This window comes from Ammospiza nelsoni, chromosome Z (assembly GCF_027579445.1).
Source record: "Ammospiza nelsoni isolate bAmmNel1 chromosome Z, bAmmNel1.pri, whole genome shotgun sequence".
Lineage (NCBI taxonomy): Eukaryota > Metazoa > Chordata > Aves > Passeriformes > Passerellidae > Ammospiza > Ammospiza nelsoni.
Window position 1 is genome coordinate 6,326,500 of NC_080669.1, and position 128,466 is coordinate 6,454,965.

Genomic DNA, 128,466 nt, shown 5'->3' on the forward strand with positions numbered 1-128,466 from the left:
TTCCCAGGGCCCACAACTGCACACAGCACTCCAGCTGTGGCCGCAGTGCTCCCCAGCACAGGGCCACGCTCACTGCCCTGCTCCTGCTGCCCCACTGCTGCTGACACAGCCCACCATGCCCTTGGCCTTCTTGGACACCTGGTCCCAGGCTGGCTCTTCTTCAGCTGATCTTCTACCACACCCCTGGGACTTTTGGACCCACACAGCTCCCCAGCCGCAGAGTTGCACATTTGACTTCAAATACAGCATCACCCATTTCTAGATGGCCTTCCTCTTCTGAGCAACATAAGAAAACAGTCAAGGACTTGCAGCTTCACCTGCACTCCAGGCTCCAAGGCACTTGCCAAAACTCCAGACTTCATCACTAAATGCATCAACAGAAACTTGCCCCCACTGATTTTGCCTCACCAGGAGGCTTCCCTAACCACTCACTTTCTTTCTTTGGCAACATGGAATGAGAATGGCCCCACACAGCTTCATACATATAGCAACCATCTCCTTGAGTTTAATCAAAAGCCAAAAGATAACGGGGCCAAAAGACTCTGTAGAACTAAACATTAACTCAAGAATACTGCAGAGCACTCTCACAAGCCACCCACACCTTTCCAACAAGGGAAAACAACCAAAGCCCTCGAACCTCCAGCACTACCACCTGTGCCCTCGGCCATAGCACTGCAGAAGGCCAGAGATAGAGCTTCCCTGTGCCAAGCAGCCAGATGCTCTCCCACAGGCACCAGCCCTTGGGGGCCTCAACATCACAGGTCTAAGGCCAAGTTCTGCTGTCGCTGCCTGCAGGATATCCCGAGCTCCTGGCAGCACTCCAGCACTCAGCATCCTCAGCCAGCAATACGAAGTGCTGGCTGCTCCAAAAGTTGCACCTCTGCCTTGCTCTAAAGACAGCACCACATACAACTGGCACTTACGGGCTCAGGATATCCAGGCTCTGCTGTGACCCCTGATGGAAACGTGAGCTCTTCCGCCTCAATTTGCTCCTCCTGGGCTTCTTCTCCAGGAGCAGAGGGAGCCAGAGGAGAGACGGCTCTTGGTTCTGTCAGCTGTGGCAGGGAGAGAAGCATGAAGGACAAGTTATCAACTCTTATTCAGAACCTCATTTCTTTTCAGATCTACCACCACATCTTCTAAGGAGAAATCAGAACATTCCGTTGCGACATAGGGTATGAAAGTCCCACAGACCAAGTTAAAACGGGCCCGTTAAAGAGAACTGTGGGTGTTCATGAGGTTGATATTCCTCCCTGGCTGCTATCAGCAATCAACCTTGTTTCTGCAAAACAGAACTTTTAATTCTTGAATGCTCTGAAACGGAAAAGCAGGAAAACGACAGCAACGCCTTTACTGCTGCTGCTGCAGACACGGAAAACTCCAACAGGATCACCATCTCATCCAGGGCTGGAAAGGGCCAGGTGACATTGTGCAGAGTAATCTTTGGTTGCTGGAAAAAGGGAAAACTAACAGGGAAACCTCTCCTAGAAAAACAACAAGCCAAAAAGTCACAAGAGTGAAGTGTCACCCACTCCAGTGTTGAAAGCACTTGGTTCCACTGAGGGCATGTTTAGTAGGGAAACAGCCCGTGTGGTGAGTACTGTCACATAGGGATTGTTGGAAGTCTGCTGAAGGTCCCTCCTATGCCTCCCATTGTCCAGGCTAAAGCTCCCTCAGCATCTCCTCACTGGGCCTCTGCTCCACACCCTTGCCCAGCTCCTGTGTCCTTCTGTGCACATGCTGAAGCCCATCAGTGACTTTCTGCTTCCCAGGGCCCACAACTGCACACAGCACTCCAGCTGTGGCCGCAGTGCTCCCCAGCACAGGGCCACGCTCACTGCCCTGCTCCTGCTGCCCCACTGCTGCTGACACAGCCCACCATGCCCTTGGCCTTCTTGGACACCTGGTCCCAGGCTGGCTCTTCTTCAGCTGATCTTCTACCACACCCCTGGGACTTTTGGACCCACACAGCTCCCCAGCCGCAGAGTTGCACATTTGACTTCAAATACAGCATCACCCATTTCTAGATGGCCTTCCTCTTCTGAGCAACATAAGAAAACAGTCAAGGACTTGCAGCTTCACCTGCACTCCAGGCTCCAAGGCACTTGCCAAAACTCCAGACTTCATCACTAAATGCATCAACAGAAACTTGCCCCCACTGATTTTGCCTCACCAGGAGGCTTCCCTAACCACTCACTTTCTTTCTTTGGCAACATGGAATGAGAATGGCCCCACACAGCTTCATACATATAGCAACCATCTCCTTGAGTTTGATCAAAAGCCAAAAGATAACGGGGCCAAAAGACTCTGTAGAACTAAACATTAACTCAAGAATACTGCAGAGCATTCTCACAAGCCACCCACACCTTTCCAACAAGGGAAAACAACCAAAGCCCTCGAACCTCCAGCACTACCACCTGTGCCCTCGGCCATAGCACTGCAGAAGGCCAGAGATAGAGCTTCCCTGTGCCAAGCAGCCAGATGCTCTCCCACAGGCACCAGCCCTTGGGGGCCTCAACATCACAGGTCTAAGGCCAAGTTCTGCTGTCGCTGCCTGCAGGATATCCCGAGCTCCTGGCAGCACTCCAGCACTCAGCATCCTCAGCCAGCAATATGAAGTGCTGGCTGCTCCAAAAGTTGCACCTCTGCCTTGCTCTAAAGACAGCACCACATACAACTGGCACTTACGGGCTCAGGATATCCAGGCTCTGCTGTGACCCCTGATGGAAACGTGAGCTCTTCCGCCTCAATTTGCTCCTCCTGGGCTTCTTCTCCAGGAGCAGAGGAAGCCAGAGGAGAGACGGCTCTTGGTTCGGTCAGCTGTGGCAGGGAGAGAAGCATGAAGGACAAGTTATCAACTCTTATTCAGAACCTCATTTCTTTTCAGATCTACCACCACATCTTCTAAGGAGAAATCAGAACATTCCGTTGCGACATAGGGTATGAAAGTCCCACAGACCAAGTTAAAACGGGCCCGTTAAAGAGAACTGTGGGTGTTCATGAGGTTGATATTCCTCCCTGGCTGCAATCAGTAATCAACCATGTTTCAGCAAAACAGAAATTTTAATTCTTGAATGCTCTGAAATGGAAAAGCAGGAAAACGACAGCAACGCCTTTACTGCTGCTGCTGCAGACACGGAAAACTCCAACAGGATCACCATCTCATCCAGGGCTGGAAAGGGCCAGGTGACATTGTGCAGAGTAATCTTTGGTTGCTGGAAAAAGGGAAAACTAACAGGGAAACCTCTCCTAGAAAAACAACAAGCCAAAAAGTCACAAGAGTGAAGTGTCACCCACTCCAGTGTTGAAAGCACTTGGTTCCACTGAGGGCATGTTTAGTAGGGAAACAGCCCGTGTGGTGAGTACTGTCACACAGGGATTGTTGGAAGTCTGCTGAAGGTCCCTCCTATGCCTCCCATTGTCCAGGTTAAAGCTCCCTCAGCATCTCCTCACTGGGCCTCTGCTCCACACCCTTGCCCAGCTCCTGTGTCCTTCTGTGCACATGCTGAAGCCCATCAGTGACTTTCTGCTTCCCAGGGCCCACAACTGCACACAGCACTCCAGCTGTGGCCGCAGTGCTCCCCAGCACAGGGCCACACTCACTGCCCTGCTCCTGCTGCCCCACTGCTGCTGACACAGCCCACCATGCCCTTGGCCTTCTTGGACACCTGGTCCCAGGCTGGCTCTTCTTCAGCTGATCTTCTACCACACCCCTGGGACTTTTGGACCCACACAGCTCCCCAGCCGCAGAGTTGCACATTTGACTTCAAATACAGCATCACCCATTTCTAGATGGCCTTCCTCTTCTGAGCAACATAAGAAAACAGTCAAGGACTTGCAGCTTCACCTGCACTCCAGGCTCCAAGGCACTTGCCAAAACTCCAGACTTCATCACTAAATGCATCAACAGAAACTTGCCCCCACTGATTTTGCCTCACCAGGAGGCTTCCCTAACCACTCACTTTCTTTCTTTGGCAACATGGAATGAGAATGGCCCCACACAGCTTCATACATATAGCAACCATCTCCTTGAGTTTAATCAAAAGCCAAAAGATAACAGGGCCAAAAGACTCTGTAGAACTAAAGATTAACTCAAGAATACTGCAGAGCACTCTCACAAGCCACCCACACCTTTCCAACAAGGGAAAACAACCAAAGCCCTCGAACCTCCAGCACTACCACCTGTGCCCTCGGCCATAGCACTGCAGAAGGCCAGAGACAGAGCTTCCCTGTGCCAAGCAGCCAGATGCTCTCCCACAGGCACCAGCCCTTGGGGGCCTCAACATCACAGGTCTAAGGCCAAGTTCTGCTGTCGCTGCCTGCAGGATATCCCGAGCTCCTGGCAGCACTCCAGCACTCAGCATCCTCAGCCAGCAATACGAAGTGCTGGCTGCTCCAAAAGTTGCACCTCTGCCTTGCTCTAAAGACAGCACCACATACAACTGGCACTTACGGGCTCAGGATATCCAGGCTCTGCTGTGACCCCTGATGGAAACGTGAGCTCTTCCGCCTCAATTTGCTCCTCCTGGGCTTCTTCTCCAGGAGCAGAGGGAGCCAGAGGAGAGACGGCTCTTGGTTCTGTCAGCTGTGGCAGGGAGAGAAGCATGAAGGACAAGTTATCAACTCTTATTCAGAACCTCATTTCTTTTCAGATCTACCACCACATCTTCTAAGGAGAAATCAGAACATTCCGTTGCGACATAGGGTATGAAAGTCCCACAGACCAAGTTAAAACGGGCCCGTTAAAGAGAACTGTGGGTGTTCATGAGGTTGATATTCCTCCCTGGCTGCTATCAGCAATCAACCTTGTTTCTGCAAAACAGAACTTTTAATTCTTGAATGCTCTGAAATGGAAAAGCAGGAAAACGACAGCAACGCCTTTACTGCTGCTGCTGCAGACACGGAAAACTCCAACAGGATCACCATCTCATCCAGGGCTGGAAAGGGCCAGGTGACATTGTGCAGAGTAATCTTTGGTTGCTGGAAAAAGGGAAAACTAACAGGGAAACCTCTCCTAGAAAAACAACAAGCCAAAAAGTCACAAGAGTGAAGTGTCACCCACTCCAGTGTTGAAAGCACTTGGTTCCACTGAGGGCATGTTTAGTAGGGAAACAGCCCGTGTGGTGAGTACTGTCACATAGGGATTGTTGGAAGTCTGCTGAAGGTCCCTCCTATGCCTCCCATTGTCCAGGCTAAAGCTCCCTCAGCATCTCCTCACTGGGCCTCTGCTCCACACCCTTGCCCAGCTCCTGTGTCCTTCTGTGCACATGCTGAAGCCCATCAGTGACTTTCTGCTTCCCAGGGCCCACAACTGCACACAGCACTCCAGCTGTGGCCGCAGTGCTCCCCAGCACAGGGCCACGCTCACTGCCCTGCTCCTGCTGCCCCACTGCTGCTGACACAGCCCACCATGCCCTTGGCCTTCTTGGACACCTGGTCCCAGGCTGGCTCTTCTTCAGCTGATCTTCTACCACACCCCTGGGACTTTTGGACCCACACAGCTCCCCAGCCGCAGAGTTGCACATTTGACTTCAAATACAGCATCACCCATTTCTAGATGGCCTTCCTCTTCTGAGCAACATAAGAAAACAGTCAAGGACTTGCAGCTTCACCTGCACTCCAGGCTCCAAGGCACTTGCCAAAACTCCAGACTTCATCACTAAATGCATCAACAGAAACTTGCCCCCACTGATTTTGCCTCACCAGGAGGCTTCCCTAACCACTCACTTTCTTTCTTTGGCAACATGGAATGAGAATGGCCCCACACAGCTTCATACATATAGCAACCATCTCCTTGAGTTTAATCAAAAGCCAAAAGATAACGGGGCCAAAAGACTCTGTAGAACTAAAGATTAACTCAAGAATACTGCAGAGCACTCTCACAAGCCACCCACACCTTTCCAACAAGGGAAAACAACCAAAGCCCTCGAACCTCCAGCACTACCACCTGTGCCCTCGGCCATAGCACTGCAGAAGGCCAGAGACAGAGCTTCCCTGTGCCAAGCAGCCAGATGCTCTCCCACAGGCACCAGCCCTTGGGGGCCTCAACATCACAGGTCTAAGGCCAAGTTCTGCTGTCGCTGCCTGCAGGATATCCCGAGCTCCTGGCAGCACTCCAGCACTCAGCATCCTCAGCCAGCAATACGAAGTGCTGGCTGCTCCAAAAGTTGCACCTCTGCCTTGCTCTAAAGACAGCACCACATACAACTGGCACTTACGGGCTCAGGATATCCAGGCTCTGCTGTGACCCCTGATGGAAACGTGAGCTCTTCCGCCTCAATTTGCTCCTCCTGGGCTTCTTCTCCAGGAGCAGAGGAAGCCAGAGGAGAGACGGCTCTTGGTTCTGGCAGCTGTGGCAGGGAGAGAAGCATGAAGGACAAGTTATCAACTCTTATTCAGAACCTCATTTCTTTTCAGATCTACCACCACATCTTCTAAGGAGAAATCAGAACATTCCGTTGCGACATAGGGTATGAAAGTCCCACAGACCAAGTTAAAACGGGCCCGTTAAAGAGAACTGTGGGTGTTCATGAGGTTGATATTCCTCCCTGGCTGCTATCAGCAATCAACCTTGTTTCTGCAAAACAGAACTTTTAATTCTTGAATGCTCTGAAATGGAAAAGCAGGAAAACGACAGCAACGCCTTTACTGCTGCTGCTGCAGACACGGAAAACTCCAACAGGATCACCATCTCATCCAGGGCTGGAAAGGGCCAGGTGACATTGTGCAGAGTAATCTTTGGTTGCTGGAAAAAGGGAAAACTAACAGGGAAACCTCTCCTAGAAAAACAACAAGCCAAAAAGTCACAAGAGTGAAGTGTCACCCACTCCAGTGTTGAAAGCACTTGGTTCCACTGAGGGCATGTTTAGTAGGGAAACAGCCCGTGTGGTGAGTACTGTCACATAGGGATTGTTGGAAGTCTGCTGAAGGTCCCTCCTATGCCTCCCATTGTCCAGGTTAAAGCTCCCTCAGCATCTCCTCACTGGGCCTCTGCTCCACACCCTTGCCCAGCTCCTGTGTCCTTCTGTGCACATGCTGAAGCCCATCAGTGACTTTCTGCTTCCCAGGGCCCACAAGTGCACACAGCACTCCAGCTGTGGCCGCAGTGCTCCCCAGCACAGGGCCACGCTCACTGCCCTGCTCCTGCTGCCCCACTGCTGCTGACACAGCCCACCATGCCCTTGGCCTTCTTGGACACCTGGTCCCAGGCTGGCTCTTCTTCAGCTGATCTTCTACCACACCCCTGGGACTTTTGGACCCACACAGCTCCCCAGCCGCAGAGTTGCACATTTGACTTCAAATACAGCATCACCCATTTCTAGATGGCCTTCCTCTTCTGAGCAACATAAGAAAACAGTCAAGGACTTGCAGCTTCACCTGCACTCCAGGCTCCAAGGCACTTGCCAAAACTCCAGACTTCATCACTAAATGCATCAACAGAAACTTGCCCCCACTGATTTTGCCTCACCAGGAGGCTTCCCTAACCACTCACTTTCTTTCTTTGGCAACATGGAATGAGAATGGCCCCACACAGCTTCATACATATAGCAACCATCTCCTTGAGTTTGATCAAAAGCCAAAAGATAACGGGGCCAAAAGACTCTGTAGAACTAAAGATTAACTCAAGAATACTGCAGAGCACTCTCACAAGCCACCCACACCTTTCCAACAAGGGAAAACAACCAAAGCCCTCGAACCTCCAGCACTACCACCTGTGCCCTCGGCCATAGCACTGCAGAAGGCCAGAGATAGAGCTTCCCTGTGCCAAGCAGCCAGATGCTCTCCCACAGGCACCAGCCCTTGGGGGCCTCAACATCACAGGTCTAAGGCCAAGTTCTGCTGTCGCTGCCTGCAGGATATCCCGAGCTCCTGGCAGCACTCCAGCACTCAGCATCCTCAGCCAGCAATATGAAGTGCTGGCTGCTCCAAAAGTTGCACCTCTGCCTTGCTCTAAAGACAGCACCACATACAACTGGCACTTACGGGCTCAGGATATCCAGGCTCTGCTGTGACCCCTGATGGAAACGTGAGCTCTTCCGCCTCAATTTGCTCCTCCTGGGCTTCTTCTCCAGGAGCAGAGGGAGCCAGAGGAGAGACGGCTCTTGGTTCGGTCAGCTGTGGCAGGGAGAGAAGCATGAAGGACAAGTTATCAACTCTTATTCAGAACCTCATTTCTTTTCAGATCTACCACCACATCTTCTAAGGAGAAATCAGAACATTCCGTTGCGACATAGGGTATGAAAGTCCCACAGACCAAGTTAAAACGGGCCCGTTAAAGAGAACTGTGGGTGTTCATGAGGTTGATATTCCTCCCTGGCTGCAATCAGTAGTCAACCATGTTTCAGCAAAACAGAAATTTTAATTCTTGAATGCTCTGAAATGGAAAAGCAGGAAAACGACAGCAACGCCTTTACTGCTGCTGCTGCAGACACGGAAAACTCCAACAGGATCACCATCTCATCCAGGGCTGGAAAGGGCCAGGTGACATTGTGCAGAGTAATCTTTGGTTGCTGGAAAAAGGGAAAACTAACAGGGAAACCTCTCCTAGAAAAACAACAAGCCAAAAAGTCACAAGAGTGAAGTGTCACCCACTCCAGTGTTGAAAGCACTTGGTTCCACTGAGGGCATGTTTAGTAGGGAAACAGCCCGTGTGGTGAGTACTGTCACATAGGGATTGTTGGAAGTCTGCTGAAGGTCCCTCCTATGCCTCCCATTGTCCAGGTTAAAGCTCCCTCAGCATCTCCTCACTGGGCCTCTGCTCCACACCCTTGCCCAGCTCCTGTGTCCTTCTGTGCACATGCTGAAGCCCATCAGTGACTTTCTGCTTCCCAGGGCCCACAACTGCACACAGCACTCCAGCTGTGGCCGCAGTGCTCCCCAGCACAGGGCCACGCTCACTGCCCTGCTCCTGCTGCCCCACTGCTGCTGACACAGCCCACCATGCCCTTGGCCTTCTTGGACACCTGGTCCCAGGCTGGCTCTTCTTCAGCTGATCTTCTACCACACCCCTGGGACTTTTGGACCCACACAGCTCCCCAGCCGCAGAGTTGCACATTTGACTTCAAATACAGCATCACCCATTTCTAGATGGCCTTCCTCTTCTGAGCAACATAAGAAAACAGTCAAGGACTTGCAGCTTCACCTGCACTCCAGGCTCCAAGGCACTTGCCAAAACTCCAGACTTCATCACTAAATGCATCAACAGAAACTTGCCCCCACTGATTTTGCCTCACCAGGAGGCTTCCCTAACCACTCACTTTCTTTCTTTGGCAACATGGAATGAGAATGGCCCCACACAGCTTCATACATATAGCAACCATCTCCTTGAGTTTGATCAAAAGCCAAAAGATAACGGGGCCAAAAGACTCTGTAGAACTAAAGATTAACTCAAGAATACTGCAGAGCACTCTCACAAGCCACCCACACCTTTCCAACAAGGGAAAACAACCAAAGCCCTCGAACCTCCAGCACTACCACCTGTGCCCTCGGCCATAGCACTGCAGAAGGCCAGAGATAGAGCTTCCCTGTGCCAAGCAGCCAGATGCTCTCCCACAGGCACCAGCCCTTGGGGGCCTCAACATCACAGGTCTAAGGCCAAGTTCTGCTGTCGCTGCCTGCAGGATATCCCGAGCTCCTGGCAGCACTCCAGCACTCAGCATCCTCAGCCAGCAATATGAAGTGCTGGCTGCTCCAAAAGTTGCACCTCTGCCTTGCTCTAAAGACAGCACCACATACAACTGGCACTTACGGGCTCAGGATATCCAGGCTCTGCTGTGACCCCTGATGGAAACGTGAGCTCTTCCGCCTCAATTTGCTCCTCCTGGGCTTCTTCTCCAGGAGCAGAGGGAGCCAGAGGAGAGACGGCTCTTGGTTCGGTCAGCTGTGGCAGGGAGAGAAGCATGAAGGACAAGTTATCAACTCTTATTCAGAACCTCATTTCTTTTCAGATCTACCACCACATCTTCTAAGGAGAAATCAGAACATTCCGTTGCGACATAGGGTATGAAAGTCCCACAGACCAAGTTAAAACGGGCCCGTTAAAGAGAACTGTGGGTGTTCATGAGGTTGATATTCCTCCCTGGCTGCAATCAGTAGTCAACCATGTTTCAGCAAAACAGAAATTTTAATTCTTGAATGCTCTGAAATGGAAAAGCAGGAAAACGACAGCAACGCCTTTACTGCTGCTGCTGCAGACACGGAAAACTCCAACAGGATCACCATCTCATCCAGGGCTGGAAAGGGCCAGGTGACATTGTGCAGAGTAATCTTTGGTTGCTGGAAAAAGGGAAAACTAACAGGGAAACCTCTCCTAGAAAAACAACAAGCCAAAAAGTCACAAGAGTGAAGTGTCACCCACTCCAGTGTTGAAAGCACTTGGTTCCACTGAGGGCATGTTTAGTAGGGAAACAGCCCGTGTGGTGAGTACTGTCACATAGGGATTGTTGGAAGTCTGCTGAAGGTCCCTCCTATGCCTCCCATTGTCCAGGCTAAAGCTCCCTCAGCATCTCCTCACTGGGCCTCTGCTCCACACCCTTGCCCAGCTCCTGTGTCCTTCTGTGCACATGCTGAAGCCCATCAGTGACTTTCTGCTTCCCAGGGCCCACAAGTGCACACAGCACTCCAGCTGTGGCCGCAGTGCTCCCCAGCACAGGGCCACGCTCACTGCCCTGCTCCTGCTGCCCCACTGCTGCTGACACAGCCCACCATGCCCTTGGCCTTCTTGGACACCTGGTCCCAGGCTGGCTCTTCTTCAGCTGATCTTCTACCACACCCCTGGGACTTTTGGACCCACACAGCTCCCCAGCCGCAGAGTTGCACATTTGACTTCAAATACAGCATCACCCATTTCTAGATGGCCTTCCTCTTCTGAGCAACATAAGAAAACAGTCAAAGACTTGCAGCTTCACCTGCACTCCAGGCTCCAAGGCACTTGCCAAAACTCCAGACTTCATCACTAAATGCATCAACAGAAACTTGCCCCCACTGATTTTGCCTCACCAGGAGGCTTCCCTAACCACTCACTTTCTTTCTTTGGCAACATGGAATGAGAATGGCCCCACACAGCTTCATACATATAGCAACCATCTCCTTGAGTTTAATCAAAAGCCAAAAGATAACGGGGCCAAAAGACTCTGTAGAACTAAAGATTAACTCAAGAATACTGCAGAGCACTCTCACAAGCCACCCACACCTTTCCAACAAGGGAAAACAACCAAAGCCCTCGAACCTCCAGCACTACCACCTGTGCCCTCGGCCATAGCACTGCAGAAGGCCAGAGACAGAGCTTCCCTGTGCCAAGCAGCCAGATGCTCTCCCACAGGCACCAGCCCTTGGGGGCCTCAACATCACAGGTCTAAGGCCAAGTTCTGCTGTCGCTGCCTGCAGGATATCCCGAGCTCCTGGCAGCACTCCAGCACTCAGCATCCTCAGCCAGCAATACGAAGTGCTGGCTGCTCCAAAAGTTGCACCTCTGCCTTGCTCTAAAGACAGCACCACATACAACTGGCACTTACGGGCTCAGGATATCCAGGCTCTGCTGTGACCCCTGATGGAAACGTGAGCTCTTCCGCCTCAATTTGCTCCTCCTGGGCTTCTTCTCCAGGAGCAGAGGAAGCCAGAGGAGAGACGGCTCTTGGTTCTGGCAGCTGTGGCAGGGAGAGAAGCATGAAGGACAAGTTATCAACTCTTATTCAGAACCTCATTTCTTTTCAGATCTACCACCACATCTTCTAAGGAGAAATCAGAACATTCCGTTGCGACATAGGGTATGAAAGTCCCACAGACCAAGTTAAAACGGGCCCGTTAAAGAGAACTGTGGGTGTTCATGAGGTTGATATTCCTCCCTGGCTGCTATCAGCAATCAACCTTGTTTCTGCAAAACAGAACTTTTAATTCTTGAATGCTCTGAAATGGAAAAGCAGGAAAACGACAGCAACGCCTTTACTGCTGCTGCTGCAGACACGGAAAACTCCAACAGGATCACCATCTCATCCAGGGCTGGAAAGGGCCAGGTGACATTGTGCAGAGTAATCTTTGGTTGCTGGAAAAAGGGAAAACTAACAGGGAAACCTCTCCTAGAAAAACAACAAGCCAAAAAGTCACAAGAGTGAAGTGTCACCCACTCCAGTGTTGAAAGCACTTGGTTCCACTGAGGGCATGTTTAGTAGGGAAACAGCCCGTGTGGTGAGTACTGTCACATAGGGATTGTTGGAAGTCTGCTGAAGGTCCCTCCTATGCCTCCCATTGTCCAGGTTAAAGCTCCCTCAGCATCTCCTCACTGGGCCTCTGCTCCACACCCTTGCCCAGCTCCTGTGTCCTTCTGTGCACATGCTGAAGCCCATCAGTGACTTTCTGCTTCCCAGGGCCCACAACTGCACACAGCACTCCAGCTGTGGCCGCAGTGCTCCCCAGCACAGGGCCACGCTCACTGCCCTGCTCCTGCTGCCCCACTGCTGCTGACACAGCCCACCATGCCCTTGGCCTTCTTGGACACCTGGTCCCAGGCTGGCTCTTCTTCAGCTGATCTTCTACCACACCCCTGGGACTTTTGGACCCACACAGCTCCCCAGCCGCAGAGTTGCACATTTGACTTCAAATACAGCATCACCCATTTCTAGATGGCCTTCCTCTTCTGAGCAACATAAGAAAACAGTCAAGGACTTGCAGCTTCACCTGCACTCCAGGCTCCAAGGCACTTGCCAAAACTCCAGACTTCATCACTAAATGCATCAACAGAAACTTGCCCCCACTGATTTTGCCTCACCAGGAGGCTTCCCTAACCACTCACTTTCTTTCTTTGGCAACATGGAATGAGAATGGCCCCACACAGCTTCATACATATAGCAACCATCTCCTTGAGTTTGATCAAAAGCCAAAAGATAACGGGGCCAAAAGACTCTGTAGAACTAAAGATTAACTCAAGAATACTGCAGAGCACTCTCACAAGCCACCCACACCTTTCCAACAAGGGAAAACAACCAAAGCCCTCGAACCTCCAGCACTACCACCTGTGCCCTCGGCCATAGCACTGCAGAAGGCCAGAGATAGAGCTTCCCTGTGCCAAGCAGCCAGATGCTCTCCCACAGGCACCAGCCCTTGGGGGCCTCAACATCACAGGTCTAAGGCCAAGTTCTGCTGTCGCTGCCTGCAGGATATCCCGAGCTCCTGGCAGCACTCCAGCACTCAGCATCCTCAGCCAGCAATATGAAGTGCTGGCTGCTCCAAAAGTTGCACCTCTGCCTTGCTCTAAAGACAGCACCACATACAACTGGCACTTACGGGCTCAGGATATCCAGGCTCTGCTGTGACCCCTGATGGAAACGTGAGCTCTTCCGCCTCAATTTGCTCCTCCTGGGCTTCTTCTCCAGGAGCAGAGGGAGCCAGAGGAGAGACGGCTCTTGGTTCGGTCAGCTGTGGCAGGGAGAGAAGCATGAAGGACAAGTTATCAACTCTTATTCAGAACCTCATTTCTTTTCAGATCTACCACCACATCTTCTAAGGAGAAATCAGAACATTCCGTTGCGACATAGGGTATGAAAGTCCCACAGACCAAGTTAAAACGGGCCCGTTAAAGAGAACTGTGGGTGTTCATGAGGTTGATATTCCTCCCTGGCTGCAATCAGTAGTCAACCATGTTTCAGCAAAACAGAAATTTTAATTCTTGAATGCTCTGAAATGGAAAAGCAGGAAAACGACAGCAACGCCTTTACTGCTGCTGCTGCAGACACGGAAAACTCCAACAGGATCACCATCTCATCCAGGGCTGGAAAGGGCCAGGTGACATTGTGCAGAGTAATCTTTGGTTGCTGGAAAAAGGGAAAACTAACAGGGAAACCTCTCCTAGAAAAACAACAAGCCAAAAAGTCACAAGAGTGAAGTGTCACCCACTCCAGTGTTGAAAGCACTTGGTTCCACTGAGGGCATGTTTAGTAGGGAAACAGCCCGTGTGGTGAGTACTGTCACATAGGGATTGTTGGAAGTCTGCTGAAGGTCCCTCCTATGCCTCCCATTGTCCAGGCTAAAGCTCCCTCAGCATCTCCTCACTGGGCCTCTGCTCCACACCCTTGCCCAGCTCCTGTGTCCTTCTGTGCACATGCTGAAGCCCATCAGTGACTTTCTGCTTCCCAGGGCCCACAACTGCACACAGCACTCCAGCTGTGGCCGCAGTGCTCCCCAGCACAGGGCCACGCTCACTGCCCTGCTCCTGCTGCCCCACTGCTGCTGACACAGCCCACCATGCCCTTGGCCTTCTTGGACACCTGGTCCCAGGCTGGCTCTTCTTCAGCTGATCTTCTACCACACCCCTGGGACTTTTGGACCCACACAGCTCCCCAGCCGCAGAGTTGCACATTTGACTTCAAATACAGCATCACCCATTTCTAGATGGCCTTCCTCTTCTGAGCAACATAAGAAAACAGTCAAGGACTTGCAGCTTCACCTGCACTCCAGGCTCCAAGGCACTTGCCAAAACTCCAGACTTCATCACTAAATGCATCAACAGAAACTTGCCCCAAAAAATTTTGCCTCACCAGGAGGCTTCCCTAACCACTCACTTTCTTTCTTTGGCAACATGGAATGAGAATGGCCCCACACAGCTTCATACATATAGCAACCATCTCCTTGAGTTTAATCAAAAGCCAAAAGATAACGGGGCCAAAAGACTCTGCAGAACTAAAGATTAACTCAAGAATACTGCAGAGCACTCTCACAAGCCACCCACACCTTTCCAACAAGGGAAAACAACCAAAGCCCTCGAACCTCCAGCACTACTACCTGTGCCCTCGGCCATAGCACTGCAGAAGGCCAGAGATAGAGCTTCCCTGTGCCAAGCAGCCAGATGCTCTCCCACAGGCACCAGCCCTTGGGGGCCTCAACATCACAGGTCTAAGGCCAAGTTCTGCTGTCGCTGCCTGCAGGATATCCCGAGCTCCTGGCAGCACTCCAGCACTCAGCATCCTCAGCCAGCAATACGAAGTGCTGGCTGCTCCAAAAGTTGCACCTCTGCCTTGCTCTAAAGACAGCACCACATACAACTGGCACTTACGGGCTCAGGATATCCAGGCTCTGCTGTGACCCCTGATGGAAACGTGAGCTCTTCCGCCTCAATTTGCTCCTCCTGGGCTTCTTCTCCAGGAGCAGAGGAAGCCAGAGGAGAGACGGCTCTTGGTTCTGGCAGCTGTGGCAGGGAGAGAAGCATGAAGGACAAGTTATCAACTCTTATTCAGAACCTCATTTCTTTTCAGATCTACCACCACATCTTCTAAGGAGAAATCAGAACATTCCGTTGCGACATAGGGTATGAAAGTCCCACAGACCAAGTTAAAACGGGCCCGTTAAAGAGAACTGTGGGTGTTCATGAGGTTGATATTTCTCCCTGGCTGCTATCAGCAATCAACCTTGTTTCTGCAAAACAGAACTTTTAATTCTTGAATGCTCTGAAACGGAAAAGCAGGAAAACGACAGCAACGCCTTTACTGCTGCTGCTGCAGACACGGAAAACTCCAACAGGATCACCATCTCATCCAGGGCTGGAAAGGGCCAGGTGACATTGTGCAGAGTAATCTTTGGTTGCTGGAAAAAGGGAAAACTAACAGGGAAACCTCTCCTAGAAAAACAACAAGCCAAAAAGTCACAAGAGTGAAGTGTCACCCACTCCAGTGTTGAAAGCACTTGGTTCCACTGAGGGCATGTTTAGTAGGGAAACAGCCCGTGTGGTGAGTACTGTCACATAGGGATTGTTGGAAGTCTGCTGAAGGTCCCTCCTATGCCTCCCATTGTCCAGGTTAAAGCTCCCTCAGCATCTCCTCACTGGGCCTCTGCTCCACACCCTTGCCCAGCTCCTGTGTCCTTCTGTGCACATGCTGAAGCCCATCAGTGACTTTCTGCTTCCCAGGGCCCACAACTGCACACAGCACTCCAGCTGTGGCCGCAGTGCTCCCCAGCACAGGGCCACGCTCACTGCCCTGCTCCTGCTGCCCCACTGCTGCTGACACAGCCCACCATGCCCTTGGCCTTCTTGGACACCTGGTCCCAGGCTGGCTCTTCTTCAGCTGATCTTCTACCACACCCCTGGGACTTTTGGACCCACACAGCTCCCCAGCCGCAGAGTTGCACATTTGACTTCAAATACAGCATCACCCATTTCTAGATGGCCTTCCTCTTCTGAGCAACATAAGAAAACAGTCAAGGACTTGCAGCTTCACCTGCACTCCAGGCTCCAAGGCACTTGCCAAAACTCCAGACTTCATCACTAAATGCATCAACAGAAACTTGCCCCAAAAAATTTTGCCTCACCAGGAGGCTTCCCTAACCACTCACTTTCTTTCTTTGGCAACATGGAATGAGAATGGCCCCACACAGCTTCATACATATAGCAACCATCTCCTTGAGTTTGATCAAAAGCCAAAAGATAACGGGGCCAAAAGACTCTGTAGAACTAAAGATTAACTCAAGAATACTGCAGAGCACTCTCACAAGCCATTCACACCTTTCCAACAAGGGAAAACAACCAAAGCCCTCGAACCTCCAGCACTACCACCTGTGCCCTCGGCCATAGCACTGCAGAAGGCCAGAGACAGAGCTTCGCTGTGCCAAGCAGCCAGATGCTCTCCCACAGGCACCAGCCCTTGGGGGCCTCAACATCACAGGTCTAAGGCCAAGTTCTGCTGTCGCTGCCTGCAGGATATCCCGAGCTCCTGGCAGCACTCCAGCACTCAGCATCCTCAGCCAGCAATATGAAGTGCTGGCTGCTCCAAAAGTTGCACCTCTGCCTTGCTCTAAAGACAGCACCACATACAACTGGCACTTACGGGCTCAGGATATCCAGGCTCTGCTGTGACCCCTGATGGAAACGTGAGCTCTTCCACCTCAATTTGCTCCTCCTGGGCTTCTTCTCCAGGAGCAGAGGGAGCCAGAGGAGAGACGGCTCTTGGTTCGGTCAGCTGTGGCAGGGAGAGAAGCATGAAGGACAAGTTATCAACTCTTATTCAGAACCTCATTTCTTTTCAGATCTACCACCACATCTTCTAAGGAGAAATCAGAACATTCCGTTGCGACATAGGGTATGAAAGTCCCACAGACCAAGTTAAAACGGGCCCGTTAAAGAGAACTGTGGGTGTTCATGAGGTTGATATTCCTCCCTGGCTGCAATCAGCAATCAACCATGTTTCAGCAAAACAGAACTTTTAATTCTTGAATGCTCTGAAATGGAAAAGCAGGAAAACGACAGCAACGCCTTTACTGCTGCTGCTGCAGACACGGAAAACTCCAACAGGATCACCATCTCATCCAGGGCTGGAAAGGGCCAGGTGACATTGTGCAGAGTAATCTTTGGTTGCTGGAAAAAGGGAAAACTAACAGGGAAACCTCTCCTAGAAAAACAACAAGCCAAAAAGTCACAAGAGTGAAGTGTCACCCACTCCAGTGTTGAAAGCACTTGGTTCCACTGAGGGCATGTTTAGTAGGGAAACAGCCCGTGTGGTGAGTACTGTCACATAGGGATTGTTGGAAGTCTGCTGAAGGTCCCTCCTATGCCTCCCATTGTCCAGGTTAAAGCTCCCTCAGCATCTCCTCACTGGGCCTCTGCTCCACACCCTTGCCCAGCTCCTGTGTCCTTCTGTGCACATGCTGAAGCCCATCAGTGACTATCTGCTTCCCAGGGCCCACAACTGCACACAGCACTCCAGCTGTGGCCGCAGTGCTCCGCAGCACAGGGCCACGCTCACTGCCCTGCTCCTGCTGCCCCACTGCTGCTGACACAGCCCACCATGCCCTTGGCCTTCTTGGACACCTGGTCCCAGGCTGGCTCTTCTTCAGCTGATCTTCTACCACACCCCTGGGACTTTTGGACCCACACAGCTCCCCAGCCGCAGAGTTGCACATTTGACTTCAAATACAGCATCACCCATTTCTAGATGGCCTTCCTCTTCTGAGCAACATAAGAAAACAGTCAAGGACTTGCAGCTTCACCTGCACTCCAGGCTCCAAGGCACTTGCCAAAACTCCAGACTTCATCACTAAATGCATCAACAGAAACTTGCCCCCACTGATTTTGCCTCACCAGGAGGCTTCCCTAACCACTCACTTTCTTTCTTTGGCAACATGGAATGAGAATGGCCCCACACACCTTCATACATATAGCAACCATCTACTTGAGTTTAATCAAAAGCCAAAAGATAACGGGGCCAAAAGACTCTGCAGAACTAAAGATTAACTCAAGAATACTGCAGAGCACTCTCACAAGCCACCCACACCTTTCCAACAAGGGAAAACAACCAAAGCCCTCGAACCTCCAGCACTACCACCTGTGCCCTCGGCCATAGCACTGCAGAAGGCCAGAGACAGAGCTTCCCTGTGCCAAGCAGCCAGATGCTCTCCCACAGGCACCAGCCCTTGGGGGCCTCAACATCACAGGTCTAAGGCCAAGTTCTGCTGTCGCTGCCTGCAGGATATCCCGAGCTCCTGGCAGCACTCCAGCACTCAGCATCCTCAGCCAGCAATACGAAGTGCTGGCTGCTCCAAAAGTTGCACCTCTGCCTTGCTCTAAAGACAGCACCACATACAACTGGCACTTACGGGCTCAGGATATCCAGGCTCTGCTGTGACCCCTGATGGAAACGTGAGCTCTTCCGCCTCAATTTGCTCCTCCTGGGCTTCTTCTCCAGGAGCAGAGGGAGCCAGAGGAGAGACGGCTCTTGGTTCTGGCAGCTGTGGCAGGGAGAGAAGCATGAAGGACAAGTTATCAACTCTTATTCAGAACCTCATTTCTTTTCAGATCTACCACCACATCTTCTAAGGAGAAATCAGAACATTCCGTTGCGACATAGGGTATGAAAGTCCCACAGACCAAGTTAAAACGGGCCCGTTAAAGAGAACTGTGGGTGTTCATGAGGTTGATATTCCTCCCTGGCTGCTATCAGCAATCAACCTTGTTTCTGCAAAACAGAACTTTTAATTCTTGAATGCTCTGAAACGGAAAAGCAGGAAAACGACAGCAACGCCTTTACTGCTGCTGCTGCAGACACGGAAAACTCCAACAGGATCACCATCTCATCCAGGGCTGGAAAGGGCCAGGTGACATTGTGCAGAGTAATCTTTGGTTGCTGGAAAAAGGGAAAACTAACAGGGAAACCTCTCCTAGAAAAACAACAAGCCAAAAAGTCACAAGAGTGAAGTGTCACCCACTCCAGTGTTGAAAGCACTTGGTTCCACTGAGGGCATGTTTAGTAGGGAAACAGCCCGTGTGGTGAGTACTGTCACATAGGGATTGTTGGAAGTCTGCTGAAGGTCCCTCCTATGCCTCCCATTGTCCAGGTTAAAGCTCCCTCAGCATCTCCTCACTGGGCCTCTGCTCCACACCCTTGCCCAGCTCCTCTGTCCTTCTGTGCACATGCTGAAGCCCATCAGTGACTTTCTGCTTCCCAGGGCCCACAACTGCACACAGCACTCCAGCTGTGGCCGCAGTGCTCCGCAGCACAGGGCCACGCTCACTGCCCTGCTCCTGCTGCCCCACTGCTGCTGACACAGCCCACCATGCCCTTGGCCTTCTTGGACACCTGGTCCCAGGCTGGCTCTTCTTCAGCTGATCTTCTACCACACCCCTGGGACTTTTGGACCCACACAGCTCCCCAGCCGCAGAGTTGCACATTTGACTTCAAATACAGCATCACCCATTTCTAGATGGCCTTCCTCTTCTGAGCAACATAAGAAAACAGTCAAGGACTTGCAGCTTCACCTGCACTCCAGGCTCCAAGGCACTTGCCAAAACTCCAGACTTCATCACTAAATGCATCAACAGAAACTTGCCCCCACTGATTTTGCCTCACCAGGAGGCTTCCCTAACCACTCACTTTCTTTCTTTGGCAACATGGAATGAGAATGGCCCCACACAGCTTCATACATATAGCAACCATCTCCTTGAGTTTAATCAAAAGCCAAAAGATAACGGGGCCAAAAGACTCTGCAGAACTAAAGATTAACTCAAGAATACTGCAGAGCACTCTCACAAGCCACCCACACCTTTCCAACAAGGGAAAACAACCAAAGCCCTCGAACCTCCAGCACTACCACCTGTGCCCTCGGCCATAGCACTGCAGAAGGCCAGAGACAGAGCTTCCCTGTGCCAAGCAGCCAGATGCTCTCCCACAGGCACCAGCCCTTGGGGGCCTCAACATCACAGGTCTAAGGCCAAGTTCTGCTGTCGCTGCCTGCAGGATATCCCGAGCTCCTGGCAGCACTCCAGCACTCAGCATCCTCAGCCAGCAATACGAAGTGCTGGCTGCTCCAAAAGTTGCACCTCTGCCTTGCTCTAAAGACAGCACCACATACAACTGGCACTTACGGGCTCAGGATATCCAGGCTCTGCTGTGACCCCTGATGGAAACGTGAGCTCTTCCGCCTCAATTTGCTCCTCCTGGGCTTCTTCTCCAGGAGCAGAGGGAGCCAGAGGAGAGACGGCTCTTGGTTCGGTCAGCTGTGGCAGGGAGAGAAGCATGAAGGACAAGTTATCAACTCTTATTCAGAACCTCATTTCTTTTCAGATCTACCACCACATCTTCTAAGGAGAAATCAGAACATTCCGTTGCGACATAGGGTATGAAAGTCCCACAGACCAAGTTAAAACGGGCCCGTTAAAGAGAACTGTGGGTGTTCATGAGGTTGATATTTCTCCCTGGCTGCTATCAGCAATCAACCTTGTTTCTGCAAAACAGAACTTTTAATTCTTGAATGCTCTGAAACGGAAAAGCAGGAAAACGACAGCAACGCCTTTACTGCTGCTGCTGCAGACACGGAAAACTCCAACAGGATCACCATCTCATCCAGGGCTGGAAAGGGCCAGGTGACATTGTGCAGAGTAATCTTTGGTTGCTGGAAAAAGGGAAAACTAACAGGGAAACCTCTCCTAGAAAAACAACAAGCCAAAAAGTCACAAGAGTGAAGTGTCACCCACTCCAGTGTTGAAAGCACTTGGTTCCACTGAGGGCATGTTTAGTAGGGAAACAGCCCGTGTGGTGAGTACTGTCACATAGGGATTGTTGGAAGTCTGCTGAAGGTCCCTCCTATGCCTCCCATTGTCCAGGTTAAAGCTCCCTCAGCATCTCCTCACTGGGCCTCTGCTCCACACCCTTGCCCAGCTCCTGTGTCCTTCTGTGCACATGCTGAAGCCCATCAGTGACTTTCTGCTTCCCAGGGCCCACAACTGCACACAGCACTCCAGCTGTGGCCGCAGTGCTCCGCAGCACAGGGCCACGCTCACTGCCCTGCTCCTGCTGCCCCACTGCTGCTGACACAGCCCACCATGCCCTTGGCCTTCTTGGACACCTGGTCCCAGGCTGGCTCTTCTTCAGCTGATCTTCTACCACACCCCTGGGACTTTTGGACCCACACAGCTCCCCAGCCGCAGAGTTGCACATTTGACTTCAAATACAGCATCACCCATTTCTAGATGGCCTTCCTCTTCTGAGCAACATAAGAAAACAGTCAAGGACTTGCAGCTTCACCTGCACTCCAGGCTCCAAGGCACTTGCCAAAACTCCAGACTTCATCACTAAATGCATCAACAGAAACCTTCCCCAAAAAATTTTGCCTCACCAGGAGGCTTCCCTAACCACTCACTTTCTTTCTTTGGCAACATGGAATGAGAATGGCCCCACACAGCTTCATACATATAGCAACCATCTCCTTGAGTTTGATCAAAAGCCAAAAGATAACGGGGCCAAAAGACTCTGCAGAACTAAAGATTAACTCAAGAATACTGCAGAGCACTCTCACAAGCCACCCACACCTTTCCAACAAGGGAAAACAACCAAAGCCCTCGAACCTCCAGCACTACCACTTGTGCCCTCGGCCATAGCACTGCAGAAGGCCAGAGATAGAGCTTCCCTGTGCCAAGCAGCCAGATGCTCTCCCACAGGCACCAGCCCTTGGGGGCCTCAACATCAAAGGTCTAAGGCCAAGTTCTGCTGTCGCTGCCTGCAGGATATCCCGAGCTCCTGGCAGCACTCCAGCACTCAGCATCCTCAGCCAGCAATATGAAGTGCTGGCTGCTCCAAAAGTTGCACCTCTGCCTTGCTCTAAAGACAGCACCACATACAACTGGCACTTACGGGCTCAGGATATCCAGGCTCTGCTGTGACCCCTGATGGAAACGTGAGCTCTTCCGCCTCAATTTGCTCCTCCTGGGCTTCTTCTCCAGGAGCAGAGGGAGCCAGAGGAGAGACGGCTCTTGGTTCGGTCAGCTGTGGCAGGGAGAGAAGCATGAAGGACAAGTTATCAACTCTTATTCAGAACCTCATTTCTTTTCAGATCTACCACCACATCTTCTAAGGAGAAATCAGAACATTCCGTTGCGACATAGGGTATGAAAGTCCCACAGACCAAGTTAAAACGGGCCCGTTAAAGAGAACTGTGGGTGTTCATGAGGTTGATATTCCTCCCTGGCTGCAATCAGTAATCAACCATGTTTCAGCAAAACAGAAATTTTAATTCTTGAATGCTCTGAAATGGCAAAGCAGGAAAACGACAGCAACGCCTTTACTGCTGCTGCTGCAGACACGGAAAACTCCAACAGGATCACCATCTCATCCAGGGCTGGAAAGGGCCAGGTGACATTGTGCAGAGTAATCTTTGGTTGCTGGAAAAAGGGAAAACTAACAGGGAAACCTCTCCTAGAAAAACAACAAGCCAAAAAGTCACAAGAGTGAAGTGTCACCCACTCCAGTGTTGAAAGCACTTGGTTCCACTGAGGGCATGTTTAGTAGGGAAACAGCCCGTGTGGTGAGTACTGTCACATAGGGATTGTTGGAAGTCTGCTGAAGGTCCCTCCTATGCCTCCCATTGTCCAGGTTAAAGCTTCCTCAGCATCTCCTCACTGGGCCTCTGCTCCACACCCTTGCCCAGCTCCTGTGTCCTTCTGTGCACATGCTGAAGCCCATCAGTGACTTTCTGCTTCCCAGGGCCCACAACTGCACACAGCACTCCAGCTGTGGCCGCAGTGCTCCCCAGCACAGGGCCACGCTCACTGCCCTGCTCCTGCTGCCCCACTGCTGCTGACACAGCCCACCATGCCCTTGGCCTTCTTGGACACCTGGTCCCAGGCTGGCTCTTCTTCAGCTGATCTTCTACCACACCCCTGGGACTTTTGGACCCACACAGCTCCCCAGCCGCAGAGTTGCACATTTGACTTCAAATACAGCATCACCCATTTCTAGATGGCCTTCCTCTTCTGAGCAACATAAGAAAACAGTCAAGGACTTGCAGCTTCACCTGCACTCCAGGCTCCAAGGCACTTGCCAAAACTCCAGACTTCATCACTAAATGCATCAACAGAAACCTTCCCCAAAAAATTTTGCCTCACCAGGAGGCTTCCCTAACCACTCACTTTCTTTCTTTGGCAACATGGAATGAGAATGGCCCCACACAGCTTCATACATATAGCAACCATCTCCTTGAGTTTGATCAAAAGCCAAAAGATAACGGGGCCAAAAGACTCTGCAGAACTAAAGATTAACTCAAGAATACTGCAGAGCACTCTCACAAGCCACCCACAACTTTCCAACAAGGGAAAACAACCAAAGCCCTCGAACCTCCAGCACTACCACCTGTGCCCTCGGCCATAGCACTGCAGAAGGCCAGAGATAGAGCTTCCCTGTGCCAAGCAGCCAGATGCTCTCCCACAGGCACCAGCCCTTGGGGGCCTCAACATCACAGGTCTAAGGCCAAGTTCTGCTGTCGCTGCCTGCAGGATATCCCGAGCTCCTGGCAGCACTCCAGCACTCAGCATCCTCAGCCAGCAATACGAAGTGCTGGCTGCTCCAAAAGTTGCACCTCTGCCTTGCTCTAAAGACAGCACCACATACAACTGGCACTTACGGGCTCAGGATATCCAGGCTCTGCTGTGACCCCTGATGGAAACGTGAGCTCTTCCGCCTCAATTTGCTCCTCCTGGGCTTCTTCTCCAGGAGCAGAGGAAGCCAGAGGAGAGACGGCTCTTGGTTCTGGCAGCTGTGGCAGGGAGAGAAGCATGAAGGACAAGTTATCAACTCTTATTCAGAACCTCATTTCTTTTCAGATCTACCACCACATCTTCTAAGGAGAAATCAGAACATTCCGTTGCGACATAGGGTATGAAAGTCCCACAGACCAAGTTAAAATGGGCCCGTTAAAGAGAACTGTGGGTGTTCATGAGGTTGATATTCCTCCCTGGCTGCTATCAGTAATCAACCATGTTTCAGCAAAACAGAAATTTTAATTCTTGAATGCTCTGAAATGGCAAAGCAGGAAAACGACAGCAACGCCTTTACTGCTGCTGCTGCAGACACGGAAAACTCCAACAGGATCACCATCTCATCCAGGGCTGGAAAGGGCCAGGTGACATTGTGCAGAGTAATCTTTGGTTGCTGGAAAAAGGGAAAACTAACAGGGAAACCTCTCCTAGAAAAACAACAAGCCAAAAAGTCACAAGAGTGAAGTGTCACCCACTCCAGTGTTGAAAGCACTTGGTTCCACTGAGGGCATGTTTAGTAGGGAAACAGCCCGTGTGGTGAGTACTGTCACATAGGGATTGTTGGAAGTCTGCTGAAGGTCCCTCCTATGCCTCCCATTGTCCAGGCTAAAGCTCCCTCAGCATCTCCTCACTGGGCCTCTGCTCCACACCCTTGCCCAGCTCCTGTGTCCTTCTGTGCACATGCTGAAGCCCATCAGTGACTTTCTGCTTCCCAGGGCCCACAACTGCACACAGCACTCCAGCTGTGGCCGCAGTGCTCCCCAGCACAGGGCCACGCTCACTGCCCTGCTCCTGCTGCCCCACTGCTGCTGACACAGCCCACCATGCCCTTGGCCTTCTTGGACACCTGGTCCCAGGCTGGCTCTTCTTCAGCTGATCTTCTACCACACCCCTGGGACTTTTGGACCCACACAGCTCCCCAGCCGCAGAGTTGCACATTTGACTTCAAATACAGCATCACCCATTTCTAGATGGCCTTCCTCTTCTGAGCAACATAAGAAAACAGTCAAGGACTTGCAGCTTCACCTGCACTCCAGGCTCCAAGGCACTTGCCAAAACTCCAGACTTCATCACTAAATGCATCAACAGAAACTTGCCCCCACTGATTTTGCCTCACCAGGAGGCTTCCCTAACCACTCACTTTCTTTCTTTGGCAACATGGAATGAGAATGGCCCCACACAGCTTCATACATATAGCAACCATCTCCTTGAGTTTAATCAAAAGCCAAAAGATAACGGGGCCAAAAGACTCTGTAGAACTAAACATTAACTCAAGAATACTGCAGAGCACTCTCACAAGCCACCCACACCTTTCCAACAAGGGAAAACAACCAAAGCCCTCGAACCTCCAGCACTACCACCTGTGCCCTCGGCCATAGCACTGCAGAAGGCCAGAGATAGAGCTTCCCTGTGCCAAGCAGCCAGATGCTCTCCCACAGGCACCAGCCCTTGGGGGCCTCAACATCACAGGTCTAAGGCCAAGTTCTGCTGTCGCTGCCTGCAGGATATCCCGAGCTCCTGGCAGCACTCCAGCACTCAGCATCCTCAGCCAGCAATATGAAGTGCTGGCTGCTCCAAAAGTTGCACCTCTGCCTTGCTCTAAAGACAGCACCACATACAACTGGCACTTACGGGCTCAGGATATCCAGGCTCTGCTGTGACCCCTGATGGAAACGTGAGCTCTTCCGCCTCAATTTGCTCCTCCTGGGCTTCTTCTCCAGGAGCAGAGGGAGCCAGAGGAGAGACGGCTCTTGGTTCTGTCAGCTGTGGCAGGGAGAGAAGCATGAAGGACAAGTTATCAACTCTTATTCAGAACCTCATTTCTTTTCAGATCTACCACCACATCTTCTAAGGAGAAATCAGAACATTCCGTTGCGACATAGGGTATGAAAGTCCCACAGACCAAGTTAAAACGGGCCCGTTAAAGAGAACTGTGGGTGTTCATGAGGTTGATATTCCTCCCTGGCTGCAATCAGCAATCAACCATGTTTCTGCAAAACAGAACTTTTAATTCTTGAATGCTCTGAAATGGAAAAGCAGGAAAACGACAGCAACGCCTTTACTGCTGCTGCTGCAGACACGGAAAACTCCAACAGGATCACCATCTCATCCAGGGCTGGAAAGGGCCAGGTGACATTGTGCAGAGTAATCTTTGGTTGCTGGAAAAAGGGAAAACTAACAGGGAAACCTCTCCTAGAAAAACAACAAGCCAAAAAGTCACAAGAGTGAAGTGTCACCCACTCCAGTGTTGAAAGCACTTGGTTCCACTGAGGGCATGTTTAGTAGGGAAACAGCCCGTGTGGTGAGTACTGTCACATAGGGATTGTTGGAAGTCTGCTGAAGGTCCCTCCTATGCCTCCCATTGTCCAGGTTAAAGCTCCCTCAGCATCTCCTCACTGGGCCTCTGCTCCACACCCTTGCCCAGCTCCTGTGTCCTTCTGTGCACATGCTGAAGCCCATCAGTGACTTTCTGCTTCCCAGGGCCCACAACTGCACACAGCACTCCAGCTGTGGCCGCAGTGCTCCCCAGCACAGGGCCACGCTCACTGCCCTGCTCCTGCTGCCCCACTGCTGCTGACACAGCCCACCATGCCCTTGGCCTTCTTGGACACCTGGTCCCAGGCTGGCTCTTCTTCAGCTGATCTTCTACCACACCCCTGGGACTTTTGGACCCACACAGCTCCCCAGCCACAGAGTTGCACATTTGACTTCAAATACAGCATCACCCATTTCTAGATGGCCTTCCTCTTCTGAGCAACATAAGAAAACAGTCAAGGACTTGCAGCTTCACCTGCACTCCAGGCTCCAAGGCACTTGCCAAAACTCCAGACTTCATCACTAAATGCATCAACAGAAACTTGCCCCCACTGATTTTGCCTCACCAGGAGGCTTCCCTAACCACTCACTTTCTTTCTTTGGCAACATGGAATGAGAATGGCCCCACACAGCTTCATACATATAGCAACCATCTCCTTGAGTTTAATCAAAAGCCAAAAGATAACGGGGCCAAAAGACTCTGTAGAACTAAACATTAACTCAAGAATACTGCAGAGCACTCTCACAAGCCACCCACACCTTTCCAACAAGGGAAAACAACCAAAGCCCTCGAACCTCCAGCACTACCACCTGTGCCCTCGGCCATAGCACTGCAGAAGGCCAGAGATAGAGCTTCCCTGTGCCAAGCAGCCAGATGCTCTCCCACAGGCACCAGCCCTTGGGGGCCTCAACATCACACGTCAAAGCTCAAATTTTCTGTCGCTGTCATTGTGCCACATCTGGCACTTATGGGCTCAGGATATCGAAGCTCTCCTTTGACCAATGATTGAAGGTGGCACTCATTCACCTGAGTTTCTTCCTCTTTGGATTCTTCTCCAGGAGCAGCAGGAGTCAGGGGAGAGACGGCTGTTGGTTCTCTCAGCTGTGGCAAGAGAGAAACATGAGGCACAGGCTGTCACCTATCATTCACAAAGTCATTTCTTGTCACATTTACCACCACATCTTTTAAGGAGAAATCAGGAACTTTGATAGGAATGGAATTTTAATCACCCTGACTGATGTATAATTGGCTGATTCAAACACACTGTAAATTTCTCTGATTTGTATCTTCGACCCTGCCTACTATCAGATAGTAATTTTCTATTTGTAAAACAGTGCTTCTAATTCTTTGAAGTTCTGAAATGTAAAAGGAGGAATTAGGCAGTGATGCCTTTGTTTTTGCTGCTGCTGTCATCAAAATAGACTTGTTTCTGGCCTTCCAAGCTTGCCCTCTCCGCTCTATTGCCACTAGCCAAGCTCTCAGCTTGTTTTACAATTCCTAATGACCATGAACATGAAATCTCCATTTCTCACTCACCTCACGATCAGCATCTCTGAATACACGCTTCAGGTGACCTGTAGTGGGGAAGGGAAAATGAACAAGATGCTGTGAGAAACCTGCTGAATCCCACAGTATGAGTCAACCCAAACAGAGATTTCCCATTTCACAACTTCTCTCCAGGAGACACATTTCATTCAGAGCCAGCAAGAGATCAGGACAATACTCTTGGTTGTGCATACACTTTGGCCTGTTTTGCCAGTAAATGAATACAAACACACGGTTCTCCTGTTCTACTAAACACATCAAGCAGCTTTTTTTATCCTCTCCCTCAGGTACTTTTTAAAAAAAATCAGTTGCATGCACTAATTCTCATTAATTCTTTTGCTGGAAACAGTTGCCCAGAAAAGCTTCCCCAAAATCCTCCTGAGCTGTAGCAGCTCTATTGTGAAACAGCAGAGCAGCAGCTCCAGGGTTCTGGAGTAGACACTCACTGCTTTGGAATTTGCATTTCCTTGCAAAGGGAACCACTGTTTTAGCACTCAGTAAAAGATCAAGTTAGACAATTAAATCCTTTCATGAGAAAATTTAGAAAGAAAGAAGCTTTTCCTGAATTCTGGGAACAACTGCAGAGTTTTTAGAAGGCCCACCAAGGAGGTCTCCCATTCTACATTTCCAAAGGTGTCTTCCAATTCCAGTAAACTGAGGAAATGACAGACTCTGCTGCCACAAACTCTCCTGTGGAGGGAATGGAAGCCCTGCAGGTTTTCTTGCAAATGCTGCCCCTGTGGCTACAGACACCCCCTTTTCAACTGAACGACTTGAAAGGATGTTCACCAAACGAGTGGCATTCTAATGTTCTTCCTGTTTCAGAATCAGAAACTCGGTCACTGAGAAAGAGCAGGAAGACATACAAAAGCCAAGTTAGGTTACACCCAGGGAAAACCTCTGCTTACGTGCCAGCCGAGTCAGGTAATATGCAGAATAATAAAGTGCATAAGCAGCGAAAATTGCAGCAGTGACTTTCTCCATCCCTGTGGCACTCGTCTACAACTCTGCCGGCTGTGCTCACACAGTAGAAGAAACAATGCTTTTGTCAATGCACAGCTGTCCAATGACAAATGGCTTAACTAAGAGGATGCTCCTGCTCTCAGCAAGACCTATGGCTGCTCCCCTGTGCACCCAGGCAACCTTTTGATGTCACCACGACAACGTGGAAACCATGCCCTGACATCACAAAGCAATGTTCTGTGTTTCTCTGTGAATTTATGTCAAGCAATAACCAACCCTCCCTACAGCAAACTCAAAGTAGTCTAGAAAGTTCTCCTCTGTCAAAAAGCAGCATAAATTCCCCTCACGAGCCAAAACCTGTTGTTCAAGAGATCCAAGAGGAACTCGAAGAGTGCACAAAGCACCTACAGCCTGGACCCCAATTGAGCACTCAGATAGGACCCAAGCAAAGGAAACCAGACCAAGAAAATGGCCCACAGCATTGCACAGAACCAGGAGAGAAGCCACTGCTGGCATAACAGCTGAAATCATTCCTACAAAATCTCCCCACATATTTGCACATTTATTGGACATGCCCAGGGCCCTGGTGCATGTACATCTCTGCCTTTATTCCTCTTTGGAAGCAGTAGAACTGGCAGCATCTGCCTGCATGCAGGAGCTGCTCCAGGCTGGGAACGCGACTGGCGGTGCAGATTTCCAGAGGCTTCTGTGTGCCAGGGGAAGCCAAGGCAGGAGCGGGTTGAACGGTGCTGCTGCTGCTGCTGCTGCTCTGTGCCAGAGAGCCCTGGCTGGGCAGGGCACGGTGCCCACTGCGCTGCGGGCTCTTTCTCTTGCCAGAGCTGGGCACACCTGGAACAAGGCATGACAACTGGTGGGCAAGCCAAGGGGTTTCTGGGGCTGCTCTGCTCTGCACACACCCAGGACACCTTGGCTCCCAAAAAAGGTCCACCAGAGGAAAACATAAGGTGAAAATGTTTCATTTTGACCTTTCTTACCTGCTAACAGAAGTTGCCAAAATGAAAGTTTCCAAGCAGGGCCCAATCCCTGCTGCCAGCTCAGGGTTAGAAAAGTGGCATTACTGTATTTTAGTATTCGGTGCATAGGGAATCACTTCTCTGACATATGTACACCCAGCAATCTCGCTTACTACTTTGTAACCATGGAATTAAGATATATTCAATACTTTGTGGAAACTCACAGGCTAAACATTACCCCAATTTATCACACACATTTCTATCACTTCTCAGAATTTATTGACATCAGAGCAGGAGCGTTCTGTAGCTCCTTGATGGTCACTGTCACAGGTTCAGGAGGAGACCCATGCACAAAAGAACCTAAGCCACAATCGGGCCTGCAAAGCAAATAAAACATACCAACCCCTGGATTCCCAAAATCTGCTGAGCAGGAAGAGATGGATTGTGGTGCTTGGCAGCAGGGGCAGGTAGGCAGTGCACTTCCAGGACATCCCTTGGATCAAAATGCTGTGCATCTCATCCTTCTCACCCCTCCACCCCAGAACCAGGCCCTGTATCTCCTGTTCAGGAGTGGAATTTTCCCAGTGACAGCATCAGCCCACACATGGCCGGTGTGTGAGATGAGGCCATGATGGCTCAGCATACCGACTCCCTGCCACCAAGGGCTCCATTATGCACTGCTCCCCTTTCAAAGCTTGACTGCCCACCGATTGACCAATACATTGTTTCTCTTTCAAGGCTGTCTGGCTTGACTATATCATGCTTGTATCCCCAGTCATCTGTCCTGGTTTTGCTGAATAATAAATTTTGCACCTTTAAGACTTGTTCCAAGAGTGAAGGGGGGGAAGAGAAGAAGCAAGCAGTTTCTTTTCAGAAACTGCAATCACTCCTCCACATTCCTGCTCCTGCACTGTGATGTCTGCGGATGGACAGACAGCAGGACAGAGTTCGCCTTTGCTTTTAGGACATTTTGGCTAGCTGAAGTAAAGAAGTTCTCTGGACTGTGGGGTTTTTTCCCATTTTCTTTGGACCTGTTTAGACCTTCTCCAGACTGAACACCAGAAGAGCACTGGCACCTCACACCTGTGACACACCAAGACGGGTCTGGGCTACAGCATTTCCAGCGCCACAGGGACTGACAGGAGACTGAGTGAGCTGAGCCACAGCCCACGGAGGAGACTTTCTGAGTTTGTCTCTCTTTTGGAGTGGCAAGAGGTTCTATTGTTTAATATTGTTTAGGTTTTATTGCTTAATAAACAGTTTTTTCCACTCTCCTCCAAGGAGGTATTTTTTCCCAAACCGGTTGCGAGAGGTGCCAATTGAATCTGCTTTCTAGAGGAACCCCTTCGTGGGTTCACTCCCAAATTTGCCCTCAACCAGGACAAAGGATCAAGTTCCCACCTGTTAAACAAGATACTTTTCTTCATTACCTTGTCAACCTGCTCAAACATCGAATATGGCAGGGCCTTGGACACAGTTGTTTGAGAAATATTCCCATTCCTCAAATTCTCCCTTACTAATCAAGAGCACCCTAAAAACAGTTTCTTCCCTTGAATGCATTCCACCTACCTTCTTCAGAAGCATCATTCTTTTTATTCTCAGGGTTAAGATAGACACTTGCACACATTAGGCACTGCAACGGGGGAACACGGGGTTCAGCACTGCCGGTTAAAGCCCAAGGAATTCACAAGACTAGGCCCCATATGTTACACTTTAACATTTTCCCAACGTCTCTTCTTCCTACTCTGAAAATCAAAACACAAGCATTTCCTCAAAAAGTCCTGCAAGTGCTTTTGCTTACTGAGGAAACATTGCATCTTTCTTTCTGAAATGAACAAAAAACCCCACAAATTGCCTACTGCAACCCTTCTGCTCCCTTCCTAATCAGTTCACTACTCAAGCAAAACCCTCAGGCACATCCCGGATTCCCTCTCTCCCAACAGCTCACAGCTGCATTGCACAGCGCTTGCTGTGTGCCAGAGAACACAAAGTAGGCTGGCCTGGTGGGCCTGAATATTCCTGCAAAACACTCTGCATCTCACACCTTTGCTCTGGCTCAGTGCAGAACTGCAGGATTGCAGGCGCTTCCTCCCAGAGCTGCATGAGGCGCTGGCTCCTGCAGATGTGCCCTGCCAAGCTGTCCCTGCCTCACGCTGGCCTCGCTTCCCCTGGCACAAGAGCCGGGCCTGAAGGAGGCTGCCCTGTGCTCCAGCCTGCCGAGCAGCCCGGCTCCCTGCCCCGGTGCCCAGGGTGCTGCACACACTGCTGACCTTTGCCAGGAGTTGCAGGGCAGCCGGCAGAAGAGGAGGAATCCTCAGGCAGCCCAGTGGCCCTCAGCTGCCTTGGGCCTTTCTCTGCTCCTGGGCACACTCCAGACGGCCAATGCCTCCAGGCTGGGCTGTACCCAGCACGGCTGCGCTTCCCCTCGGCAGCAGCCAGCTGCCACCTGGGCTCTGAGAGCGGACGATTCGCCCGCTCCCACGAACAGGCACCCAGGGCCCGGCTGCTGCCTCTTGCAGCTCCAAGGGCCTCCTTCCAGCCTGTCTCTGCCAGGGCTCAGCCTGCTCCGGCCTCTGCCGGTGCTCTGCTGGGGCTCCACCCCGGCCAAGGCCGGGCCCGCTCTCACCTCCCAGGTGCTGACAGCTCTGCACCACAGGAGACCTTCCCGAGCACCCTCTCTGACCTTTCTGCTTTCTTACTTGAGCAAGGCTCTCCTTCCACCAAAGACATTGCACTTAGGGATTCAAATCCAAGCGACAGGAACCCAAATGCTCTTGAGTCACAACTCAATGCCTGAATCCACACAGGGTGTTTGGCCTGCCCCATTCTTCCTTTGCTTTTTCCTGCAAATGCCATTGCCCTTACTGCCTCAACTAGAAATATCACAGCTAGGCAAAAACCTGCCAGTGGGTCCTATTCCAAAGGCAGTGTGCTCTGGGGAGGATGAATGAAGAAGATCCTTCCCCACTTTCAAGACACACCAAAGAAAGCCATAAATGTCACTTTACACATTTAAGAGACAACTGATAGCTCAGAAGGAAATGCTGAGCTTATTCACAGGGTGAGAAATAATGAAATCTTCCAGATGAGTTGAAGTTCCTGACAATTTATTGATTTACAGTCCTACTCTATAATCCTACTCTAAGCTAGTTATGGAGTAAATGGTCCTGATGTCATTATCACAGTGTTAACGTCTCCTTCCTCCTCTTCACTGAAATGATGAATGGCACCAGGAATGAAGCAGGCTCAGCTGATGTTACAAATGGATGCTGCTCACAAATAAAAACCAAAGCAGTAAAAAACAGTGAAGCATGATTTTCAAAGCTCAAGTGCTTCACAGGCAGGCTCCATCAGGATTCCTCTACTTCCGAGAAAGATGTAGAATAAGCATAGACAGGACAATCTGCACCTCCATCTTCATGTGCAGGATCTTGCCATCACAGGTAAACCTGGCCCAGAAACACACTCATCCATTTGTTCTTGTTGCTTCATCTTGCTGGGATTTTTGCCCTGCCAGTGCTCTAGAAATTGTGCTTTCTGTCCCTGGGGTTTCTTCCTTTCAGAAAATTCAGCGTAACAAAAACAAAACAAGGCAACAGAAACAGTCAGAAAACAGAGTACCTCTCTGTGGGAATTGTCAAAACATAAGGTTTTGGGGTACCTGGTGATGTATCTTCCTTAATAACCAGAAGCAAACTTTTGTAATAATGCTGAGATGCACTGCTTATCTTATCCTTTCCTGACTCTTTTATACAGTTTTGTATTACAGTAAATTACACTGTTCCTTCAGCTGGTGTCTGTATCTGCACTCTGACCCTCCCCACCATGTAAACAAACACACAGCCAGTTTAGCATGAGACCTGCCTCTCTCCCAGCCCATCTCTTGGCAAACACCATTGGCGGCCATCTCCACAAATGATATTCCCACTTTGCAACTTCCTTTTCTGCAGGCAGGTGAGAAAAGGAGCCCCAATTCTGGCCACCTCCGACAACCAGCTACTTTCAGCATTCACAACCCTGAAATATCAACCTCCTTCCTTAACCTGCCTACAAGGAGCCCCCACCAAGAGGCCTTTTGTCCAACGATACCCACAGAAGAGCTCGAGTAGGGAGCAGATTGATATACAACTGCTTCAGAGTTTAAACCTGCCTTTATCAAATGAGCACACACCAACCTGTCCCAAAGGGAAAGCAGGCAGGAAAGAAAAGCTCCTCTCCCACAACAGCAAACTCTCTGCTTTCTTTCTGTTCCAGCTAGAGAGTGGAGGCCATGGGCTACACCTCACTTTGAGAAGAAGCCCTGGGAATTGGCCTGATCTGGGAGAGCAGCAAAAGGAATTCCCCAAAAAGTAGGAAAAGATTCTCTGGAAGCAAAAGATGATGACAATATTTCTGCAGAAAAGAAAGAAAAACAAAAAAAAAGAATACTTGAAGCATTTCAAAAAGTCCCCAGACTGAAATTTGTTTGCCAATACGACAACCTCAAATTGTCTGTGGTGTGTCAGGAAGCTCAGCAGTGAACCTGCAAGGCTTGGATAAACATCATTGGTTTTCGTCCCTCAGACCACAAGCAGCTCCCAACAAGACTTCAAGACTAAAGGACAAAGCTTCCCCCTTCACCTCTCCACAGCAGCTCTAGGGAGTCTCTCTCCACTGCAAGATCTCCTTTGTCAGTCTACAGTGACAAGAGTTAGCTGCAGGAGGCATTTGCATGGGAACTCTCTCCAGATGGGAAGAAGAAGAAGAAGTGGTGATTCCTGAGAAAAGAAAAAGGCAACGCTGTTTGGGAAGACACCAGCATGAGTTTCCCATAATTCTAGGCCAAAAATCTCTTGAATAAAGCAACATCCCTCAATGGGGCAGCACTTCAGCTTTGATATGAATGCTGAAAAACTTCCTGCCCCTTTCTGCTACTGTAGCTGACTCCAAATCACAAGAAATGAGCCAACTCTGCCAAAGAGATGCAGACATGGTGAGATAAAAAAACCTAGTTGGCTGAAAAGGAGACCAAATGAATGTTTTCTAACCTCCCCCCTTTTTATCCTTTCCCCAGCCAAGACAGAGCAATGTCCTTCCTCTCAGTCACTGATGGTGACCCAGGCATGGCATGCAGCGTGGGGACAGAGCCTGTCACTGCTCCCAGTGCCCTTGCCAAGGGCTTCCACTGCCCTGCTCTGCCATATCAGGCCCTGCCCTTCCCTTCCCTGCCCTGTGGAGGCCAGTCAGCCGTGGGAGCCGCCCTGCCCGCACTGTGCCCGCAGCCCCGGCTCTGCCGCGCTCATCCCCGCCAAGTCCGGCCTGCACCTGGGCCGCGCTGCCGCTGCCCACTGGGCTCAGCGTCAGCACCTTCCCTGCCAAGCCGAGGCACCTGGTGAACAGCCCCTGTGTCCGCTCCGTGCGCTGGGACAGCCGGGCCCAGGGGCTGCTCATTGACCTCTCCCTCTTCCAGCGGGCGCTGCTCAGCCTGCGTGATGCCTGCCGGGTGGCTCTGTACCCCTTCCAAGCCACGCAGTTCTGCAGCTTCGTGCTCCAGCTCCACCGCTACAGCTTCCACAGGGTGCCGGGCTGGGTTGGCTCAGCTGGGCTGGGCAATGCTGGGGCCTGGCCCCACTACAGCATGGCCACGACCGCCCCAACTTCCGTGTCCGCACCAAGCGCTGGAGCGTGGCCAACAGGCAGCAGCAGGGCAGGAAGGTCACAGCCGCTTCCAGCAGCTCCACAATGAGCAGGCAGTGCCCTCTTCCCCACCGGGCAGCCACCCAGAGCCGGAGAGACAGGGTGGGACCTGCGGGCGGGCAGTGTGGGCTGTGGCCGTGGGCGCTGCCCAGTGGGGCAGGAGCGGGCCCTGCCCGTGCTGGGGCTGCTCAGCGCAGCTGCCCTGGCTGGCACAGGGGCTGTCCTTGGGCAAGGCAGCTGTGCCAGCAGGGCCTGGGAGCTGTGCCAGCTCTGCCGGGCTGCTGGGGCTGCGGGACGGTCCCGCTGTGACTGCGCTCACCACAGCCTGGCCCGCTCGGTTGCAGCTGGCCCAGCTGTGCGCCGTGGCTGGCACTGCTCCTTGCCCTGCCCTGGGATGCTTGGGGAGCTCTCCGTGAGTGTGTGTGAGCCTAGGGCTTGGTCCTGGTCACGCCCGGCTGGAGGGAGCCTCCTGTCCCTCCGGGGCACTGGGGAAAAGACCTGCCAGTTGGCTTTCTGGCAGCTGCCTCCTGCCAAGAAACAGCAGCAGGACAGTTTTCCCAGACAGTGGAACTAATAGGGGAGAGCTAAATGGACACGGCATTGATAGTTGAATAGCCCCAGAATATATGGGGGTCATTGTGTTCTGCTTTCTCGCCCTGTTTGGGATGTTGGGAGCTTTTGTTTTCCCTGATAGAAGTACAGTTGCTGCCAAGGGAAACACATCCAGAAACCAAGAGTGACCCAGCCCTCCCTTTGCTTCCTTTCTTCTTCCCTCACTGCTACACAGCATTCTCATACCAGGACCTCAGTGCTGCCTCACCTGAGGATTTAGAGCTGCCTCCAGGCTAAGTGCAGGTGCTCAAGACTCTGAGGTTTTCCTACCTTCTCCCAAGAAAGTGTTTGCCACATCTGGACTTCTTGGGGTTTCATTGGAGGAGCCAGGCACAAGCAAATTTCATCTCAACTGTGAGCTCATCATTCTGCTTGGTCCCATGGAGCTTAAATGCCACCCTGAGCTCATCCTTCCTCTGGTTCCCACAGACCATCACAGCCCTTCCATGGCCTCTCCAGAGAGAAGCAGCTGCACATCTTCAGAGCAGCAGTTGCCAGCCCGCAGCCCATCAGGTAGGGAAAGAGCTTCTGCCCTTGCTTTCCAAGCAGCTCCTGGTTAATAACCCTTTCAAGTGTTTTCCTGCAGTGCTCTATCATGGGTACATCTCAAGTGAGAAGCAGGCAGAAAGTGTCAAGTCGCCTAGGAAGAGGGTCCTTGAAAACAGAAAGATTCTCTTCCTGCTTTTCCTGTCCTTGGTACAGATTTGGAGGGTGTTCTGGACATTTTCCAGACAGCCTCTCTGTAGGGGAACAAGGGCAAGGTGAAAGATATTGCCTAACAAGTGGTCAGTGTTAGTTGGACTCCCCTCTTTTTCTGAATGAAACCAAACTAGGACCCTGATAGGATATTGCAGATGTTTAAGACTGTCTGCCCTGCAAATCAAGCTGTGTCATTGAAATGAGCTCTGTGTGCCCCAGAACAGTTGGAGCTGCAGAATACAGCCTCACCCTCAAGGATGGTTTTAGGAAAAACTCACAGTTTAATTTCAGTGTGTGTGTCTGCAGATCTGGGCTCTTCCTGGCTGAATCCACTTTCTGTGGTTTTTTGTGATGAGAACCCAAATGTAGCCAAATCCCAAAACTGCTGGGAAGATGCAAAAGATTATAAGGGGTTTGTGTGTGTGTGTATTTGTATCAGATTTCCAGTCCATGCTTTAATCAATATACATGTCAATTCGGATAAATATTTTTATGAGGAAGAACTCACTCCTCCAATCCCCTGGGAAGTCTGAATACATTTCTGGAATTGAGGTTGGTGTGTGCTTCCTGTGATGTTTGATCCAAGGCAGCACTAGAGCTCTGCATCCCAAAGACACATTGTGGAGCCTGACCAATGTGTTTGGATTCTTGCAGCCAGGCCAGACACTTCAGCCCCCAGCACTCAAGCCACCAGTGTAGGTTCTGCAGCATGGACAGCCACAGCTGGCTTTGGAATACTCCTGGGAAAGAGGAATTGCCACTGCCAGATCTGGACATGGTGCTTGAGACACTGGAGGAGATGTTTTCTCCCTCTGCTTGGGCAACTGCATTGGGCAGGGAAGAAAGGGGCTGGACTGGGAGCTTGTGATCGTTGTTGCATTGCTGAGAAGGAAAAGCTTCTGGAGTTCAGCTGTGAATGGACAAGGAAGGCTTTGCCTGGTAAAATAAGACTTCCTAAAGAAGAGGGAATGAAAATGTCATCCATGAGTAAGAATGAAAAGGTGTGAGCCTGTGTTGGCCAAGTTTGGGTGGTCCTTTTCCTGGGAAGAACCCCTCATGCAGGAGCATTTGTGGTGTGGAAGTGGAAGCTCTGTAGGTTCTAAGAGGCTTTTGTGGAGAGTATTATTAATAGTTGGTTAGCTGAGAAAGGCCATGCTGACATAATGCTGCTGGTTAAGCTGAGAGAGGGAAGTCAGCAGTCAGTAAGCTGAAAAGAGAAGTCAGCAGTCGGTGACCAATGACAGGCAAGGACAGAATGCCCTTGCCGCAACATGAGGATAGGGAAGAGAGATTCTTCCTGAGAATATGTAGAAAGTATCAAAAGTATAACCATAAGAATGCAGAAGTAGGCGTAGTTGCTGATATGTAACTAACCAATCCTGAGCTCAACTTTTGCAATATGTATGAAGCTCATTATGAACTGTATTTAACCTGCTGTACTGATCAATAAAATTGGGCCTGTGATGATCTAATTGATGTCCTGGTCTCCTTCCGTCGACAAATGGTGGAGAATGCGGGCAACGCCGAACTTCTGCCCTTTTTTCTCGGATTAAAAGGAAAAAGGGAATACGCCACAGTCGAGGAAGTTGGGTTTGGGTCCTTGCAGCTGGGACGGTGACGGAATTTGAAGCACCCTTGAGGTTCACAACGGTGACTCAAGCCAATATGTGCCGCAGGAGCCTGGAGAGCTGCAACAGCGTGCGCTGACTACTAGGTATGGATAAGCAAGCGGCATACGACCTCTTTGCCGCATATTTAGAATGGCAAGGAATAAAGGGGATAGATTTAAAAAAAGGAGTTACCAGTGTTATTAGCTTACGGCCATGCTAAAGGTATCTTTGCTAACCCACATACAGTTCATGAGTTATCAGAGTGGAGGAAGTTTGGGGAAATACTGTGGGATACAGTGTTAGACAATGACAAGTCAGCAAAGAAATTAGGTAAGTTATGGTGGGTGGTGTATAACACGTTACATCAGCAGGTCTCTGAGAGAAAGGCAGCAGAAAGGGCGACAGAAGCTCATAAGAGGAATATAGGGTATGGTCATGAGGATGATCCCTTAGCACCTTCTGTAACTAAGATACTTATGCCTAAGAGTCCCCAGCAAAGTGGTGTGGAAGATTTTCCTATAGACACAGTGGAACCATCTGCACCCCTCCTGTCAGAGGGGGAGGGCGAATTGGATGGTGGAGGTAAGAGCAAGCCAGCTTTGCCTCCGCCACCAGCTTCAGGCGGGTTAGATGGTGGGGGTGGGAGCAAGCCAGCTTCACCTCCACCGCCAGCTTTGCCTCCGCCGCTTCCCCCAAACGAGCCGGCTCCGGCGGGGGGGCTGCTTCCCCCACGCGAGTCGGCTCCAGTTTCACTGCCAGCTCCAGCAGGGGGGCCGCTTCCCCCGCGCGAGCCGGCTTCTGCTCCACCGCCTCCCCCGTGCGAAAACTCGGTGTCTGTACCGAAGCGCCAGCAGCATAGCACCCTTAAAGAGTCAGATCCCATCCCAGGGACACACCGTGATCTATGGGGGGAGATGGCTAAACAGAGGAGGGAAGCTTGGGCTGCTTTGGCAAAAGAAGTAATGCAAATGGGAGATGGCGAGGCGGTGGAAGTAGCTTCTAGTCTTGCATGTCCAGTCACATACACACCACAGTATGATGCACAGGGGAACCTTACGCATAATATAGCGGAATATACTCCCTTAGATTGGAAGCTGTTAGCTCAGCTACAATCTACGGTTAGTCAGTTTGGAGTAAAAAGTGAACCTGTTAGGCAAATGCTAGATTATCTTTTTAATACTCAGGTTTTATGCCCTAATGATTTAAGAGGAATAGTTCGGTTGATATTCACTCAGCATCAGCAGTTATTGTTTAATGCATATTGGCAAGCTCTGGTTAATGAGTCGGTTGCTGTACAACGAGCTCAGGGAGATCCATTACATGGAGTAACAGTAGAGGAGCTGATGGGCTTAGGGGCATATTTGCGTACAGAGGCACAGATGATATCGGGAGCAGATAAGCTTAGAGAGTCTATGCGATTAGTGCGTGCTGCAATAGACATGGTTAAAGAGCCAGGAGGGTTACCGGCTTATATGGGTATTAAACAAGGTAGAGAAGAATCATTTGGAAATTTTATCGATAGAGCACTGCTGCCATAGATCAGGCTGGTGTTGCGGACTACATGAAGGGGGCGCTATTGAAGCAGTGTATTTTGCAAAATAGCAATCCAGCAACTCAAAGAGTGTTAGCTACTTTAGGGGCAAATTGGACTATTGAGGAGGCATTAGAGCGAATGGCATTAATGCCAACAGCTTCACAGGCATTTATAGCAGAAGCCTTAAAGGAATTAGGATTAGGGTTGCAAAAGCAAGCAGAGTCTACTCAGAGTCAGGTGTTAGCTGCCCTTGCTCCTCTCCGACGCGCTCACTGGCATTCACGCAAGGAGGTTCGAAACCATTCCTCAAGTGTTACCGATGCGGCAGCGAAGGACACACACGCCGAACATGCCGAGCAACTGGCATATGGTGTCAACACTGCCGATCCAGCTCCCACAATTCTATGGCTTGTAGGCGCCGGTCGGGAAACGATCGGCGGAGCACGAATCACGGGGGCCGTGCCCAGACACAAGTTGCCGCCGTGACATCGGAGACACCAGCTGCTGCCATAACATCGCTGCCACCTCCTGTCTGCAACCCACAACAACAAGGGAGCCTCAGTTTGGACTTATCAGCAGCAGTAGACGTCACACTAATGACGAGGGGGTACCAACTGGAGTAAAGGGTCCTCTTATATTAAATGGACAAACATGTGGTGCTTTATTACTAGGATGCTCTTCCACAACTATGTTGGGATTATTTGTTTTGCCTGGTGTTATTGATGCAGACTTTACAGGGGAAATACAAATCATGGTTTACACCCTCTATCCTCCAATTAAAATAACAAAAGGACAACGCATCGCACAATTGGTACCACTATCACAAATGACATCAGGAATACAATCATTTACTGGGCAAACACGGAATGAAAAAGGTTTTGGCTCTACTGGTGTTACACTTTTGACTGTGGATTTACAAAATAGACCAAAGCAAAAAGTTGAAATTACTTATGGGCATCAAAGCATAACCCTTTATGGATTATTGGATACAGGAGCAGATACCAGCATCATTTCTCCAGAAGCGTGGCCACAACATTGGCCTCTATTTCCATCATCAAACATGCTCACAGGAGTAGGAGGATTTTCATTGGCAAGCAGATCGCCGCTTTTGTCGGTGTGCATTGATAATCAACAAGTATCTGCTGTGTTTTCAGTTGTTCAATTACCTCCTACAGTTTCTTGCTTAATTGGAAGGGACATTTTAACACAATTGGGAGTGGTGTTAACTAACCATCACCCTTTGGGGTAATTGCCATTGCTTGGACTTTCCCCATTCCACTCACCTGGAAAATGGATACACCGGTGATGGTTAAGCAATGGCCATTAAAAGGGGAGAGTCTTATGCATGCCCATGAATTGGTAAAGGAACAATATACAAAGGGACACCTACGACTATCCACGAGCCCTTGGAATACACCTATTTTTGTAATCAAGAAGAAATCAGGGAAATACCATCAACTCCTCACAGCAGACCCTGCAGATAGCTTACAAACCCTGGAATTGTTAGCAGTAGTATGGACAGTGTCCAACTTACAGGAGCCTTTAAATGTGGTCACAGACTCTATGTATGTCGCAGGAGTAGTCAAACGAATAGAGGAAGCAGCAATTAAGGAAGTGAATAATAAATGATTGTATGAGTTACTGATACAGTTAAGGAAAGCTTTACAGGAGAGAAATGCAGCATATTCTGTGATTCATATTAGGAGCCATAAATGGTCTGAAGGTCTAGGTGAAGGGACTGAACGTGCAGATAAATTGGTTACCCTGCCCATTGATAACTCTTGTCCCATTGATAAGCATACATTGGCCAGAGAAGCACATAGTAGATATCATCAAAATGCAAAAGGATTAGCAAAACACTTTGAGCTGAGATTGTCAGAAGCTAAAGCCATTGTTAGAGCATGTCCCACATGTAGTTATCATAATGGGGGAATAGGTTTAGGTGTCGGAGTTAATCCTCGAGGTTTAGAAATAAATGAGAAATGGCATATGGATGTTACGCATGTAGCTAGATTTGGTAGTCAAGTATGTGCATGTCACTATAGATACATATAGTCATTACATATGGGCTACGGCTCAAGCAGGAGAGAAAGCTACACATGTTATCAGACACCTGTTAAGTTGCTTCACTGTCATGGGAGTCCCAAAGAGTATCAAAACGGATAATGATCCAGCTTATGTAAGTGCTAGGGTCCAGAAATTTTTGAATCAGTGGTCTGTTAAGCATACAACAGGTATTCCACACTCCCCTACTGGACAGGCAATAGTGGAAAGAGCAAACGGTACCCTTAAGCAGTATATTGAAAAACATCAAGATTTGAGAGATCCACAAGCATGCTTGGCTAAGGTTTTGTATGTGATTAATCATTTATGTATTTTTGGGGAAGATGATACCCCCCCTGCAATGAAACATCATCCGAGGTCAGGTCAGGAAAATACTAAGGAAACAGAGATCTGGGTTAAGTATAAGAACCCGAGTACAGGATTATGGGAAAAACCTGCAAAAGTATTATATTGGGGTCGGGGGTATCTTTGTGTTTCCTCACCTACAGGGCCTTTGTGGGTGCCTGCTAAGTGGACTAAACCTGTTTTTGATGCAGCATCATAGGGCTACTGAGTGTAATTTTACTGGTTTTGCTTATTTTGCCTTGTATTTTTAATTGTATTCAAAACATGGTCAGCCGTACAATAGCAAAAACCTGGCAAACTAATTTCCTTGCTCAAGAAGAAAACGGGGGAAATGTGGAGAGTATTATTAATAGTTGGTTAGCTGAGAAAGGCCATGCTGACATAATGCTACTGGTTAAGCTGAGAGAGGGAAGTCAGCAGTCAGTAAGCTAAAAAGAGAAGTCAGCGGTCGGTGACCAATGACAGGCAAGGACAGAATGCCCTTGCCGCAACATGAGGATAGGGAAGAGAGATTCTTCCTGAGAATATGTAGAAAGTATCAAAAGTATAACCATAAGAATGCAGAAGTAGGCGTAGTTGCTGATATGTAACTAACCAATCCTGAGCTCAACTTTTGCAATATGTATGAAGCTCATTATGAACTGTATTTAACCTGCTGTACTGATCAATAAAATTGGGCCTGTGATGATCTAATTGATGTCCTGGTCTCCTTCCGTCGACAGGCTTTGTTTGATGGGAAAGAAGAGAAGAGTGTTTGGAGAAGTGGCACTGAAGGCCAAGTGTCCCAGGCAGGGAGGGGCATGCCAGAGGTGCATCTGTTGCAGCAGCAGATGTGGGCTGTGCCTCTTTTGGGTGGGAAGGCCAAGGCAAAGCAAGGGCTGGGCTGCTGCTGCTGCTGTGTGAGCCCTGCCGTGCGTGTGGGCGCTCCCAGAGCCGTGGCTGGGGCTGGGCTGCAGCTGCAGCTTTCTTGTCCTCTCAGTAAGCTGTTGCCTGCAGTCCAGTTTCCATCTGGGAAATCCTCAGCTGGGCAAACTGGCCAGTCTTGCTGTCCATGTTGCAGAGCTCAGTCCCCTTGCTCTTGGGCATCTCTGTGGGAAGAGATGTGTGTTCCCATGCTGTCCCTGCCAAGCTGCAGCCTCGATGAGACTGCTGTGCTCAGGGCTGTGGAGGAAGGGGCACATCCCTGTGCCAGGAGCTGGCAGGATTCCTCCTTAGCTGCCATTCCATGTTTTCAGTGTCACCCCCATGTTCAACACTGCCAGCTTTGACAGCTTTTGGACTATGTTTGAGAAGTCAAACCTTTTTGACTGTTGAAGGCCTTTGCGGCCCAGAGTTCTTGTTAGGAACAAGAGATTATGAACTGTGAGCCATGGAGTTGTTGGACCAGGTGTTTTGTGTAAGTGGTAAGAAGGATTTCTTCCTTTCTCTTTCTCTTTCAAGGGGAATATTACTGTTGCCCTTGAGTCTTCAGGAGGGGAGCCTGTGGGCAGAGCTGCAGCAGAGGGAGCTTTGCCTGGCACCAAGAGCTGCAGGAACAATTCCCAGGAGCCCGAGGAGCTTGGTAGGGACAGAGCCCTCACTGGTTTAGAGAGGGGTGAGATGGCTGCTCTGAGCCTGCCTCTGGCAGTGAGGGAGATGAGAAGGGTTGAGTTCCTGTCTGCAGGCTTGGTGCTTTCTGGTGCCTTGAGTTCAAATCCTGCACGGGCACAACCTGCCTGAGCCCTGCCCTCCACGCTTCTCCAGAGGCTCTGACACTGAGTCCTCTGCTGGGGCAAGAGAGCAGGGAATAAACCTGACCTTGTGGCAGTTGTGTCACCAAGCCAGGTGTCCCAGTTTTGTGCTGATATCCGTGGATAAGTTTGCTGCAGGATGTCAGTGCTCTGGAGGCAATACTGAGTGACTCTTGAAGCAAGAGAGGAAAAGCCCAGCAAAAGGTCAGTGTAGAAGTCTGAGCTTTTTGTCTCCAAGCATTAAATCCATGTAGTGCCACTGTGCTGATTAGGTGTAGTGAGATACATTAAAAATACAAGCAGCAGAAGCTCTGAGGCCAAGGAAATCATTAGTCACAAATCCAGTACCTCAAGGAAAAACTGAAATTACTCCTTTAAATTAGAGAGAACGAAAGTAGAGAGAGAGAGCACTTTGGGTCTGCATTCTTGAGCAAAACTGGTGCAGCCTGCAGGCCTGGTAGGGAGCTCTTTCCCTCCCAGATGTGAAAAACAGAATTCACTGCTTAGAATTTTTAAAAGTTTAATACTAATAGGATAAAAAAAGACAATATTTGCAGCACTGGGGTGCTCCTGGCCAACAGCCAAAGAACACCGGGTGTATAGAGACAGTGTTATCTTTATAGGGTTACATTGCTGAGATGCAAGCATATTCATGTGTTTCATGCTGTATTCAAACATTCTTAGGAACTTTCTGATGTTTTGGGAACTCATCTGTTTGACTTCTTCAAACTCACTCAGGCTTACTGCATGATGTCCTGTGCATCAGGTCAATATATTTTATTTCTTCTTGTGTCTCCTTCCTGCTTTCACATCCTCTGATAAGCATTTAGTATGTCCTCCTTAAATTTAACATGGTATTCTCTAATTGTCCTCTGGTGCTCTGGTTGGTGTCAGGGTTTTCTTATCACTTGGACAGGCTGATCAGTGGATGGCCTTACACTGTTTTTAGTTACACACAAGCCTTTTTTTCCTCCTTATGATTTGCTAGGGTCTGTAACACAATACACTCATCACACAATTGTTTTCCATAAGTGATCCATAGATATTATATTCATTACACTACTGTTTCTATGAGCAGCACAGTGCACACTTAAGCTGATAGATTCTATTAGTTTTACAAGCAGCTAAAAAAAGTTATAACTGATGCTATTTCTAAATACTCATAATCACTAACAACATGCATAAGCTAATACATAAATGCCAAAGTCAATATTACCTGGTCATTTGTCACAGAGCTGTTCATCCCAGAGCTGGAGGTTGTTTTGGAGGAGCTGTGTCTCACTGCAGAGGGCAGGTTGTAGATGGCAGGGAACGGTGCTAGTTGATAACTCAGCTCCCAGCACCTTCAGCTTCAGCCATTTCAGTGAGGACTGAGGTCTCTCTATCAGCACAAAGAAAGAACCAGGCTGGGCTTTTTTGTGGCAGCTGGGTCTGTCTGTGTTTCAAGCTCTCATGGGGGCCCTTTGCACTGAAAGGGCTTTGAGTTTATTGGGATACTTCAAAACTTCAGAAGTTTTGAACACTTGGGAAGTGAACACTTTGAAAACTTCCAGTTTTGAACACTTGGAAGGAGTCTGGCTATTTGAAGAGCAGTGTCGCAGACATTTCTCCACAGAAATCCTTTCTTTCAGATTTCTGTGTCTTCGGGAGGCCAGAGGCCTCCGAAGACAAGGTAAGCAATTATTATCAGCTGCTGGGGAATGCAACAGGGGCACCTATTTTGATTGGTGATTGGTTCATGTTTTATGTTTATAATTAAGGGCCAATCACCAGTGCAAGCCAGGGGACTGAGTCCTTGGCCACAGCTTTGTTGTGGATTCTTTTCTATCTCTTGCTAGCTAGCCTAGCTGCTCGGCAAAACCTCTCTCCTTACTCTTTCTAGTATAACTATAATGTATTATATCATTTATTAATAAATTCAGCCTTCTGATTCAAGAAACAAGATTCACCGTCTCTCTCTCACCAGCTGCGCACACTCAGGCACGGTAATAGAGCAGGCTTCAAATTATCAAGTGAGAGTCTGCCTTTCCAGCCATCTTTTACTGTCTTTGATAGAAGGACAGTTACTTCCAAAGGGACAGATGCACAGAGGCCAATATTGACCCAGTGTTCCCTTTGCTTCCCAGATTTCCACCTGATCTGCCTTGCCAGGAGGGCTGTCCTGCGTGGGAAGAAGGATCAGAGGGAGAGCCTGTGAGCATCAGGCAGGTGGAATCCTTAAGTGTACACATAGATTTATAGATTTCTACAATTCTATTTCTATATCCATATAGTACAGATTTATAGAGGTGTGTTTGTATGTGCATATATATACATCTATACAGTTAAATTGATCTATATTGTTATAGATGGGACAGAATTAGTTACATTTCCAGATTTTGAGATTTAAATTTATATATTTATAGAGTTACATTTAGACGCTTACATGTAGATGCTTACATTTGGGCGCTTAGATATAGATTTAGAAATGTGCATAGGTTTTTAGTTAAAGGTATGTGGAAGTTTAGATGCATAGGTTGAGCCGTGTAGGCCTAGGCTGCATTTTTACCTCTTTTCCCCCTCAGCTGCCTTTTTCACCTCTTGCTTTTTTCAGAATCAGCGAATTTCTAGGTTGGAAGAGACCTTAAAGATCATCGAGTCCAACCCATGTTCTAACACCTCAACTAGATCATGGCACGAAGTGCCACATCCAGACGTTTTTTAAACAAACTTTTCCTCCCCCGGTACCCCCTGTGTCCCCTGTCCCTGTGCTGGGTCCGAGCTGGCGGCCAGGCCGGGCAGAGCAGCGCTTCCAGCCCCGGCTGTCCCTGGAGCGGTGGGAGCTGCCGCTGGCCCCAGGCACTGTCCCCTGAGGAGCTGCTGAAGGACGGTGAGACAGAGGGGGCTGAGGGGGCTGAGGGGGCGGTGGCGCCGAAGCAGCTGACCCTGAGCTGCTGCTGGGGCTGAGGGCTGTGGGGCAGCCGAGGCCTATGGTGGCACTGAGGTGACAGGGAAGTGGCACAGGCTGTTGGAGTGGTGGGTCTCAGGGGACGGGATGGCTCAGAAGGGATTGAGGAGGGTGAGAGGACTGTGAGGGGCTGAAGAAACTGAAGGGGGCTGGGGCTTCACCCAGAGCATGGCGGGGCTGAGAAGATGGAGGGGGCCAGCAGGGAGTACAGCAGGGACTGCAGCTGTGCTTGGAAGCAATTCCAGAGCCTTCACTTTTGCCACAACTGCAAGGAAAAACCTTGAGGACAGCCGGAGACTGACGGGAGGCAGCAGGGAGGAGCTGAAGGCCAGTGCAAGAGCAGTGAACGGGGACCTGCTGCTGCCAGCCTGCAGAGAGCCCGGCTGAGGCCACAGGCCCGGGGAGGCAGGCTGGGGCTGAGGCTGCCCTGGGCTGTGGCCGTGGGCACTGCCCGGCGGGCAGGAGCGGGCCCTGCCCGTGCTGGGGCCGCTCAGCGCAGCTCTCCCGGCTGGCACAGGGGCTGCCCTTGGGCAAGGCAGCTGTGCCGGCAGGGCCCGGGAGCTGTGCCGGCTCTGCCGGGCTGCCGGAGCTGCGGGACAGTCCCGCTGCGACTGCGCTCACCACAGCCTGGCCCGCTCGGCTGCTTTCTCTTTCCCACCCTCCTGGGGAGGCTCTGACATTTCCTCTTCCCTGATGGAAGTGCAGCTGCTGCCAAGGGAAACGTCCCCATACTCACTCTGTTCCCTTTGCTTGCCGGATGCCCCATCTGCTGTTCCTGTCCAGGAGAGCTGCTCTGCACGGGAGGAGGAGCCCGAGAAGGAGGCTTTGAAGATGGGGCAGCTGGGATCCCTCTGGTTGGAGCTCTGTTTAAAGATACACGGACTTACATGAGGACAGAGATTATTATATGGATATGTACATATGTAGCCTGCTATTTGTACAGGCATATTTCTATATGTCATATTTATGGATGTATGCTATGTATATGTTTATATACGTTTGTTATTACATATATGTTTATATATGTATCTAAGTGTACATATATACACATATATGTAATAACAAACATATATAAACATATACATAGCATATGGAAGTTGATATATCTGTCTTTAGTTCTACTTCCTATGTGTACAGTTTTGTTGCTATCTATGTCTCTTGATGCAGTCATAGATATATGGCCCTTTAAATAGATATATTGGTATTTGTATAGGTATACATGCCTATTTTTATGTTTTTACATGTATATTGATCCATTTCTATGTGTAATTATTTTTACCTATGTATACAGATGTATAGCTGTATATTTGTATTGATGCATTTGTGTAGATATTTAGTTTGGCATAGTGATATTTGTATATTTCTAGATAGGTTTGTGTTATATATGTATTTATATATTTTTTCTGTATATATATATTTAGTACTATTTTAATATGCATGGAGTGGGATAGTTGTATAATTCTATCCATAGAGTTCTTGGTACAAGGTTACTTGGGGAGGGAATGCATATTTTTGTATTTCTATATGGACTGTATACTTGTAGTAATATGCAATAAATTAAGTTGTTAAACACCTAATTGATCTTTCTGTTTAGTGAGTTGTAGAGGTTGGCAATAAATTAGGTTTGGTTAACTGAAGTTGGTATTTGTATATTTTTACATGGACTGGTTGTAAAAATGTAATAAATTCCTGTTTTTAACCTAAATTGAGATTTCTATAGAGCTATAGTTCTATAGTTCTCAATTTCTATATAGAAATTGAGATTTCTATTTTGTCAGCATGGGTGTAGCAATTTGTAAAAAAAGGACATTTTTCAACTGAAATTGATTCTTGTGAGTTGTAGCCACACCTCTCTTCACAGAGAGCAGCAGCTACAGCGTGTATTTGTCGATCAGCAGTGTGGCTCTAGCAGTCTGCAAGAAATATCATTTGTCAAGTGAGATGGATGTTCTGTGATTTGTGCTACCCAAAGCCATGGGCAGATGTAAATGCTGGAGGATTTTGGCCATGAAAATCTCCAGCCATGCCCAGCACGTGCCCCACTTGCACTCAGGCTGGGCAAGGGAAGTGCAGATTTGGGATGGCAGCAGAGCCCCACATTGGCTCAGAACTCACTGCAAAGGCCTGCTGAGAAAACTCCAGGACTCCACTGAGGCCTGCTGAGAAAACTCTGGGAGCACAGAACTCCTGCTCTGTGGATATGCAGATAATTCAGTCCATGTTTGGTTCTTTACATACATACACACACACAGATATATGTAGGCAGCACTTAGTAACCTGTACCATACTTGTGGGATTGTGTGAACTGAAATGGATTCTTCTCTGTTTATATATAGGGTCAGCAGACTTGTGCCATTCTGTAGCCATCCTGTAACAGTGGTCACTCTGTCTAAGCAGCGCAGTTGTAGCAATCTGTAATTAAGTTCCCTTTTAAACTGATATTGGCTTTGGGGCACTTCTCATTTTCATGACGAGTGACCACATCAATGTTTGTCCCTATTTCTTCACTGATCCTGAAGCTCTGATGAGTGTATGACAAGCCGTGGCACCCAATTGCTCACAGGTCTGTCCAGCTGTGGGTAATAAACATGTCTTCTCTGTGAAACATCCTTCTCAGGTTATTTGTCTAAGAGTTGTGGTCTATCTCTAGAACCCCTTCAGGCAGCACCCTCTCTGGGGAGGAGAGGGAAAAAATGTATGGGGATTATGGCATTTATTCTCCTTTAACACATATTTTCACTAAGCTATAGCCTAAACTCAGTAAGGAAAAAGATTTTCTTTAGTCATGCAGTGTAGAATAAATGGTGTGGGAATAGGCACAAACCAAGCTGCAGGAGCAGCCTGTTCTTGGTCTTAACAGGACATTGTGTACAGGAAAGCACCACAATCTTAATGATTCACCTCTTAGGTAAAGACACAATGGTCCACCATGTAAACCTACCTGGGGATGGAAACAACAAACGTCCCTGGGCTGGGGCAGAAGCCTGGGAGTCGAACACTTGGAAAAAGAGACGTGGCAAAGCCAGCCCAAGGCACAGGCACGCATTTGGCTGCAGGCAAGAGGGAGCTTGTACTGCCAGCAGGGGAAGGGACTCCAGGCAGAAGAGCTGGCCAGCGGCAGGGAGCAGCTCCTGCTGCCAGGACTCGCAGGATGCAGCAGCAGCGGGCACATCGCGGATGGACAGCGGAGCCGCTCCTGAGCCGCCAAGGTGACGCCTCCTGGGGCTGCAGTCACAGTGCAGTCACCTGTCCTGCAGGCTCTCTTTGGCTTCTTGAGCTCCAACCACTGCAGGAAGCAAACTTGAGCCAAAATCATAGAAATTATAAGACGTCAGGACTAGTTGGCCCACTGCAAATACTGGATTTTTAATTTCTTAGACTGTGTCTGCATTTAGTACCATCTATGTTTCAAAAGGAAGTGCTCAGCATTTAGAAGCATGCATTCTCTCCTTTAGCAGATACATATATATATATATATATATATATATATACATATATACATACATATATTTTTGTAATTTTATATGTTTGTAACATCCATCTGTGTGAAGAAAGGGCAAACTTAAGAAAGTGTAGTTGTTTTACAACATCATGCTTTCATAGAAATATATTTCAAATTATTTTCTAAGGTACCTATAGTATAAAGACACTTTGCTAAAACTAGTAAGGATGACAATTGCAGGGCTGTATTTTGGATTAAAATCTTATCCAACTTCTATTTAATTCTGTGCAATATTTCCATTAAATCTGATTAATGCCCAGGAATAAAAATGAAGATTTCTCTTTTGTTCTCTTTTTCTGGGAAACAAGGCATGTATCTACTTTTGATTTTTATTTTAAAGACAGTAAACCATTGGACTAATTGATACCTTGGAACATTTTTATCACAACTACTCATGGCTCTCAGGAATGGAAAGGTTAAAGGAAGGGAAGAGAGGAAATCATTTAAAGCAATGACCCGAGAATTATTTTACATCACTTTGTAAACTTGGTTAATTACATTATTATCTAAAAGTAATGTATATATGTACTTGGTATGAAGTATTAGCTGAGTAAATGCTATACAGAAACAAGTTCTCATCTGTGTTTTTGCTATCCTCGTGTTCTCTTCTTTCTTAGTAAAATCATGAGGAAAAACACTGCTGTCCTTTGAAAAATGAACCAGTTAAAATATTGACAAGTCTGAAGTTTGATTTAGGAATGTACAAACAATAATTTTAATTGTCGTCTAAGAAAAATAAAATTGTCATGTTATCTCTGGTAAACATCAGGCATTGTTAACAGTAGGGTTGCAAAAAGTATCTCCTAGATACAGTAAAGAACCTAATATGAAGGTCTCATAAATGATGGAGACAAGAGACATTGACCCTTGAAGATTCAAAGAATCATTTGATAACAATAAAAAGAGCTTGTCTAGCTCATCTTAGTTATACTTAAAATGTATTTTATATGGATTAGATTTATAGTGTTTGAAAACTCATCACTTCTTTTATGTTGCTGAATAATTAATGCTGATTATTTTAGTCACAGCCTACAGATTTAAAAGACAAACACAGCTACAGCTTGCAGAACAGAACCAGTATCACTTGATTTGTCAGTGAAGTATCAGAAAGTGTTGTAAATGACATAGACTGCCATCATGAGGTATTCCCAGTAGCTGTTCAACATTGCAAGTAAACTGAAATTTAGGTAAACTGAAATCCTCATAGGTCCGATTTGCAGTCTGTCAGCAAATTTGCTGAGAGCAAAACAAATTTCTGAATTGCCATGGCTATAAAGGAGGAAATGTGCCAGTAGAAAAAAGCTGATTAACAAATACTGTAAGAAATCATGAAATGACAATTAAACAACATGATGCAGAATTGTAAACACAAGGGGCCAGTATCATCATATCCTGTTTGAAAAGGCAGAAAAATTCAGTCAATTACATAGTTAAATGTGGATATTCTTAGTTCAGTTGAAGAAAGAACAGACATAATTTCTCCCAAGACAAGCCTGGGAAACTTAGAGGAAAGAATTAAAACATTAAAACAATGATTATTTCTCTTTCTGTAAGCGTTGTTTATAGATATGGTTCTAAAGAGTGTGCTATTCATAGTTCACCAGTATTGTGAGAGGAAGATTCCTAAAGGCAAGTCAGGTCTTAGGTCCACCATTGTTTATATAAGAACTGTAGATTTCTAAAACCCAAGTGCCTTTTCATGCCTTCTGATGATGGAGTCTCTGTATCACCTTTGTCTGTCTCCCATACCCCTTCAGTGATAGACATGTTTTCCTTTCCTCTCCCAAATTTAACACAGCTTTTTGAGAAAATTGACTGATGTAGCTTCTGCTGCTGGTGGTGGTGCTTTTGTCTGCAGGTGAGGGCAGGTGATTTGAACCAAGGATGGAGTCCACTGTAAAGACCCCAGGTTTTGCCAAGCCAAGGAAATCAATCACAATTGGGCTACTGGTGCTGAGCACTAGGTTTTTTCCCCTAGTTTTTGGAAAGCTATGAACTTAAGAAACCAAACAGATTTTCCTCCAGGAGAATACCAGCAGTAGTATGATGCCAATTTTTCCCACTTCTTTTGTGTGTCTGTGGTGCTTTTAAGAGTTCCTCAGTGCCCAACAGGAATGAAAGGGCCTGTGGTAGTGTGATTTGTGAGCTCTGTGTTGTGCCTTGCCACATGAGTGTTCATGACAAGCCAGACACCCCACTCGTGGCTTTGTCGAGTTAAATTCATCCCAATACTGTGCAAAGAGCAGCCCCGAGATGCTGAGAAGAGCAAGCAACGTGGGTGGGTGTGCATGCACACACTCGGGGCTGACTGCTGTGTGGGCAGAAGGTTTTGGACTGCTGTACATCTTCACTCTCCCAAGCTGGAGGAATTTATCAAATCTATATGAAATGAAAATATATCAAAATGAACGAAATAATGCATATTCATTTATCCTAGATGTAATTTAACATCTATACACTATTGCTGGCCAGGGGTCTGTGTCCAAATCAGGAACGGGATGGGACTGCTGAGGAACGCGCCTCGAGCTGTTTGTTTTCTCGCATCAGTCTCATTCCATGGTTATGACAATGGGAAGATGCCAGCAGCTCTTATCCCCAGCAGCAGACAAAGAACTTAATGTTATAACTTACTTCAAAAGTTTTTTGACTAATCACACAAAGCAAGAGCATATTGACAGTAGTTCTATCCAACCACTACAAGCAGACATCCCTTTTGTTAAAACAATGCTTGCTTATTTCTGTGACAGTTCCAGTTGTTGGTTTCTCTGGGTCTGGATTGAAGGCACTTGAGACAGTAGCTCATGTTCACACTCAGGTGTTTATTATTTCTTATCAGTAAAACAGTCTCACTACTGTGAGTTCGGCAGCTTTTCTTCAGAAGGCAAATATGGCTAACAATCTCTTGTTATAAAGTCTTTTAAGACTAAACTATCCAATTAAGAACTGATGCCTAGAATATTTTCCCTTTCAACCCAAAAACTGATCCCAAAGACCTTGCAATGCAGACTTTTCTGCCCCCAATTACAAAATGCCACCCAAACCCATGAAGAAGAAGGAAGAAGAAGCATGAAGAAGAAACCCAGGATGACACCCTGTGCCCTCCATCTTGCTTCCATCCACAACATCCTAAAAATCCCAAATCTAAATTTCTCACCAAGTGACACACCTAGACTGCTCTCTAGAATCTATTCCACACTTTTGTTGATTCTAGTCTATCTTGAAATCTTGGCAACTTTCTCCATGAATGAGGGTCCAAGTCAGTGCTCCTCTGGGGATCAGGGCACCCCAGAGCAGACAGAGAAATATTCCTGGTGCCCTGGGTTTCCATATCTTTGAATACAATACCTCCTTGTAAGCCTTAAAACACAATGCGCAGAGCTCTATTATTAAGCTTAGAATTCCTCATATCTTGCTAGATATACTTTTCTGAAGCTTAAGGAATTATTCTAGCCAAATGTTAATACACAAACCATTGTTTTATTTGTAATTTCTTTTCTACTTTTTATATAGGTTTCTGCAGACAAATCTGATGGCTACTGCTTTGTGGGAATCCACAAAATTAGAGGGTTTTGGGAAAGCTGCAAAAGGCAGGCCTCATATACGGTAGAACTGTGATTAGAGCTAAGCAGCAGCCATGAGATAGGTCAGCAGAAAAATTATTTAAACTGTAGAAAAACAAGGACAAACAATGGTCTGTGTATTAATGCTTGTCTAGAATAACTCTCTAAGCTACTGAAAAGTTTATCTAGCAAGATATTAGGAAGGTTGAAGCTTAATAAGAGAGCTCTGTGCATTGCGTTTTAAGGATTACAAGTAGGTGTTGTATTCGAAATAAGCAAGCATGTTTTTAACCAAAAGTATACGTGCTTATGGTGATTAGATAGAACTACTGTCAGTATGCTTTTGCTTTGTGTGATTGGTCAAGAAACTTATAAAGTAAGTTGTGGCATGAAATTCTTTGTCTGCTGCCTGGGATGTGAGCTGATGGCATCTTCCAATAGCAATAATCATGTAATGGGACTGATGAAAAATAAAACAGCTCAAAGCACATTCCACAGCAGTCCCCTTCTGTTTGTGATTTGTAAATAGCGCCCTGCAGGCGACACTGGTTAGCTCTACTCAGAGTTCTGCTGTCTCTGAGGCCTGCCTTTTGCAGCTTTCTCAAAACTCTTAGATTTGACGATTCCCACAGAGAGGTACTCTGTTTTTTGACTGTTTCTGTTGCCTTGTTTTGTTTTTGTTTGTTGCCCTGAGTTTCCTGAGAGGAAGAAACCCCAGGGACAGAAAGCACAATTTCTAGAGCACTGGCAGGGCAAAAATCCCAACAAGATGAAGCAACAAGAACAAATGGGTGAGTGTTTTTCTGGGCCCGGTTCACCTGTGATGGCAAGATCCTGCACATGAAGATGAAGGTGCAGATTGTCCTGTCTATGCTTATTCTACATCTTTCTAGGAAGTAGAGGAATCCTGATGGAGCCTGCCTGTGAAGCACTTGAGCTTTGAAAATCATGCTTCACTGTTTTTTACTGCTTTGGTTTTTATTTGTGAGCAGCATCCATTTGTAACATCAGCTGAGCCTGCTTCATTCCTGGTGCCATTCATCATTTCAGTGAAGAGGAGGAAGGAGACGTTAACACTGTGATAATGACATCAGGACCATTTACTCCATAACTAGCTTAGAGTAGGATTATAGAGTAGGACTGTAAATCAATAAATTGTCAGGAACTTCAACTCATCTGGAAGATTTCATTATTTCTCACCCTGTGAATAAGCTCAGCATTTCCTTCTGAGCTATCAGTTGTCTCTTAAATGTGTAAAGTGACATTTATGGCTTTCTTTGGTGTGTCTTGAAAGTGGGGAAGGATCTTCTTCATTCATCCTCCCCAGAGCACACTGCCTTTGGAATAGGACCCACTGGCAGGTTTTTGCCTAGCTGTGATATTTCTAGTTGAGGCAGTAAGGGCAATGGCATTTGCAGGAAAAAGCAAAGGAAGAATGGGGCAGGCCAAACACCCTGTGTGGATTCAGGCATTGAGTTGTGACTCAAGAGCATTTGGGTTCCTGTCGCTTGGATTTGAATCCCTAAGTGCAATGTCTTTGGCGGAATGAGAGCCTTGCTCAAGTGAGAAAGCAGAAAGGTCAGAGAGGGTGCTCGGGAAGGTCTCCTGTGGTGCAGAGCTGTCAGCGCCTGGGAGGTGAGAGCGGGCCCGGCCTTGGCCGGGGTGGAGCCCCAGCAGAGCGCCGGCAGAGGCCGGAGCAGTCTGAGCCCCGGCAGAGGCAGGCTGGAAGGAGGCCCTTGGAGCTGCAAGAGGCAGCAGCCGGGCCCTGGGTGCCTGTTCGTGGGAGCGGGCGAATCCTCCGCTCTCAGAGCCCAGGTGGCAGCTGGCTGCTGCCGAGGGGAAGCGCAGCCGTGCTGGGCACAGCCCAGCCTGGAGGCATTGGCTGTCTGCAGTGTGCCCAGGAGCAGAGAAAGGCCCAGGGCAGCCAAGGGTTGCTGGGCTGCCTGAGGATTCCTCCTCTTCTGCCGGCTGCCCTGCAACTCCTGGCAAAGGTCAGCAGTGTGTGCAGCACTCTGGGCACCGGGGCAGGGAGCCGGGCTGCTCGGCAGGCTGGAGCACAGGGCAGCCTCCTTCAGGCCCGGCTCTTGTGCCAGGGCAAGCGAGGCCAGCGTGAGGCAGGGACAGCTTGGCAGGGCACATCTGCAGGAGCCAGCGCCTCACGCAGCTCTGGGAGGAAGCGCCTGCAATCCTGCAGTTCTGCACTGAGCCAGAGCAAAGGTGTGAGATGCAGAGTGTTTGGCAGAAATATTCAGGCCCACTAGGCCAGCCTGCTTTGTGCTCTCTGGCACACAGCAAGCGCTGTGCAATGCAGCTCTGAGCTGCTGGGAGAGAGGGAATCCGGGATGTGCCTGAGGATTTTGCTTGAGTAGTGAACTGATTAGGAAGGGAGCAGAAGGGTTGCAGTAGGCAATTTGTGGGGTTTTTTGTTCGTTTCAGAAAGAAAGATGCAATGTTTCATCAGTCAGCAAAAGCACTTGCAGGACTTCTTGGCAAAATGCTTGTGTTTTGATTTTCAGAGTAGGAAGAAGAGATGTTGGGAAAATGTTAAAGTGTAACATATGGGGCCTAGTCTTGTGAATTCCTTGGGCTTTAACCGGCAGTGCTTAATGTGTCCAAGTTGCCTTCCCCCATTGCATTGCCTAATGTGTGCAAGTGTCTATCTTAACCCTGAGAATTAAGAGAATGGTCCTTCTAAGAAGGTAGGTGGAATGCATTCAAAGGAAGAAAGTGTTTTTTGGATGCTCTTGATTAGTAAAGGAGAATTTGAGGAATGGGAATATTTCTCAAACAACTGTGTCCAAGGCCCTGCCATATTCGATGTTTGAGCAGGTTAACAAGGTAATGAAGAAAAGTATCTTGTTTAACAGGTGGGAACTTGACCTTTTGTTGTGGTTGAGGGCAAATTTGGGAGTGAACCCACGAAGGGGTTCCTCTAGAAAGCAGATTCAATTGGCACCTCTCGCAACCGGTTTGGGAAAAAATACCTCCTTGGAGGAGAGTGGAAAAAACTGTTTATTAAGCAATAAAACCTAAACAATATTAAACAATAGAACCTCTTGCCACTCCAAAAGAGAGACAAACTCAGAAAGTCTCCTCCGTGGGCTGTGGCTCAGCTCACTCAGTCTCCTGTCAGTCCCTGTGGCGCTGGAAATGCTGCGGCCAGGCCCGGCTTGGTGGGTCAAAGGTGTGAGGTGCCAGTGCTCTTCTGGTGTTCAGTCTGGAGAAGGTCTAAACAGGTCCAAAGAAAATGGAAAAAAGCCCCACAGTCCAGAGAACTTCTTTGTCTCAGCTAGCTAAAACTAACTAAAATGAAGGCGAACTCTGTCCTGCTGTCTGTCCATCCGCAGACATCACAGTGCAGGAGCAGGAATGTGGAGGAGTGATTGCAGTTTCTGAATTAAACTCCAAACTTCTTCCCCCCGCCACTTCACTCTTGGAACAAGTCTCAAAGGTGCAAAACTTATTATTCAGCAAAACCAGGACAGATGACTGGGGATACAAGCATGATATAGTCAAGCCAGACAGCCTTGAAAGAGAAACAATGTATTGGTCAATCGGTGGGCAGTCAAGCTTTGAAAGGGGAGCAGTGCATAATGGAGCCCTTGGTGGCAGGGAGTCGGTATGCTGAGCCATCATGGCCTCATCTCACACACCGGCCATGTGTGGGCTGATGCTGTCACTGGGAAAATTCCACTCCTGAACAGGAGATACAGGGCCTGGTTCTGGGGTGGAGGGGTGAGAAGGATGAGATGCACAGCATTTTGATCCAAGGGATGTCCTGGAAGTGCACTGCCTACCTGCCCCTGCTGCCAAGCACCACAATCCATCTCCTTCTCTGGCTCAGCAGATTTTTGGGAATCCAGGGGTCGGTATGTATTATTTGCTTTGCAGGCCCGATTGTGGCTTAGGTTCTTTTGTGCATGGGTCTCCTCCTGAACCTGTGACAGTGACCACCAAGGACCTACAGTACACTCCTGCTCTGATGTCAATAAATTCTGAGAAGTGATAGAAATGTGTGTGATAAATTGGGGTAATGTTTAGCCTGTGAGTTTCCACAAAGTATTGAATATATCTTAATTCCATGGTTACAAAGTAGTAAGCGAGATTGCTGGGTGTACATATGTCAGAGAGGTGATTCCCTATGCACCGAATACTAAAATACAGTAATGCCACTTTTCTAACCCTGAGCTGGCAGCAGGGATTGGGCCCTGCTTGGAAACTTTCATTTTGGCAACTTCTGTTAGCAGGTAAGAAAGGTCAAAATGAAACATTTTCACCTTATGTTTTCCTCTGGTGGACCTTTTTTGGGAGCCAAGGTGTCCTGGGTGTGTGCAGAGCAGAGCAGCCCCAGAAACCCCTTGGCTTGCCCACCAGTTGTCATGCCTTGTTCCAGGTGTGCCCAGCTCTGGCAGGAGAAAGAGCCCGCAGCGCAGTGGGCACCGTGGCCTGCCCAGCCGGCACTCTCTGGCACAGAGCAGCAGCAGCAGCAGCACCGTTCAACCCGCTCCTGCCTTGGCTTCCCCTGGCACACAGAAGCCTCTGGAAATCAGCACCGCCAGTCGCGTTCCCAGCCTGGAGCAGCTCCTGCATGCAGGCAGATGCTGCCAGTTTGACTGCTTCCAAAGAGGAATAAAGGCAGAGATGTACATGCACCAGAGCCCTGGGCATGTCCAATAATTTGCAAATATGTGGGGAGATTTTTTTAGGAATGATTTCAGCTGTTATGCCAGCAGTGGCTTCTCTCCTGGTTCTGTGCAATGCTGTGGGCCATTTTCTTGGTCTGGTTTCCTTTGCTTGGGTCCTATCTGAGTGCTCAATTGGGGTCCAGGCTGTAGGTGCTTTGTGCAGTCTTGGAGTTCCTCTTGGATCCCTTGAACAACAGGGTTTGGCCCCATGACAGGAATTTTTGCTGCTTTTTGACAGAGGAGAACTTTGCAGGCTATTTTGTGTTTGCTGTAGTTGGTTATTGCTTGGCATAAATTCACAGAGAAACATAGAACATTGCTTTGTGATGTCAGGGCATGGTTTCTACATCGTCATAGTGACATCAGAAGGTTGCCTTGGTGCACAGAAGGCCTGAGTGTCAGAGCAGCTGTAGGTCTTGCTGAGAGCAGGCACATCCTGCTGGTTAAGGCATTTGTTGGGGGTAGCCGTGCACTGACGAGAGACTTTTATTTCTGACTGTGTGAGCAGAGTCAGCAGAGTTGTAGACCAGTGCCACAGGGATGGAGGAACTCAAGGCTGCATTTTTCGCTGCTTATGCAGTTTATTATTCCGGCTATTATCTCACTCACCTGGCATGTAAGTAGAGGTTTTCCCTGGGTGTAATCTATCTTGGCTTTTGTATGTCTTCCTGGTCTTTCTCAGTGACTGGGTCTCTGATTTTGAAACAGGAAGAACATTAGAATGCCACTAGTTTGGTAAACGTCCTTTCAAGTCGTTCAGCTTAAAAGGGGGCGTCTGTAGCCACAGGGGCAGCATTTGCAAGGGAACCTGCAGGGCTTCAGTTCCCTCCACAGGAGAGTTTGTGGCAGCAGAGTCTGTCATTTCCTCAGTTTACTGGAATTGGAAGACACCTTTGAAAATGTAGAATGGGAGACCTCCTTGGTGGGCCTTCTAAAAACTCTGCAGTTGTTCCCAGAATTCAGGAAAAGCTTCTTTCTTTCTAAATTTTCTCATGAAAGGATTTAATTGTCTAACTTGATCTTTTACTGAGTGCTAAAACAGTGGTTCCCTTTGCAAGGAAATGCAAATTCCAAAGCAGTGAGTGTCTACTCCAGAACCCTGGAGCTGCTGCTCTGCTGTTTCACAATGGAAGTGCCACAGCTCAGGGGGATTTTGGGGAAGCTTTTCTGGGCAACTGTTTCCAGCAAGAGAATTAATGAGAATTAGTGCATGATTTTTTAAAACAAGGACCTGAGGGAGAGGATAAAAAAAGGTGCTTGATGTGTTTGTTAGAACAGGAGCACCAAGTTTTAAAGAACAATATGCATTTTCTTGATCATGTTTGTATTCATTCTCTGGCAAAACAGGCCAAAGTGTAGGCACAATCATGAGTATTGTCCTGATCTCTTGCTGGCTGTGAATGAAATGTGTCTTTTGGAGGGAAGTTGTGAAACGGGAAGTCATCTCTGTTTGGGTTGACTTGTTCTGTGGGATTCAGCAGCCCAAGCAGTTTTCTCACAGCATCTGGTTTATTTTCTCTTCCCCACTACAGGTCATGTGAGGCGTACATTCAGAGATGCTGCTCATGAGGTGAGTGAGAAAGAGAGATTTCATATTGGGGTGCTGAAGAATTTTAGAGCAAGCTCAGAGCTTGGCCAGTGGCAGTAGAGAGTAGAGGGCCAGCTGGATAGGCCAGAAAAAAATCCATTTTGATGACTGCAGCATCACAAACAAAGGAATCACTGCCTAATTCCCCGCTTTTCCATTTCAGAACTTTAAAGAACTAGAAGCAAGGTGTTACAAAAATAACATTGTTACCAGATAAGAGGCAGGGTGAAGTATTCAAATGAGAGCAACTTGCAGTGCATTTCAATTGGTATTCCATTGCTATCAAAGTTCCTGATTTTTCCTTAAAAGATGTGGTGGTAAATGTGAAAAGAAATGAGGATCTAAATGATAGGTGACAGCCTGTCCCTCATGTTTCTCTCTTGCCACAGAGGACAGAACCAACAGCCATCTCTCCCCTGGCTCCCTCTGCTCCTGAAGAAGAATCCCAAGAGAAGCAAATTGAGGCGGATGAACGCCACACTCCATCATTGGTCACGCCAGAGCCTGGATATCCTGAGCCTGTAAGTGCTAGTTGTGTGTGGTGCTGTCTTTAGTGCAAGGCAGAGGTGCAACTTTTGGAGCAGCCAGCACTTCGTATTGCTGGCTGAGGATGCTGAGTGCCGGAGCTCGGGATATCCTGCAGGCAGCGTCAGCAGAACTTGGCCTTTGACGTGTGATGTTGAGGCCCCAAAGGGCTGGTGCCATGTCGGAGAGCATCTGGATCATTGGCTCAGGGAAGCTCCATCTCTGGGCTTCTGCAGCGCTGTGGCCGAGGGCACGCATTGTAGTGCTAAAGGTAACAGGGCTTTGTTTGTTTGTTTTCCCTTTTGGCAAGGTGTGTTTCACCTCTGGGACTGCTCTGCAGTTTTCTTCAGTTATTCTTAAGTTCTACAAAGTCTTATTGCCCAGTTGTCTTTTGGCTTTTGATAAGATTCAAAGAGATTGTTATTATGTTCATGATGCTGTGTGGGGCCATTCCCTTTCCATGTTTCCAAAGAAAGAAAGTGACTAGTTATGAAGCCTCCAAGCGAGGCAAGAAAGCAGAAGGGGCAAGTTTCTGTTGATGCATTTAGTGGGGAAGTCTGCCCCTTTACCAAGTGGCTTGGGGCTTGGAGTGAGTGTGAAGACACAAGTCCTTGACAGCTTTCTGCTGTTGCTCAGAACATGAAGGCCATCTTGCAAGAGTGGATGCTCTATTTGAAGGAAAATGTTCAACTCTGTGACTGGAGAGCTGTGTGGGTCAGAAGGCCCCAGGGGTTTGGTAGAAGATGAGCTGAACAAGAGCCAGCCTGGGACCAGGTGTCCAAGAAGGCCAATGGCATGGTGGCCTGTGTCAGCAGCAGTGGGGCAGCAGGAGCAGGGCAGTGAGCGTGGCCCTGTGCTGGGCAGTGCTGCACCCACAGCTGGAGTGCTGTGTGCAGCTGTGGGCCTGGGAAGCAGAAAGTCATGGAGTGGCTAAAGTGTTTTCACAAAAGCACACAGGAGCTGGGCAAGGGAGTGGAGAACAAGGCCAGTGAGGAGGTGCTGAGGGACCTTTAGTCTGGAAAATTGAAGTCTCTTGAGGGACCTTCACGCAGACTTCCATCAATCATTATGTGACAGTGCTCAGCGGTCCCTACTAAACATGCTCTTGGTAAAACCAAGTACTTTCGACACTGGAGGGGGGGACACTTGAATCTTGTGACTTGTTCCCTTGTGGGTTGTTGGTTTTCTAGGTGAGGTTTGCCGTGTTCATTTTCTTCTTTACCAGCATGCAAAGATATTTCTGAATAACGTTTCCGGTCCCTTTCCCACCATGGATGAGATTGTGATGTAGTTGGAGTTTTCCATGACTGCAGCAGCAGTAGCAAAGGCGTTGCAATCGTTTCCTCCTTTTCCATTTAAGAGCTTTCAAGAACAAAAACCAGCAATTTACAGAGATAGCATTGCTTGTTGATAGCAGTCAAGGAGGAATATGAACCGCATATCCATCTAGAGTTCTGTTGAATTGGCCCATTATACATTGGTCGGTGGGATTTAGAATCCATATGTCACTATGAAATGTTCTGATATCTCCTTAGAAGATGTTGAGGTAGATCTGAAAAGAAATGAGGTTCTAAATGATAGGTCATGGCCTGTGCCTCATGCTTCTCTCTTGCTACAGGTGACAGAACCAACAGCTGTCTCTCCCCTGGCTCCCGCTGCTCCTGGAGAAGAGGCCAAAGAGGAGCAAATTGAGGCAGATGAACGCCACACTCCATCATTGCCCACACCAGAGTCCGGATATCCTGAGCCTGCAAGTGCCGTTTGTGTGTTGTGCTGTCTTTAGAGCAAGGCAGAGGTGCAACTTTTGGAGCAGCCAGCACTTCCTGTTGCTGGCAGAGGATGCTGAGTGCTGGAGTGCTGCCAGGAGCTAGGGATTTCCTGCAGGCAGCGACAGCAGAACTTGGCCTTTGACCTGTGATGTTGAGGCTCCAATGGGCTGGTGCCTCTGGGAGAGCATGTGGCTGCTTGGCTTATGGAAACTCTGCCTCTTGGCTTGTGCTGCACTATGGCCAATGGCATGTGAAACTGGTCTGGATTTTTCTGGAGTTCTTCTTCAGTTCTACAAAGTCATTTTGGTCCAGGTGTTTTTTGGCTTTTGATAAGGTGCAATGAGTTGGTCTTTTTTCCATGAAACTCTGGGGGAGCCATTATTACCCCGAGTTGCCAAAGAAAGAAAGTGAGCAGGAATGGAGCCACCTGGTGAGGCAAAAAATCAGAAGGGGCAAGCTTCGGTTCTTGCATTTAGAGATGAATTCTACAGCTTTGGCAAGTACCTTTGAAGCTGGAGTGGGGATGAAACTGCAAGTCCTTGACTGCTTTGTCTTTTGCTTAGAAGAGGAAAGCCATCTACCAATGGTTGATGTCTTATTAAAAGTCAACTGGGAAAATTTGTGGCTGGGGAACTGTGTGAGTCAAAAGGCCCCAAGGGGGTGGTAGAAGATCAGCTGAACAAGAGCCAGCCTGGAACCAGGTGTCCAAGAAGGCCAAGGGCATGGTGGGCTGTGTCAGCAGCAGTGGGGCAGCAGGAGCAGGGCAGTGAGCGTGGCCCTGTGCTGGGGAGCACTGCGGCCACAGCTGGAGTGCTGTGTGCAGTTGTGGGCCCTGGGAAGCAGAAAGTCATGGAGGGGCTGCAGCGTGTGCACAGAAGGACACAGGAGCTGGGCAAGGGGTGGAGCACAAGCCCAGTGACAAGGTGCTGAGGGAGCTTTAGTCTGGACAATGGGAGCGTCCTGACGGACCTTCAGGCAGACTTTCACCGATCGCTACAACGCACTGCCCAGCACAAAGGCTCTTTCCCTATTAAACCTGCTCTCACTGCAACAAAGGGCTTTACACACTGGAGGGGGTGGGACTTCCATCTTGTGCCGTGTTGGCTTGTTGGTTTTCTAGGTGAGGAACGCCCTGTTCATTTTCTCCTTTTCCAGCAAGCCAAGATGCTTCCACACAACATTTCCTATCCTTTTGAGCACTGGATGCGAATGCTCTCAAGTTAGGGTATTCCACATCTGCATCAGCAGTAGTAAAGGAGTTGGTCTGTCCTTCCTACTTATCCAACCCAGTGGTATTAGGAACTAAAACCTCTGTTTTACCGATACAACATTTCTTGCTGATAGCATTCAGGGAGAAATTCAGCCTTCTATCCATCTAGACTTCTGTTCAATTGGCCCATTTTTATTTGGTCAGTGGGTGTAAGAATCCCTATATCACTACGAAGTGTTCTGATTTCTCCTTAGAAGATGTGGTGATAGATCTGAAAAGAAATGAGGTTCTGAATGATAGGTCATGGTCTGTGCCTCATGCTTCTCTTTTGCCACATCTGACAGAACCAACAGCCGTCTCTCTCCTGGCTACCGCTGCTCCTGGAGAAGAAGCCCGAGAGCAGCAAATTGAGGCAGATGAACGACAGACTCCATCATTGCCCACACCAGAGCCTGGATATCTCGAGCCTCTAAGTGCCAGTTCTGGATGGTGCTGTCATTAGAGCAAGGCAGAGGTGCAAGTTTCAGAGCAGCCAGCACTTCCTGTTGCTGGCTGAGGTTGCTGAGTGCTAGAGTCCTGCCAGGAGCTAGGAATTTCCTGCAGGCAGCAACAACAGAACTTGGCCTTTGACCTGTGATGTTGAGGCCCCAAAGGGCTGATGCCTCTGGGAGAGCATCTGGCTGCTTAGCTCAGGGAAGCTCCATCCCTGGGCTTCTGCAGTGCTATGGCCGAGGGCACACGTGGTAGTGCTGGAGGTCACAGACCTTTGTTCTTTGTTTTCCCCTTTCGGAATGATGTGTTTGGCTTGTGAGACTGCTCTGCAAAAATTCGTTAGTAATTCTTCAGTTCTACGAAGTCTTTTGGGGCAGATGTCTTTTGGTTTTTGATAAGCTTCAAGGAAATGGTTGTGTTGTCTATGAAGCTGTAGGTTCTATTCTTATCCTATGTTGCCAAACAAAGAAAGTGAGTAGATATGAAGCCTCCTGGTGAGGCAAGAAAGCATAAGGGGCAAGGTTCTGCTGTTGCAGTTAGTGATGAAGTCTGCAGCTTTGGCAATTGCCTTGGGGCCTGGAGTCCGGGTGAAGCTGTAAGTCTTTGACTGCTTTCTGCTCTTGCTCAAAACAAGAAGGCCATCTTGAAATGGCTGATGCTGTGTTTAAATTCAAAGGGTCAAATCTGTGCCTGGGGAGCTGCGATTGTCAGAAGGCCCCAGGGGTGTGGTAGAAGATCAGCTGAACAAGAGCCAGCCTGGGACCAGGTGTCCAAGAAGGCCAAGGGCGTGGTGGCCTGTGCCAGCAGCAGTGGGGCAGCAGGAGCAGGGCAGTGAGCGTGGCCCTGTGCTGGGCAACGCTGCGGCCACAGCTGGAGTGCTGTGTGCAGTTGTGGGCCCTAGGAAGCAGAAAGTCATGGAGGAGCTGCAGTGTGTGCACAGAAGGACAGGGGAGCTGGGCAACGTTGTGGAGCACAAGCCCAGTGAGGAGGTGCTGAGGGAGCTTTTTCTCGTACAACAGGAGGCACACAAGGGATCTTCATCCATCCCTACACAACAGTGCTCACCACATGGGCCATTTCTCTACTAAACATCCTCTCATTGTATCCAAGTGCTTTAGACACTGGAGTGGGTGACACTTCCATCTTGTGCCTTGTTGGCTTGTTGGTTGGCTAGGAGAGGTTTGCCCTGATAATTTTCTCTATTTCCAGCAAGCAAAGATGCTTCTGCACAGCTTTTCCTGCCCCTTTTGCAGCACTGGATGACATTTTGATCCAGTTTGAAATTTCCACGTTGTCAGCTGCAGTTGCAAATTCATTACTGTCGCTTTCCTACTTTTCACTCCAGAGCTGAAAGCTGCGATTTACAAAAACAAGGTTGCTTGCAGATAGCAGCCAGGGAGGAATATCAAGCTCATATCCATCTAGAGTACTGTTGAATTGGCCCATTTTAAATTGTTCACTGGCATTCAGAATCCCTATGTCGCTGTGATATGTTCTGATTAATCCTTAGAAGATGTGGTGGGATATCTAAAAAGAAATAAGGTTCTAAATGACAGGTGACAGCCTGTCCCTCATGCTTCTCTCTTGTCACAGATGACAGAACCAACAGCCATCTCTCCCCTGGCTCCCTCTGCTGCTGGAGAAGAAGCCCAAGAGGAGCAAATTGAGGTGGATGAACGCCAGACTCCATCATTGGTCACACCAGAGCCTGGATATCCTGAGCCTGTAAGATACAGCTAGCCTTGAGTGCAAGGCAGAGGTGCAAGTTTCAGAGCAGCCACCGCTTCCTGTTGCTGGCTGAGGGTGCTGAGTGCTGGAGTCCTGCCAGGAGCTAGGGATTTCTTGCCGGCAGCGTCAGCACAGGCAGCATCCGCACAGCTTGGCCTTTGACCTGTGATGTTAAAGCCCTAAAGAGCTGGTGCCCCTGGGAGAGCATCAGGCTGCTTGGCTCAGGGAAGCTCTATTTCATGGCTTCTGCATTGCAGTGGCTGTGGGCACAAGTTGTAATGCTGTAGGTCACGGGTCTTTGTTTGTTTGTTTTCCGTTTTTGGAACGGTGTGTTTAGCTTGTGAGTCTGGTGTGGAGTTTTCTTGAGTTCTTCTTCAGTTCTACAAAGTCTTTTGTACCAGGTGACTTTTAGCTTTTGACAAGCTGCAAGGAGATGGTTGTGTTGTCTGTGAAGCTGTGGGGGGCCATTCTTATCCTGTGTGGCCAAAGAAAGAAAGAAAGTAGTTATGAAGCCTCCTTGTGAGCCAAGAAAGCAGAAGGGGCAAGTTTCTGTTGTTGCATTTAGTGATGAAGTCTGTAGCTTTGGGAAGTGCCTTGCAGGCTGGATTGGGGGTGAAGCTGCAAGACCTTGACTGCTGTCATGTGTTGCTGAAAACAAGAAGGCCATCTTGAAATGCTAAATGCTGTATTTGAAGGCAAATGGGCAACTCTGTGGCTGGGGAGCTGCATGAGTCAAAAGGCCCCATGAGCGCCATAGAAGATCAGCAGAAGAAGAGCCAGGACTAGACAAGGTGTCCAAGGAGGCCAAGGGCATGGTGGCCTGTGTCAGCAGCAGTGGGGCAGCAGGAGCAGGGCAGTGAGCGTGGCCCTGTGCTGGGGAGCACTGCGGCCACAGCTGGAGTGCTGTGTGCAGTTGTGGGCCCCTGGGAAGCAGAAAGTCATGGAGGGGCTGCAGCGTGTGCAGAGAAAGACAGGGGAGCTCGGCAAGGGAATGGAGCACAAGCCCAGTGACAAGGTGCTGAGGGAGTTTTAGTCTGGACAAAGGGAGTGTCCTGACGGACCTTCAGGCAGACTTTCACCGATCGCTACAACGCACTGCCCAGCACAAAGGCTCTTTCCCTATTAAACCTGCTCTCACTGCAACCAAGGGCTTTACACACTGGAGTGGGTGGGACTTCCATCTTGTGCCGTGTTGGCTTGTTGGTTTTCTAGGTGAGAAACGCCCTGTTCATTTTCTCCTTTTCCAGCAAGCCAAGATGCTTCCTCACACTTCCCGCCCTTTTGAGCACTGGACGCGAATGCTCTCGAATTAGAGTTTTCCTTATCTGCATCAGCAGCAGTAAAGGTGTTGGTGTGTCCTTCCTACTTTTCCAACTCAGAGCTACTAAGAACTAAAAGCTCTGTTTTACGGATGCAAAGTTTCTTTCTGATAGCAGTCAGGGAGAAATATCAACCTTCTATCCATCTAGAGTTTTGTTGAATTGGCCCATTTAAATTTGGTCAGTGGGCGTAAGAATCCCTATATTACTACGAAGTGTTCTGATTTCTCCTTAGAAGATGTGGTGGTAGATATGAAAAGAAATGAGGTTCTGAATGAGGAAGGCAGAGGTGCAAATTTCAGAACAGCCAGTGCTTCGTATTGCCGGCTGAGGATGCTGAGTTCTGGTGTGCTGCCAGGAGCTCAGGATTTCCTGCAAGCAGCATCAGCAGAACTTGGCTTTTGACCTGTGATGTTGAGGCCCCAAAGGGTTGTTGTCTCTGGGAGAGCATGTGGCTGCTTGGCTCAAGGAAGCTCTATCTCTGGGCTTGTACTTTGCTATGGCCAATGGCATGTGTAACTGGACTGGAGATTTCTTGAGTTATTCTTCACATCTACAAAGTCTTTTCCATCAACTGTCTTTTGGCTTTTGATATGGTACAAGGAGATGGTTCTGTTGTTCATGGAGCTGTGGGTGGCCATTCTTGTCCTGTCTGGCAAACAAAGTGACTAGTTATGAAGCCTCCGGGTGAGGCAAGAAAGAAGAAGGGGCAAGTTTCTGTTATGCATTTAGTGATGAAGACTGCAGCTTTGGCAAGTGACTTGGGGCCTGGACTAAGTGTGAAGCTCAAAGTCTTGACCGCTGTCATGTGTTGCTGAAAACAAGAAGGCCATCTTGAAATGCTTAATGCTGTATTTGAAGGAAATAGTCAACTCTCTGGCTCGGAAGCTGCATGAGACAAAAGGCCCCATGAGCGCCATAGAAGATCAGTTTAAAAAGAGCCAGTCCTGGACCAGGTGTCCAAGAAGGCCAGGGGCATGGTGATCTGTGTCTGCAGCAGTGGGGCAGCGGGATGAGGGCAGCGAGCAAGGCCCTGCGCTCGGCAGCACTGCAGCCACAGCTGGAGTGCTGTGTGCACTTGTGGGCCCCTGGGAAGCAGAAAGTCATGGAGGGGCTGCAGTGTGTGCAGAGAAGGACAGGGGAGCTGGGCAAGGGAATGGACCACACGCCCATAGAGGAGGTGCTGAGCGATCTTTAGCCTTGACAATGGGAGATTCATGAGGGACTTTCAGGCAGACTTCCATCATTTCCCTCATAATAGTGCTCATCACACGGGCCATTTCCCTGCCAAACATCCACTCACTGAATTCAAGTGCTTTAGACACTTGAATGGGTGACACTTCCATCTTGTGCCTTGTTGGCGTGCTGGCTTGTTGGTTTGCTAGGAGAGGTTTGCCCTGATCATTTTTGCTTTTTCCAGCAAGCTAACATGCTTTTCCACCAGGTTTCCTACCCGTTTCCAGCCCTGGATGAGATTGTCATCCAGTTACAGTTTTCCATGTCTTTCGCTGCAGTAGCAAAAAGTTGGCGTCTCCTTCCTACTTTTCCAAATTAGAGCTTTCCAGAACTTAAAATTCTGTTTTACAGAGGCAACATTGCTTGCTGATAGCCACCATGGAGGAATATCAACCCTATATCCATCTAGAGTTCTGTTGAATTGGCCGATTTAAATTTGGCCAGTGGGTGTAAGAATCCCGATATCTCTATGAAGTGTTCTGGTATCTTCTTAGAAGATGTGGTGGTAGACCTGAAAAGAAATGAGGTTCTGAATGATAGGTCATGGCCTGTGCCTCATGCTTCTCTCTTGCCACAGGTGACAGAACCAACAGCCATCACTCCTCTGGCTCCCGCTGCTCCTGGAGAAGAAGCCCAAGAGGAGCAAATTGAGGTGGATGAAGGCCACACTCCATCATTGCCCACAGCAGAACCTGGATATCCTGAACCTGTGAGTGCCAATTGTGGGTTGTGCTGTCTTGCGAGCAAGGCAGAGGTGCAAGTTTCAGAGGAGCCAGCACTTTCTGTTGCTGACTGGGCATGCTGAGTGCTGGAGTGCTGCCAGGAGCTAGGGATTTCCTTCAGGCAGCATCAGCAGAACTTGGCCTTTGACCTGTGATGTTCAGGCTCCAATGGGCTGGTGCCCCAGGGAGAGCACCTGGCTGCTTGGCTCATGGAAACTCTGTCTGTTGGCTTGTGCTGCACTATGGCCGATGGCATGTGAAACTGGTCTGGATTTTTCTGGAGTTCTTCTTCAGTTCTACAAAGTCTTTTTGGCCCAGCTGTTCTTTGGCTTTTGATAAGGCGCAATGAATTGGTCTTTTGTCCTTGAAGCTCTGGGGGAGCCATTATTACCCCGAGTTGCCAAAGAAAGAAAGTGAGCAGGAATGGAGCCACCTGGTGAGGCAAAAATTTTGAAGGGGCAAGTTTTGGTTGTTGCATTTAGTGATGAATTCTACAGCTTTGGCAAGTGCCTTGGAAGCTGGAGTGGGGATGAAACTGCAAGTCCTTGACTGCTTTGTCTTTTGCTTAGAAGAGGAAGGCCACCTACTAATGGTTGATGTCTTATTAAAAGTCAACTGGGAAAAGCTGTGGCTGAGGAGCTGCGTGAATTAATATGCCCCAGGGGGGGTAGAAGATCAGCTGAACAAGAGCCAGCCTGGGACCAGGTGTCCAAGAAGGCCAAGGGCATGGTGGCCTGTGCCAGCAGCAGTGGGGCAGCAGGAGCAGGGCAGTGAGCGTGGCCCTGTGCTGGGGAGCACTGCGGCCACAGCTGGAGTGCTGTGTGCAGTTGTGGGCCCTGGGAAGCAGAAAGTCCCTGAGGGGCTGCAGCGTGTGCACAGAAGGACAGGGGAGCTGGGCAAGGGGTGGAGCACAAGTCCAGTGAGGAGGTGCTGAGGAGTTTTAGTCTGGACAATGGGAGGCATAGGAGGAATTTTCAGACAGACATCCATCAATCCCTACATAACAGCGCTCACCGCAAGGACCGTTTCCCTACCAAATATCCCCTCCCTGAATCTATGTCGTTTACACGCTGGAATGGGTGACACTTCAGTCTTGTGCCTTGTTGTCTTGTTGGGCTTGTTGGTTTGTTGGTTTGCTAGGAGAGGTTTGCTCTGTTCATTTTCTCCTTTTCCAGAAAGCTAAGATGCTTCTGCACATTGTTTCCTACCCTTTTCCAGCCCTGGATGAAACTGTGATTCAGTTTGAATTTTTCATGTCTGCAGCAGGAGTAGCAAAGGTGTTGTTAACACATTCCTACTTTTCGAATTCACAGCTTTCAAAAACTGAAAACTGCATTGTACAGAGAAAACATTGCTTGTTGATAGCAGCCAGGGAGGAATATCAACCCTTTATCCATCTAGGGTTCTTTTGAACTGGCCCAATATAAAGTGGTCAGTGGGAATTAGAATGCCTATGTCGCTACGAATATTTCTGATTTCTCCTTAGAGGATGTGGTGGTAGATCTGAAAAGAAATGAGGTTCTGAATGATAGGTCATGGCCTCATGCTTCTTTCTTGCCACATATGACAGAACCAACAGCCATCTCTCCCCTGGCTCCCTCTGCTGCTGGAGAAGAAGCCCAAGAGGAGCAAGTTGAGATGGATGAAGGCCAGACTCCCTCACTTGCCTCGACAGAGCCTGGATATCCTGAGCCTGTAAGTGACATCAAGTCTTGAGTGCAAGGCAGAAGTGCAAGTTTCAGAGCAGCCACCGCTTCCTGTTGCTGGCTGAGGGTGCTGAGTGCTGGAGTCCTGCCAGGAGCTAGGGATTTCTTGCCGGCAGCGTCAGCAGTACTTGGCATTTGACCTGTGATGTTGAGGCCCTAAAGAGCTGGTGCCCCTGGGAGAGCATCTGGCTGCTTGGCTCAGGGAAGCTCTATTTCATGGCTTCTGCATTGCAGTGGCTGTGGGCACAAGTTGTAATGCTGTAGGTCACTGGTCTTTGTTTGTTTTCCGTTTTTGGAACAGTGTGTTTAGCTTGTGAGTCTGGTGTGGAGTTTTCTTGAGTTCTTCTTCAGTTCTACAAAGTCTTTTGTACCAGGTGACTTTTAGCTTTTGACAAGCTGCAAGGAGATGGTTGTGTTGTCTGTGAAGCTGTGGGGGGCCATTCTTATCCTGTGTGGCCAAAGAAAGAAAGTAAGTAGTTATGAAGCCTCCTTGTGAGCCAAGAAAGCAGAAGGGGCAAGTTTCTGTTGTTGCATTTAGTGATGAAGTCTGTAGCTTTGGGAAGTGCCTTGCAGGCTGGATTGGGGGTGAAGCTGCAAGTCCTTGACTGCTGTCATGTGTTGCTGAAAACAAGAAGGCCATCTTGAAATGCTAAATGCTGTATTTGAAGGCAAATGGGCAACTCTGTGGCTGGGGAGCTGCATGAGTCAAAAGGCCCCATGAGCGCCATAGAAGATCAGCAGAAGAAGAGCCAGGCCTAGACAAGGTGTCCAAGGAGGCCAAGGGCATGGTGGCCTGTGTCAGCAGCAGTGGGGCAGCAGGAGCAGGGCAGTGAGCGTGGCCCTGTGCTGGGCAGCGCTGTGGCCACAGCTGGAGTGCTGTGTGCACTTTATGGCTTCTGAAAAGCAGAAACTATTGGACGGGCTGCTGTGATTTCACAAAAAGACACGGGAGCTGGGCAAGGGAATGGAGCACAAGCCCAGTGAAAATGTGCTGAGGGAGCTTTAGTCTGGACAATGGCAGGGTCCTGACGGACCTTCAGGCAGACTTCCATCAATCACTATAACACAGTGCTCAGCTCAAGGGCTGTTTCCCTACTAAACCTGCTGTCACTGCAACCAAGGGGTTTACACAGTGGAGTGGGTGACGTTCCATCTTGTGCCTTTTTGGCTTGTTCGTTTTCTAGAAGAGGTTTCTAGAGGACTAGTGAAGGAGTTGGTGTCTCCTTCCTACTTTTTCCATTTAGAGCTATTAAGAACTAAAACCGCTGTTTTACAGATGCAACATTGTTTGCCGATAGCCACCATGGAGGCATATCAACCCTATATCCATCTAGAGTTGTATTGAGTTGGCCCATTTTAATTTAGTCAGTGGGCGTAAGAATCCCTATATCATTATGAAGTGTTCTGATTTCTCCGTAGAAAATGTGGTGGTAGTTCTGAAAAGAAATGAGGTGCTGAATAATAGGTCATGGCCTGTGCCTCATGCTTCTCTCTTGCCACAGCTTAAAGAACCAACGGCTGTCTCTCCCGTGGCTCCCGCTGCTCCTGAAGAAGAAGTCCAAGAGGAGCAAATTGAGATGGATGAAGGCCAGACTCCAACATTGCCCACACCAGAGTCTGGATATCCTGAGCCTGTAAGAGCCAGTGTGCGTTGTGCTCTGTTTGGTGCAAGGCAGAGGCGCAAGTTTTGGAGCAGCCAGTGCTTCCTGTTGCTGGCTGAGGATGCTGAGTGCTGGCGTTCTGCCAGGAGCTAGGGATTTCCTGCAGGCAGCAACAGCAGAACTTGGCCTGTGATGTTAAGGCCCCAAAGGCTTTTGCCTCTGGGAGAGCATGTGGCTGCTTGGCTCAGGGAAGCTCTGTCTCTGGGCTTCAGCGGTGCTATGGCCGAGGGCACACGTGGTAGTGCTGGAGGTCACGGACCTTTGTTTCTTTGTTTTCCCTTTTCGGAATGTTGTGTTTGGCTTTTGAGGCTGCTCTGCAATAATTCTTGAGTAATTCTTCAGTTCTACAAAGTTTTTTGGGCCAGATTTCTTTTGTTTTTTGATAAGCCTCAAGGAAATGGTTGTGTTTTCTGTGAAGCTGTAGGTTCTATTCTTATCCTGTGTTTCCAAAGAAAGAAAGTGACTAGTTATGAAGCCTCCGAGTGAGGCAAGAAAGCAGAAGGGGCAAGTTTCTTTTGAGGCATTTAGTGAGGAAGTCAGCAGCTTTGGCAATTAATTTGGGGCCTGGAGTGCGGATGAAGCTGCTAGCCCTTGACTGCTTTCTGGTGTTGCTCAGAACATGACAGCCATCTAGAAATGGCTGATGCTGTATTTGAAGTCAAATGGTCAAATCTGTGGCTGGGGAGCTGGATGGGACTGTAGGCCGCAGTGGTGCGGTAGAAGATCAGATGAAGATGAGCCAGCCTGGGACAAGGTGTCCAAGGAGGCCAAGGGCATGGTGGCCTGTGTCAGCAGCAGTGAGGCAGCAGGAGCAGGGCAGTGAGCGTGGCCCTGTGCTGGGCATTGCTGCGGCCACAGCTGGAGTGCTGTGTGCAGCTGTGGGCCCCTGGGAAGTAGTAAGTCATGGAGGGGCTGCAGTGTGTGCACAGAAGTACAGGGGAGCAGGGCAAGGGTGTGGAGCATAAGGCCAGTGAGGAGGTGCTGGGGAAGCTTTAGTCTGGACAATGGGAGGTTTATGAGGAACTTTCAGGCAGACTTCTATTAATCCCTACACAACAGTGCTCATCATTGTTTTGCGGAGAAAAGAAGAAATCCTCACAACTTTGTAAAAGTTATAAAGCTTGGTGTGTTTATTACAGCGCTGGACACATGCGGAGATAGCTCTCCTCAGAAAAGTCATGTGTGCCTCTGAGAACTTCAGGTCTCTTTTTATCTCTCTCTCAAATGCATATGCATACAGTTTCACAATAGGTTCATACATATTCATTTTTATGGGTTTCGTGTGACTTTTACCATTAGTTCCTTTTAATCAGAAAAAATTCTGAGGTCATGTTGACTTGCCCTTACAGCAGTCCCTGTCTCTCTCTATCATCTTCTGTCTCCTCCCTTTATCTCTGTCGTTAACTGAAGTAACATCACTGAGCTTAGGCCTTGCAGTCTGGCTAAATAAATACAATTTCTTGCCACAGACTCAACTCAAAAATGTAGATTTCACCTATATTAAAATGGATTGCTATCCTGGAACATTTTTACTTTACTTCATTCCCCCCTTTCCTAAAAGGACGAAGTGAATTCTTTTACTTCGTACAAATTCCTTTGACAACAAGTGTTTTTTAGTTCTTTACCAGTACGTTTGATAATGGATAATCTTAAAACTTTTTCTTTCTTATATTAACAAAGCTACAATGGGATGACACAACTTATTAAAGATTCCATTTGCAGTGAGTGACCACCCAAAGATCACATCCCACCAGTGATGACCTGCACTTTGTTCTATTCTTTGCAGAATTCTAGTTATTTCTTTTTGTATCACACTGGACAGTTCTCTCTGCTTCCTTGAGTTTTTCTTCAAGGTCTTTAGTAGGTCTTGGTGCTTAATTCACTGTTTTACTAATGTAAGTTCCATAGGTCCATCCCAATAGAGGTAGGTGATAGTCTGTGATACATTGTATAATTGGTTTTAACCAGCTGGTGGGATGTCACTGGGGCCAAGTATGGAAAATCACACCTGATAATCTTAACATAATTACAAATACAGAAATTAGAATGATTTCTACTAGACAGAATAACATTATTGCTATCAATTTTTACAGCAGCACAGGCAGTTCTCAGGCACACACACCCTTTTCCAGTATATACAAGCACAGTTTTCTGGTCAGTGATTGGATGAATTTCAAAGTGGCAAATACTCTGTTCAGTGTCTAGACACACATCTTGGGCATTAATAGTATTGCTTTCACAAATGAATCCCTTTTCTTCTCTAGTAATGCAGGACTCTAAGTTTACTGTCTGCCACTTTCCATTCATCTTTCGTGCCCACACTCTATGTTCTGAAGGATAGAGTATTGTTTTTTCATGGTTTATTCCTAGTGCAATGATAGGATGGATAACATAAACAGTGGCATTACATATGGTAAGCACAAAGGCAGTGGCCACATTAGAAGCAGGATGATAGGTGCAATTCACCATAGTCTACCAGGACTGAAACTTCCTTTCAAAATCAGTTGCATTATCCCACACAATTTTATGAATTTCAACTGGAAAATTACCTTCACTCCCTTCCCGTATGATCAGAGCTGCTGTTGCCTGCATCCATAACTGTGCTTGTATACAACTGAAAGCTAAAGACACATTAACTTGAACTGTACTAAGTGCTTCTACTATTAACTTGTGGTCTTGGTCCCCGGCCATTTCCCACTTTGGCAGTACTTTTGAAATCTGCCACTGGCTAGTTTCTAATGCCAATAGAGATGACTGTAAAGGCTACTTCAATTTTGTTAGGCTACTGCTGCAGTGGCCAGTTTATTCATCAGTATTTCTGAATCAATTCCATTTAAAACTCCTAATCCTGTCCCTAATGTGCCAGTTAGATCCTTTCTTATTCTGCTCCTGAGATATGCCTGTCTTTGTGACCACGTTGTCCAGCCCTCGAAGGATGTTTTTAGGAAGGAGGAGCAGGCTGGTTGGATTTTTGAGATGTTAATTTGCATCATCAACTCTACACGTTTGATAGACCATTCTGGATTGAATAATAATTGTTGTTCACCCACATTCCTCACTATATAGGGGCCTATTTCATACACCTCAGGTTCAAGTTTGGGTTGAGTCTGAACTATTTGAGTCTTAGTATGGGTTGTATAAGGTCCTGCTGTGGTAAAAAGTGCAGTGTCTACTTTGAATTTAAATGCAAGTCTGATGGCATCCTGAGCCCAAAGGCAAGTCACTTCTACAGGCTGTATCAAGGTGAAATTACACCAACAGTCTGATTCACTTAGGTTATCACAAACTTCCTGGTGTTCGTAAACACCAGGAGAGGTTACAACACTAATTTCATCTGGTCTCTCATAAGCCGTCCCATTTATCATCCAGCACCCTACCTTGATTCCTTCTCCTCTGATCCCTTGAAGTGTCCACAGTTTCTGTTCCTGCCATTCCTGCTCCTCATATACCTGATCCCCGTGAATTACTATAGTGGATAGGTTTAAATCTTTTATCTCAGAAGGTTCTCCCATGGATCCAGTATACTGATTAAATGCCTGGGACCAAGGCCATTCAGCATTGCTATGGATAGAGGTGCTCTCTAGTTCTAAAACTTCAGTTATAATTACATATACAACAATTCTGTGAACCCAAGTATGAACTACTCCTGACCGCAATATACTCATTTTGCCCGAGTAAGTTTTAGTCTCAGTTCATTGTCTACTGCTGTCACTCCTCAAGGGGCTTCTGGGCCTTCTTCATCCGAGAGTGATGGATCCAGGCATTCTGCTCCTTGATTCTGATTGCAGTGAAGGTGGTGAGAAGCACTTGGAACAGTCTCTCCCACTGTGGTTCCAAAGTCTTCTCTGTAAGAGACTTAACATATACATCATCCCCAGGCTATCTAACTCCCTGCTCTGAGTTACAGCCACATGTTTCTCAATTTCTCTGAGCTGTTTGCTTAAAGCCACCATGTAGGTGGCCAGTGTTATCACCCTAAAGTGGGTGGACATTCCCTTTGTATTCTATATGGTCTTCTATAAGGCATTTCAAAAGGATTCAGCATTCCTTTAGCTCAAAGTTTTAGTTCGAATTTGCTAGTGGAAGAGCTTGGGGCCAGGGTAGATTAACTTCTTGCCCCAGTCTTACAATCTGCTGCTTAATCAAATGATTAATTTTCTCTACCTGGCTATTTGATTGGGGCGGTATGGAATATGAAGTTCCTAATCTATACCCAGGTGGAACTCTGAAGCGTCTTGTAATAATACTCTGGTCACCTCCTGAGCTTTGACAGTTCTGGTGGGGAATGTTTCTGGCCACACTGAAAATGTATCTATCAATACCAGTAAATACCGATACCCCCCTTTCCTTGGGAGTTCTGAAAAGTTAATTTGCCACTGCTGTGCAGGCCCATGGCCTCTCCCGATCTGACTGAGTTTCAGCCCGGGGGTATTTTGGGGTTAGTCTGGAGGCAAGGATCACATTGTCGGCTCACCTGAGTGATAGTGGCATATAAATTCCTGACAACAATAAATGCTTTCAATCAGATGTATGTTCTAGAAAGCCTGTGGAAATTACTGCTTCAAAGTCAACACTTCATTTCAATGCACTCTGTATCACTGGCAGCCTTGGTCATTTTGGGAAAGGAGCCACACTCTATAAAAAGCTTTTAAGTAGTTAGGCCCTAGAGTGTTTTCTAGTGCTCTTCCTTCACTAGTAACCACGAAAATGGGAAGCTCTCTTTCAATGGTAGCCCACCCCTTGTAGTTGTACATCTCTTTTGATTAGTATTATTATATTATGGCTTACCTTCGAGGAAAATCTGTACTTCACCCTTTGCTGCTTTCTTTGCCTCTCCATCCACCAGGTCAGTCCTTTCCTCCAATTTAAAGCTCACTCTCTGGTGTGCCTTAACATGCTTTTTCAGGTAGCTGAACTGCTTCCAGCAGCCAGATTTTCTCTTCTTTCCCTGTGAGGTCAGCAGTCCCCTCTCCTTCCAGATGGCTCCATGTGCATGCACAACTCTGAATGCCTTTTGCTGTTTCTGAGGCATGGCTCAATGCATTTATCTCAGCCTTCTGCGCAGAGGTCCCTGTTGGTAAGGGTCCAGACTCTATTACCTCTCTGCAGGTAGTCACTGTGTACTTTGCAATGTCGCTTTCTACTGGCAATGTAGCTGCTTCTGTCAGTGAACCAGGTCTCTGCGTTGTCCAAAGGAGTGTCCTTTAAGTCTGGGCGGCTGGAGTAGGTAGCTTCAATGGTCTCTAGGCAATCATGGTGTACTGCTCCTTCTTGATTTCCACTGAGAAAAGAAGCTGGGTTGACAATATTAGTCACCACTATCTCTACATCACCTTGCTCTACCATGATGGCCTGGTATTTCAGAAACCTCTATGGTGAGAGCCAGTGGCCACCCTTTACTTCCAGTACTGTGGACACTGTGTGGGACACTAGCACAGTCATTTTTGTCCTAGGGTAGACTTGGGTGCCTCTTGAATATTCAGCACAGCTGCTGCTACACCTCTGAGGCAACCTGGCCATCCTTTGGCTGTTGCATCTAGTTGCTTAGAGAAGTAAGCACTGCCTTTCAGTATGGACCCAAGTCCTGAGCCAATATTCCCAGGGTAATTCCTTGTGTGGAAAAATAGAAAGAATGGTTTATTTACATATGGAAGTTTCAAAGCTGGAGCCGACATGAGGACACCCTTTAGCTGGTGAAAGGCCCATGTGGCTCCTTTTGTCCACTGGAGATCTCTGTTTCCATTGGCAATAAGAGCATAGAGGGGTCTGACGAGCAGTCCATAATTATAAACCCACAGATGGCACCACCCTGCCATGCCTAAGAGGGTTCGGAGTTCCTTCGTTGTCTGGGGTTTCGGGGTTTGGCATATGGCTTCCCTGCCTTCTGCTGCTCAGCACTCACTTCTTACCCCAGGTAGATTACCTTCTGTTTCACTACCTGTGCCTTTTTCTTTGGGACTCTGTATCCTTGGAGTCCTAGGAAATTCAAAAGGCTTAATGTCCAGGCTTCCCTTGTCCGAGTGGCTACTAGAAGATCATCCACGTACTGCAACAGCCTCCTTTCCTCTTGTGGAGCTTCCCGGGACTCTGGGTCTTTGCAAGCTGTTCTCCAGTCAGAGTGGGCAATTTTTGAAGCCTTCAGGCACATGGACTATGTGAGCTGGGTTTGAATGCAAAAATTTTCTGGCTGGCTTTGTGAATAGGGAGGCAAAAGAAGGCATCTCTTAGGCCTAAAAGAGTGAACCAGGTTAGCTCAGGTGTTAAACAAGTTAGTAAAGTATATGGATTTGCTTTAAACAAGTTAGTAAAGTATATGGTTTTGTTACCACAGGGTATAAATTTTGTGTTACCTTATTGGCAGCCCTCAATCCAGTACTATCAATTATTGGGCTGATTCCTTCTCTATCTTCCTTTTGAGGGTGCTACTCAATTCTCCCTGGTTGTGTTCTTTCCTTAAGCTTGATTACCATGGGGGGCGTTTTTGACTCTCCCTGGTACAGCAGAGGCCCATACCCTCGAAAACACGTATTTACTTATTCTAATATCTCCTTACTAATGTCTTTCTAAATGTCAGTGTCTGTTAATGTTAAGCCTAACATCTTTGTATCATTTGCCTCCAGAGTAACCATTCCCATTTGAGAATGTTTAGCAAATTGTACAAAAGTTTCTAAGTACACATAGTACACATGTTACTTTAAAGGTTTGCAAAAGTATGCCTTCTCAGACTGGCCAGTTGTTCAGTTGTTCCCCACACAACAACATAAACATTCTCCACGGGTACCAAAACCTTATTTAAAACTGAATATATGGCCCTTGTGTTGACTAAAATTCTACCCTTTAGGGGAGGTCATCTTTATCCTTCCTCCCTTACCTTGGGAGGAGCCTTTAACAAACCATATGTACTCATTTTTCAAACTGTGATTGCTTTGCATTTCAACATGATAATCTTTGCTTGACTTCATACATTGCTATCTTATGCTGTATGCTGAACAACACCGTTTGATTTGCTTTCTCTTTGCCTTGTTTTCCTTTTCAAGGGCCAAGACCAGAGGGCAGTCTGATCTCAAAGGGTCTTTGCCATTCTGGGTGGTTTCTTAAAACAAAAAGACATATCAGCATACAAAAACCCCATCCCATTTATCTTCCTATTTTAAAACAGTACTAACTGCAATGAAGTATTATAAATCTTTTTATTTTCTGACCTGCTCCTACTGGCAGCCTTCTCTTAGTGAGCCCCTCTAAAAGGGGCTAATTTAGGAACCTCTTTGCTCTGGTCAGTTCTCATTATATCTTTCTCCTTGTCCTATCTCGTTTCCACCCAAACCCCTTTTCACAGACCTTCACAGTAGTTTCTCAGTCTTCCACCTACACACACCTACACAGCTCTAGCTGGCAGGTATCAGATGTGATTTCCCACACACGAGCCTTAAGATCTTAGGTTCTGAATCAGCTTGATCAGAAACCTTTAATTTACACTCGGGGCATGTGCCCTGATGCTTATTAGAACAGCAATACCAGCATTTTCTCACAAACACCGCACTACTATAATACCCACGCAGCGTGCCAGTGTCTTGATGCACCAAAGGCCCTGAGGAATTGTCCACAAAGGCAGGCTATTCCGTTTATTACGGAGAACTCTAAATCCTTACAGCAGGCCGTTCCCAGTCCAGACCTACTATCGTACCAGCTGAAGTCTCATAAACTCATTCATCTCTTCTATCTAAACTCTGTTTTACAAAATATCAGTCTTTTCTAGTTCTCTTCTTGAACAATCTAATTAAGCACTGTGTCTACTTACTGCCTTGCAAAAAGGCTGTGCTTGTCCCAGCCGAAACTCTGATATGCCCACAGACACAGACACACATGCACCACCCCCCCCTTTTATCTAAAATTCACTAGAGCCACGGCTTGAATTGCTGTGAGGGGGAGAATTCTTGGAATTCCTTTAATTCGCTTTATCGTAGTTAAGCATAAATCACCATACCATAGTCCTTCTGTGTAAAATGCTACTCTTGTTGCAAACAAAATCTTAAAATCTCCACAAACACTACTATGCAATCTGAGAATCAAATTACCAGAATGCAGTGGAAGAAAATCACCACACAATATCACTGGGAAAGGGCATATCTCTCAAAGTGCCTACTTTTCTAAACACAACACAACATACCATAATTCAGCATTTACTCACATCAGTTTTTCCTGGACACTATCAAAATAACAGTACACAGTCTGAAGATCAAGTCCAAACATCCAGGGCAAAGGAACTCTCTGAGCTCGTACTCATGGTTAACATGTACCAAATCTACACAAATCACTACTTTTAAAACCATCACTGACGTTCCTTCACTCTCTTCTCTGCAGGGCACTTCTCTCCCTGCCCCCACAGCCTGCTGCAGCCGGCACACCTCAGGCCTCACTCGGCTGCTTCAAACACGGGTAGTACTCACCCCCCCGCACTGTAGATTCCTGTAGATCTACTCTCTTTTATACACCATACACTTAGACACCTGCAGGATTACAAACACAGTGCAAAGATCACACAATGCATTAACCATACAACGACACAGTGTCCGGACACCACACACACACACACAAACAAAACACACACGGGTTCAGCGGTTCTGCCCCATCAGAACGATGAACCCCCAATACACACATACACAGGTCCGCTCAACCCACCCCCAGGGTCACTAGCGGTTCTGCCCTATCAGAACGATGAACTCCATCTCTAATATAGCTGCTCCACCAGCTGCACCCAGACGTCTCTGAGTCTCTGAGTGATTTACTCCCTAGCTCTCTTTTCCCCCGGGGGGCCCCTCAGTACATACCGTATTCTCCTCCGCAGCCAGCAGGTCCTTGTCTGTCCCCGCAGGAGGCAAGTCGAGATGAGAAGAGCCCCTCCAGGAAAAAATCCTAGGATGCGCCTTGGAGGTCCGTCTATCCCCCCTGCCACTGTGGGGACAGAGAATTCCTGGCTTGGCTTGCCATAATGTTTTGCGGAGAAAACAAGAAAACCTCACAACTGTGTGAAAGTTATAAAGCTCGGTGTGTTTATTACAGCGCTGGACACATGCAGAGATTACTCTCCTCAAAAAAGGCATGCATGCCTCTGAGAACTTCAGGTCTCTCTTTATCTCTCTCAAATACATATGCATACAGTTTCACAATAGGTTCATACATATTCATTTTTATGGGTTTCGTGTGACTTTTACCATTAGTTCCTTTTAATCAGAAAAAATTCTGAGGTCATGTTGACTTGCCCTTACAGCAGTCCCTGTCTCTATCATAATCTGTCTCCCTCCTTCATGTCTGTCCTTTGCTGAAGTAATTTCACTGAGTAAGGCTTGCAGTCTGACTAAATAACTACGATTTCTAAATACAGACTCAACTCAAAAATGTACATCTCACCTAAATTAAAACGCCTTTCTATCCTGGAAAAGTTTTACTTTGTTTCACTACACGGGCCATTTCCCTGCCAAACATCCACTCACTGAATTCAAGTGCTTTAGACACTTGAATGGGTGACACTACCACCTTGTGTCTTGTTAGCTTGTTGGCATATTGGTTTGCCAGGAGAGGTTTGCCCTGATCATTTTCTCCTTTTTCAGCAAGCTAAGATGCTTTTCCACCACGTTTCCTACCCTTTTCCAGCCCTGGATGAGATTGTCATCCAGTTACAGTTTTCCATGCCTTCCACTGCCGTAGCAAAGAGTTGGGGTCTCCTTCTGATTTTTCAAATTCAGAGCTTTCAAGAACTTAAAATTCTGTTTTACAGAGGTAATGTTGCTTGCTGACAGAAGCCAGAGAGGAATATCAAGCTCATATCCATCTAGAGCTCTGTTGAATTGGCCCATTTAAATTTGGTCAGTGGGCGTAAGAATCCCTATATCACAATGAAGTGTTCTGATTTCTCCTGAGAAGATGTGGTGGTAGATCTGAAAAGAAATGAGGTTCTGAATGATAGGTCATGGTCTGTGCCTCATGCTTCTCTTTTGCCACAGGTGACAGAACCAACAGCCGTCTCTCCCCAGGCTCCCGCTGCTCCTGAAGAAGAAGAAGCCCAAGAGGAGCAAATTTAGGTGGATGAACTCCAGACTCCATCATTGGTCACACGAGAGCCTGGATATCCTGAGCCTGTAAGTGCCAGTTGTGGATGGTGCTGTCTTGCGAGCAAGGCAGAGGTGCAAGTTTCAGAGCAGCCATGGCTTCCTGTTGCTGGCTGAGGGTGCTGAGTGCTGGAGTGCTGCCAGGAGCTCGGGATTTCCTTCAGGCAGCAACAACAGAACTTGGCCTTTGACCTGTGATGTTAAGGCCCCAAATGGCTGGTGCCTGTGGGAGAGCATCTGGCTGCTTGGCTCAGGGAAGCTCTATCTCTGGGCTTCTGAAGCACTATGGGAAAGGGCAAATGTGGTAGTGCTGTAGGTCACAGAACTTTGTTTCTTTGTTTTCCATTTTTGGAATGGTATGTTTACCTTGTGAGTCTGGTGTGGAGTTTTCTTGAGTTCTTCTTCAGTTCTACAAAGTCTTTTAGGCCAGATGTCTTATGGTTATTGATAAGCATCAAGGAAATGGTTCTGTTGTCCATGAAACTGTGGGGCGCCATTCTTGTCCTGTCTGGCCAAACAAAGAAAGTGAGAAGTTATGAAGCCTCCGGGTGAGGCAAGAAAGCAGAAGGGGCAAGTTTCTGTTGAGGCATTTAGTGATGAAGTGTGCAGCTTTGCAATTAATTTGGTGCCTGGAGTGTGGGTGAAGCTGCAAGTCCTTGATTGCTTTCTGGTGTTGCTCAGAACATGAAAGCCACCTAGAAATGGCTGATGCTGTATTTGAAGTCAAATGGTCAAATCTGTGGCTGGGGAGCTGTGTGGGACAGTAGGCAACAGTGGTGGGGTAGAAGATCAGATGAAGAAGAGCCAGCCTGGGACCAGGTGTCCAAGAAGGCCAAGGGCATGGTGGCTGTGTCAGCAGCAGTGAGGCAGCAGGAGCCGGGCAGTGAGCGTGGCCCTGTGCTGGGCAGCGCTGCGGCCACAGCTGGAGTGCTGTGTGCAGCTGTGGGCCCCTGGGAAGTAGTAAGTCATGGAGGGGCTGCAGTGTGTGCACAGAACGACAGGGGAGTGGGGCAAGTTTGTGGAGCAGAGGCCCAGTGAGGAGGTGCTGAGGGAGCGTTAGCCTAGACAATGGGAGGCATAGGAGGGATCTTCAGGCAGGCTTCCATCCATCCCTATACCACAGTGCTCACCACACTGGTCATTTCTCTACTATACATCCCCTCACTGCATTTAAGTGCTTTAGACACTGGAGTGGGTGACACTTCCATCTTGTGCCTTGTTGGCTTGTTGGTTGGCTAGGAGAGGTTTTCCCTGATAGTTTTCTCTATTTCCAGCAAGCAAAGATGCTTCTGCACAATGTTTCATGTCCATTTTGCGCTATTGGATGAGATTTTGATCCAGTTTGAAGTTTCCACAACTGCAGCTGCTGTCGCAAAGTCATTACTGTGGCTTTACTACTTTTCACTCCAGAGCTGAAAGCTGCGTTTTACAGAAACAAGGTTGCTTGCAGATAGCAGCCAGGGAGGAATATCAAGCTCATATCCATCTAGAGTTCTGTTGAATTGGCCCATTTTAAATTCGTCGGTCGGATTTATAATCCCTATGTCGCTATGAAATATTCTGATTTCCCCTTAGAAGTTGCAGTGAGACATCTGAAAGGAAATCAGGTTCTAAATGACAGGTGACAGCCTGTCCCTCATGCTTCTCTCTTGCCACAGATGACAGAACCAACAGCCGTCTCTCCCGTGGCTCTCTCTGCTCCTGAAGAAGAAGCCCAAGAGGAGCAAATTCAGGTGGATGAACGCCAGACTCCATCAGTGGCCACACCAGAGCCTGGATATCCTGAGCCTGTAAGTGCCAGTTGTGGGTTGTGCTGTCTTTAGGGCAAGGCAGAGGTGCAAGTTTCAGAGCAGCCAGTGCTTCCTGTTGCTGGCTGAGGGTGCTGAGTGCTGGAGTGCTGCCAGGAGCTAGGGATTTCCTGCAGGCAGCGACAGCAGAACTTGGCCTTTGACGTGTGATGTTGAGGCCTCAAAGGGCTGGTGCCTCTGGGAGAGCATCTGGCTGCTTGGCTCAGGGATGCTCTATTTCATGGCTTCTGCAGCGCAGCGGCTGTGGGCACCTGGTCACTGGTCTTTTTGTGTTTTCCATTTTTGGAATGGTGTGTTTAGCTTGTGAGTCTGGTGTGGAGTTTTCTTGAGTTCTTCTTCAGTTCTACAAAGTCTTTTGTACCAGGTGACTTTTTCTTTTGACAAGCTGCAAGGAGATGGTTGTGTTGTCCGTGAAGCTGTGGGGGGCCATTCTTATCCTGTGTGGCCAAAGAAAGAAAGTAAGTAGTTATGAAGCCTCCTTGTGAGCCAAGAAAGCAGAAGGGGCAAGTTTCTGTTGTTGCATTTAATGATGAAGTCTGTAGCTTTGGGAAGTGCCTTGCAGGCTGGATTGGGGGTGAAGCTGCAAGACCTTGACAGCTGTCATGTGTTGCTGAAAACGATAAGGCCATCTTGAAATGCTGAATGCTGTATTAGTAGGTAAATGGGCAACTCTGTGGCTGGGGAGCTGCATGAGTCAAAAGGCCCCATGAGAGCCATAGAAGATCTGTTGATGAAGAGCCAGCCTGGGACCAGGTGTCCAAGGAGGCCAAGGGCATGGTAGCCTGTGTCAGCAGCAGTGGGGCAGCAGGAGCAGGGCAGTGAGCGTGGCCCTGTGCTGGGGAGCACTGCGGCCACAGCTGGAGTGCTGTGTGCAGTTGTGGGCCCTGGGAAGCAGAAAGTCCCTGAGGGGCTGCAGTGTGTGCAGGGAAGGACACAGGAGCTGCGCAAGGCTGAAGGAGAACAAGCCCAGTGAGGAGGTGCTGAGGGAGCTTTAGTCTGGACACTGGGAGGGTCCTGACGGACCTTCAGGCAGACTTCCATCAGTCACTACCACACAGTGCTCAGCACAAGGGCTGTTTCACTACTAAACCTTCTCTCACTGCAACCAATGGGTTTATACACTGGAGTGGGTGACACTTCCATCTTGTGCCTTGTTGGCTTGTTGGTCTTCTAGGAGACATTTGCCCCTTTTTAGTTTCTCCTTTACCATCAAGCAATGATGATTCGGCACAAAATTTCCTACCCTTTTGCAGCCCAGGATGAGATTGTGATCCAGTTAGATTTTTCCACGTATTCAGCTGCAGTAGCAAAGGAGTTGCTTTCACTTTCTTACTTGTCCATTTAATAGCTTTCTGGAACTAAGTGTTGCATTTTACAGAGAGAGTGTTGCTTGCAGATGGCAGTCAGGGAGGAATATCAACCTTCAATCCATCTAGAGTTCTGTTGAATTGGCCCATTCTAATTTGGTGGCTGGGGTTTAGAATCTCTGTGTTGCTAAAAAATGTTCTGATTTCACCCTGAAAGATGTTGTGGTAGATCTGATCATAAATGAGTTTCTAAATGCTACGTGAAGGCCTGTCCCTCATGCTTCTCTCTTGCCACAGATGACAGGACCAACGGCTGTCTCTCCCCTGGCTCCTGCTGCTCCTGTAGAAGAAGAAGACCAAGAGGAGCAAATTGAGATGGATGAATGCCAGACTCCATCATTGACCAAACCAGAGCCTGCACATTCCGAGCCCGTAAGTGCCAGCTGTGGGTGGTGCTGTCTTTAGAGCAAGGCAGAGGTGCAAGTTTCAGAGCCACCAGTGCTTCCTGTTTCTGGCTGAGGGTGCTGAGTGGTGGAGTGCTGCCAGGAGCTAGGGATTTCCTGCAGGCAGCGTCAGCAAAACTTGGCTTTTGACCTGTGATGTTGAGGCCCCAAAGGGCTGGTGCCCCTGGGAGAGCATGTGGCTGCTTGGCTTAGGGAAGCTCTGTCTCTGGGCTTCAGCAGTGCTGTGGCCGAGGGCACACATGGTAGTTCTGCATGTCACAGGATTTTGTTTATTTATTTTCCCTTTTTGTAATGATGTGTTTGGCTGTTAAGACTAGTCTGCAGGTTTCTTGAGTTATTCAGTTCTACAAAGTCTTATTGCCCAGTTGTCTTTGGGCTTTTGAGATGGTCCATGAAGCTTTGGGGGGCCATTCTTATCCCGTTTAACCAAAGAAAACAGTTGAGAAGTTATGAAGCCTCCTTGTGAGCCAAGAAAGCAGAAGGGGGAAGTTTGTGTTGACGCATTTAGTGATGAAGTCTGTAGGTTTGGCCATTGCCTTGGAGCCCGGAGTGGGGTTGAAGCTGCAAGTCCTTGACTGCTGTCATGTGTTGCTCAGAACAAGAAGAACATCTTGAAATGGTGGATTCTGTATTGGAAGTCAAATGGTCAAATCTGTGGCAGGAGAGCTGTGTGGTCAAAAGACCCCAGGGATGCAGTTGAAGATCAGCTGAACAAGAGCCAGCCTGGGACCAGGTGTCCAAGGAGGCCAAGGACATGGTGGCTGTGCCAGCAGCAGTGGGGCAGCAGGAGCAGGGCAGTGAGCGTGGCCCTGTGCTGGGCAGCGCTGTGGCCACGGCTGGAGTGCTGTGTGCACTTGTGGGCCCTGGGAAGCAGAAAGTCAAGGAGGGGCTGCAGTGTGTGCAGAGAAGGACAGGGGAGCTGGGCAAGGGGGTGCAGCACAAGGCCATTGAGGAGGTGCTGAGGGAGCTTTATCCTGGACAATATGAGGCTCATGAGGGACCATCAGGCAGACTTCCATCAATCCCTACATGACAGTGTTCACCACACAGGGTGTTTCCCTATTAAACATGCCCTCACAGCATCCAAGATCTTTAGACAGTGGAGTGGGTGACACTTGCATTTGTGGCTTGCGCGCTTGCTGGGAGAGATTTGCCCTGTTTGTTTTCTCCTTTACCAGCAAGTAAGATGCTTCTGCACAATGTTTCTGACTCTTTTTAAGGCCTGGATGAGATTCTGTTCCAGTTTAATATCTCACTAGTGCAGCAGCTGTAGCAAAGATGTTGGTGTTGCTTTCCTGCTTTTCCATTTCAGAGCTTTTAAGACCTAAATGCTCTAGTTTAGAGAGACAACCTTGCTTGCTGATAGCAGTCAGGGAGCAATATCAACCTTATATACATCCAGAATTCTTTTTAGGTAGCCCATTATTTTTTTAGCCTGTGTGACTTAAAACTGCTATGTGGCTACGAAGTGTTCCGATTTCTCCTTAGAAGATGTGGTGGTAGATCTGGAAGGAAATGAGTTTCTGAATGATAAGTCATGGCCTGTGCCTCATGCTTCTCTCTTGCAACAGCTGACAGAACCGACAGCCATCACTCTCCTGGCTTCTGCTGCTCCTGAAGAAGAAGAAGCCCAAGAGGAGCAAATTGAGATGGATGAACGCCAGACTCCATCGTTGGTCACGCCAGAGCCGGAATATTCTGAGCCTGTAAGTTCCAGCTGTGGGTTGTGCTGTCTTTAGAGCAAGGCAGAGGTGCAAGTTTTGCAGCAGCCAGCACTTCCTGTTGCTGGCTGAGGATGCTGAGTGCTGGTGTCTTGCCAGGAGCTATGGATTTCCTGCAGGCAGCATCAGCAGAACTTGGCCTTTGACCTGTGATGTTGGGGCTCTATAGGGCTGTTGCCTCTGGGAGAGCATGTGGCTTCTTGGCTCATGGAATCTCTGTCTCTGGGCTTCTGCAGCGCTAAGAGCAAGGGCACAGGTGGTAGTGCTGGAGGTCACGGACCTTTGTTTTTTGTGTTCCCATTTTGGAATGTTGTGTTTGGCGTGGCCAAGCACACACGTGCTAGTTCTGGAGGTCATGGGCCTTTGTTTGCTTGTTTTCCCATTTTGGAAAGGTGTGTTTGGCTTGTGTCATGGCTTGACACTGGCACAATGCCAGTGCCCCTATGAAAATACCCTCTCCTTGGTGTCTGCTCTGAGATGTGACCTGGAATAAGCAAAGCAAGCTCCTACTTGGAATTAAAGAAAACTTTATTAACTAAGCTACAAGAAAATAACTAAATTACAAGGACAGAAAAAAAAACACACACAAGGAAAATTAAAACCTTACAAAAACATTTTCCTCCTCCCCCCACCAATTTCCAATACAATACATCTCCCAAATCACCAACTCTTGGTCCAGCACCGCCCTTTAGAATACTCAATCCTCAGTTCATCAAGAGGAGAAGGCGTCCTTCTTTATGCCATGGGCTTGTCACATGTGGCACCACCCAGAAATCATTTGCCATCGTGACCTCTTCCTTACATGCCCAGTGCTCCCACCACTGGACCAGGGCAGCTTCCAGGGTTTCCTCTTTTAAGGATGCCTCATCCCACTCAAAAAAAAAGGCACAGTCTCAGCTTTGGAACATCTGTCCCCCCCCATATTTTTTGCACCCCCTGGGGCCGAGGGGTACCCACACTGAACCCTCCTGGGTCTGGTACATTGCTCCCCCTGGATCCAGTCTGTGTATCACAAGGAAACATGGCTCTGTCCATAGCTATACAAAAAAGAGTCCAGCAAAAATGCCACTCCGTCTTCTCTATTCCTCCAGCATCTCTCTCTCTGGTCCAGACCTTCATCACTTGCCCATTTCCTTCTTTGTCCTCTACTGTTATCTCTCTTCTAGGAAGGGGTAATGTTCTGTAAAGTTTTCAGTGTCCACAAAGGGTTAAAAGTTCCTTCAAATGGCTGGACTCCTCGCTGCCCCCCTTCCCACAGGCCAAGCCATGCAGGCAGCACATGATATCAGGTTTCAAGATAACAGTCCCCAGCACAGCTCTCTCTTCTCTCTCTCTCTCTTTCCGAGGTGGGAGGTGGTAATGGTCTGCCTGGTGCTTCCCAGTACTTCTTTCTTCCCCCCATGGGCCCCTCAGGGCCAGGCCTACCTCTCCCGGACCATGTGGCTTTCCCCTCCCCCGCTGGGCAGGGGAGGTCTGACCTGCAGCCCCTGCCGGAAATCCAAAAAAAGAAACTTCCAAGGGCGCAGCACTGCTTTTAACTCCTGTGTGTTCACAGTGGCGTGTCCAAATCTCAGGGGCCAAACCAGGTGCCAATATTAAAATCTGAGCACCTATTGGCGACCACAGCACATCCCAGAAAACCTACTTCCTGTCAATGTCAAATCATCACAGCTTGTGAGACTGGTTGGCAGTTTTCTCTAGTTCTACTTCAGTTCTATTAAGTCGTTTTGCCCAGCTTTCTTTTGGGTTTTGAGATGGTTATGTTGTCCATAAAGCTGTGGGGGGCCATTCTTATCCTGTGTGGCCAAAGAAAGAAAGTGAGTAGTTATGAAGCCTCCTGGTGAGGCAGAAAAGCATCAATGCACAAGTTTGTGTTTGTGCATTTAGTGATGAAGTCTGAAGCCTTGGCAAGTGCCTTTGAGCCTGGTGTAGGGGTGAAGGTGCAAGTCCTTCAATGCTTTCTGGTGTTGCTCAGAAGAAGAAGAACATCTTGAAATGGTGGATGCTGTATTGGAAGTCAAATGGTCAAATCTGTGGCTGGGAAAGTATGTGGGTCAAAAGGCCCCAGGGATGTGGTAGAAGATCAGCTGAATAAGAGCCAGCCTGGGACCAGGTGTCCAAGGAGGCCAAGGGTATGGTGGGCTGTGTCAGCAGCAGTGGGGCAGCAGGAGCAGGGCAGTGAGCGTGGCCCTGTGCTGGGCATCGCTGCGGCCACAGCTGGAGTGCTGTGTGCAGTTGTGGGCCCTGGGAAGCAGAAAGTCATGGAGGGGCTGCAGCGTGTGCACAGAAGGACACAGGAGCTGGCCAAGGGGTTGGAGCACAAGGCCATTGAGGAGGTGCTGAGGGAGCTTTAGCCTGGAAAATTGGAGCTCATGAGGGACCTTCAGGCAGACTTCCACCAATCCCTACATGACAGTGCTCAGCACAAGTGTTGTTTCCCAACTAAATTTCCCCTCAATGAATCCAAGTGCAATAGGCACTGGAGTGGGTGACACTTCCGTCTTGTAGCTGGCTGGCTCGCTGGCTTGGTGGCTTTTGGTTTTCTAGGAGTGGTTTGCCAAGTTAATTTTCTGCTTTTTCAGCAAGCAAAGATGCTTCTGCACTACATTTTTTGAACTTTTTCAGCTCTGGATGGGATTCTGATCTAATTTTAGTTTTCCACATCAGCAGCATCATTAGGAAAGCCATTGTCGCTTTCCTACTTTTTCATTTCAGAGCTTTCAAGAGCTAATAACTCCATTTTACAGTGCTCCCTGATAGCAGCCAGGGAGCAATATCAACCTTATATACATCCACAGTTCTTTTTAGGTAGCCAATTTATTTTTAGTCTGTGAGACTTAGAATGGCTATGTCGCTATGAAATGTTGACTTCTCCTTAGAATATGTAGTGGAAGATCTGAAAAGAAATTAGTTTCTAAATGATAGGTCATGGCCTGTGCCTCATGCTTCTCTCTTGCCACAGCTGACAGAACCAACAGCTGTCTCTCCCCTGGCTCTCACTGCTCCTCAAGAAGAAGCCCAAGAGGAGCATATCGAGGTGGATGAACGACAAACTCCATCATTGCCCACACCAGAGTCGGAATATTCCGAGCCCGTAATGCCATTTGTGGGTGGTGCTGTCTTTAGTGCAAGGCAGAGGTGCAAGTTTTGAAGAAGCCAGTGCTTCAAGTTGCTGGCTGAGGATGCTGAGTGCTGGAGTCCTGCCAGGAGCTCGGAATTTCCTGCAGGCAGCATCAGCAGAACTTGGCCTTTGACGTGTGATGTTGAGGCCCAAAGGGCTGGTGCATCTGGGAGAGCATGTGGCTGCTTGGCTCAGGGAAGCTCTGTCTCTGGGCTTCTGCAGTGCTGTGGCTGAGGGCGTGCGTGGTAGTGCTGTAGGTCACGGGGCTTTGTTTGTTTTCCCTTGTTGGAAAGCTGTGTTTAGCTTGTGAGACTGCTCTGCAGTTTTCTTGAGTTCTTCTTCAGTTCTACAAAGTCTTTTTCCCCAGCTGTCTCTTGGCTTTTGATAATGTTCATGGTGATGATTGTGCTGATTTTCCTACATCTTTCCTGCCTGTTTCCAGCACCATGAGAAATTCCGGTTGAATTTTATTTTGCACATTCGTAGTTCTTGAAGATGAAATATATATTTGCATTAGAACTCATAGTTTGGTGTGTGCGTCTTGGTGCAGAAGGAACTTTTCTTCTGCCAGGCTAGTTAATTACACCTTGCAATTCACATTCAGGCTAACACTACCGCTGTCTTTTTGCAGCCAAGAAATCAGTTTTTGTTGTGTTTGGAATCTGGGGAGGAAATCAATGCCTTTGCATTCTAGCTGGTGCTCAAAGATCTGATGAGATAGGAGGGGCTGGGCTGCATTTCTGATTCCAGCCACTTTAGCACCATCAGTGTGGTTGAGTCCAGGAGAAGAACTTGCTCAAGCACAGATGCACAAAGAGTGCAGTTCCCGTGCAATGCTCTGAGCCTGATCCCTTTCCAAAAGGACCTACATGCTCCAGATTCCCCAAGAGTGTGCTTTATTGAAGCAACAGGTGAGCAATCTCAGGATTGCTGCTGAGTGGGGCACTGTTACCTAGTGTTGATGTGTGTAGCAACAGAGAGGACAGTAAACAGAGATGATAGTGGTGATATCCATCAGTCTGTCTGTCTATCTGTCTGTCTACACTATGTAACATTTGCATAATTGAATATTCCCGACTCTGGTCCAAGGCAGTTGGAGGTGCAAAGGTCACCTAAAGCATCCCTTTCAGGAGAGGATTAGAGACATGTTCCCTCGACCAATTCAGAGCAGGCAGAGATGTTTCCCCCTTCAGATATTGTGTTTTTTTCCCCTCAGAGCTGTTTTTCTCCTCCAGCCTTTTCTTCCCTGAAGGCCCCAGTTAATTCTTTAATTTTCTGCCTGTCTTAGAGTGGTGAAGTATTCCATGTTTTAGGTAGTGAAGAGAACATGAACTCTAGATGTGTCTCTCACAAGGGCTGAGCTCACCCAGGAAGCACCTGCAGAGCCAGGATGGAGCTGTGGGACAGGGCAGGGTGTCAGTCACTACTGAAAGACAAACAGGACATGGCACAAGCAGAGGGAGGCCCTCACCAGACCCTTGAGAAATGCCACAGCTTCCCTGTCAGCTGCCTGAGAGGCTGTTGGAGCTTCAGTCCCAGATGGCCCCTGATTGTAGGGCCAGGGTCACTTTGGAATCTGTGCCTCCCCTCAAACAGAGAACGACCCAGGAGAGAGCAGCACAGTGCTTTGGGAATGTGTGAGCCCAGCAGTCTTTGAGTCTTGGCCCACAAAGTTTGTATGGGAAGCTGAAACCCATCTTCTCTTGCTTTCTGTGCAGGTGCTTCTAGAGAAAGAGCAGGAGCAGACTGCTTCATCAGAGATGCCATGGCAGACTCAGGGAGAGCTGTTCCCAGCCCAAGAGCAGGAAGAGCAGCTCGGGCAGCAGGTGGAAGAGCCACAGGAGAATGGCCAGGTAAGCCTGACTGGCCAAGGCTCAGAGGGAAGGGCAGGGAGAGGGCCATAAACCAGAGCTCTGGAGACTGAGGAGGCCAGGAATCCCACAGGCACTGGAAGTACAGAGCCTTGGAATCTGCAGAGATCAGTCCTGGGACAGGAGGTTTGCAATGGAAGCAGATGTGGGTAGGGAAGCAGAAAGAAGTGGCTGAATAAATGTGATTTTGGGGCTGCAAGAGGAAAAAAACCGATGCTGATGGCAGTTCCCAGTCACTTGCTCTGCATTTGTGTGTACAGAAGATCAAGGCAGAGCCACAAGCAGAGCTGCCTGAAGCTCAGAGTGACATCATGGACGTGAAGAGAAAGAGCAAGGAAGACATGGGAAGAATTCAAGAGGAGAATCTCAATCAGCAGAGGGGCGATCAACAAAACCAGGTGAGTGAAAGAGTGGCAGACACCCACCCCATGAAACATCCTCTCTCTTGTTTTTTAGAGAAGATGAAGACACAGCTGAACGCAGAGCTTCAGACAGCTCAAACTCGGATGAAGGCAAGGCTGAAGAGGCTGGAGGATGAAATAAAAATCATCAGAGAGAAACTTAATCCCCTCCCTCAGTCTCTACAAAAGCGAGTGAAAGAGGGATGCAGTCACTGCAGTCACCAAAGTGGTGTTTTCTGCCCTTCTTGCCTTTCCAGTGCAGAGCAGCAGGGAGTGGGGTGATGCCTCTGACTGCAATCCTGCTGTAGTGTGTATCACAATCACTCTGAAGGGCATTTCTGGGTGTGCTCAATCTCTTCTGCTGCCCTGGATAGAGGGACTTGTCCTTTGGCCTTTTGGCCAGCAGTCATCCAAATTGATTCCTCCTGGCCTGTTCCTGCTCTCTTGGTTTCTTGAGGTGTTTTTACAGGGGAACATGGTGACCCAGATGGAGGATTGAAACAAGCTGTCTGTATCCCTTGTCAATCTGTTCTTTCCCTTTCCTCAGAGTCGATGACTCCTGGCTGACAGGAAAAAGCTGTAGTGTCTTTGTTCTGTTTCATTTGAGGAGCGAGTGTTGGCATCTCACCGGGCAGCCTGTGAAGATTATCAGCAAATCTCTGGCTCTGAAGGGCCCCAAGTTAGGAGTGAGGCACAGGAACAGTGCCCACCAGAAGTGCTACAGGTTGAGCATGACCTGATGGTGCAGGAAAAGAGAAGGCAGTGGGAGGAGGCAGAACTCTTAACAAGGAACTGAAAGTGTGTCTGCAGCTCTTGGAGGGGGAAAGGAATCCTTGAGAGGAAGTAGAATGGTGATTGTGGCAGTCATCCTTTGGAAAATCCATGAAAATGGAACATGAATCTGGCCATGAACTCGAGTAAAACTAGCCTTTGGTTTTGATCCATCCAGTTTGAGAAGTGGGCATCAGAAAAAAGCCATTTAAAAGCCATGCATGTGGCTGACAGCACATTTCTAAGGGCTTGCATTTCACAAAGGGATCTCAGGGTAATTTCTGCCAGCCACCTTTTTGACATCAACTCATTTCTTGTCCCAGATCTACACGGGCTCTTTCACCAAACCTGCTGCAGCAGCAGCAGCATCGTCTAAAGGAGCCTTTTCTCCCCGACCTGAGAAGTGGAGCCAGGGCAGTTTGTTCACCTCCCGCGCTGACCCAGCTGCTGCTCAGCAACAGGAGATCGAGGGTGACTCCCTGGAGCTGCTGCGTACGTCTGCTGTGTTTCTTGTCTGAGGGACAGTGCATTGTGTGCAGGTGTCAGCATAGCCGTACCAAATGTTTCTCCTGAGTTTGGTGTCACAGGCACATTCAGGAGTCCCATCAGGAACCACTGTACAAAATCAGTCTCTGTGCTGGCCACCTGTGCTGCAGACCTGTCTGCCTGGTTGTTGTTGTTGTTACCCAGCTGAGCACAAAGGGCTCAGAGCTCCAGGCACTGGGGCTGCCTTTTGTATCTCCTGGAAGCTGAGGTCTCTGCTTTAATGTCAGCATCTTGCATTTTGTTTCCCTCAGGGAAAATAGTAAACAAGGAAAATCCCTGGATGAAATATACCAAACTGGAAGATATTGGCAGTGGGTGAGTCCAACCTCAGTTACTTCTACATAACCATGGGCCAGGTGTTTTTCTGGTGGAATGTCTATCCACCCTGCAGTCAGGCAAGCTGCAAACAGACATCTATCCCCATGTTCCCACACTGGGGATAGATTGTCCCATCTCTCAGTGCTGCTCAGAATTTGTGTATTTGCTGCTCAGAAGGCACTGTCAGAGACACCTCCATGCTGCCAAAGTCTTGCCTGCAGCAGGGAACAGGACCTGGAAAATCTCATCTCTCAAGTGTGAGACACTTCTGTGTTAATTTCCTTAGCATTTTTTTATATCTCCAATTCATACTGCCATCCTAATAAAGAGGGAAGAAAGTTGCTTACCTGAAGGAGAAACCTACTCCCTGATAGCTGTCAGATAACAGTTCTCAGGAACATTTCTTTCTGAGAGTTTGCTGAAGGAAATACTCTGTGGTCAGGATAAAAACTGAACAGTTTAGAAACTGAAACCTGAGATGAAAGACGCAGCTTTATTTTTGAGCTGAGGCAGTAAACCCAAGAACTTCAGGAACAGGCCCAGTGCCTGCACTTGAGAGGAAAATCCATCATCTGTCTTCTGGCAGAGCTCTCCTGCATCCTGCAGGTTTTTGGCACTCATAGCAGAGACCTCCTGAGTGGGCTGGCTTTCCCTGAAAGATCTAAATGGCTTCTACTTTCCTCGCTGTTTTTTTTGTTTCTAGGACTTTTGGGGATGTGTGCAGAGCAGTTGACAATGCCACAGGAGGAGAGGTAAATGTCAACAGGCCCCGCAGACTCTGCTGCTCTTAGTGGCTTTCCCCTCTGGTGTGAGCTGTGGCTGGAGCTTTGGCTAGAGCCGTGCTGAAAAGGCACAAGAAGCACAGAGTGGTGCCAGCCTGCAAAATACATTTGGCACTTTGTCCTCCTCAGCTGCTGGGAGGGAGGCACGCAGGGCAGCGCTTCCTTTCAGAGAAGGACATGCTCACTCGCTCTCCATTGCTAAAACAAAGGTGGTGCCTTAGAGCACCTCACTGCTCTTTGGGGCTACAGCTTAAAGTCTTGCATTCTCATTTCTGGCTGCCAGCAAATCCATCTGAAAGTTACTGGTAGTTCCTTAGCCACCTGCAGTGCTGCACTTGGGAATTGCACATAGGGAGAGATCTGCAAGGTGTCCCTAAAAGCCCTAAGCCCTGCCCGTGGCCCAAGATGTATCCACAGAGTATTAAGGCATGGATTACTTCTTCTGAATCCCAAACAAAGCAGCAGAGAGTGTGGTCAGAGGCTTGGGGGTGATAGTTTAGACACCACTGTTACCAAGTGGTCAAGACAAAACGTCAGTGGCCCCACGTGTCCTGTAACTGTCCCCCGAGGGAGCAGAGAAATGGGCTGTTGGAATGTCAGTTCCTAATTACTGCAGTGCCTAATCACAAGGCAGTTTGGCACAGCTCAGCTGTGTCATTGCAAAATCACTCGCTCCATGTGCGCTGTGGTCTCGTGCCACCAACTTCTCAAGTTACTGATTTTCAATGTCATTTTAGGTGGCCATAAAGAAAATAAATCTAAAAGGACTGAGGAAGAAGAAATTGAAAGCAAATGAACTCATGGTCATGAAAATTAATAGGAATCCCAACCTGGTCAACTATTTAGACAGGTGAGATTTTGTGAATGTTTCTTTACATATAGCAAACATGCAAGGTAAAATCCCACTTGGTCAGTGGCAGAAAATAGAGCTGTAATTATTGGCCAATTATTATTGCTCTGCTCATCTCTAATGGATGGGAAGAGAGTCCATCTTGTCTGCATGAGTCTTCTCTGGCGTACATAGTTTGAAAATTACTCATAAACCTGGATCAGTCATATCTTACTAAATCAATAGCCTGTAAGTTCACAGCCACCACTTTGTTTTGGGGCTTGATTTTTTTCAAGTGTCTTTTTCCATCTGGATAAACTAACATAAATTTACCATGGATTGTGTCCCCTCTTTTCCATTGCTGTGCATGCAAGGAAGACTCTTGGGTTGAAGAGGATAATAACAAAATTCCAGAAATTTCTGGAAATTTCTGCTTATTTCCAGAAACACTATGCCTGACATATTTTTATCTGGGCTGTTACTAAACTGCACTTTTAACTTGCTAGCCATCTAAGACATCTCCTTTTTCACAGCTGTGCCTTTCTTCTTCTGCACAGATTGCAAACAATGCACAGCTGAGAGGTAATGTCTATTCCTTTGATTCTGTCCTAGTCACAAAGGAACCTGAAACAAGAATCAAGGAAGGGCACAACCTAGCAATGCATGTTCATCTCCACACCCTTGTTTCCTTCTTCCAGCTACCTTGTGGGTGATGAACTCTGGCTAGTAATGGAGTTCATGGATGGAGGCACTCTGAGCGACATCATCAGCAAGACTTGCCTGTCTGAAGACCAGATGGCAGCCATCAGTCGGGAGGTCAGCAATCCCATCTGTGTTTCTGAGGGCACGATTGTCTGGGAAACAGGGGCTCAGAACAGGAGAGGTTTCATGTGCCAAGCTTTGTTTCTGTGTGGCTGGTATGCTATGGGAGAGTAGAAGCACTTCAAGTGAAAGGCCTGCCAGTGCCCCTGCACTCCCTGTACTCAGGTCCAGTACTCTTATCTCCTGCTGTTGTATTCTCGCTCTGGCTCATGTATTTGTATTTGCTGTTCTCCACTTTGCCTCTCTAAATGTTTTCCTGGAGTCTGTCTTCACTGCATTCCTTGCCTGTGAAAGCAAAGGTGCTGGTGGCAGGATTTGAAACAAGCATCAAAGAAAAAAGTCCTTTCTCACAGTCCTCATCTAAAAAGATAGGAGTGCAGCCAAAATGCTCTTTACTTCAGGAAGGTGACCGATGTGATACTTCCAAGTCTGTGCTGAGGCCAGCAATAAAACCTTTGTCATGCAGCCTCCCACCCAAAAGTGATCTGCTCCACACCAAAGGGAGGGACTTTTTCTTTCTCAGCAAAACCCTCATTTGTCTTCTGCATGGAGATAGCACATCCACGGCAGCAGCAGTCATCCTGGCTGGTTTGCAGGGGACAGTCTACAAGAGCAGGTGCTGTTGCTCTTTCAGAAGCTGACGTGCCTTTCCTCAGAAAGGTCCTGCTCTGCAAGTGTTGGAGCAGCAAGCTCTTCCTCTCAGTGGCACTGTGTTCTGCCGTTACTGCCCATTCCCCTGGAGAGGGAATCTTTTAGATTCTTTGTTTCCTTTCTTGTGTGATAAAATCCCATCACTTATTTTTGCCCTCCTCTTTGTTTTCTTGCTCAGTGCCTGCGAGGACTGGATTTTCTCCATTCAAACCATGTGATCTATCGAGATGTGAAGAGCTGCAACATCCTTCTCAGAACCAATGGTTCTGTCAAGCTGGGTCAGTATATTCTTGGTCAGCTGCAGCATTCCAGGGATGTGGGTGTGGGGCTGCTTTGAGTGACTGCCAGCTCCCCAAAAATGGTGCTGGTGGCAGTGCAGGGACCCCTGCTGTGAGCTGAGGGCACAGTTGCAATGTGCACAGGGGTATGAGAAGGAACCACAAGCAGTCAAGACTGCTCTTGGTCTGTGTGTGTCCCTTCCAGAGGGAGGGAGCTACAATCTAAAGCTTCAGGGGAATAAAGTCCACTGTTGGAGGGAGTGTTAAAAAACCTGGGTATTTTTGGATGTGGCCAATTTCATACTACCTTGGCTAAAGCCCGAAGGAAACCGAGTGTGAAAAGTTCTCTGGGAGATTCAAGAGCACATTCTTAGACTGAGAATGGGGAATTCTTTTGCTTGTTTTCCTAATTGGAACTGGCTTTCATGGTTTGTTGTTTTCCCCACAGCTGACTTTGGCCTCTTTGCTCAGCTCAGCCCTGGGCAGAGCAGACGGAGCTCCGTGGCCGGCACTTCTGGGTGGCTGGCGCCTGAAGTGGTGACAGGCCAACCATATGGCCCCAAAGTGGACATATGGTCTTTTGGGATCGTGGGCATTGAAATGATGGAACGAGAAGTTCCTTGCAGGAATGCAACTCCTGTTTTGGTAAGGAGCAAATACTCACTGATCCCACTGTCTTTCTCACCTGTCCCATGTTCTGTGTGCCATTGGACAAAATCCCATTGCCATCTGCTGGCCCCACTTCCACCAAGGTCCCCTTCTAAAAATGTCCCTGCAGCACATCAGCATCCACTATAGATTTGGTTGCATCAGAAGGGAAGTGGCAGTTCAGAAACCTAACCAGTTCAGAAAGTTGCCATTTTGGCCTCCAGTCATGCCTGACATTTCTCATTTGCTTTTTGAACCCTGTTGGAGCTGTGGCTCTTAAGGACAAGAATTTTTCAGTGGAACGGTTGGATGTGTGATAAATATCCTTTGAAATGGAGGTTGAGTCTTCCCAGTTACAATTTTACAGAAAAAGAAAAAGTGAAAAAGAAACAACCAACAAAGCAATGCCCAAGCAGTTCTGCTTTCTTTTCCCTTTTTGAACCACAGCACATCAAATTTCCTCCATACTGTAGCATCTTTTCCAAGTCCTTGTGGATCTTTGAAACTTTCAGTTTTTCAAGTCATCTGTACATTGTTCAGTCATGTGTGTGGGATGCCTGGATGTGTTTAGGATGTGTATTTCTCCAACTGCAGTTAGAATTGTACACCAAACCCTTGGTTGTTTCTTGTTACTTTAACAAGTTGATGAGCTTGCAGTCAGGTGCCTGGGCTGGGATCCAACGTGGGCAGTTGACGCCAGTGCTGTGTTTCTTTACCACAGGGGCAGGGCCATCCCTGGCCTGCACAGTTCTAATGACAGTGAGGACTCCAGCTCCCCACCATGGCCAGTGGCTGAGCAAGCTGCAGAGGGACAGGATAAAACCCCCTTTATGACCTCTGGTGGTGTGGGAAAAAGAAAGAAAGCTGTCCTAATTATTTATAGTCAGGCAGAATGTGTTTGTTGTTTAAGGCCTGGAAATTTTCCTTTGGTTGAAGAGGATAATAACAAAGTCTCTTTGGTCACCATCTATTTCAGTGCCACCAGCACAGAGATGTCTGCATTGTGATGGGCATTTTTATGGATACCAGGCTGCAGCCTGGGGTCATGGAGATGCTGCCAAACCTCCCATTTCTTACCCAATACTTTCTGCAATGGGAACACCTTTAATGCATAGACTTGAGCATCCAAATGAGCAGAGAGTGACCATAGGCATGGCACTTCTTCTGATTTGACCATGAAAAGGTTTCCTTTTGCCACATAAAGAAGCAAAAATGTGCATTGAGAGACAGAGCTACAGGTGGCTCCTGTGCACCCAAGCAGGCATTTTCATCTCAATATATTTGTGCATGCATCTTAATGTGTCTGTGTTGAATATCAGATTCTAAATGTTTGTTTTCTTTTCCTGAGGAATAACTGGTGGATTTCCTTTCTTTCCTTCCACTTACCACTGTTTTCTAGAAGAGGAAAAGAAGCTCAATGAGATTTGTTTTATGGCAGTTGTGTTTCAGGGACCAACAAACACTGCAGAGATGCCTTTCATGTACTAATCCTTGCAAATAGTAGAGTTAGTATAGCCAAGTCCCTCTTCCAAAAAGCCTGTTAAGCTGGTGTGAATCCTCAGGGAAGCAAACATGCTTTGGTTGATGTAGTTCCCACTTACTAGGTCAGTCAATGAAATCAGCTGCCAAGGAAAGATCAGCAGGATGGTGGAAAAGCTGTGGCTGCATCAGGGTCTGGGTTTTTGGTTGGTAAAGGAAAGTCATCTCTGGGTCTCTGCCAGGGCAGGAACTGCCACTGCAGAATGGAGCTTAACCAATGGGATCAGGGAGAGCATCTAGAGATGTGAAAGTAGCAGGTGCAGCCTGGTGTTTCCTTTTTCTGTAGGCTCAGCTGACAGCCAGGGGAGAGAGACCACAGCTGCGGCAGCCCAACAGATTCTCGTCTTGCCTGCGTGACTTCCTGAGCTGCTGCCTGCAGACAGATGAGCAGAAGCGCTGGTCTGCCAAGGAGCTCCTGAAGGTAAAATGTGAAGGGGCTGCAGGTGAAACAGGCTCTGAGGGATGGGCTCCTTCTCCACTCAAGTCCAAGGCATCAGCTGAGCCCCCTTCCTCCTCACCTCCACTCTTGCTGCTCTTCAATTGAAAATGGTGAGGAATCCTAGACTGGGCTGGGCTGGCAGGGACCTGTGAAGGTCCTCCGGTCCAAAATCCTGCAATGAACAGGGACATCTTTAAAGTGATCAGGTTGCTCAGAGCCCTTTGCCACCTGACCTGGAATGGGGCACGTACAAGCTCTTGGGACAGCCTGTGCCAGTATTGCACTAGGCTCTGAGTAAACAAGTTCTTCCTTAGACCTACTCAGACTTGATCCCCATTTTGATTAAAAATATTCATCACATTCTATTGTAACTGGAACTGTTAAAAAAGGTGTCCCCACTTTCTTCAAAGCCACTCTGAAGTCTTGGAAAGTGGCAACAAAGTCTCCCTGGGGCCTGTTCTTCACAAAACTGAAAACCTCCACCTCTCTCTGCATTTCCTGAGAGGAGAGGTGCTCTGTTTCCTGACTGTTTCTGTTGCCCTGTTTCGTAATTTCCTGGGGTGCTTCATTTTATCTAATGGCAAAACAATTGAAGTAGAGCAATGCAGGGTACAGAGTCATGAAAAGGTGGTGGAGGAACCCAGGGAAGCTAGTCCCAGCTGAGCAGTGAGAGATTTGGCTGTGGGCAGCAGGGGCTGTGGGGGGCTCACTGTGAGCCTCTGAGGGGCCCTGGTTTGTGCCCCCCAGCCCACCCTTAGAGGTTTCTGCCTCGCAAACAGGGACAGCTGGGAGGGAATTGTCCCAGCCCCATCTGCTGCCTGGCACGCTCAAGCAGACGGGAACTGTGCCATGGTTACTGCCAGGTTGTGTGTCAGAGAGGGAACTGCAGGGCCCAGTGCCACTGGGCTGGCCCTGCTGGGAAGGAAGGTGCCATCCAGCACACGAGGGGCCGGGCATGAAAAGGTAGACACTGCTCTGTCTCCCTGTGGGAATCAGCACAGTGCCTGTCTTGCAAAGGCAGGGACCTATGTGAATCACTGGATTTTTCTGAAAGGAGGAAACCCCAGGGACAGAAGCACCATTTCTAGAGCACCTGCAGGGCAAAAATCCGAGCAAGGTGAAGACATCACAATAAACAGATGAGTGGGATTCTGGGCCAGGTTTGCCTGTGATGGCAAGGTCATGCACATGATGACTGGGGGAGCAGATGGTCCCATTGCTGCTTTTTCTGGGTCTTTTAGGACCCAGAGGAATCCTGATTGAGTCTCCAAAGCACTGAGCTTGGAAAGTCATGGTTCAATGTTCTTTGTTGTTTTATTTCCTGTGGACAGCATCCATTTGTATGTTTAGCCAAATCAGCATCCAGTTTGGCACCACTCATCCACTCAGTGAAGATGAAGAAGGAGGAGTGGAGAAGAAGAATATAATAATCAAGTTGCTATCTCCATAAACAACTTAGAGTAGGATTGTAGAGTAGGACTCTAGAGTAGAATTGTTGAGTAGTTTTGGATTATAGAGTAAGTTTTTAGTATAGGTTTATAGAGTAGGATTATTATTAAATAAAGTTTCTGAAACATCAACTCATTCGGAAGATTCCCCTCCTTCGGACCCCTTCAGACAGCTCAGCATTTTCTTCTGAATGACCACTTGTTTTTTACTGGTGCTAAGTCACACTTATGGCTTCTTTGGTGTGGTTCGTAAGTGGAGAAGGTTCTTCTTCATTCATCCTCTCCAGACCACACTGCCTTTGGAATACAGCTGTCAGGATCCGTCCTAGTGAATGGATGACCTGATGGTTCGTAGGAGTGATCTCAGAGTGCAAAAACCAACACGGTACAAGGGGGTTTTGCAGTGATAGTCAAAACAAATGCAATTTTATTGAAATAACCACAGCAAAAATGTGATAGAGGGATTAAGGGAGAGAAAAAGATAGAGACAGTGAAAGAGAGGGAAGAGAGAGAGGGAGGGGATATAGCTACCAACACAGAGACAAAGTCCTTTGGTCCAGTCCAGTCGAGGGTCCGTCTGCTACGCTGGTGAGATCTCAAAGGCACGGCTGAATTGCACACCAATTATACCTTTTTTTGTTGGGGGAAGAGAAAGTAAATGCAACCGAAACAAAGGATAGAAAGTTGGGGGTACACAGAGTCCAAACTAGGCAGCAGGCAAGAACCACTGATTTCTTGCTCCGGTGGTCACAACCTGCAAGCAAACATCTCAGCTTGGTCAGCTTGCCTGCCCCACACACCTCCCCTGGGCTGGGGGTTTCAGTCCCAGTCCTTGGAAGGAGCAGAGGGGCCTTTTCACGTCTCACTCCTTGATGGAGAGGCTTCTTACATCTCAGTCTGTCTGTCACGGTGGTTGTAAAACAGGTGAGGGTCTTTGTTGGAATCCATAAAGTTAGAGGGTTTTTAGGAAATGGTCAAAAAAGTATAGGCCTCAGACTGAAGTTTTGTTAGCATTGCAAATACAGCAGAAAAGTTTCCCAAGCAGTAGAGCATACGTGACAAATAACAATAGGCCTCTGTAGAATTGGCTTTAGGATGGCAACAAGGTTATTTAATGTATATCTTTAGATTAGCATGAATAGAGCTCTGTTCTTTGTCTCTTATGAACCAGTCTTTGTTTTAACAACCGTTACGTGTGTTTTATAAGATTGGATAGAATGCTTGTCAATATGTGTTGTTCTATGTATGATTGGCTGAAATCTAGACTGAGATGGTTTTATGTCATTCTGTAATACCCCACCTTCCTTGGCATTCCCTGTGGATCAACGAGCTGTTAACATCCTGTCTCCATTGTCTAACAATGTCTTGAGACTGATGTGCAAAAAATTAAAAAAGCTCTTGTCACTGGTCTGGATTGTCCAGTGTTGTCCATATCTGGATGTAACTGCCGCGGCAAGTGGGTTCCTTTTTTAAAACGTGGGTTCCTGACACAATTGGACATATATACCCTTCCCCCACAGGTCTTCTGTGGGAGACCACCTGAAACTCAGGAGAAGTCCAGCCAGTCCAAGAGATGGGACAGCTTCCAAAGCTGCTGTTGTTGCAAACGGGGCACGGTGCCCCCTTCTTAGCATACAGCAAACACACTTGTGAAAACAATAGCTTAACACTGAGCTTTCAGGTTTCAGGGCCTTTGACATGTGACTTTTCTCCTTCAGAGCCAGATGTTCTAGATGGGGGGTCTTCTCTTCAGTGGTCTCCCAAGGACGATCGTGAGGCAGATGAGGGAAAATTCAGACAGACGCTAACAATGGCCCACTGGCTGGTTTTGGCACAGCTGTGGTATTTCTAGTTGAGACAGAAAAGGTAATACCATTTGGTGGCAAAACCAAATGAGGGGAGAGGCAGCCAAGACATCCTGTGTGGATTCAGTCCTTCAGTCGTGACTCAAAAGTTTGAGTTCCTGCCACTTGGATTTGTATCCCTAAATGCAATGTCTTTGGCAGAAGGAGAGCCTTGCTCAAGTGAGAAAGCAGAAAGATCAGAGAGGGTGCTTGGGAAGGTCTCCTGTGGTGCAGAACTGTCAGCGCCTGGGAGGTGAGAGCAGGCCCGGCCTTGGTCGGGGTGGAGCCCCAGCAGAGCCCCGGCAGAGGCCGGAGCAGGCTGAGCCCCGCAGAGGCAGGCTGGAAGGAGGCCCTTGGAGCTGCAAGAGGCAGCAGCCGGGCCCTGGGTGCCTGTTCCCGGCAGTGGGCGAATCCTCCGCTCTCAGAGCCCAGGTGGCAGCTGGCTGCTGCCGAGGGGAAGCGCAGCCGTGCTGGGCACAGCCCAGCCTGGAGGCATTGGCTGTCTGCAGTGTGCCCAGGAGCAGAGAAAGGCCCAGGGCAGCCAAGGGTTGCTGGGCTGCCTGAGGATTCCTCCTCTTCTGCCGGCTGCCCTGCAACTCCTGGCAAAGGTCAGCAGCGTGTGCAGCACTCTGGGCACCGGGGCAGGGAGCCGGGCTGCTCGGCAGGCTGGAGCACAGGGCAGCTCCTTCAGGCCCGGCTCTTGTGCCAGGGCAAGCGAGGCCAGCGTGAGGCAGGGACAGCTTGGCAGGGCACATCTGCAGGAGCCAGCGCCTCACGCAGCTCTGGGAGGAAGCGCCTGCAATCCTGCAGTTCTGCACTGAGCCAGAGCAAAGGTGTGAGATGCAGAGTGTTTTGCAGGAATATTCAGGCCAGCCTGCTTTGTGTTCTCTGGCACACAGCAAGCGCTGTGCAATGCAGCTCTGAGCTGTTGGGAGAGAGGGAATCCGGGATGTGCCTGAGGGTTTTGTCTGAGTAGTTATTTGGAAGGGAGCAGAATAATTTCAGTAGGGAATCTATGTTTGCTTCATTAATTTCAAAAATAAAATTGTAACGTGTCAATAGCACTTGCAGGACTTCATGACAAATGTTTTGTTTGATTCCTAGAATAGGAAGAAGAGGCGCTGGGAAAATATTTAAGTGTAACCAATGGGGCTTAGTCTTGTGAATTCCTTTAGCTTTAGCAGGCAGTGCTGAACCCTGTATTCCGTCATTGCAGTGCTTAATGTGTGCAAGTGGCTTTCTTGGCCTTGAGAATAGAGAGAGTGTTCCTTCTAAGAACATAGCTGAAACACATTTAAGGGAAAGAAAGTGTTTTTAGGAGGCTCTTGACCAGAAAAGGAGAATTTGAGGAATGGGATATTTTGCAAATAACTATGGCAGGAATGGAATTGTGTCCGAGGCCCTGTCATATTTGATCTGTGTTTGAGCAGGTCAATGAGAAATGAAGAAAAGGGTATTGTTCAATGGGTAGGAACTTAACCTTTGAATGAGAAACAGAGTATTGGTCAATTTGTGAGTATTGGAATTAATTACCAATATAGCCAGAAGGGATGTGCCTGGGCTTGTCTGGCCCTTGCTGCATGACTAAAAGGTGGCAACTGTGGTGTTTTTACCTCAGACACACCTTTGGCTAAGATGGATGCTGCAGCTGGGTGCTAGAGACAAGTCCAGACATGCAGGAGCTCAGGTTTACCTTGGTGCAGAAGCTTTAAGGCGAGGACGAAGGAAAGGAGTCGGGTTCTGCTAGAGGGTTTCGATCCAGAGCTTTATTCCTGGCCCACAGGCCTCTGAATCCAATAACAGCTCTAACAGAACCTCTTGAACCGCGTGGTTGCTGTTCCTTTTAACCCCAGGGAGAGGGGGAGAGAAGGGGTAGGGATCCCACCAACCAGGTAAGGGGGGAGAAGTCACAAGGGACAAATGGCACCTGGATGGCCCAATGTCCTCCAGGGGTGTAAGGCATCTTTTGAACTCTACCAATCACTCAATGCCCTTCTGGAATGCCAGGACTGAGAGACAGTGCTCAGCAGGGGTCATGGTGGGGGAAAGGAGAGGTGATTGACACACCTGGGAAAGAAATCTACAGGGAGAAACCTGAGGTATCTGAGGCAAACCATGACATCACACCACAACACATGGGTAGTTAATCTTTGAAAGAGGAACAGTGCATAATGGAGCCATTGTTGCCATGTGGTTGGTGTCGTGAGCCATCGTGGTGAAGCACAGAATAAAACTTGCCACTAGTTAAAGTTAGAAGTTGGTGTGTTTATTACAGCAGCAGGCACACAATGAATCTTCACCTAATGACAAGTGCGAAGAATCACAGGCTCTGGCTCTTCATCTAAAAACGTCTTACATATTCATATAATTCCCAAAATGTCTGATACATTTGCATTAGCTAACCCACCTACCCCCACTTTAAAATGTGTTATAATTGAGTTCAAAGTTCCGTCACATTTGTGGATTCTTTCACTTCAAATGGGTTGGTGGGTTTTGAAGTGAGGAATGGTCTCCTTCTGATGAAAGACAGAAGACATCTTCCTCAATTTGACCTCTTTACTTATGCAGGCTTTCACAGCCCTTGGCTTTAGCTGAAGTTTTAGGGCCCAGGTGCAGGCTACGGTCCTCCTCTTTGTCACAAAGAAATCTGCATCCCATCCTGCTTCTTTAAATATAGTAAAGACAGGCAAGTGATATATTACCCTAGCCTTAACTACTTTACCTGCTAAAAATTACCTATCCCTTATTATTTCTACTCTTCTTGCTATACTCTCCCCCCACCATACTAAATCTAGTAAACTTTTAATTCTTTCAGTTTTGTTAAATCCTTGATTCATTCCCCCCTTTTTCTATAGGGTTAGTAAATTCTTTTACTAATACACCGTTTCTTCCTCATCTAACCAAGTCATACAGTAAGTATCTTTGAAGGCTATTCCATATGCTCTTGGCAATGAATTCAAGACTGCCATTAGTTGTAGCATCCTCCAATTCCAAATAAGTGTTGCAATGGACAAAATTAAGCTTCTGGCAGCTAAAAGGAGCAAAACAATAATTGGAGGGATTAGGACATTAAGTATACCTGTTGCTTTTGGTGACCATCCGAAAAGTACATCCCACCAATGATGACTTGCTTCTTGCTTTATGTTTTGCAGAACCCTGCTAATTTCTTTTGCATCCTGATGAACAGTTATTAAAATTTTCTCTCCCTTCTCTTTCATTTTTCTCAAGATCTCACTAAGATCTTTATCTTTAATCAACTGTTTTACCAAAGTAAGGTTTATGCCAATGGGTGCAGGTGATAAAGGGTGATACATTTTGTAGTTAGCCTTCATCAGTTGGTGAGAGACAACTGGCACTGAATATGTAAAATCACAGTCTATAACGTTAACAAAATTACTAATGCGAAAGTTGGAGTGATTTTTAATAAGTAAGTATCAATTTTTATTGTCCATTTTTAATGAGGCACAGGCAGTTCTCAAGCATACAGAGCCTTGACCAGTGTGTATAAGCACTGTTTTCTGAATGGTGTCTGGGTGGATCTCAAAGTGGCACACACTGTTCAGTATCTAAGCATATGTCTTGGGCATCAATGGTATTGCTTTCACAGATGAATCCCCACTGTTGTTGAGTAACAAAGGATTCTATGTTTGCAATTTGCCATTTCTTTTCTACCATTCTGGCTCATATCCGATGTTCAGAGAGGTAAAGTACTACCTTCTCACGATTTAATCCTGATGCAATGATAGGGTGGATAACATCAATTGTGGCTTTATGTATGGTAAGTGCAAAGGCAGTGGTGGCGTTTGTAATGGGGTCATAACTATGGTCATAATCATTACTGATGGGGTCATAACCTTGGTCATAACCATGTGTTGGAGATGGATTTGTAGAGAGTTCTCAGGGCCTGACAGGAGGCCCACACAGTATACCTCTGTATTCAAACCTTGAGACAAGAAATGCTGATTTACCCATGGAATAGGACAGATATTGTTGTAAAAGAAGTGGAGCTAGAAAAAGGTTTCAAAAGATGGCCTTGCAAATGAGACTTGATACTTTGGAGAAATAGAAATATGAAAGATGCATTGTAGTGGGATGCACGAGGGGTAGTTTTCAGTGATTGGCTTTAAGGCATCTACAGCATGGTGTGGCAAAAAGCTGATAGGCCAAGAAACGCTGCTAGTGTATTACAATTAGGAAATGGTTGGCTTCTGATTGTGATTCACCAAATTGTGAATTTTAACATCTGTATTGTTTCACTCTTCTCATGAGACTGAAAAGAGAATAAAAGTTTTTAAAAGCCTCTCGGTTGTTGCCAGGCTTGCAAGGGTCTTTCAGGGGTGAAGAGATAGACAAGAATCTTAACTCCATGATCAGAAGGCTGGATTTATTATTTTATTATATATACTACATTATTACTATGCTAATAGGAATAGAGAGAAAAGTTCAGAAGCTGCCATGCTAAGAATAGAAAAGCAATAAATCAACAAAGGAGCTCTCCCTGATTCTGTCCCAGAGAGAGCTTGTCTTTGATTGGCCCTTAATTGTAAACATGCAACATAGGCCAGCAGGTGCACCTGTTGCATTCCACAGCAGCAGATAACCGTTGTTTACGTTCTTTCTCTGGGGCCTCAGCTTCCCAGAAGAGGGAAAAATCCTAAAGAAAGGATTTTTCACCAAGGATGTCTGTGACACTTAGTTGCCCCATCTCTGGGTCAGGAATAGAGTATTGTCAAATCTCTTGCCACAAATTATTGACAAATAGTGGGCGAATTTTTCAAGAACTCAACAAATAGATTTCCACCACTATACAACTCCATACACATTTACATAGAACTGAATACATATATAACCACCACAATATACAGATGTGAATACAGATTAAATGTTACGTATTACATTCCAGAAAGAGATACATAAAACAAACCTATCTATAAAGAGACAAAAAGCATTACCAATCTAAACAACTGCATTGATACAAATATACAGCTATACATCCGGACATATATGTAAATATAACATATATAGAAATAGATCAGTATACAGCTAAAAATATAAAATCAGACATATATACAAATACCAGTATAGCTATTTAAAATTACATATACCGAAAACTACATCAATACAAATAGATACCTACACAACAGTATACTTGAAATCTAAACACAGATATTACAACATACATAAAGAACTAGATACATATATGTAGCAGGGAGGGATTGAAGCCCTGCCTGTGGTGATTTGCGGAAGCAAACAAACTCCACAACTTTTGTGGAAGTTGTAAAGCCAGTATGTTTATTACAGTGCTGGACGCACGTGAGAATCATTCCCCTAAAATGACATGTATACCTCTGGGAACTCCAGATCTGATGCCGACAGTTTATTTACAGATGCAAACAGGATGGGGCTGCTGGGAGAGTGTGTTGAGCTATTTATTTTTCAGCATCAGTCTCATTACATGATTATTATAATGGAACGATGCGAACAGCTCGCTGTCCAGGCAGCAGGCCAGAAAGCTTAATGTTACAGCATACCATATAGCCTTCTGGGCCAATTACACAAAGCAAAAGCATATTGACAGTAATTCTATCCAATCACCATAAGCACACGTACCTTTGGCTAAAACAATGCTTGCTTATTTTCGAGTACAATACCCATTTATAAGAGACAACGCACAGAGCACTATTCATAAGCTTAACCTTAATATCTGCTAGATAAACTTCTTGCAACTTAGAAAGCCAAACAAAGACTAATACACAGCTCTATTGTTCTTATTCCCATATCTTCTCTACAGTTTAAATAATTTTTTCTGCTGCTTTAGTTCTGTTCGCAATTCCACTGTATCTGAGGCCTGTCTCTTACAACCTTCCTCTGATTTTATGGATTCCCACACACATCACCTTTTATTTCCTTCTTAAATACATATGCATGCTATTTCTCAATATGTTCAGACATATTCATTCCACTGATTTCATGGCATGACACTTGCCGCTACTTCTTCTTTATCAGAAAGAATTCCTGGGTCAGGTTGCCCTGCTCTATCTGCCCCCCTGCTCCCCCCCTACCTCTTGTCCTTCGGCTGAAGCAGTCTCTCCAAGAGCAGGTCCTTTGCGAGAACAGGCAGTCAGACTAAACAGCAAGCTACAGACTTAACTCAAAGATGTACATTCCACCTAAATCAAAATGGATTTCTACTCTGGAAAATTTCCACTCTGCCTCAGTGGCAGTGGTGGTTTGCGGATGTTTGGTCTCTCCCTGCCTGTGGCATTGGTGGTTTGAAGATGTTTGGTCTCTGTCTGAAGTTGTTTGCCCCCTGTCTCACCATGGCAGTTAATACTTCCAGATTCTTCCCTGTCTATCCTCAAAGATCCAGTTCCTTTGTCTGGAAAGTTCCCTGTCAGTTAGGATTTTTCCTTTTTGCGATTGGTCTGTGTTCTACCTGCTTCAGGTTATGTTTAGAGCTAGCCAGACAACCCCCTCTCGGATTTCCATCCCCCTCCTGCATAAAAGCCGCTGTTTTCCTCTTTTCCCCACTCTCTGCCACTGCCTCCCTTCAAGCCGCGCAGCTCCTGCGCCCACCGGCACCCGCTGCATTGCAGCCTTCTGCAGCTGGCACCACTCTCTGCTGCGAGAGAGAAGATCACCCATGTGGCATCAGCTGTCCCGTCCTGGTGAGGGGAAAGATGCTGCCGTTCCTGCACTCCCTCCCCAGTGCTCCCTCTGCACCACCGGCGCTGCAGCGGCTCCTGCTGAGAGAGAGAGAGAGAGAGAGATCGCTCATATTGCCAGCACGGCCTGTGTGACCAACTCTGCTGTCGCTGCCGTTGCCTGCACAGCTCGTACCGTGAAGGGAATTGTCACAGACATCTTTTCATAAAAATCTTTTCTTTAAGATTTTCCCTTCTGGGAAGCTGAGGCCCCAGAAAAAGAATGTAAACAATGGTTATCTCCTGCAGGAGAATGCAACAGGTGCACCTGTGTCGCAGACATTTTTTCATAGAAATCCTTTCTTTGGGATTTGTTCATCTTCTGGGAAGCTGAGGCCCCAGAAGAATGTAAACAATTGTTATCAGCTGGTGTGGAATGCAACAGGTGCAGTGGTGATTGGTCTTCTGTGAGTGTTTGGATTTGCTGACCACTCACAGAAGAATTTGTCCTTGCTTTCTGCTGGACACAGAACTTTGTTATTCATTCTTTTCTATTCTATTCTTAGCTTAGAAGCCTCCGCAACTTCTCTCTTTATTCTTTTTAGTATTGTAATAATGTATTATATATCATATATCAATAAATCCAGCCTTCTGATCATGAAACAAGATTCCGTCTCTCTCTCACCCTGAAGACCTCATCAGGTCGCTGTAATACACCTGTGATTGGCCCATGTTGGATGTGTATAATTAATGACCAATCAAGGACCGAGATCTCTCTGGGACAGAGTTGGAGAGAGCTCCTTTGTTATTCATTCTTTTTACATCTTAGCTTAGCTAGCCTTCTGAGAACTTTTCCTTCTATTTCTTTTTAGTACAGTCATAATGTAATATATATATCATAAAATAATAAATCAAGCCTTCTGATGATAGAATCAACATTCTCGCCTCTCTCTTCATCTGCAAACCCTTGTGACCACGGTCACAATTGGTGATCTCGAGTGACTGAGGAGGACAAATCATCACTTGGTGAGACCCCAGAGGAGCAGTTGCTGCACTGGGTAAACCCCGAATGTGTGGCACTGATGGTTGATTCACAAGTGACCACAGAAGTGGATTCTAGCCAGGAGCTGAAGAACTGAAGATCCTGATTTGGACTGAGTCCACAGCAAGGCTGACCACCAAGAGAACCTTCTGAAAAGCCACACGGAAGATGTTCAGAGAGCTCAGCAGCACCACGCAGATGACCAGAGCATGGTGGATGCTGTTGCTGTCGCAGGAGGTTTATCCCCTCCTGAAAATGCAGCCATTCGCAGTTTGTGGCTGCAAAGGTGGAGGACTTCTCCCATAGAGGAGGAGGTTCAATTTTCCCCTTCAGAGGAGAAACTTACTGCCCTCTTGAAAAAATGGGGTGAAGAGGATGGAATTCTCCTGTCGGAGGCAGATTTCTATGATTTTTTTTTTGATGGGCAAAGCTTTTTGGGTTTTTTAGGAATGTGCTGTATGCTCTGGATGTGTTTGTATGGGAGTGCATGGACTCCATTTTCCAATTCTTTTTGGGTTGTGGGTTTGGATACTCCCGGATTTATCCAGCATTTAGGATGCTCTTTCCAGTTTTGAAATGGAGAGCAGCTGTTTTTCCATGGATTGCTAACTTCAACGGGTTCGTCCCATTTCCCCCAACTCCAGCATTCTTCTTCCAAGGAGAAGACCCCTTGGAGGGGGACGATTTGGGGGGTAATATTTTTCTTGGAGCTGAAAAAGTTATTTTCTCTGCGTTTTCAGAGCATTCTTAGATGGAGCCGTCTTTCCCCCAGCCTTGTCTCTCTGTGGGGGGTGATGAGTGGGCTGCGCCTCTCCTGGCAGCCCTGCAGGCCCTGCCACGGCCAGCCTCCTGGGCCCCACCTCACTCAGAGATAGGGGCAGCACCGGCCGTTGAGGTCCCGACTGCCGAGCCAGCGGAGATGCCTCCCGGACCCACCCACGTCTGCGTCTCCGGACAGCCCTGCTCGCAGCTCAGCCAGTTCCTGTGGCTGCGATCTCGGACGCAGCAGTTCCTGCAACTGCGCCTGTATTGCTAGGAGACGCCCTTGGCGACAACAGCGACTCAGCGCCGCCCCCCCACGGCTGTCCTGCTGCCTCCCGTGCCAACCCTGCCGCTTTTGCAGTCTGCGCCTGTGATCGCAGAAACACTGTTTCCTGCGGCTGCACCGATGTTGCTAGGCAACAGCGATCTGCCGGCCTCCCTGCTACCTTCCGTGCCTGCTCCAAAGCTTTTGCAGACAACGGCTGTGCCTCTGCAACCAATACCGGAGCGAGCAGAAGACGCCGCTGCTGACCCCATGCCGTGCCCGCCAGTCTCTCCCGCAGAGGCAGAGCACGCGCCTGCGCTGCTGCTCCCGGAGCCAAGCGACACAACAGCGGCATGTTCACGAGCACCCTTGCCGCCTTCCACCGAGCCAGTTCCAGTTCAGTAGGCTGCTGAAAACGACACCGAGCCCAGGGGACCCTTGGAGCTGCCCGCGGTCCCAGCGCTCCCGGCAAAAGCTGCCGCAGCGGCTCCTGCACCCAGCGTGACTTCCCCCCCGACCGGTCCGGTTGTTCCGTCTCTGCACGGTCATGTGTAGGATGGCCTTGGGACAGCCCACGCTTCAAAGGACAAGTCTGGACTCTTCAGATTTTCAGTCTTCAATATTGTTTATTATTTCTTATCTACAAAATTTTCTTCCAACTCAACAGAGGTCTGACCAGCAAGGCATCCAAGGGCACTCTGACCTCCCACTGGGCAGTTGTCTATTTTTATACTAAAAACTACGTACATCATATTTACCTTTATTTCCCAATACCTTTCACCCATATTAGCAAGTGCACCTTCACCAAGAACCAAGCCCAAAGTGCCAACATCAACACAGAAAATGGATGACAAGAAGAAGAAAGAAGGACATGACACGCCCTGATTCCTCCATCTTGTCTCCATAACCCCCCTGTACCAAAATCCTAAAGTCTATATTTCCACCCTGTGAATACTTAATTCTTACACCATTTATCTCCAAGTGATCTCTTGTCCTCAGTCAGGTGGCACATCCTGTGCAGGGTCAAAATCCAACCACCAAGCACTTCTGGCAACATTCCAGGATTTCTGAGCCCCCCAAGGGTTGTCTCGGTAACTCTGGACATCCGGAGTGATGTGCTGAGTTCCCACATCTCCCCCTTCTGTTTGCACCAAAAGCACGTCTTTCGCAACCTGACTCATGACATGCCGTATACATAAAAAGATGCATGGGATAACAAGCATGAGAACTAAGAGCACTATCAAGATTTATAGACCTATCTTTAAAAACCCTTTCCATAAAGGAAAAAGATCAAAAAATCCTGCCACGTCATCAATCCAAGACCCAGTGATCTCCCCGAGTTTATTTATACTATCTTTTATTCTTTGAATACTTTTGTGAATCGACCTTGAATGGTCAGAGAGATGCATGCAGCACATCCCTTCAAAATCTTCACACCCATGTCCATGAGCAAGCAACAGATAATCGATTGCCGCTCTGTTTTGAAGAGTCGCCTGTCTCACACTGTTGATGTTTTTCAGCATGTCACTTGGTGCGAGAGACACGGATTGAGCATGCTTGCTCAACCAGCAACCCGTCTGGTCCAGTTGAGTCAAGGCCACCCCCAACGCTGTCTAAGGTGAGAAAATTGCTGTAGCAATTCTCCTTGCCTTGTCCCAAGTGTATACTTCGTCATTGCAATCTGCCCCATAATGTTGTAATGATCTTTTCTCTTTGTGTTTTTTCTCTCTCAACAATTTCAAATCTGATGACAACATTGAAATTTTCCCAATGCTGCATGGACCTCCCCTGGCATTGGCAGGAATGCCGTGCTAAATTCTGTGCCCACAAATTAAAAACAATCCTCGTAGCAATTGCACCTGAACCTGAATTGATCCTTTGGCTGTTTTCTTAGTGTATTTACACCAAGCTGATGCATTTCTATAAAATTCATGATTGGGAGTGACATCAATAGTTTTGTTTGTTTTTGTCACATTTGGAGTTTCAAACTGCATGCAAAGTTCCATTGTCATGGACCCAAAGATCTCTAATTCCTGAGGTTCGGTAGAAGCCACAGGACGAAGAAGCGTCCAAGCACAGCACTCCTTCACAGGATCTTTAACGACCTGCGAAATGTCGACTGAGGAGTGTCCTGGAATTGGCCATTCATCCACTGGCAACCCAACCATGCATGCTGAGAATGGTCTCCCTGGCCTCGAATGTGTCAAGCAATTACTTCCCAAATTTGCTGCTTGGGCCCAAGTCTCCCACACATTCTGCTTTGGCTGATCAATGGGTAGATTTGCCTCATTGCTTAAAGCAATAAATGAAAGAATGAGGCACATGAGCACTGTGAAGCTCATGACTTCACCCTCGTGAGAAAGCATTGACATGTTTCCACTCAAGACCCTAAAGGAAAACCCCCCAAAATCTCTGCTCCTTTTATTTTTCTTCTGAGTCGTTGTCTGCAGCTTGAGCCTCGACTTCTGTCTGTGTGCTCATTTCTGTGTTTTTCGGATCAGTGTTCTCTTGCTCTCACATCCGAAACAGCTTCACGTGTCATGCTGAAACCCACTTCAGACCTCGCCCTGTGGAAACACAAGCCAAACCCTTGCCCCAGGTGATTAGTTTGAAGGGGCCCTCTATTTGACCTGTCTCTGGGTTTCTGATGAAAACCAAAAGATTTTTCCTTAGTTTTGCCTGTGAGCTGTTTGAAAAATGCCTCACGATTGGTGGATTGGGCTCTGAAGACAAACCATATAGGAAATTCAACACATACAATGCTTTATTTAACCTAATGTGAGGCGTTGCCTCTGGCTCCCCCCTTCTCTGTCTGTTCAGAGGGGATTTCAGGGTGTGATGTGTTCTTTCAATGACTACTTGACCTGTGGGTGAATGTAAAATTCCAAATGTATGTTTGACACCCCACCTTTTAAGGAATTTGTCAAGCACCCTGCCTATACATGTTGGACCATTATCTGTTTTTATTTCTTGAGGAACGCCTAATGATGTGAATGCTTGCAGAAATGTCAACAAGCATGTTCTGCTGTTTCCCCTGCATGTACTGAAGCAAAGACTGCTCCTGAGAATGTATCTACTGAAACATGAACATTTTTGAGCCTCCCAAATGATGGGTATTTTGTGACATCAGCTTGCCACAACTGAAGACTTTGCAGTCCCTGCGGATTGACTTCTTCTGTGGAAGCAGTGGCTGCACAAGCTGACAATCAGGACAAGCACTAATGATTTCCCTCACATGACTCTTTGTGAGACTAAAGGATTCCATCAGTGCCTGTGCATTCTGATGAAAAAACGCATGACTCAATCTTGCCTGCTCAAAAATGTCCGGAAGTGTTTGTGAAATAGGCATTGTCAACCTGTCTGCCTGAGCATTCCCTTCCGCTAGAAATCCCAGAAGTGTTGTGTGTGCTCTATTGTGAATGATAAAATATTCTTGTTCCCTGCTTTCTAGCAATCATTTCAAGCTTGCCAGATATGAATATAAGACTTCGTTGCTGACTTCTTTCAAGAGCGAACTTTCTAATCGTTTGACCACACCCGCAACATATGCAGAATCTGTGATCAGATTGAGAGGTTGTTCGAACACCTGAAATGCTCAGACAACGGCTGCCAATTCCAAAATTTTTGGAGAGCCTTGAACCGTCTTCACATCTGAATCCCATTCCCCTGTCATTGAGTTCATCCATGTGATCACCAACTTGTGCGTCTTTCCTGAACCATCAGAGAACACTGTGATCCCATCCAGAGGTTCTTCGCTTTTTCTTGGCTTTGCTCAGTAGCATATTTGCGATTGCAACACCCTGTGCTGCGGACAACTGATCGTGCAAGTTCCTGGAAAAGCTAACAATACAATTAACAAGTCTTTCAATTTCTGCATCGCCCAATCGAAATAACTTTTTTTCAGAGGCAATCAGATGACTGAGAATTCCCATCCTGCCATTGTCAGCAACCTTGTTCTCGCCTTGATGATGACTTGTGCCGCCATTTCCAAATCTGTGAGAATTGTCTTTGGAGACCTGTACGGTAGAAAAATCCATTCTATGATTATAAGAGTCTCTTTGTGATGCATCCCATTGGAAGATCAAACCATGGAACAGTGTTTTCTTCCCCAGTACTGCCAACTGAAAAGGCAACAATTGAACAAATTGATGTGCCTGCCTTTTCTGTATAGCATCTGTAACTTTCTCCAATTCTTTCTTCGCTTCCTGCGTGAGTGTCCTGGGAGATCGAATGTCTGTGTTTCCTCTCAAGAGATCGAGCAACGCTGGAATGTCACTGTTCATGATTCCCAAATTCAGTCTCATCCAGTTGATCTCTCCTAGAAGTTGCTGTAAATCATGTAGATTGTTGATTTTTGTTCTGACCTCCATCTTCTGAGGTTTTATTTTTTTCTCTGAGATTTTCCACCCTAGATATTTCCAAGTTGCAACCTCCTGAATTTTTGAAACACTGATTTCCAGATCTGCCTTTTGCACTTCTGCAATCACACAATCACGAGCTTTTTGCAGCTCCTGTTTTGTTGATGCCACAATGAGCTAATCATTCATATAATGAATGATCTTCACCTTCGGAAATTTCTTCCACGCTGGTGACAAAGCTCATGCCACATACCATTGACAGATTGTCGGCGAGTTCTTCAGACCCTGAGGAAGAGCCACCCAATGGTACCACTGCAGAGGCATTTCCTTGTTGATACTTGGAACTGAAAAGGCAAATCTTGGAGCATCATCTGGATGGAGTGGAATACTGAAAAAACAACCCTTGAGGTCAATGACCACAAGCGGCCAATCTCTGGGAATCATCAAGACAGATGGAAGTCCCAGCTGAAGCGGTCCCATGTCTTCAATGACTTCATTGATCTTCCTGAGATCATGCAACAGCCTCCATTTGCCTGATAGCTTCTTCTTGATGACGAACACTGGAGAGTTCCAAGGGCTGTCTGTTGGCTTGATGTGTCCCTTCTGCAATTGTACTTGGACCAGGTTTTTCAATGCACTCAACTTTTTTCGCTCAAGGGGCCACTGATCCACCAAAACTGGATCATCTTTTCCCCATGTCAACTTCAATGTGGTGAGTGCTGCAGTGACCCATACTGAAAATCCACCTCAATCTTTGTGCCCCATTGTGCCAAAAGATCTTGTCCCAGACTGTGATTGGCTTTTGGACAATGAAAGGATGAATGATCGCCATCTTGTCTCCTGGTCCTGTGACAACGATGGAATTCTCGCTCTGCAGACACAGAGAAACCCCCCCTATGCCTGAGAGAGAACCCAAGGGCACGACCAAGCTCTAATTGCGTGGCCAAAAGATGTAAGATATTACTATGACATCTGCCCCTGTGTCAAGCATTCCTCTGATTGCTATCGTTCTGTCTCCCCATGTCAATCAACACGCGAGTGGGGTCGATCTCAACCTATGTGTTTCACGCATGTAGTATGTATTTCAACATGTGCCTTCAAAGGAAGACCTTCTTGGTCGAAGATTGACATGACTTCTCCAATGGTGTGTGGTGGCAAGGCAAAAGCTCTCACGACCAGAGTGTTTTCTGGCACGGTCAATGGTGGACGAAGTGCTCTTGCCAAAACTGTCAATTCTGTGTTCTTGTCTGCTGAGACAACTGTAGGATAAACAATGAGTCCGAGGGTGCTACTTTTATCTTGTCCCACTATTAAGAAATCTTGTCTTTTGTATGAATCTCCATGGATACCCGTTGGTGTCTCTGCATGATTTTCATCCAGGAAGCATAATAATTTTGAGGCTGCCAATGTGCACTGTGGTCCTGGTGGAAGGAGGTCTGGGTTGCTGTGGAATCAGCTGAGGGCTTTGCTGAGGGCATCTGCTTGTTGCTCACTGATGACTGTCCTGTTTACTCTTGTGTCACCGCCATCAATTGTGTCTGCATGCGCTGGCGATTATCCGTGCTCCTTTTTCCATTTCCCGGATACGGTAAAGGATTTCCTTCCGCGTCTGTCTGAGAATAACATTCTCTCACAGAGTGCCTTCCTCTTCTGCACCATGCACAAACTGGCTTTTCTGATTTTTGTGTTTGCTCTGGTGCATGCGTCTGTGGACAATTCTTCTTCATGTGTCCAAATGCCCCACATTTGTAGCATTTTCCTCCTGGGGGATTGTTCTTCTTCTGCATTGTTGCAAGAACTTTGTTCATGTTTTTTTTTCTATTGGTGAAGTATTTTTTCCAGCATTTTTTCCAATGCTTTGTCTTCCAACTGTTTCTCTGAGTGCCCCTTTATCTGTTCTTCCCATTCTTCTCTCAGCTCGTCCCTCACAATCGACGTGACATGCTGAGGTGTTCCCACCTTGCTGCATGCCTCCACCAGCTCTGCCAAGGATGGCTGTCCTGGCATTGCACTGATGACCCATTGACAATCCGGGTTGGCATTGTCAAAAGCCAGACTCTCCAAGAGAGGCTTCTTCACTTCTTCGATTTTCACCTGTTGATCCACGGCTTGCGCAAGTTGATCGATGAACGACATGTATGGTTCTGTGGGAACTTGCCTGATGCATGAGAATGGGATGTCCTGCATTCCCGCTGGAGCAATCTGCAGGATTGCCATTCGCGCTGCCTCTTTGATGTCGTTCAACACTCTTCGTGGAAGTTGTACTGCTTGTTTCCCTGGATTGTCATCTGGAGGATCTCCTGCTAACTGTGCTTCTGTGAGATTCGTGTTTGGCCCACCTTGATATTTGTTTTTCAACTCTGAGATGTACTTTCTCCATTTTCTTTCCCAGATGAGGTTCTGTGTGTCTGTGAGAATCACTGACACAAGGCTCCGAATATCATATGGTGTGAGGTCATACATGGTAAATGTACCCCTCAAGAGTTGTTTGAAATATTGTGAACTCAGCTCATTATTCTAAGCGGCCTTCACTAAATCTTTGATTGTCTCATGACCCATCCTTTCCAGCCTTGGATTCTGTCCCTGTGCATTGTACGTCACTGGTATTGTCAAATCTCCTGAACCTGGAAATAAATAATTTTCTTTTGACAATGCTTTCCTGATGCACTTCCAGTCCATTGTCTTCACCGGCTATTCGAACTCCCTGTCTGGAAACTCCATCGATATCTGCATGAACAGTGTAGTCGTGGAAGTCATTGGTTATTCTTTATACTACATTCTTTGCCTTGAGGTTTTTGGCCTCGCTCCCAAATCTGAAAAAGAAACTTGAGATTCCCGTGGGTATGTCTTTCTGGCTGTATCAAAAGAATGCAAGAAGCTCTTTGCTGCTTCTGCTGCCAACAGCATCCACACCAGAATTCCCTCTGATGCTGTGATCTGTATGATGTCTTCTCCTTGTTGCTGTGCTTCATCTGAAATCTCTTCATCTTCACGAAATCCCGAAGTTGAAGGATAATCTATTTGTTGTGTTGTCATTGTTTTCTTAGATGTGCTTTTCTTTTTATACATTGTTGGAAAAAAATCACTGCATTGTTGCAGTCTCGCCACAAGACGGCACTGTGGCTCCACCGAACAGATCCAGCATGTCATGCACTTCAGTTATCCCCCCACGAGGTGGCGCTGTCATCAGCCTGGACAGCCTTGATGACGACATGAACTCGACTGCCCCTCGTTCAGTAGACTGCCGTGTCCGCGATCTTGTTTGACACTGAGTCTGCATGGCTTTCGATTGAGCTAAAAATGGAGGTTGAATACGTGAATGTCTCCCCTGGATGGAAGAGGCTTGGACTCCGGGGATTGCAACTGAAGGCACTGGGACCGGAGAGAGGGTGGAGCCCTGGGATGTTGAACGCCGAGCACGGCCCCTCCTCGCCTGAGACGTCACAGGGGATCGGACCCGCCTCCAACCGCACTCTACTCTCCTTGCACGCGCGCCTTCGGGAACGCCCCCCATCTCCCCCGAGCTGACGTCACTATCTCCGTCCAATTCCGCCTCTGAAGTCTCCTCCCTATGATCTGTCCCTGACTCTCTCTCCTCCTCCTCTGACGCTGTATCCACGCCTCCCACCGGCGTGTGCAGCCCGCCCCCCACCGGTGCCTCTGCCCGCACAGCGATTCGGGCTGACCTCCGCGTCCCGACTGCCGGGTTTGACATCACAGCCGCGCGTCCCCTGCGTCTCCCTACAGTAGCCGGCTGGAGCTCTGTAACCACCCCTAACTCGCTGCCCATGTCTGATGCTGCCGCGTCAGTCTGAGAAGCCTCCCCAGAGGTCCCGCAAGCCTTGCCCTTCACATGTGTTTTTGGCACCATGCTGGCTGAGGCAACCACTGCTCCTTGCACTGCGCTCGCAAAAGTCACACCAGAACCCGTGTGTACCATCACCTCCGCATGCGCGCCCCCCCCACCAGCTTGCACCACCGTCGCCCTGCCCTGCTTGCCACAAGAAAGCACTTCCCCCTACCCCTCCTTTCCCCCTTGGACCCTCCCTTCCGACTCCGCTGCTTTTCCTGTGCCGTCTCCCCTTGGCCACTGCGAGCGGGAAGGGCACGCCCCTAAGGAGCGACCTGCTTCCTCGATCTTGCTGGGAGAAAACCTCAACTCTTCTGGGATTGGGATGGTGTCATCTGTGTCTGAGTCGGACCCTGAAGCCCCTGCACTCTCTGGGGTTTCAGGGCATTTTAGGGATCTCTTCGGCTTTCGGGGTGGTAGGACCAGAGGCAATGACATTGCTTCCTGCTCCCTTTCCTTGAGAGCTTTTTCTCCAGGGTCAATTGGGATCAGAGCCAATCTCTATTTCAAGCCTTGCTCTCCTCCCTCCGCCCCTGAGGGACCTGCAACAAGTTGTTGCCTCGCCAATCTTTTTGACTGCACTGAGGTAGCTTCTAACATAATTCTTGCCGGAGACAGCAATTTCAAGGCCGTCTCATCCTTTTTTGTAGCTAAGAGATAAAGATGTCTACTAATTTCTTGCCAAAACCCCACTTCAAACAACAGACACGTCTCTGAAAACGGGTAATTAAGTCTCACCCACAACAAAAGGTCTTTGAACTCTTTCTTTGGGGTCCCTACCGTATGTGTGTCTGCCAAGCCTTGTAAGGCGGACAAAATCCCTAGCTGTTCCTGGGAGAGTGTGCCCCCCCAGGTTCTTAATTTTGACCTTCTCACCGAATTCCCATCATCAGAGCAATCTGAAGGCTCCCGATCTCCGTCCAGCAGATCACAGGAGATGGATTCAGAGGCGCCTTTCTGATTCCAATCCGGGCTGTTCTGCTACGAACCTTCTTTGGCAGAAGCTGAGTGTGATGGTCTTCTCAGTGGCTGCTGCTTCTTCAGACTCTCCTGGCTGCTTTCTGGCTGCTTTCCCAAGGAGTTATCAGTGCTCTCCTGGGAACACGTCCAACTCGGGAGCTGCCCACTTGGCTCTTCAGGACTTCAGGGTTGCCCCCCTTGGTGGGAGAGCCCAGCCAGGAACACCAAATGACCGGTCCGGTTGTTCGTCTCTGCATGGCCACACATAGGATGGCCTTGGGACAGCCCACGCTTCAAAGGACGAGTCTGGACTCTTCAGATTTTCAGTCTTCAATATTGTTTATTATTTCTTATCTACAAAATTTTCCTCCAGCCTGACAGAGGTCTGACCAGCAAGGCAGTCAAGGGCACTCTGACCTCCCACTGGGCAGTCGTCTATTTTTATACTAAAAACTACGTACATCATATTTACCTTTATTTCCCAATACCCTTCACCCATATTAGCAAGTGCACCTTCACCAAGAACCAAGCCCAAAGTGCCAACATCAACACAGAAAATGGATGACAAGAAGAAGAAAGAAGAAGGACATGACACGCCCTGATTCCTCCATCTTGTCTCCATAACCCCCCTGTACCAAAATCCTAAAGTCTATATTTCCACCCTGTGAATACTTAATTCTTACACCATTTATCCCCAAGTGATTCTCTTGTCCTCAGACAGGTGGCACATCCTGTGCAGGGTCAAAATCCAACCACCAAGCACTTCTGGCAACATTCCAGGATTTCTGAGACCCCCCAAGGGTTGTCTCGGTAACACTGGACATCCGGAGTTATGTGCTGAGTTCCCACACCCCCCGAGATTTTCGGGTTGTCCCGAGGCTGCCCCTGTGAGGGAAGCTGGGACAGGGGAAGAAGATGTCAGTCTCTCCTTCCGTGGAGGAGACATGGCTCGCCAGCTGGCTGTGGGTGCAGCCCGGCTGTCTGCATTCAAAATGAGCATTCTTGGCGGGTTGGGGGGTGTTTGTTTGGGGATTGCCCCTTGGAGGTTGCCGTCCCTCCTGCCCCTTGCACGGCCCAGCAGCGTGGGGCAGGTAGGTCCCAATAGTTCTGCCCCTGGTCCCCAGGCTGGAGAAGGTTGGCGTGGTGCCGGGAGGCAGATGGGAGCAACATCTTCTGCATTTGCATTGCAGGGGCAGAGGGCACAGCGGGAAGCGACCATTGCTTGTTTGCTGCGGGGAAACAACATCCCCAGACCCAAGATGGAGTTTCTGGGGTGGTTTCTGTTCCCGTGCTACTGGCATGCCTTGGTGATTTTGGGGAAAAGAAGTGTTTGGCCACCCGTTCTGCCATTGTACTGGCAGCAGGGTGCAGGTCTGTGGCAAGGCAGAGCCTGCCTTGTGGGTTGGGCCTGAGCTGTTGGGTTCAGGTCCCTGGGCCAGGGCCACCTCCTGGCCTCCTGCTGGGTTTGGGGGTTTTGCTTCCCCCTTCTGGTCCTGGGCCACTGTTTTGTTGGCCAGGTCTGGGGTTCCTGGTCCTTCCACATTGGCCAGGGTCCCCCAGGGCCTCTCCTGACTTTGCTTTTGCTGCTGCTACTGGTCTTTCCCCCCCCCAAAAAAAAAATTAAATAAAAAGAGTTGAAATAGCTGGCAGCAGCTCTGAAGCATTGAAGGGCCAAAAATTAGCTTCAGACCAAGTTGTTCAAGGGCTGTGGCCAGGACATTGCAAAAGTTGTCTCAAAATTGTTTGAAATTGTTTGATGACTGTCAATGGACTTTTGATAAATATTGATGGACTTTTCTGCAGCAAGTCTCAGGACCAAAAAGGAGTTTCAGAGATGGCGAAGAGAAACATTTTCAGTCCATGGACTTTTACTGAAACTCATTTCTTTGCATTGTTTTTTCATTTTCTTGTATTGTGGGATTGTTTTGGTGATTTGATAGAATTGTATATTCTACAGGTGAAGAAATTCCCTGTTCATTCCACACCAGCACTTGAGTGAGGTTTTGATTGGCAACAGATAACCTGTTAAGTGTTTGTTCTTTCCTCCGCATGTGAACAGCAGAGAAAATTACAAACACTTTTTAATTTAACTAAATAAAAAAAGGTGACATGTCACAGACGTCTTTTCATAAAAATCCTTTCTTTAGGATATTCCCTTCTGGGAAGCTGAGGCCCCTGAAAAAGAATGTAAACAATGGTTATCTGCTGCTGGGGAATGCAACAGGTGCACCTGTGATTGGCCCATGCTGGATGTGTATAATTAATGGCCAGTCAAGGACCAAGCTCTCTCTGGGAAAGTGTCGGAGAGAGCTCCTTTGTTATTCATTCTTTTCTATTCTTAGCTTAGCTAGCCTTCTGAGAACTTTTCCTTCTATTTCTTTTGGGTACAGTCATAATGTAATATATATATAATAAAATAATAAATCAAGCCTTCTGATGATGGAATCAACATTCTCGCCTCTCTCTTCACCTGCAAACACTTGTGACCACGGTCACAGGGAATCTCTGCTGCTGCCTACACAGCCCCGCTGCGGGCGAGAGACTGCCACTGCCATTGCCACTGACACTGCCACTGACACTGCCATTGCCACTGCCACTGCCACTGCCACTGCCTCCACTGCCTCGCTTCAGCGCTGTGCCTGCCATGGGAAAGAGTAACTCCTGTGACACACTGCTGGTTCCAAGCGGCACCGCCCTGGCACTGCATCTGAGTGGGAAAGAAACAAAGCTGCTTGAAGACGCAAGCACAGTCCTTCCTTTTTCCTTTTACTTGTTCCTTCTGCGTTGGGTACAAGTTTAGCAGTCGCTCGGTGGTTTAGGATCCCAGCCAGGGACCGCACTGTGACCCTGCCTGCTGATGGCTAAGGCAGGATGCGACCTCTTCTGAAGAGCGTGCCAATCACCTCCCACAACCAGGACGCAATGTTACATTTACATACAAATGTGTAACTGCAAACCCGTATGTATGCAGGTACCTATACGTACATATATACATAGTACATTCATAAATATAATGCCATATGTATAGAAATATACCTGTACAAATACCAGGCTACATATGTATATATCCATATAATAATCCTTGTCACATGCAAGTCTGTGTATGTTTAAAGAGAACTCCAAGCAGAGGGATCCCAGCTGCCTCTCCGTTGGGCTCCTCCTCCCGTGCAGAGCAGCTCTCCTGGACAGGAACAGCAGATGGGACATCTGGGAAGCAAAGGGAACACTGAGTGAGTATGGGGACGTTTCCCTTGGCAGCAGCTGCACTTCCATCAGGGAAGAGGAAATGTCAGAGCCTCCCCAGGAGGGTGGGAAAGAGAAAGCAGCCGAGCAGGCCAGGCTGTGGTGAGCGCAGTCGCAGCGGGACTGTCCTGCAGCTCCGGCAGCCCGGCAGAACCGGCACAGCTCCCGGGCCCTGCCGGCACAGCTGCCTTGCCCAAGGACAGCCCCTGTGCCAGCCGGGAGAGCTGCGCTGAGCGGCCCCAGCACGGGCAGGGCCCGCTCCTGCCCCGCCGGGTAGTGCCCACGGCCACAGCCCACGGCAGCCTCAGCCCCAGCCTGCCTCCCCGGGCCTGTGGCCTCAGCCGGGCTCTCTGCAGGCTGGCAGCAGCAGGTCCCCGTTCACTGCTCTTGCACTGGCCTTCAGCTCCTCCCTGCTACCTCCCGTCAGTCTCCGGCTGTCCTCAAGGTTTTTCCTTGCAGTTGTGGCAAAAGTGAAGGCTCTGGAATTGCTTCCAAGCACAGCTGCAGTCCCTGCTGTGCTCCCTGCTGGCCCCCTCCATCTCCTCAGCCCCGCCATGCTCTCGGTGAAGCCCCAGCCCCCTTCAGTTTCTTCAGCCCCTCACAGTCCTCTCACCCTCCTCAGTCCCTTCTGAGCCATCCCGTCCCCTGAGACCCGCCAGCCCTCAGCCTATGTCACTTCCCTGTCACCTCAGTGCCACCATGGGCCTCGGCTGCCCCACAGCCCTCAGCCCCAGCAGCAGCTCAGGGTCAGCGTCCCTTCGGCGCCACCGCCCCCTCAGCCCCCTCAGCCCCCTCTGTCTCACCGTCCTTCAGCAGCTCCTCAGGGGACAGTGCCTGGGGCCAGCGGCAGCTCCCACCGCTCCAGGGACAGCCGGGGCTGGAAGCGCTGCTCTGCCCGGCCCGGCCACCAGCTCGGACCCAGCACAGGGACAGGGGACACAGGGGGTACCGGGGGAAAAGCAAGAGGTGAAAAAGGAAGCCGAGGGGGAAGAGAGGTAAAAATGCAGACTAGGCTTACACAAGGCAATCTATGCATCTAAACTTCCACATATCACCAACTAAATAACTATGCACATTTCTAAATCTATATTTAAGTATCTAAATGTAAGCATCTAAATGTAAGCATCTAAATGTAGGTATCTAAATGTAGGTGTCTAAAAGTAGACATCTAAATGTAACTCTCAATGTAAATATCATAGTCTATAAAGGTAACTATCTATAAATGTAACTATAAATGTAACTATCCCATCTATAACAATATAGATATTTTTAACTCTATTGATGTATATATATGCACATATAAACACACCTCTGTAAGTCCATAAATGTGTACTACATGGATATAGAAATACAATTATGGAAATCTATAAATCTATGTATACTAGAAGGGATTCCACCTGCCCGATGGTCACAGGCTCTCCCTCTGATCCTTCTTCCCACACAGGGCAGCCCTCCTGGCAAGGCAGATCAGCTGGAAATCTGGGAAGCAAAGGGAACATTGGGTCAATATTGGCCTCTGTCCATCTTTCCCTTTGAAGGCAACTTTTACAGTCTTCTATCAAAGACTGTAAAAGATGGCCAGAAAGGCAGACTTTCATTTGGTAATTTGAAGCCTGCTCTTCAAATAGGCAGACTTCTTCCAAGTGTTCAAAACTTCTGAAGTTTTGAAGTATCCCAATAAGCTCAAAGCCCTCGCAGTGCAAATGGCACCCATGAGAGCTTGAAACACAGACAGTGCCAGCTGCCACAAAGAAGCCCAGCCTGGTTCTTTCTCTGTGCTGACAGAGAGACCTCAGTCCTCACTGAAATGGCTGAAGCTGAAGGTGCTGGGAGCTGAGTTATCAACTAGCACCGTTCCCTGCCATCTACAACCTGCCCTCTGCAGTGAGCCACAGCTCCTCCAAAACAACCACCAGCTCTGGGATGAACAGCTCTGTGACAAATGACCAGGTAATATTGACTTTGGCATTTATGTATTAGCTTATGCATATTGTTGGTGATTATAAGCATTTAGAAATAGCATCAGTTAGAACTCTTTTTAGCTGCTTGTTAAACTAATAGAATCTATCAGCTTAAGTATGCACTGTGCTGCTGATAGAAACAGTAGTGTAATGAATATAATGTCTACGGATCACTTATGAAAACAATCGTGTGATGAGTGTATTGTGTTACAGACCCTAGCTAAACATAAGGGGGACAAAAAAGGGCTTGTGTGTAACTAAAAACAGTGTAAGGCCATCCACCGACCAGCCTGTCCAAGTGATAAGATAACCCTGACCCATACCAGACCACCAGGGAACAATACGAGAATACCATGTTAAATTTAAGGAGGACATACTAAACCCTTATCAGAGGATGTGAAACAGCAGGAAGGAGACACAAGAAGAAATAAAATACATTGATTTGACACACAGGATGTCATGCAGTAAGCCAGAGTGTGGGAGACAGCCATGGAGAAGATGAACCTGGAATGCCTCACCCTCACCTCACCTGGACCCTTGGATTTTCCCTCAATAAAACCTTCTGGATCTGCCATGTGAAGAATCCTCTCATCACTCTGGTAAGGCTTTGATTTCACCATCCGGGCTCAGGCCTCTGGAGGGCTGGGGGAGTTGTCAAGGCAGCCCAAGGTGGAGACACTCTTGGTGCTGCAGGGACCATGACAGCACCTGCCGGGGGAAGCTACTCTGGCCAGCTGGTGCTGGTGCCCAAACAGGGATCCTGGGCAAGTGTCCAGTCCTGCAGAGCATCTCCTGAGAATCCACAGATCTGTGATTCCAGATCGTCAGGAAAAAAATGCTGTATGGGGCCAGCTCCGGGAGGAGCTTTTTCCTTCGTTTTGTGAGGACTGTTCCTCCTGGCCTGTCAGCACTGCTTTGGATTTTTCTGAGTGAAGACTGCAGCTTTG

At 48.1% G+C, this 128,466-nt stretch overlaps 1 pseudogene; it reads left to right on the top strand.

The window, feature by feature from the left end:
- Positions 1-50,168: 50,168 nt before the first annotated feature.
- On the top strand, positions 50,169-102,569 carry LOC132086438 (serine/threonine-protein kinase PAK 3-like; annotated as a pseudogene).
- Positions 102,570-128,466: the final 25,897 nt, after the last annotated feature.